The sequence below is a fragment of the Hoplias malabaricus genome, chromosome 5, assembly GCF_029633855.1.
Source record: "Hoplias malabaricus isolate fHopMal1 chromosome 5, fHopMal1.hap1, whole genome shotgun sequence".
NCBI lineage: Eukaryota > Metazoa > Chordata > Actinopteri > Characiformes > Erythrinidae > Hoplias > Hoplias malabaricus.
The window spans coordinates 50,171,230-50,315,408 of NC_089804.1; the positions used below are offsets into that span (position 1 = coordinate 50,171,230).

At 40.5% G+C, this 144,179-nt stretch overlaps 5 protein-coding genes across 11 annotated transcripts in view; 3 read left to right on the forward strand and 2 right to left on the reverse strand.

Annotated features, from left to right (window-relative positions):
• Positions 1-12,059: 12,059 nt before the first annotated feature.
• Positions 12,060-32,559, forward strand: myt1a (myelin transcription factor 1a). The gene is made up of 23 exons (XM_066670390.1): positions 12,060-12,154; positions 18,420-18,511; positions 19,118-19,172; positions 19,592-19,622; positions 19,727-19,789; positions 19,873-20,114; positions 20,820-21,830; positions 22,826-22,960; positions 23,272-23,362; positions 23,470-23,592; positions 24,338-24,552; positions 24,731-24,921; positions 25,080-25,304; positions 25,399-25,553; positions 25,643-25,705; positions 26,180-26,248; positions 26,578-26,640; positions 26,825-26,908; positions 27,035-27,256; positions 27,626-27,717; positions 27,805-27,908; positions 29,330-29,473; positions 31,174-32,559. The coding sequence occupies exons 1-23, from the start codon at positions 12,130-12,132 to the stop codon at positions 31,315-31,317; spliced, it is 3,639 nt and encodes a 1,212-aa protein (XP_066526487.1). The 5' UTR covers positions 12,060-12,129; the 3' UTR covers positions 31,318-32,559.
• A 1,250-nt stretch (positions 32,560-33,809) lies between these two features.
• pcmtd2a (protein-L-isoaspartate (D-aspartate) O-methyltransferase domain containing 2a) lies at positions 33,810-43,813 on the forward strand. 2 transcript variants are annotated; one of them, XR_010802669.1, is made up of 7 exons: positions 33,810-34,112; positions 35,686-36,000; positions 37,201-37,303; positions 37,428-37,599; positions 37,830-37,953; positions 38,957-39,469; positions 39,861-43,813. XR_010802669.1 is itself a non-coding variant. In XM_066671917.1 (6 exons), the coding sequence occupies exons 2-6, from the start codon at positions 35,694-35,696 to the stop codon at positions 39,385-39,387; spliced, it is 1,137 nt and encodes a 378-aa protein (XP_066528014.1). In that variant the 5' UTR covers positions 33,810-34,112; positions 35,686-35,693; the 3' UTR covers positions 39,388-43,813. The 2 variants fall into 2 exon arrangements, 1 of the variants encoding a protein (XP_066528014.1); XM_066671917.1 differs by having other exon boundaries at positions 38,957-43,813.
• Positions 43,814-44,271: 458 nt separating this feature from the next.
• asxl1 (ASXL transcriptional regulator 1) lies at positions 44,272-63,218 on the reverse strand. 3 transcript variants are annotated; one of them, XM_066670635.1, is made up of 12 exons: positions 62,680-63,218; positions 57,473-57,555; positions 56,873-56,990; positions 54,733-54,895; positions 53,572-53,645; positions 52,969-53,053; positions 52,257-52,376; positions 50,889-51,055; positions 50,689-50,785; positions 50,092-50,197; positions 49,086-50,001; positions 44,272-48,684 (listed from the first exon to the last, which is right to left on the reverse strand). In XM_066670635.1, the coding sequence occupies exons 1-12, from the start codon at positions 62,734-62,736 to the stop codon at positions 45,637-45,639; spliced, it is 5,034 nt and encodes a 1,677-aa protein (XP_066526732.1). In that variant the 5' UTR covers positions 62,737-63,218; the 3' UTR covers positions 44,272-45,636. The 3 variants fall into 3 exon arrangements, with proteins under 3 accessions (XP_066526732.1, XP_066526731.1, XP_066526733.1); XM_066670634.1 differs by having other exon boundaries at positions 44,272-48,690; positions 62,680-63,217; XM_066670636.1 differs by lacking the exon at positions 52,257-52,376 and having other exon boundaries at positions 44,272-48,690; positions 62,680-63,217.
• Positions 63,219-66,913: 3,695 nt separating this feature from the next.
• dnajc11a (DnaJ (Hsp40) homolog, subfamily C, member 11a) lies at positions 66,914-78,923 on the reverse strand. The gene is made up of 16 exons (XM_066671251.1): positions 78,787-78,923; positions 76,405-76,534; positions 76,177-76,250; positions 75,450-75,551; positions 75,239-75,367; positions 74,959-75,081; positions 74,805-74,878; positions 73,532-73,721; positions 72,907-72,992; positions 72,652-72,768; positions 72,399-72,554; positions 71,534-71,603; positions 71,249-71,306; positions 70,984-71,126; positions 70,713-70,842; positions 66,914-68,469 (listed from the first exon to the last, which is right to left on the reverse strand). Exons 1-16 carry the CDS (start codon positions 78,856-78,858, stop codon positions 68,444-68,446), a joined length of 1,680 nt encoding a protein of 559 aa, XP_066527348.1. The 5' UTR covers positions 78,859-78,923; the 3' UTR covers positions 66,914-68,443.
• A 6,959-nt stretch (positions 78,924-85,882) lies between these two features.
• The window catches only part of camta1a (calmodulin binding transcription activator 1a), a 509,355-nt gene continuing 451,058 nt past the window's right edge, over positions 85,883-144,179 (forward strand). For all 4 annotated transcript variants that reach the window (XM_066670611.1, XM_066670607.1, XM_066670608.1 and 1 more), the window contains exons 1-3: positions 85,883-85,943; positions 92,676-92,777; positions 109,794-109,897. In XM_066670611.1, the coding sequence (XP_066526708.1) occupies positions 85,919-85,943; positions 92,676-92,777; positions 109,794-109,897 (231 nt within the window). In that variant the 5' untranslated portion in view covers positions 85,883-85,918. The remainder of the gene's footprint in view (positions 85,944-92,675; positions 92,778-109,793; positions 109,898-144,179) is intronic.

Genomic DNA, 144,179 nt, shown 5'->3' on the forward strand with positions numbered 1-144,179 from the left:
AAATTCACATGCTATTTGGGTGTTCCACTCTGTATGTAGAGAGAGAGAGAGAGAGAGAGGGAGAGAGAGAGAGAGAGAAAGAGAGAGGGAGAGGGAGAAAGAGAGAGAGAGAGAGAGAGAAAGGCAGAGAAGAGGTACAGAGCAAAATATACTTGCTTGTGTTTGTCCTCATATTTGCCATGACTCTGTATGCACATGCATTATTCAATAGTAGTGTTCCTTCTGTATCAGCCTTGGAATTTAAAATGAAGTCTAGTAGAAGCCTTACCATTGCACACTGTTAAAAAACCTTTACCCTAAAAAGCTACTTAACAGGCTGCCTTCAAACGTCTGATAATAAAATGGCTTCTTTGCCACTGGTGTTTAGTGGCTCACTCTGGGGCTTGTGTGTTTGTGCAAGTGAAATGAAGAGAGAGAGCAGGTGACACCACAGCGTCCAGGATGCACCACTATCCACTCTCTCACTTATTTAAGAGTTAATGTTTACTTTGACTGATTTGAATTGTTTGGGTGTAATGCACTGTATTTACATTCTACCTTTTGTGTTTATACGGTATGTCCTCTTTTGTGTAATGCTTAACCTAATGTGGTTTTCTTGTGTGGTCAAACTCCTCTAATGTTAGACTAGAAAGGGGGCTTCGTCAACACCTTGTGAGAGTGAGATAAACCATTAAAAGAGTGAATTCAGTGGAAAACTGCTGCCTGCTTCACTGTCTCTTTTGACACACAATAATCTTTGACTGTTTGCGTTTTAATAAAAGTTCACTGAACTCAAAAACATCTCAAAATGCCCATTAAGGACTTTCTTAGTGTTAAAATATCTGTTTTTATTGCAGTGTAAAATTTCGAATGGCCCCCACACAAACACCTTTATCTAAGTGCAGCTGATCCACTTCCACATTCTTTTCTATTGTATGTACTCCACTGGAGTCACTCTTTAGCCCTGCTGTCTACGTGCCCGGGGCAGATTTTCTGCTCTTCCTCTTCTTTTTTCTCTCTTTCTTCTATATCCCTCTCTCTCTCAGTTCCAGGAGCATATGTGACAGGGGGAGCACCCTGCTAATTAGAGGCCTCCTTTGTTTGTGGGTATCTCCTTTAGCCGCTCTTGTTGTTGTCTGCATTGTCGCTGGAGTATCTCTAAGAGTGCTGCCACCCTAACAGAAGGTTTTTATGGGGTCCTTAATGAGTTTACCTCGGGTGGTCTCCCACACAGTTCCCCACCTCTGACTCTGTGCCCTGCCTGGACTGAGCAGAGCCAGATTTTAGCCTAAAGGCTTCTTATCTCTTGCTTCCAGTGAGTACACAAGTCAGGGACAGGGATTGTGTGTGTGCGTGTGAGTGTGTGTGTGTGTGAATGAATGAAGAATGATAAACAAAGCTTGGTGTAAAGAAAAAAACACTTTATTTCCAGGAACTTTCTGTTAGATATCATTCTTAATAAAATGTATAAAAGCAGTGTCACCATAGTAATGTCTGTATTTATGATCAGATTTGCACTGATTATTGTCTTTGTTTTGAGGCATGTACCTCGCTTTTGATTTATAAATATGAACTTTCATACAGTGCAGAGAGCAGCTGGTATTTCCAAATTATTTTTAAAAAATGGAACCATGGAGCTGCTCTTTGCTGTAGGAGAAATATAATTGCATTTCTGTTTCATCTGGGTACTTCCTGTACAAAATATGTTAGCTTCATTTTTACTGTAAGAATTCCAGTAATAATAGGCTTGTGTTCGTTGTATAATGTTCCAAATAAAATTATCAGAAAACTGGTTGTTTTATCTTATGTTGTTTTACCACATTATTTAGATAATAAAACTTATTACACATTTCCTGAAACCAGATCAATTCTGTTTAATCGATGGTATAAATAGTACACTAAAGGTATATTAGAACCGCATGGTAAACCAAAATGCTGATACGTCTTGTATTGTTCAGCACTGTTTTTTTTTTTCCTTTAAATGAAAATGTGTGTCCACGGAACACAATTTCATGGGGCAACTGAAATGGATACAACACCAGTCTCTGGCCCCCAGTTTTGTCCCCAGCACTTTTTCAAAGCAGATATACCACCATGGAGATAGGAGGTTTATTCAGAGCAGAAATCTAAAATAACAGCTTGTTTTAAATGTAACAAAAATAATGGTTAGAATAAAATATAAGGTCACCGAAGTTAAAAACACAGTGAGCCTCCTATAAAATACTCCCTTAATGAAGAAGGGAGGATAAAGGTCATGAGAAAAGTGACTGTGGTTAATGAGCTCAATCTCACATTGAAAATATATGAAATTACTATATTTATTATTACTATATTATTATTATTATATACTATATAAGAAAATTAACTTAAAAAATGAAGTTACTCTAAGAAATAAATATAAATAATAGTAACAAAATGCTATAATTACAGCCAACTCGATATGTTCTTACAAACAAAATGCAACTTAAACTATTTCCCATTTATTTGCAGTGAAATGTAAAATCAAACGATGTTTACGATCTCTCAAACGGTCCCACATGATCGTCTCAATTGGGTATAAATATGAGGTCACACAAAGGCTAAACTCCCCGAAAAAAATGAGAGTTAAGGTATTTTGACTTTGATAAAGCATTGAATGCCATCAGAGTGTTTTAGAGTAATTTTCAAACCACATAAAAAAGTGAGCAGTGTTTATTACGTGTACTAGAGAAATGACAATGGGAGACAAGGTTTCATTCCAACAGTGACAATAGGTTTACAACTGTATGAGGAGCGTTATAACGAACCTGCATTTCATTCAGTTGTTCTCAGTGTTGAGCAAAACTATTAATAACATGTTTCTAATATCAGTAAACTGAAATTTTATCCTCATGGGAAAATGGCACGTGTGCCATGGGGACACTGGAAGATGGAAGCTGACCCTAAATGACACTTTTCTAATCTCCCTTAGGGGTCATCACTGCTCCAGCACCTGCTCCAATACAAGCTGAAAGCAGGAGGTCAGGGGGGGGCTTGAACTCTGTGTACCACACACCTCCTGAGGTCAAGGATCAAGCAGTGACCAGCATGACTGTCCCAGAGTGACTCTGCCTCTCTATAGCTGGCTGTAATGTGGCCTGGAAGAAGATAACCTGCTGACAGCATGGACTCTTTCCACTATGTGATGTGACACTTCACTCACACTGATGTCATCTGTGGTCATATACATAGTGTTTATTAATCCACTCACAACTGGAGTCCACTGGAGTTGACATTAAATTAATAATATTCTGCTGTTGTCAGGGCACATATCTGTGTCTCAATTTAAGGTGATTTTCACTTCTTGACATTTTTTTTACTTTACATTGTGTGGAAGATTCATAAGGCAGGGCAAGGCAGGTTTATTTATAGAGCACCTTTCATACAGAAGCAATTCAAAGTGCTTTACAGGAAAAAGAAACTGTTAAATAAAAAGCCAGAATAAAATCATAAAAGTCTAATAAATTACATAACAAGAGTCAAATGATTAAATGATTAGAAATGATTAAAACAATTTAAAAAGATACAATAAAAGAAAAGAAATAAATGCTGTTACAGAAAAGTGCAGAGTATTTTAAACTGAGCTGTTAGCTGCTCAAACAGGAATGTTTTAAGCCTTGATTTAAAAGCGTCTAAAGTCGGGGAACGTTGACACAGCATGTCGACATTTAAATACTCAGAAATCTCGATTTTCATTTGGCTTTATTTATTAATAAATATAATGTAGTTGCATAAATATTGTTTATTATTCAGTAACATTCAGTGATTATACTGAGCCAAACACGCCTCCATTTCAATTTCTACTAAAGCTAGAAATGTCATGTAACTAATTATATAATTATTAATTGTGTGATTGTTTAATTACATGATTTATTACGCACGCTGTTAAATAATGTTCTATTTCCATTCTGTCTAATGTTTATCCTTGTGTTCCTATGGGAACAAATGCAAAAGGTAGTTTGATCAGAGGAGGATGGGTCCCCTTTGTGAGTCTTGGTTCCTCCCAAGGTTTCTTCCTCCAGCCTCGAGGGAGTTTTTTTCTTGCCACTGTCGCCTTCGGATTGCTTGCATTGGGCTTTGATTTAAATGTTCTGTTCTGAAACTGTGAAACTGCTTTGTGACAACGTCAGTTGTAAAAGGCGCTATACAAATACATTTTGATTTGATTTGATGCAAATACTATGGCCATACTGGACAGAACTTTAATTAGCTCAGTAACATTCATTAATTTAAGTATGTAATTGTGTATGTAAGTGATTACATTATTATTATATGGCATATTAATTGCATTTAAATTCAGTTTCAAATTGATAGGTCTAAGTAATTCTTTTTAAATTTTTTTTGCTTAAAAAGATGACAAATTCTTGACAGAAATATAAGGGAGGTTTCCTTATTGAAGCACAGCTGTGCTTTTGAAAGTTTTGAAATTAGAGTTGAGTCTAGAGCACTGTCCCCAGGATACAGTAAGTGGCGTCTGGTGTTCTGTATCTTCATGGAATTTCAGCACGTTGCAGATGGTGAGATTAGAGGGTGTGAAAGGGAAGTTTTTCAGCAACAAATAAAGTCAGCCGCTGACGGTATTAGTCTCCATCTCATTTGTAGCAGATGTGAGCTGAGTCCCTGCACATTCTGATGTGGAGACTTTTCTATACCACTTTCCCATTTGCATACAGATGCCTAGTCAATCTTACTTTGGGGTAAAGGAGGTTGTGGGGGTGTGGGGGGGGGGGGGTCTCTGAAGGCCTGGCAACAAGGCAAGACTCAGCAAGATTCGCTGATGCAGACTAGAACATCATTTCCAGCTTTGGCCCTTACAGCATCGTGGTGATGACCTTATTCTGATCAAAGCGGGGGAAGAGCACAGGTGGCACCTCAATCACAATAGATATTTCAAAAAGTGATGGAGAGAGGAGGGAAGGAGATGGACGGGGCCATTTAGAGCCATTGATTATTCTCACTGCTCTCAAAATACCATTAGCACTTTTCATAGGGTCATTTATTTTAACGGGGACTGCTGACGTAGCATACCACAAATGTTCACGTTCATGTGATTTAATAACATACTGCAGCATCTGCTACTGGCATGAAACCTTGTATCACTATATCACTACATTTCCTGCCATTAACCTGACGTCCTTCACCTGGATCTCTTAGATTTGATCTTTTATGAATATACTTTTTTACATTTTGAGTTACCTTTGCTTAATATGATTTTCTTGAAATGTGTAAATGTGTATCTTCTTTTTTTAACATATATTTGTCCAGTAAATTATATGTAAAATACTGCATGGTCAGCAAGACATATTCCTTGTGTGTGTAAGGTATTGGTGAAACATAGTTGTTCCGCGATTGAGATCATGTGACTGCAAAGCCAGGCCTTTTACTGCAGATGGGGCAAAGTGTTGAAAGGCCTGTGAGTGCGTGTGTGTCTGTGTGCTGTAGGGGGGTGAAGTTATTCATCAGGCTGGGGGGTAAATTGTCTAATCAAGCCTTGACTTGTGTCCAGAAAGTGAGTGTGTTTAATTAGTGTAGAGGACTGGGGGGGTTGGGGGGTGGGAGCTTCAGGAGCAGGTGGAGGAGAGGCAGGAGATGAAGGGAGATTGTCTTGTGGAGAGAGAGAGAGAGAGACAGAGAGGGAGAAGGCAGGAGGGGCCAGAGAATAGCCTGAAAGGAGCTTGTCCCCTGCTTTTCAGTCCACTTTTGTCTTATTTTCTCACACAGACAAGAAAACCTATACTTTAGGACATCTGCTAAGCTGATTTTCCCAGAGCTTAGCAGCTCATAGGACTTAGCCCCAAAATTATGGCAATTTTCTTGGCACGGCTGCACGTCTAGAAAGTTTTTCTTTTCTTTGAGCGGGTCCTAAAAGTTCACAGGGAGGTTTCTGTAAACCAAGAATAATCAAACTCCCTGCTGCACTCCCTCATGTTTTATTTTTGTTCAAAATTGTAATTGTTAATGGCAGATGACTGCAAAGTACAATCAATGCTAAACAGTATGTACAAATGTGATAAAATACTCTAAACTATTAAAATGATTTCTTTTGGCAGTAAGTATGTATTTTTCTATGAATTCACGTATTGCCATGAGAAATAAAACCATGGACAGTTAAGCACACAGTCTTTGTCTCCAATGCTAAAGATGTTGGCTTTTGCACACTTCATTGATAAGGGTTTGGACGGTCCCTTTTTTTCTTTGGCACAGAGAAAATGCCATCTATTTTTTTTCCGAAACTAGCTGAAATGTGGACTTATCACAGCCCACATTTCCACTGTTTTATGGGACCACTAAAGAGCTCTGGCCCAGATAACACAGTCCAGGGAATTCAAAGTAGAATTGATTTATGGCTTTTTCTTTGCCCATTCACAGAAATATTTTGTAAAATACAGTAAAAAAAATCCAAGACTTTAGAAGATTTATTTCCCTGACAAAAGCACAGTTAAAAAATATTCAAGTGTTATCACTGAACAAAGTGATTATAGTTTGTAAACTTCAAAAGTTTTCATGTCTGCAGCACACACTAAAAATGTTGGAATGAGCATTATTGTCTTATTTCACTTTTTTACTTACACTGTTTAATCATTTGGGAACTGAGGATACTATTTGTTGAAGCTAACTAATTTGTTAAAGCTGCTCAACAGTCTGTGGTCACCTTGTCTGATTCTCCTTTTCATTATACATCATAGGGGACAGATCAGTACATGCACTCTATCTTTACATATACAAATCACCCATGCCATGGTCACTGATGCACACCCCACAAACCATGAGAGATGTAATTAAACCATGAGGATGGTCCCTTTTGTCATTAACACATTTTATTTTGTTCATTTTTGAGAAAGCAAAGCTGAAACATTAGCTTCTGTGACCACAGCACACATTTCTACTTTCTTTGGTAGCATCTGACATGAACTAGGGCCCAGAAAACTCTTCGCGAATTCAACATAGGATTTATTTGTGGCCTTCTCCATGCGTAATAGACTTTGAAGTTGTTTTTATCTGTTAAATGACAAGTGATTTAAAATACTCCCAAGGTTATGTGGTTCTTATGTAGTGCCATATGATGACGCAGATGTTCAACATTGGTGTCCAGCCTTGCTTCACTTGTATAACAGATTACAACAAACTATATCCTGTGCAAATGTACTTTGAATGAATTGAATTATTATGTTTGAGCATAAAGACATAACGTAATGAGCAAAAACCTATTTTATACCTTTTATACTTTTATATTGACCTACATATAGGGAAATGCTTCAAAACAGTGTGACATTAATTGTTAATAAACTGTTTATTCTTAATATGCAGCCATTGAAAATGCTTGTATATTTACATAACAACAAACTGGATGAACACTATTCAGGCACTTTAAACAAACATTGCACAATCATTTCATGGCACCTTCTGTAAAGTTGTATTTAATTTATTCTTCAGTACTTAATGCATCACCTACACAATGTTACTTTGTTTACATGTTTTATACTTCAATATGTATATATGGTTACTTTAACTTCCATAATCACAATGTCATTTCACAACTGCACTTTAATCACAATCCACAATCACAATGTCATTTCACAACTGCACTTTATGTAAATAATCACAAATTATGTAAATAATGTTATATATTGCACTTCTGGTTAGACGCTAACTGCATTTCATTGGCCCTGTACTTGTACTCTGCACAATGACAATAAAGTTGAATCTAATCTAATCTAATCTAATAACACAATCAAGTTGCACATTGGAAAAGTTAAATAAAGGATCAAGATATTCTTTTAAAATCACTGATTCTTGCATTTTCTTCCAACGTTTATGTAAAATGGGGTTTGTACTTTCAGGTTTATAGTGTACCAGACTGTGTTAAAATGACAACAGTTTTCCGAACTACTCCCTTGCCCATGTGACTATATTTATCACAGTAGCATGGTGGATATGCAGATTAATTTGTGGCTTCTGGTCTTTTCCTACTCAGACTGAGAGTTCTCCCCATTTCCTTAATCTTCTCTCAACATTACATAACACAGATAGTGAAAATCCTAAATACTATGCACTAAGAAATGTTTTTGGATTGTTGAGATTGTTGAAGAGATGGTTATGACCCATTCTTGATATATATATATATATATATATATATAGCTTATATATAAACAACTGAGCCTTTGGTGTACGCTTCTTTTATACTGTTTACAGTCACCTTCTTATAGTGGAGCATTTCAAAAGGCCTTGTTTTGCATGTTTCCTGCTGTTTTAAAGTGTTTTAGAGTGTGTTGCAGGCATCAAATTCTAAACTTGTTCACATTTCCAAAATGCTGTCAAGCTGGTCAGTGAAAACATTGGAAACTTTCTTTTGTACATTTGTCAATTAAACAAAGGTTCAAAAGAAGTTTTATAGTTCTAAAGACTTTTTAGCATCTTTTTGGTTTGTTGTCTATAGGCACACTATATAACACTAGAATAAACATAAACAGATATTATTCGTACTTGTTTAGGACGTTAAGTTCCCTTCAGCAACATTCTTGCATTGATTTAATGAAGGTTTTATGTGATAAACTAAGGAATGGCAATGATAAGAACTGGACTTCTTCAAAGAGAGCTTCAGAAATGATGAAGCTCAAACTTTTTAACTTGTGTTTCATTCATTTATTCATTAGGTCATTCGTTCATTTGTCTGTTTGTTTATTTGTTTATGTTTGCTGAACATTGCTCAAATTACTTACTATTTTCAGAGCTGACTTAAAGACTTTTGTCCAGAAACGTACATATTTCACGCAGTATTTTAAAATGTATTTAAGGTACATTTTAATAGTAATGTCCAACAGCCTGGAATAGTCTTACTGCATTACACTAAATGGCAATATAATTTTTACCTTGCCCTGTAAATGTACCATATTATTTATATTATAATATATTTTATGTCTTATATTTTATCTGAAAGCTGTCACTTTCACACTCTTATAAAATGCATATATGCAAAAAATAAATAGTAAATGAAAGAAAAACCTACTTGCTTTCATTCATTTTCAAATAAGCAAACCTACTCTTTCTATAGTTATAGAGCTTCTAGAACAATGCAGAAATATTATCAGCTCAAAACTTTAACATTGTCTTACCCCCTCCCCCACAATTTTCTCACAGTGCTCCTAAAAAGAGACTGCTGCACTTGCCTGATATCACCCTCCAGGGTGACAGCTGTGCCAAGAAGTGCTTTTTCACACACACACAAACATACACACACACACACACATACACACTCACAAACACACACACACACAAAGCTCATTAAGGGGGCCTCCCGTTCAGTGGCCTGGAAATCGGCCTTTTAGCTCCGCCCAAAAGTGTGGGCAGCCTTTGTTATTGTAATAGTGGTTGTGTTTCGTGTGTGTATGTGTGTAGGTTCAGTGGGTTTGAGCTTCTTCTCCTCCCTCAGTCTGGACTCAGTCTGGTGAAAGCACATCTTTCTGGAGTTCAGCTGCCAAATTGTCTAGCACCTATCAAGCCCATTCAAACTATTTCAACAATTCCAAAACTTAAGTGGAAACTTCAGTAAAGTTGTATAACAATATATACGTATTGTTAATTTCATTACAGTGGCGTCTGTCATTGATACTTCATGCAGAAAATATACTAAACTTATTAAAGCTGATTTGTTGGAAACAGGAAAAATGGGGAAGCATTAGGGATTAATTTTTCATGGTCATATTTTGGTAGGTGTTCTGTGTATTCAGTGGTTAGTAAACTAAAAGTGGTCGAAGGAAAGGCAAAAGGTGAATCAGCGTCAGGGTCATAGGTGATCCCTCAGAAAATGACTATAGCACAAACAGCTGAAAACTTTAAGGCTGGCTCTGAGAGAGATTTAGATACATTTGATAGATTTAAAGGCAGGGTTTAAACAAATGAATATATAAAATATATATTTAGCAGATCCATTAACAAACTGTAGGGGGCAAGAACCACATTAACGCCCACATTTCAATATTATTGAATATATTTGGGATTACTCTGATATGGACCAGCTTCTGTGACTGACCTTGTGTTATTTAATGGAAAAATAATAACTTTTTTTGGTGTTTCACTAGGTTTGACTGAATACAGTTTTTGACTAGAAATCAAATTGATGAAAATGGTGTCTGATGTCTGCATAGTACTGATAAATCTCATCAAATCTTTCTGATTCAAAGTGTGGCTATTATCTGTGCGTCTGAAGAGAGCAGCTGCTGAGTGTGCACCGATAGAAGACTGGCTGGTTGTAAATGAATTAAGTTTATACGCCTAGCTCTAATGAGTTACAATCAAATCACGGCACTTTAATTACAAAAATAAAAAACTGTTTATAGAGCAGTACTATATTAATATTTTTAATGGAATTACTTGTATACAAATGGGTAAAAAGTGTGTGTGCGTGTCTGTCTGTGTCTGTAGGTGTAAGATGGAGATCTTTGATATTGTTCCCGCTGCACAGAGCTAATTGTTTGTCTCTGCAGCTACAAGGGCAGAAACAAAGGAATCAATGAAGGGCAGCTGCACACAGGCCCACACCTTCATCTCTAAAAGTCTTTTTAAAGCAGCTTCTGAAAGCTTTGTACACTTTCTCTAAGGCCTGGTGTCCACTAAGTGTGGGTGCCTTAATAAGCGCCCCCTGGCCCCTTACATACATCCCCTCAGACCCCCTCCTCACCATGGCAACAGCAAGATTGGGGGGGGGGGGGGCTCAGCATCATTATCAGCACAACCATCTGTCATAGGAGGCTCAGATTTTAGCTCATCGAGAGAGACACACAGTACCTTCATACATATGTCTCAGCAACACACCCACACATACACACACACACACACAGAGAGAGAGAGATAGAGAGAGAGAGAGAGAGAGAGAGAGAGAGAGAGAGATTAAGATTAAGACTGAGAGATTAATAACATTAACAAGAGAGAACAAGAGATTAATAAAGAGGGAGAATGAGAAAAAAGTGAGATGTATAAAAAGTGAGAAGTATAAGAGAATGAGAGTATGTATTATTAGAGATTAGCTCATCGAGAGAGACACACAGTACCTTCATACATATGTCTCAGCAACACACACACACACAAACAAGGAGAGAGAGAGAGAGAGAGAGAGAGAGAGAGAGAGATTGAGAGAGAGAGAGAGGGAGATCAGTTGGCATTCTTTCCAAAGAGAATCTCATTGAATGGTTGATTGGCTGATTGATTGGTTGATTAACTGATTGATAGAGAGCTCTTTTGAGGTAGCATTCAGCCTGAATGAATGGGAGGAGTAACATTTCAGCTGGCTATTTGCATTAGTTCAGTAATTTTAATGAACAGAGAAGCATTTTTGAGACGGTTGTGTATCCTTCACTAATGCAAACATTTGCATAAAAATGTTATTTACCTGTTCATAGAAAGGATTTAGGCACGTTACATGAAAAGCAAATAACATTAATACAATAATTATTACTTAACATTTTTCATTATTATGTATAATTTTCATCCAATACTGCAACAAGACACACATGTGTGTGTGTGTGTGTGTGTGTGTTTTGGAGTAGTCTGTTCATAATAATGCCACTAAATGTAACACTGTTTCCTAACACATAAGAAGACTATACGCATTAATGTCCAAATACAACATGGTTTCTCACAAAGGCAAAGGAATGGCTTTCTTGTGTTTAAACCTTATCTCAAGTAATATAGGTCCGTACCCGTGTAAGCCAATGACATTCGTGTGTGTATTCGGTATATTTTGATACGTTGGAATGAACTCGTTTTTCTTTGGAGTAAACTTTATTTTTACTTGGTTAAAAAAGAAAAAAAAATGTGGAAACTTTGCAAAAGTTTTTGTAGGCGGTATTAATGAAAGAATGGATGCAGTGCGCCCTGCCATATGACTTAGGGAACAGCAGCAGGCTTTTGTTTTCACTCTCAATGGGCTTTGTTTGGGGAGCTCTCCAACTGAGTGGCGCTCTGATTGGCTGTCCTTGAGGGAGACGCGTGACGCAGGTGTCTCCTGATTGGTCGGACGCGGAGTTTGAGGAGGGGGCTGCCCACTCGTGGCAAGTTTTTCCCAAGTTACTTTCTCTGTTGTTATGAGAAGTTTCAGAGTTTGAGAGCTGTGGGGAAGACACAGACACAGCCAAGATGAAGCTGTGCAAAGTTTTCCTGGGTGAGTAAAACACTGTAAAGACTATCTGACTTGTTTGTTTTACGTTTTGATGCCTGTGGGATTTTCGGTCAATACTTTGACGTGATTTCTGAGGGAGGTGTAATGATTTTAATTCAGTTCACTCTACAGTTCATTCAGGTGTGTGTGTGTGTGTGTGTGTGTTTTCACACATATTTAGTGATATTTGGACTGGTAGGAACTTAAACCAGACTATCGTTTGACTTTTATTTTGGCAGTTTTGTTGCTATGGCGACGAGGACGCGGCACAATAAGATTTACGCGAACACTATATTTTTTACAAATCTGTAGTTGCACTATTCCATATAAAACTGTTCACATTTGTAAGAAAGTTGGTTTATATGAGAGGCTGTGTTAGAAATTAGCTCTTTGTGTGTGAAAAAAACTTTTTTAGAAGTCAGCTAAAGCCTCCAGACAGAGCTCAGACAAAGGAAACTTTTGTTTCCACAGAGATTTGGGCTGCGAACTCTGTGGGGACTTGAGGCTCCGTTAAAAGTTTGAGAGAGAGGGAGGGACTTAGGCAAGTCCATCTGTCCATGGTGTGTGTGTGTGTGAGAGAGAGAGAGGGTTGGTGGGGGTGGGGAGTGTCCTCACTCGCTCAGCTGGCACGTATGTAATATTTATACACGCTGCTGTTGTCCCGGGGATAATTGTATGCCGCAGCACCAAAGCTCTCCATCTGCACTGAACTGAACAGGAAGACAACACAGGGAACATAGTTCCAGCTGGTCACCGAACAACCTCACTCTTATTAGATACACACACTCCTCCGGAGCTCCCTCAGAGTCACATGACGTACATTTGACCTCCCGTCCCAGAATTCCTCATTCATTTTTTTTGTCAGCAATTTTAATTTGATCATATAACACTTTTGTTGTTGTTGTTGTTTCAAAGTAACTACAAAGAAACAAGATTTTTGTTCCTTAAAGAACCTTTAAATTAAAAGTTCTTTAAAGAGAAAAACTTTACTTGTTTTGTTTATCTTTTGTATTTTTCCCATATGTTAAATAAAAGAGCCAAATGGACATAAATAGAAATAAATAATCATAGATAAAAGTTATGTTTGAACACAGTATTCAAATTAGTGTCTTATCTAAAGTTAAATCAATAATGTCAGAGGAGGCAAATTCAAATCCAGAAAATAAATTCTTTACTTTTGTCGCCTCTCAACTGGATTTAAGAGTTGAAGTTAAATTGCTCCTAAAAATATTTTTCCAGCCTTCTATTTTACTTGCACTGGCCACTACCCTAATTATCAACACAAAAAATATAATACAGAGCATTAGGAATACAGGCCTCATTGTTTTGTAATTGTAGACACAATTATATTTGAGACAACATAGCAAGTTAATTTGCTAGTGTTAAAAAATAAAAAATTATTATTCATAACGCATCGTGATATTTCATGTTTGTCGAAAGTAGGTTAGCACATTTGGGGAATGTATTTCCGGTAGCGGTGTGTTATTTTAGGTCTGGCCGCTGTAAACCTAATCTAAACTCAGTGTATCACTGCGCATGAAAAAGTAGTTCCCTGATTCTTTTCCCGTCGGGAGTTCTGTGTTACATTAAAATATCTATACCCTAGGACTCCTTTATGAGAGCGAAAATACATTGCATAATATTGTCTAGTATTGTCTAATATTGAAGAATATCGTTTGTATTTGAGGAGAAATATCCGAGGTTGAACTGACTTTTGGAGTGTTCAGTGTTTCAGTGTGTAGTGTTGATATCCATCTGAACGGGTGTTGGTGTTTAGTCAAGACAGGGAACAGCTCTGCTTGTGTGTGGGTGCTTGCTCTTGGACAATTAACATCCTCTATGTTGTAGTGGAGAGTATGAGGATTATATTTGCATTATGAGAACAATACAACTACAAACCAACCAAACAAACAAAACGCGTGTCCGCGCGCACGCTCGCGCGCGTGTGTAGTAGTAAAGCTTTGGCTGCGAGTTTCTGTCCATGGTGCTGAACACAGCGCTGTCTCTAGTGCTGAAGTCCCATTCAAATCAGTGGAGAAAGTGCAGGGGGGAGGTGTTGTTGGACTTATCTTCGGATGAGGGAGTTGTGGAGGCTCTTTACTTGCTCGATTGGACAGTAGGTTTTAATATATCGTCTCTTGTTGTGTTTAGCTATGCGATTTTAGCCGAGAAGGACTTACGAATGATGGAAAGTAGCGTGTGTTTACGTGCAATGTGTGTTGGGGGGAGGGGGTGTACTAGAAGCCCACCCCTTCTTGTATTGTACATTTTACTATGATGATGTCACAGCCCGAGGTAGAGGAGGGGTGAACAATGGGCCTGTGAGCCAAAAGGTAAGTCAACATTATCAACATAAAATCCACGCCGAAAGATATCGTGTGGAAAATGGCTTTTTGATGAGGGCTCCGTGCTGGAGGATAGGCGCTGGATCCCGAAGAGGTTCGGTTCGAGCCGGACTTGGATTATTTATAGCTTTCTGGCGTTCGGAGAAAGGAGCTTTACGCAAAAAAATAAAACCCAGAAGAAGAAGGATAGGAGCTGCCGCTGAAGTTCCAGCTACAAAGAGCGAGAGGCCGCTAGCTTCGCGTCCAAAACAAACGTCGCCAGCAGGAGCACCGACAGATCCGCGGTATTTTGCTGCATTTGTTTTTTATAAATAAATGCTCTTGTCGCTAATGTACGTTTTTTTTTAGCGCTCGCTAAAAACAGGGATCTCTTGGCGAGGGGACGCCGGTTTTATTTTTGTCAGAGCACATTTCGACCCGTATTCCTCCTTAATATTATTCCAGTCTCGCTTATGCGCTCGGCTCATACTAATATTAGGCCATTGTCCATAGATAAGGAACAGACTCCGTGGGCTACAGTAGCATAGCATTGTGTTTCGCTCATGAACTTTCTGCACAGGCCTGAATCCCTGATCCGCTCCGCGTAGCCCGTATCCACTCGTGTGCCAAAGTTTTCGCACCCCTAAAATGTGGCATACGCGTTGATTTGTGAATGGAGATGGAGCTTACAACATGGCATCTCACTGCAAACCGTAGCGCACTGTTAGGATTTTATTTCTATGTTTGCGAAAAAAATAAAACACGTAGAATTCGCTCTTTGTTTGCACGGGTCACGTTTGATGTGTTTTTCAGTTGGTGTTTAATGTAGTTGTGTATTAATGCGCAGCGCCCAGAAGTGAGTTCCAACAGAGTGTGCGTTTGTTTCTATGTACACAATCAGCGAAACATAATTGGGATTGGATGAGGGGTGGCAATCATTTTGCAAACGATCGTGTGAAGTTTAATGTGCGAGTTTTACGAGTCGTCTCAACAGTAGTTCGGGCCAGTACGCGTCACACAAGTTTTAACTCGCAACCCAAACATTGCAGGCCTCGGAAGATAGTTCCAGTATATTTTCAAGGACATCTATTGTGCTGCTAGTCTGAGAATAAGGCTTTAGAAATTCTACCAGCGGAGCATCGAGCAGGTGTGCAAGTTTTAAACGCGTTAGGCCTTTAAACGTGTTTCTTTTATACTTAATATCACAGGAATAAAACACATAACTAGTCATTTATTACATGTGGCCAACACTTATGAAAAATACAACTATCACCATCTGTAATTTAATCTGAAATGATTTGTATTTCTTTAACAGTGGGTTTGTTGGTGTTGTTTATTTTAGTCCTCTTGGTTGTGTTTAGACCCCCAGGCAGGGGCCGTTTTCTAATATAGCTGTATATAGCTTTGTGAATAGACTCAGAGAAACATACATTTGCAACCAATATCATGAAGATGACTCCTGCTTTAAAAGTCCCATTAAACTGTAATGGTTGCCATTATGTAGCTTTGCAGTGACGGAGGGGGTTTTGCTGTTCACTGGATGAGAGTCATTTAAAGGCGTGGTGTTGTGGGCAGAGAGTGACAGAGAGAGAGAGAGAGAGAGAGAGAGAGAGAGAGAGAGAGAGAGAGAGAGAGAGGTTACTGCAGCATCATGAAGCTTTTATTCAAAGCCAAGGTCCCCTGAGAGAATGCAGGGCTGCTGTTGGAACAATACAATTGTTTTTGTTTATGGTTTGTTTACCTGTTTATATAGTGTTTATTTTTAGACCCCGTATCAATGCTATGGCAATAAGGAGTACAGACAGTTGCTTAATTACAAAAACATCCGTAGTTCTTTTTTAGGTTTTAGGAAAGTTCAGAGTCAAAGATATTTCTTTGTGTAGGAAGAAAATGACAAATATTACATTCATTTTGGTACAATATTTTAATTCTAAAATCAAAACCACTGAGACTCTCAGTACTGTAGGAGCCACATTTGTCAGAGACTCAGTAACCGAATGTCTTCTCTAGGTTAGTTTTCTTTCTCTGGTAAATTGATACAAGAAGCTGTTATATATCTGTTCCTGTTTGTAAATGTTTGTTAAAAAGTTTCTGTTACACCACTGAAAACACACAATTGGATATTTATACACTTCGAATAGTTTTAACTTAAATTAAAACTAAAGATAAATTTTTACTGATTACATTAGAAGAAAGTGTAAAATGTATTGCGTCGCATAAATAATAGTAACATTTCTGAACATGTGGAATGTGCTGCAATTTCATGTGGTTTTTAGCCCAAACAAACAACAACAAAAAAACATTAGACCAAGTATCATCACAGAAGCGATTATAAATGAACAGTTTACTGTGTATTTACACCAAACACCCCCAATACTGTAACAGCTTATTGATCTTGATTAATAATTCATTGGTGGTGTTTTTGCACTTGTTGACCCTTTATACATTATACATTGAAGTGATGTATTGTATTTCAACTGAATCCCATGTAAACGCCAACAGAGACAATGTAGTATTCATAGCATTTAGTGGAGCCATGTTTCTGTGAATTAACTATAGTGCAATAGCCCTATAAATGTCAAATGTAAGTGGATCAGGAGGCAAACTGAAAGACATCATTCAGGGCTCTATACTAATAGTGAGTCAGTATTGTATTGACCCATATGCTTCTTGTATGTTTGAGATTATCTTATAAATCCCCAAAAACCGTGGTACATCATGTTTTCATGAATGGAACTGTGGTGTTGTGCAGTTTGTGTGTATGTGTGTGCTGTAAAGTGTAGGAGCACCAGGTGCTGTTTGAAATGTAATCAGGGGTTTTAATGAGTGTGTAGTGGAACAGCTGGGTCACATCTCTGTTCACTCAGAGGAACCAGAGCCATGAAGGTGCTTCCCATATACACCACTGCTAGTGTGCGTTAATGTCCTTCAGCAACTTCACTATCTGCTCTTATGGACTAACCACGGTCGCGCCACCAAATGGTGTTCAGAGCTTTGCTGCTATTGAAAAGCTGTCTGAATTACAAGCTGTTATTGACAGTAATTGACATGCTGCAATGCAAAGACATGTGCAAGTGGTATGTGAAAGTTGTAGTGCCCCTGGGCAAATGATACGTGTTGTTGAAAATAAGTACATGTTTTCTATAGAGAGAATATGTTTGTGCACACTTCACTTCGGAATGTGATTTTTAAATATGTCAAACATTGAAAGCCACACTTAAGTGTGTTTAATGTAGATGAGGGATTTGAAACATTTATATATGAGGGGGGGGCGGCACGCTTGTACAGCAGGAAGTGTCGCAGTCACACAGCTCCAGGGACCTGGAGGTTGTGGGTTCGATTCCCGCTCCGGGTGACTGTCTGTGAGGAGTTGGTGTGTTCTCCCTGTGTCCGCGTGGGTTTCCTCCGGGTGCTCCAGTTTCCTTCCACAGTCCAAAAACACACGTTGGTAGGTGGATTGGCGACTCAAAAGTGTCCGTAGGGTGTGAGTGTGTGAGTGAATGTGTGAGTGTGTGTTGCCCTGTGAAGGACTGGTGCCCCCTCCAGGGTGTATTCCCACCTTGCACCCAATGATTCCAGGTAGGCTCTGGACCCACCGCGACCCTGAATTGGATAAGCGCTTACAGATAATGAATGAATTAATGAATATATACGAGGGTATTTGTTTATGAAGGACCAAATTGAGTAGGTTAAGACTACAGTTACACCGTGGTTCTCTGCATGTTATTGTCAAACATTCCTGATATGCCAGTGTGCTTACATTATCATGCATTATAGGTCCAGTTTTGGGAGATGTGAGGATGTCTCATGGTAGTGATGTTATGCACCTATTAGAATGTGTTAAAATGACTCATTTCTATTATGTTTTGCAAATTCTACTGTACTTCTCAGACTGAGAGTCACACTGTGAAAGTCACACTGTGCTATTTGCCTTTCTCCAACAGAGAATGAGTTCCATGGGCAGCTGCTGAGTCAGAGGTGGACGAGAGGGGACAAAGTCAGCAGCTGGGAGAACAAGAGAAGCAGGAGAATCAAAGTGAGACTCAGGAGTTTTATTCTATTACAGTTTAGATATGGAGTGTCTAGAGTGCAATCCTCTGCTTCTTTCACCACAAGCACTTTCATAAAGTCTATAGCCTTGAGTTATTCTTATTAGCCCTTTGCTATAAAGTGCTACAGCGTCTTGCAATTTCATTCTGTAGCCTTTGCCCAGTTCTCTCTATTTACTTCAAAAGTCTTCTCTCTATTTATTCTCCATTTTAGAGAATGATCACCACTCACTCTTTCTCCCTGAGCATTCTTTTTTATCTCTTTCCTTTTCTCCCACACGTCCTGTCAGCAGGTCATGGTGTGAATCTCAAAGGAACTGATTGGAAGTGTGTTATTGATTTTGCCGTTTCATAGAGTTTAAAGGATGTGCAGAAACAACTCTGGTTCCAGTAACATTAGACCCTGCTCAGCCCAGGGGACCATTAGATGGTTCTTGGTCATGGAGGAGGATAGAATTTAGATCATGTCTTGACATTTGAGCTCAAATTAAAGCTCACTCTTGTGAGAGAAAGCTGTTAGGCACCAAGCAAAGTATTAAAGGCACAAAGGCAGAGTGTAAGCTCAGTATAATAATTAATTTTGTGCATTCCAGATGAGCCAAGACACAGAAGAGAAGAGGACACGAACTCGCTCAAAAGGCATCAGAGGTGAGAGCAGTTCACTGCATGTGTTTTAATGTGGATAATAGACTACAACAGACTGATAGAGTTTTGGGGATTTAGTTCTACACTGGCTCATTAATTAATTTTTTAACACTGATTTTTTGATTTGATTTAAAACCACGGTTAATTGGTTCTTCTTGAAAGTGATTATAAAATATACAAAAAATAAAATAAGCCAAAGTCAAGTGACTAAAATAAATACTGATAACAGAGCAGCTTACAAACAGATGCTAACTACTTAGCATCCTCTGCTCTGTGTGGCCTATTTATCCGAGACCTACAAGTTATTTTTATAAGACTAAAGACTCCATTTAATTCAGGATCTCACACACCCAGAGATGTTATGATGTCCTGCATATGGTTATGCTTTTAAACTATAAAGACCTACTTTGTTTCTCTCTCAGTTCCTCTGGAGCTTGTGGGACAAGAATACAGGTGCAGTTTTATAGTTTTCATCTCACATTAAATACGTTAAGTGCATTATTTTATAAATCAACACTGTCAAAGCAAACTGACCTTTTGTGTTTCTTTATGTTCAGTTGTCCCACTCCTGGATGTGATGGCTTAGGTCATGTCAGTGGAAAATATGCTAGACACAGAAGGTAAAATGATGTCTTCATCCAGAGTTCCAGCTTACATGTCTGTTGTGTCCAGCAACTCATTTTTGATACTTTGATTACAACAGTGCATTGGGTTGTCCATTGGCCAAGAAAAGGAAACTTCAAGAGGCAGAAGAGAATCAGGCTGCCTCTAAGAAGAAGCCCAACCCTCTGAAACTGGCAATGGATGATGGGTTCAATGCAGACAGTGACACAAACAGTGAGACTGAACCAAAGGATGATGCAGCAGAATCTGATGAAGAAATAGCAGCAAAAGGGGAGGAGCCTAAGAAGAAGAAGGAGGAGGAAACACCTGAGCCAGAGGAAGGTAAGGAACAAGATCATTGGTTTGCATCTAAATCCCTGTATACAACATTTTTAAAAACATACTTTTATCTCCGCTGGCAATGATCACCATCAGAATGGAACAGCACTGAATGTATTTAATAAATAAAAGAAACAGTGGGGCGGCACGGTGGTGCAGCAGGTAGTGTCGCAGTCACACAGCTCCAGGGACCTGGAGGTTGTGGGTTCGATTCCCACTGCAGGGGACTGTCTGTGAGGAGTTGGTGTGTTGTCCGGGTGCTCCGGTTTCCTCCCACAGTCCAAAAACACTGTTGTAGGTGGATTGGCGACTCAAAGGTGTCTGTAGGTGTGAGTGTGTGTTGCCCTGTGAAGGACTGGCGCCCCCTCCAGGGTGTATTCCCGCCTTGCATCCATAGATTTCAGGTAGGCTCTGGACCCATCGCGACCCTGAACTGGATAAGCGCTTACAGATAATGAATGAATGAATGAATAAGAAACAGTTGGCTTTTGAAAAATGCTCTAATACCACGTTGAGCTGCTAGGAAGCAACAGAAAAGAAGACTGAATTGCTTGGACATACAAGTCTAGATGTTGGTTTAGACTGATATAGAAGCATTGACATGAAATACTCTCAAACAAACTTTAAAAATCATTCTTCACACCTTCAATTTTAGGAGAATTTAACTGTAATATCTTCAATATTCTTAAATATGTTCTGTTTCTAAAGTTGCTGCTCCCACAGAGGAAGTTTCTCCAGTTGAAGCTGAAGTTAAAACTACAGAAGTCAAAGAAGTTCCCGATGCAGAACCTGAAGAAGAACCCACAAAAGAAGAGGTTGAGCCTGATGCCACACCCATCCAGCAAGTCACCATTGAGACAGACAGTGCAGAGGGGCTTCAGGTTGCTGAGGAGATCCAGGCAGGAGAGGAAGAGGATGGGGAGGATGTAGAAGAGATGACAGAAGAAGAGAGGATGACTCAGCAGCTGAAACATTCGGAGGATCCCAGGCAGATCACAGAAGAAGAGAAAGAAGAAGGTGAAGATGAAGAGGAGCAGGAGGAAGAAGGTGAGAGCCAGTGCGCCAGTCAGAAGAACAATTCAGACCACCAGTACTTCAGCGGAGACTTCAACAAAATACAGGCCAAAGAAGCTGATGAAAAGATCAATGGCCAGGAAGATAACGTAGAGGAGGAGGAAGACGAGGACGAGGAGGAAGAGGTCCTAATTAAGCCTGACCACTCACCTGTTGCCCCTGAAACCAGCTTTCCCACTCAGGTATCGGAACCGGACACCATGATAAACAGCGAGAAGCCAGACACTCCTCTGACGGAGGAGGAAGATGAAGAGGATGAAGAAGATGAGGAAGACGAAGAGGACGATAGAGAAGATGTGCCCAACAAAGCCTCACCCACAGTGGTCATAGAGCTGCACTCAGAAGGTGATGAGGAGGAGGATGAAGAGGAAGATGAGGATGACGGAGAGGAAGAAATGGATGAGGCAGAGGACGAAGAGATGGACAGCGTTTCCCACAGGTCAGAGGTCACGGACGAGTCAGAGACATATGACATGACGCGAGGGAACCTGGGGCTGCTGGAGCAGGCCATCGCTTTGAAGGCGGAACAGACTGGACGCAGCTCTGAGGAGAGCCGCTCTCCAGAGCAGCAGAGCTACCACAGCCCGGACGAGAAAAGCAGCAAAATGCCAGATTACGCAGCACGCAGGGGATACTATGGTAAAGGTAACGTTAATACACATCAAGCTCTGGTGATCTCATGTGATTTTATCTTTAGTGCATTGTAAACTATGGTTCTAAACTTTGGAATCATGTCATAGTTTGTAAATATTCTGTACACTAATGTTAAATATAATACAGACAGAGAAAGGCATGGTTACTTTTTTTGCACATCAAGTTTATTCCATATATTGTTGCTGTAAAAAAAGAAGTATTTACATTTTTGTCGATTTTTAGTTTACTATGTCCTTTAAAATTCAGAAAATTTTACAATGAACGGACCAATAGAAATTCTTGGAATAAATTAATTTGACAATGACTTCCGTTGAAATACATATATTTTTTTCATCTCCTATAAAGTTACATTTTTGGAGACACACGTTTTCTTTGAACAGCGATGGTGTATTTATGACTATGCCACAGTTAGAAATTCACCATTATTTACATTACATTTACACCAAAATTGTATCCAGTGCAACTCAGAGTTTAAATCGTGTTACTGAGGTGCGAGAATGTAGTGTTAGGAGTCTTGCCCAAGGACTCTTATTGGTGTAGCATGGTGAGGCTACCTGGGCTTTGAATTGAACCCTGCTCTTCTGCATAGAAGTCTGCATTTTTACTCACTACACTGCACCAATCACTTTTTCATCATCATCATAATAATAATAATAAAAATAGTAATAATAATAAAGTTCTATATATTTTACGTGCAGTTGTGAGAACAAACAAATAATGAATTAAAAATCTATTTATTTCCCTCAAGATTAGATTAACTAATCTTAGGTTTTATTATTGGCAATATTGATCTAAACCTTTGGAAACTGATTCCAAAATGTGTTGTTGATATGGATATTTGGCTATGTATACATGGATAGTTTACACCTTAAAATAGCTAGCTACTACAGTATACAGTGCTCCTGTAAAAGGATCCAGACCCCTGTGCAGAGAGCTTGATGTGTTTTATTCTCACCTCCTGCCTTTGTGCTGCACTTTTATCACAGAAGGCTCCAGATCAGATAAGAAAGAAGTGAAATGCCCCACCCCAGGGTGTGATGGGACAGGTCATGTGACTGGACTGTATCCTCACCACCGGAGTCTTTCTGGGTGCCCACATAAAGACAGGGTCCCACCTGAAAGTAAGTACTTGTAAGGACTTTCTAGACCCCCTCAGCATGTCCAGATTTAGTTAATCTACACACCTCTTCGGTAACACCTTTACAGAACCATGCTACATGAGATTAGTAGCCCATAATCTAGAATCAAATGCTATGTTATAATGCAATATAAAGCAATATATATGATATGAAGTTGATGTGATATAAATTATGGCAATAAAACCAGAAAGGCATGGTATCTGCAAATGACACGTTTATGGCCTGTATATGAAATACCAGTATTATACAGAGTGTTATTTCATATTCATTTCATGTTTTCCCTTTCTGTATAGTCCTAGCCATGCATGAGAATGTGCTGAAATGTCCAACACCTGGGTGCAATGGTCAAGGACATGTTAACAGCAATCGCAACACACATCGCAGGTAAATTCACAAGCTTTATATACTTTCTCACTCAATACGACAATTTCTACTTCGAATGGCTTCAAAATATATGTTATTTACAAAATGCATGTTCTTCCTCCTTCCAGTTTGTCTGGCTGCCCAATCGCTGCTGCAGGAAAACATACAAAGGGTTACGAGAAGCAAGTTCAAGCCCAGGCTTCGGTCAGTGAGCAAGCTGGCAGAGGCTCTAACTCAGACAGAGTGCTCAGGTAATCCACACCAGTCTTTTCAATGGCATGGAAATGAGTATAAAAGCTTACATTTATGCTACTTATTCAGCCATAGATTTTTAATAATAAGTTATTTTGATATGCAATTAAACTGTAATTACACAAATACTTACATATTTACATCTTTACAGGGGTTGGACAATGAAACTGAAACCTGGTTTTAGACCACAGTAATTTATTAGTATGGTGTAGGGCCTCCTTTTGCGGCCAATACAGCGTCAGTTCGTCAATCTTTCACCAGTCTTGATGTGTGTATTGGTGCATTGTCGTCCTGATACACGGCACCGCCTTCAGGACACAATGTTTGAACCATTGGATGCATGTGGTCTTACTGGTGCAATGTGCAGTTAATGAAGTCTGGCCACCAGGCTGCTCCATATTAGCCACTAAACCTCACACTACAATGACAGGTGTTTCAGTTTCACTGTCTAACCCCTGTATATTTGAATAAACATTATATTCATTATAATTGAAATTGTTCAGTCTTTATGTTTTAAATAGTCCACAAATTTCTATCGTAATACAACATATCCCCTTACTTGTATGAACTCCACTTATGAATGTAGCTGTCGTCTGCTTGCTTCTATGCACTGTCAGGGATTCAGATGAATTTAATTCATATTAAATTCCACCTATCTTTTGTTATTGCTGACAATATGGTTATGGTTTTTAAGGATGGTTAATTCATTCTGAAGCTAACCTACATTCTCCCTTTCTCCTTCAGGCCCATGTGTTTCGTGAAGCAGCTGGAGATTCCTCAGTACGGTACCTACCGGCCTAATGTGGTGCCAGCCACTCCTAGAGCCAACCTGGCAAAAGAGCTTGAAAAGTATTCTAAGGTGTCTTTTGACTATGCAAGCTTTGATGTGCAGGTGTTTGGCAAACGCATGCTTGCCCCAAAGATGCCCACCAGCGAAACCTCACCTAAAGCCTTCAAATGTAAGTACGCCTTAGTGGAATAATAAATATTGTTCTGTTCTGTAGGCTATAATATCCAATATAATACATTTTATTCCAATACATACTTTAGAATACATTTTTGATGCTTTACTCATAGTATGATTGTATTGTGAATCCGTTTGTTTGTCCTTATTAACAACAAAACCATTCCCAAAAGCTTCCTCCCCAAGCCAGAGCTTATCTGGAGGCTACGCCAAGAGCAGCTCCTCCTCCACCTCCAGTGGATATGATTATTCCCACGATGCTGAGGCTGCTCATATGGCCGCCACTGCCATCCTCAACCTGTCCACACGCTGCTGGGAGAGACCCGAGAACCTTAGTACTAAGCAACAGGAGCAGGGCAACAAGGTAGACCATGACTTCAACAACTCTAAGGCTTGGGACTTGTTTAATTTATACAGTATTAAACCGTTAAATTGAAAAATGATTTACAGACACTTTAACAAACCCCATTTGATTAGGACTCTATTGTGGCTCATTTCTCCTTTTACTTTAATCCTCTCCAGGACCCAGAGATTGAGGTTGATGAGAATGGCACCCTGGACCTCAGCATGAAGAAACCCAAAATGGAGGGAGTGAGGTCACCTGACCCATCATCATCATCCTCATCGTTCTCACAACAGCAGGGAGTGACCTCACCGCACTCTGCCCACACCTACAAGGTCGAGGAGTGGGAGGGGCCTCTCGATTACACCAAGACCAGTCGACAAAAGGAGGAGGAGCCAGAGGAGGTTAGCATTAACAGATTATGGATTTTACTGAGGGACTAATTTATTGAACCTTCCAGCTGAGGCCATAATGACATTGATATGTTATATTTTGAAGGTGGAATATACCATACAGTCCCACACATCATCTGATGGAGAAGATGATGATGCCACACAAGAGAGTCTGGAAGACAGAAAGTACCCTGGTGAGGTCACAACTTCCAGCTTCAAAGTCAAGCTCCCACCCAAAGACACCAAGAAAGAGCTCCTGCTGTAAGTGGTCTCTGTAAAATGATAAGCACTTAGAAATGTTAATTAATATACTATAGTTTAATATGAAAACTCTTTTCTTCTGTGTACAGATGTCCCACCCCTGGATGTGATGGCAGTGGTCATATAACAGGGAACTATGCATCTCACCGCAGGTAGAACATGGCAATACTGTAACTGTACATTCTTAACTATAGATTGGGTATTTGTCCAACCCTGTTTCTATTGGTCTTTTAATATGCGTGTGTTTTCTCTCACTCCCAACTAAAACTTGTCTCACTTCTGCTCTCTATGAACTCCTAAGTCTTGAGCTCGAGCAACAGCACTAAGCCTGCAGTGCAAATAGATGCATGCCTCAATCAGGATTAACAATCCGCTCCCTGGTGTTGGCTATTTGAAAAACATTACAAACAATGCTATTGCCCTGCCTACATGGACATTTGTGTTTAACTAAAGCTGCTTCCCTCTTCTTGTCCAAATCAGCCCACAGAATCGCCCAAAAAAAACAAAACAGCTCACAAAATCAATCCAAATACACAAGAGCAACACTGAAGTTTCCTCTTCTTCCAACTCTCACTCAAATTTCTTGTCTATTTTCTTTCTTCCTCTGTTCTGCTGCCTTCTTCCAGTCTCTCTGGGTGTCCTCTTGCTGATAAAAGTCTTCGGACCCTCATGGCTGCCCACACTGGTGAACTCAAGTATGTGTGTCTGCTAAACTTGCTTCTAATGAGACTCTGCCACACTGCTTTTACTTCTGGAGTGTACTGTATTCTCCTGTTACACTAAAACTCACTGTCCCTCTTTTCCTGAGTGCTTTAAAACTTCTGAAAAATATATGTCTAGCTTACATTTGCTTCTTATTACTGGCATCTTGTTATTGTGCATCTAAAAAGAGTCCAACATCAATTTGTGGTATTTATTTTATATACAACTAGATTATTAAGCATAGGAAAAACATCATATTAAACTTTGTAACCCAAGAGAAGCTTGGAAATAAACTTATACTGACCTATATTATCATTTCCAGATGTCCTACCCCAGGCTGTGATGGATCAGGACACATCACTGGAAACTACGCCTCACACAGAAGGTATAATAGTCTTATCAATCTTTCAGGTTTCCACTTTTATTTTTGGGTGAAATATTGTGACTGTGTGTGGAACTAATAGTGGACAGCACAACTGTGGATTTCAGGATGCAAGAACTGTGTATAATTGCCATAGTAAATGAAAATGAATGCCCAAAAAATGAATATTTCCCTCTCTTGTTAACAGTTTATCTGGATGTCCTCGTGCCAAGAAGGGGGGAATCAAAATAACCCCCACCAAGGACGACAAAGAAGATTCAGAGCTGATTAAGTAAGTGCTGCATATTACAATCTGCCTGGATGCAGTGAAATGTTCCTAAATCTTAATAACTCTGACAATATTTTACTTAAAGTTTACACACAAACCCCACTGACCCCCACTGTTGTGTGTGTTCAGGTGCCCAGTTCCAGGCTGTGATAGTCTGGGTCATATCAGTGGGAAATACGCCACTCATCGCAGTGCCTATGGCTGCCCACTGGCCGCCCGTCGGCAGAAAGAGGGTTTACTGAATGGCACGCCATTCTCCTGGAAGTCCTTCAAGACGGAGGGCCCCACCTGCCCCACACCAGGCTGTGATGGCTCAGGACATGCCAACGGCAGCTTCCTCACACATCGCAGGTATGAGATCATGGACAGGAGAGTAGGGATTTTCTAAAGCTGAGATCAATTGGCATCATTCATTTTTATGCGGTTTTGTTCACTCACTGGTGGGTCATGATACATTCCAGTCCTAGTTTATCTGTACTTTTGTTTTCACATTTTTAAATACCACAAAAATTACCACACTTTCTGGCACATTTGCCTATAAGGAGTGTAGTTATAGAGGAACAAAGTAATGGCAGTCTAGGACAGAAGTAAGACTGCAAAGATTGTAAGTGCCGCAGTGAGAACTGTTGTTGTGTTTAGAATATTAAAGTTGAAATCTCTACTTGAAAGAATATAAACATAGTGCATGGTTTAACTTTGCTTTGTCCTCTGTGTCCACAGTCTTTCAGGATGTCCTAGAGCTTCTGCTAACAAAAAGAGAGCAAGGTTCCCCGGGGACGAATACATCAGCAAGAAATTCAGGGCGAGTGATGGTGAGAGGAACTACTGTATTTTTGAGACACCTGGAATTTTTTTAATTGCTCTTCCTGCAGAATTTGAATCTGATTTTCTTTCCTCAGTTCTTGATAATGATGAAGACATAAAGCAACTGAACAAAGAGATATGTGAGCTCAATGAGTCAAACTCAGAGATGGAGGCAGACATGGCCAACCTGCACACACAGGTATATACACAGCTATATTAGACATACATAACTATAATATAATATACCTTACCATACTGTACTTCCGCAACTAATGATCCGCATTTGAACACCACTTAGTTTCTCTTGCAAGATCAAGCAAAACTGGCAGGGACATGCCCAGTGGTAACTCCTCCATTGTGGTTGAAGACATTTGTTTGGAATCACATCTCATCGATATATTGTTTGCAACATAAGAGCTACATAGAGAACCCGCAGCGTAAAATATGTAGATATTCCGAAAACCAGAAACCAGTATTCTGAGAACCAGAATGGTTCTTACAAAATATTAAGTGGTGCTCATGACATCATATTTTAGTGCTCATGATGTAATAGATGGCACGTACCCTCAGGGGCACCATAGTTTTCTTTATTCCAATGTGTAAATAATACAAACCAACACACAAGAAAACCCCTTGTGTCCCAAAAATGGTAACAAAGACCATCCATTCTCCTAATGTAAGCTAATGTAAAAACCTTTTATTTCATGCAATTTCAGAGGATGTCATATATTAAATCCAAGAGTGTATAACTGTTTGACAGAATGAAATAATAATAAACAAAAAAAATATTTTATGTTTAGGTTTAATGGCATTTTTATATGTAGCTGTAAATCTATTGGGCGGCACAGTGGTGCAGCAGGTAGTGTTGCAGTCACACAGCTCCAGGGACCTGGAGGTTGTGGGTTCAATTCCTGCTCCAGGTGACTGTCTGTGAGGAGTGTGGTGTGTTCTCCCTGTGTCTGCGTGGGTTTCCTCCGGGTGCTCCGGTTTCCTCCCACAGTCCAAAAACACACGTTGGTAGGTGGATTGGTGACTCAAAAGTGTCCGTAGGTGTGAGTGTGTGTGTGTGTTGCCCTGTGAAGGACTGGCGCCCCCTCCAGGGTGTATTCCCGTCTTGCGCCCAATGATTCCAGGTAGGCTCTGGACCCACCACGACCCTGAAGTGGATAAGCGCTTACAGATAATGAATGAATGAATGAAAGAATGTATATCTATTCCTTTGAAACCCTAAAGAGCTTAATCAGTGGACAATGGGCACCAATGAAGCTGAACCAATGAACATTATGACCATCACAATTTGGGCTAGTCAGAGTCACTCACGCTTGTCCATCTTCAACTCCGAGAACTGAGTGTTCACGCTGATACATATCCCACTGCTTGACCAAGTACCACTGCAATTAAATCATCTCTTATTCACTGCACATATCCGTGGTTTTAATCTTGTTTATGATCTGTGTATATATCATGTATGAACACAAGAAAATGTATTTATTTTTAAATATGCTTTTACTGTACTCTCCCAAAGCGAAATGAAGAACACTGCTTCTTTCACTGTCTGACTCAAGTTCTAAGCCTGTTGTCATCTGCATCTTGTCAAGTGTTCTTAATGCCCCTCTGCAGATCTCATCCATGGAGAAGAACCTGAAGAACATGCAAGACGAAAACAAGCTCATCGAAGAGAGGAATGAGGCTCTGTTCATAGAGCTGTCTGGCCTGAGCCAGGCTCTTATCCGCAGCCTGGCCAATATCCGTCTCCCACAGATGGTGAGTAAACTAGCACCCAACAATATTACACAGTGTTTCATACCAAATACTCCTCCTACCAAGCAAAAATGACCATCACTGTCCTGTGTCCAACCTGAATTCTAGTTAGCATAGTCACCATCTCATATGGGCTGCCCAGGGAACAGTTGGGGGTAAGGTGCCTTGCTTAAGGGCACTTCAGCTGTGGATTTGCAGGAAGAGACAGTGCTATCTCTTCACTTCCTGGCCCCATTTTTCCCGCCAGTATCAGGATTTAAACCAGTGAACGTCACTTTTATTAGACGATGACTCTTAGACAAAAGCAACAACAAAAAAGAGTTTTGATGGCCACCTTAACAGCCTCTAAGAAGTTTATTCCGAAATGTTGGTTTGATGCAGATGTTACATTGCTTTGTATTTGGCACATTTTATTTCCTGGATATTCTTATTCTGGAGCGTGGCCACTGCTAGGCTACACAACGCAAAATCAACAATGATCATTAAATGGTCAAATGTTATTGATTTTAATAAGAACCTCAATGGATGAATGGTAATCAGTATCAAGTAATGGTTGTCCCTCCTTATTTTGTCCATTGCGCAATGCTTATGTTAAAGTATATGTTTGTAATTAATCAAAACTGGTAGTAAAAAAGTTTACTCAAAAAAAGGCCACAGATCCCAGTGGTTCCAAGCCCCACCCCCAGCGGACTGTGGTTATTGTTACTCAGTTCCAACTCAACATTCTCAGAGACATACAGATAGTGTTAAGGAACTCAACCTTCTTGAGCTAAACGAATGTCTTACAATATTGAAGAATGATTGGCTTGAACTGTTTTTTGTTTTCTTATAGATTTGAACTGTTCTTTCAAAACAAACTGAAAATACCAGTTAAAAACATGCACTAAAGATAATATATATATATTTATATATAAAGTGTTTGAAATCAAGTTTAAATATTATGTACAAGGGCGGCACGGTGGTGCAGCAGGTAGTGTCGCAGTCACACAGCTCCAGGGACCTGGAGGTTGTGGGTTCGATTCCCGCTCCGGGTGACTGTGAGGAGTTTGGTGTGTTCTCCCTGTGTCTGCGTGGGTTTCCTCTGGGTGACTGTCTGTGAGGAGTGTGGTGTGTTCTCCCTGTGTCTGTGTGGGTTTCCTCTGGGTGACTGTCTGTGAGGAGTGTGGTGTGTTCTCCCTGTGTCTGCGTGGGTTTCCTCCGGGTGCTCCGGTTTCCTCCCACAGTCCAAAAACACACGTTGATAGGTGGATTGGCAATTAAAAAGGGGTCGTAGGTGTGTGTGTGTTGCTCTGTGAAGGACTGGCGCCCCCTCCAGGGTGTATTCCCACCTTGTGCCCAATGATTCCAGGTAGACTCTGGACCCACCGTGACCCTGAACTGTATAAGCGTTACAGATAATGAATGTTATGTACAACCCACTGAATACATTATTTAGTCAGTATGAGTTCCACCATCTTTCAGGCCTCCATTCACAAAGATTTGTAGCAAAATGGAGATAGCCATGGGCTAAAGTAAGTTTGGGCAATAATGGACTATTAACCTCTAGGCACTCTGATATTGTTACTGTCACATATTTACATGGCAGTGCCGAAACACATGCCATATGCATATGCCAGTTTAAAATGAATCAGTTGATTGAACTGTAAAGTTTCATGGACATTGTGCCTCTTTGTAATATTCTTTTTTATTTTGGTTCTCCACAGCAGGAGCCCATCAGCGAGCAAAACTTTGACACCTATGTGGACACTCTGACCCACATGTTCTCCAACAAGGAATGCTACCAGAACCCAGAGAACCGAGCCCTACTGGAGTCCATCAACCAGGCGGTCAAAGGCATCGAGGTGTAAATATGACAGTGGACAGTGAAGTGGGAGTCAAATCGCTGGCGAGAGTGTGACAACCGTGAGACACTGTGGGTTGTAAAACAGACCAACAATTCTTTACGTACTGTTAAAGGACATTCAGGTTTTGTGTGTGACAGCCCTGAGGACAAGGAGCATTGCGGAGTTCAGAAAAAAAAAAGGACCAAATTCCAAAATCCAGTCTTGCTGCTTTAACATTTCAACAACACAAAGAAAAAACAAACAAACTCCCCCAAAAAACCACTGTGCCATTTTGACACAGTCCGTCTTCTTCTGGGTTATTTTTTGGATGTTGCCTCTTATTAGCGAACCGCTCACATCTGTCCCAATCTGCCTTTCTTACTCTTCTCAGCGAAATGGAGGTTGTCATGAACACGCTGTGAGATTGGTGTGTGTGTGTGTGTGTGGGGGTGTGGGTGTGTGTGTTTGTATGTACATGTGTGTGTTTGACATTTAATGTCCCAAGATACTTTCAGAATTCCTGGCGTCCCCTTTATGGATCATGATTAGAAAGCGGCACTTGTTTGTTGCTGTTGTTTGTACCCTGTATGATGATGTTGTCTCATATTTGGTGAAGAATACAAAAGAAAAAGATTAGTTCCGGTCCCATTTAGAAAGTCATAGTATTTAAAAAAACATAGATATTGCACTTCCATTACTAGGTTGTAGTTCCATTATCATAATATTATTAACGTTGTTATCATAATTATTAATATTTAAATTTGATGCTTGATATGTAAGTTTATTTATTCATGTTTATTTCTGTTATTTATTCATCCGTGTCTATTTATGAGCTTATTTATTTCACACTACAAGAAATTCTATAAGCAGCTTTTTAACAGTCAGTAGGAACCGAATACTTGCCCTCTGCATTGAGAAGGAGGCAATATTTAAAAAAAGGAAAATATCCACAGCAAGTGTTTTATAAACCTTCCTATTTATTTTAAAGACAGGGATTTTTAAATCTCTTTTTTAAGTGCAAATATTTTCTATCAATTTTTTATATTATTTTCTAATATTCTCTTTATTTAATGAGTTTTTGTTTTCCATAAAAGTATTTTGACACCCTCCACAGTGAAGTGGGTTGAACAGATACAGTATGATGTATTTATTCTTATTTATTTAATATTTAAGTACAAATTGAATGGAGATCTTGTTGCAATATTTATTTTGTAAATGTATCTGTGTTTGTGACTGCTGCATATGGATAGACTTTGCCCATCTGTTGGTGATAAAATAAAAGGGAACTCTATCACCTAAGACATGTCCTTGTGTGCTGAATAAGGCTTGAATCATTTGCTGTTCATTTGGTTTAATGCCGGGTGGTGATACATAGTGTTTTCAAAGTGATTTTGCGACGCCTTCTGGTGGAGCTTGGGAATTACACCTGCTGCTTTTTCTTCAAGGAATCGTTCACCTAAATATTATTATTATTATTAATAAGCATGGTCTTCTTGAATCGCTACAGTCGAACAGGGAGTCAAAACACAAGAAGTAAGAACACAACAATGTTAATGTACACAATGGAAGTACAGGAGAAATATATTAAGACAAAATAGGGTACAACAAAACAACCTTGAGAGAGAATGCACAGTTTTAAAGATAACATGAATACACCAAGGCATAATGCACATATTAAAGGTTCTTATTGCTTTGTTTCTAAATACTGTTGGATTTAGACTCTCTTGGGTGATTGTACTTTACCCCGAATATTGTAGGGTGACCAGACGTCCTCTTTTTAGACTTGAAAAATGTCCGGGCGGAATCCCACAAACGTCCGGGATTTTGTTTTTCTAGAACTTACATAGAACTTCGAGAAGCGTTTCGTTCACAAACTAGTCCCGCCCTCCCCTACTCCGATTGGTTCGCTTGAGTGAGAAGGGGGCGTGGAGAAGTAGCCTGAAATCTTCTGATTGGACGGTCTGACTGTAGAGCTACCGTTATTGGTCGATAACCTTTTCTGTAAACATTTAATTGGTCAGTCTGCACGTCAGTAGTCGTTTTACCTGTTGATAAATATAGGGGTAGACAAATGGCCTACAATTGTTCTATTTATTATTATATATATTTCTGGAAATTACATGCAAACATTAGAGTGTTAATGAGGTCAGGTGCTAAAAACTGACTACGACACGGTTCCACTGGGCCACAACCCAGGATTTACACCCCTCCAGCACACTAACGGTCACCTTTGGCTCGTGTGCAACTGCTCCAGAGCTTTCCATTTCACCAGCATCGGTGTCCACAAAATTAGCTGAATTTACTCATTATACGTGGATGTTGGGCAGTACATTTGTACTTAGACTACTTTTATACTCAAGAAGTAGGCTACTGTACCAAACCTAAAATGTTTCTTTGCCAATTACAGTACTGTACTTTGTCCACGAGCGGTTGAAAGCCTACTTCTCTTATCATTCAAACAATATAAATACCGAATACGGATTATTTTAGGGGCTGAAATGTGGGGGAGACCTTCTCTGTGTCGTGTAGTTGACCAGAGGGAACCCGGAGTTTGGCGCTGGTATGACGCAGGCGATCAGCTGATCAGTGTTTACATCGCGCTCTGAGAGACTGGATGTGGAAGGAGGCAGAAAGAGAGCCGAGACGGAAGAGGAAAGAGAAGAGATGGAGGAGATAAACAGCGTTAAATCCACTCAGAAAACCGTCTCCGTGCGCTGAGTCACGGCGAGGTGCTTCTTTGTTTTGTGGCGGAGGTTGAGTTTAGCTGAGAGCGCCTCTGCGCCCTTTATTTACCGCCACAGAAACTGGGTGCATCTGAGGTGAGGAAACAAAATAACAACAGCACAGACCACATCGCCATATGTCGCTCTTTATCAGACACAAAGCGTTTTGTCTGGGTTGGATATAAAAAGCCTGAGAGGTAATGCGCCTGTGTGGAAAGGGTCGTTTTCATGTTGTTCTGGGTGCTATTGTTCTTTAGACTTTTTTTCTGAGTCTGTGGCGCAGCTACAGCTGCAGTGTGTGTGTGTATGTGTGTGTGTGATTGGCGGCGCAGGTTCTGAGTCTCCGGGGAAGTTTAGACTGTTTCATTTCTGCGCTGCGGCGCCACCTGCCGTCGCCTCTCCGCCACTGCGCTCTTCACTGTTGAGAACCTGAGGACGATGAAAGGCTGATTTCTGTTTTTCCTCATTGTGGCAGTGCTGCCGAACTGCATACTGACGTCACTGAGCCTGTTTATGAAAAGCTGCACTGTTTTATAAAGATGAATGTACACTGCCTGGAAAATAAAATTCACACTCAATTATTCTACACTCATTGTCTGTTCTCTCAGCTCCACTGACCATACAGGTGCACTTTGCAGTTCTACAATTACAAACTGCAGTCTGTCCTTTGCTCTCTTAAAATAGGCCCCTTCCATCCAGTTCCTCAGTGGTCAGGACCCCCACAGGGCCACCGCAGGTCAGGTATTATTTGGTTGGGGGATCGTTCTCAGGACTGTAGTGACACTGATGTTGTGGTGGTGGTGTGTGTGGATTGGATTTAAACACTATGCCCACACTGTCCACTCTGTTAGACACAGTTACTGATCCACTCATACCAGCAAAAGAGAGTAAATGAGCGTATAGAACTGCAAAGTGCCACATATGGTGAGTATATGACAAGCCTTTAATCAAAATATTAACTGAGAGCAAATTTGCTTATTCTTACTATTATTTCCACTTGAAGTCAGTTTTCTCTTTAAAATATAATAATATATATTTTATTATAGATTCATATTATATGTAACATGTTTTACATTTTGCTTAGGCTACTTTTTTGCTACAGAGGACATAATTGATTACATTTAATGTAAAATGGATGACCCTGTGGCATAGCAACATGCCACTTCTGTTCAGTCATGTTACCCATTACTGAAATGCAGTTTGTAATAAATAGTTAAAAATATATTTTAAATATACAGAATATAAATCAAATGAATGCATTATAATAAAATATATGGAATTATTATTCCCTGTAGAAAGCTCATGTACATTTTCAGACAGTGGCACAAACATCAGTAATTAAAAAAAAAGGAATTGCCAAGTGGTAGTAGTGTTTACAGCTAGAGGTGTGTTATGATTTAAAGCAAATATACATATGTTATTAATACGCCAGGTGATAGAGCTGACTACATAATGCGTGCTTCAGTTTTGAATTCTGTGATGGTGTAATGTTTTAGCAAAAAAGACCAGTCAGTGCCTGTGATGTACAGTAGTTTTACTTTTGTTTATACACTGAATGCCACATGTCCCATAATCATATTATCTTCTATGGATCAGTTCTGAGTTCTGTTAGTCATTGCTTGTAACATTATGATTTCATTATGACATGTTGTACATATGTCTTCCACAGTAAATACAATGGGTGGCGCGGTGAGTGCTGGGGAAGACAATGATGAGTTGATTGACAACTTGAAGGAGGCCCAGTACATTCGTACGGAGCTGGTGGAGTGTGCTTTCCGAGCTATTGACAGAGCTGACTACTACTTAGAGGAGTTCAGAGACAGCGCCTACAAGGACTTGGCCTGGAGACATGGCAACATTCACCTTTCTGCTCCCTGTATCTACTCTGAGGTGATGGAGGCCTTGGACCTGCAGCCTGGATTGTCCTTTCTCAATCTGGGAAGTGGGACAGGCTACCTCAGTACCATGGTGGGCCTCATACTAGGTAAGAGTCATTGATACATGCATGGAATAAAAATGTTATCAACACAGCAGTGATCTCCAAGATGAAAATATTAGTGCTCAACTAAACTATTGATACAGACTCTTGATAAAGCATTAAAGGCTAAGCACCACTTAATGGACCTCCGTGAATATTTCACATTATTGTAGTTACTGACAGATATAAGTATGAATTAAAATGAAAATAGCAGCTTAATTTGCTTTAAAACTGACAATTTTATTAAATTGACGGAAAAACCCGAGCTCGCTACGGAAATTCTTGAACGCAACCGTGACGTCACTGGTGGACAACAGCTGAACAACGCCGCGGTAAAACACCGCTATGACTGACTGTTATGACAGTATCTAGCTAAATAACCAACATTATTCATGACAATAGCCTAGCAATAAGCTAAACTCAAATGTAGAGGTACCGTTATTCTTGTAAATGTGATCGAAGTCGAACTCGAATTCATCCGACACTATAAACCTCCGTAATGCAGCTACGTAGCCGAGTATAATCTGAGCCACCGAGTTTAGCGAGTCAAGCTAACGTTAACTAACACCAACTAAAACAGGCGAAGTGAGTGTCCTTACCCTGTTTACCTCCATGTTACAGAGGCTCTTCAACACCTTTCGTTGGGGTCCTTACATGCCCATATTGTTGGAAAAGCGCCAGTGAAATGAGCTACAGATAACGGAGTGAGCGGATGGTCCTTTCCAAAGTGCCCGTTTAAAGTGGACAGATTTAGTCCATTTTCTGGATATTTTGGGATCTTTGGGCCATTTGTTCACAGATGTCCCACTGTACATTGAATTATTGCAGCCAAAAACAACACACCTTTTCATCATTTTGCATTAAATTAAGTGCAACTTCTAGAGTTGTTGTCCACCGTCCAACAGTCTTTTAAACCTTATTCCTTGAATTAGTAAGAAATAACATGTTTTCTGACTATCAATAAACACAAGTTAGGAACTCAAATTCCACTGTATTTATTTGTTTGACACTTTCATATCGCTGGTGCTTAGCCTTTAATACCAATATTCAGTCAGGTTTGCTGTAGTCGGATTAACCGACATAATATGACAAAGCTACTGAAAGCAACATACTTTAAAGGTAGATACCCGATGATTAGAAGTAAATGACATTTTCTTCAAGTAATATATTTTGTATTTTCATTGATTCCACCGATCTGTGTTTTAGGGCCATTTGGTGTGAATCATGGTGTTGAACTCCATGGTGATGTCATTGATTATGCTTATCAGAAGCTGGACTGTTTCATCAAGACGAGTGAAAGCTTTGACAGGTCTCAGAGTCTTGTACTTTGTTATGGTTTAGGTTTAAAAAAATATATAACAAGGATAATGCAAGTGATATCATTTTTCAGTCATAATTAAAGCCTCAGGGTCCCATCATGTTTTATGCATCAGGTTTGAGTTCTGTGAGCCATCGTTTGTGATGGGGAACTGTCTGGAGATCGCCCCTGAGAGCAGGCAGTATGACAGGGTGTACTGTGGAGCAGGGGTTCAGAGGGAGCATGAAGATTACATGAAAAACCTGCTGAAAGTTGGTGGCATCCTGGTGCTACCTTTAGAGGAAAAGGTGAGAATCTACAGATCTCAGAATCTCAGATGCAGAATATTTAAGAAAATTATTCACAGATTGTTTAAAATCCCAGACTAATTTTACTGCTAATTCTATCCGTTTACCACTAGTTGTTCATAATCTGTGCACTCTGTTTAACATATTCCAAACAGTTTTACATAGATTTGCTATGCTCTTACAGAAATAAAAATAAATTACACAAAATAGTATTTTGTTTTTCTCCTCAGCTGACTAAAATTACCCGGACAGGATACAACTCATGGGAGACAAAGAAGATAATTGCAGTGTCCTTTGCCCCACTTGTACTTCCTAAACACAGAGAAAATGGAAAACCCAGAGCAGTATCTCTACGTATGTAGGCTTCACTGCTAGTTTTCATTCATGTATTCATCACATCTATACACTGCATAATGGAGTTTGCTGGTCACATGCTGGTGCCACATGACAACAGTTATTTTTTATGACGTCATATAAAATTCAAATTGCTTTTATATATATATCATTGCTGTGCAAAGAAAAGGAAAAAAACATTCTTCAAAGTTTCAGTGGAACATTAAATTGAAGTCAATGGAAGATTTTCTGTTGGTCCATGGAAGGCTCAGACAATGAATGATTTACAGTAAATGAATGAATAAATGAATGAAGGTTAGTTTATTCATCATGGAAGTCTGAGCTGCTGTGTTCAGTTGATTTTATAAACTAAAAAAATCAAGAAAAATGGAGGTACGTCTTTATTTGGGCAGCAATGATATGTAAACCTTGTAAAATCTCCTAGAAAGTATTTGAAGTTAAGTTAATATGGGAGTAGGGCGGCACGGTGGTGCAGCAGGTAGTGTCGCAGTCACACAGCTCCAGGGACCTGGAGGTTGTGGGTTCGATTCCCGCTCCGGGTGACCGTCTGTGAGAAGTGTGGTGTGTTCTCCCCATGTCGGCATGGGTTTCCTCCGGGTGCTCCGGTTTCCTCCCACAGTCCAAAAACACACGTTGGTAGGTGGATTGGCGACTCAAAAGTGACCGTAGGTGTGAGTGAGAGTGAATGTGTGTGTTGCCCTGTGAAGCACTGGCGCCCCCTCCAGGGTGTATTCCCGCCTTGAGCCCAATGATTCCAGGTAGGCTCTGGACCCACCGCGACCCTGAACTGGATAAGCGCTTACAGACAATGAATGAATTAATAGTATTGGAGTACATTCGCACTGAAGTGCACTCGCCATGTTATTTCTGTGACAAATTTCTGTAATCTCTAACCTCTATTATAAAAAAACTCAATTTCAAGCAGTAAATTAGTGTATTTGAACTCACCTCCTGCTGATCCTATGTAGACCCTTTGACTGATGCTGTGTTTTGTGTTGTACAGCTACCATGTTTGAAGTGCGAAGTCTCCAGGACTTGGCTCGCATCTCCATCAGGCAGACCCTGAAGAAATCTGTGACTGGGTTGTGGCCACTGCCCCGGAGAGTGGGCTCCAAAGGAAGGTCTCGTCCGAAACCGAGACGAGAACATCGCGATTCCACGCTGCTGACCAACCGCTACGTGTTCATGAGTCGCCTGATCCCTGGACCTATGGATGACAACAACAACCAGTCGGGAACAGATGACGAAGAGGAGGACTGCAGAGGGGTGTGTGAACGTGAGGAAGATGAAGCAGAAGAAGATGAAGATGGTAAGAGGAAGGAGGGAAGGGTTCTGCTAATTGAAGCTCCAGTCAACGTCCTGAGGGAGAAGATCCTCAGCCTGCCTCTTCCAGAGCCCCTCAAGATGTACCTTCTATATTACAGAGAGAAGTAGAACTTTACAGACTCCCTGCAGGTACCCAATGCCCCATCTGTTCAACTTCGGCCTTGTCATCGGGGAGGCACTGAAATCCGTGGTTAGTATTAAGAAATAAGAAATAATAATTTGCCTACGCACACAAACAGACTCTATAATTATGATATGTAGGGCCTATTTGGATTTGTTGTTGATATGACAGCAAAATCCCTTACTATATATTTTTTAACTTGTGTGAACAGTTCTAGGCATGTGAATAACAGAATTGGTCCAAAATCATATGCAATAAAATCTAGGTATAAGGCCTGTGATAACCATGACAAATAACTGCCAGAAATATAATCAAGGCTATCAGTTTGGGTTTGTTTTTTTGTTATTTTTAAGAAAATTAAGTGGCCAAATTAGCTGTTTTGCTCATTTAAATTAGCTGAATTGCCTTATAATTGTTCATATTTAATAGCTCACAACTGATGATAGACAGCCCTCTCCAGGGTGTATTTCTGCCTTGTACCCAGTGATTCCGGGTAAGCTGTGGACGGACCGCAACCCAGATTTGGATGAAGCAGTTACAGAAGGTGAATGAATGAATGAATGTAAGAAAGAAACAGCTTGAGCTCAGATAAACAATCATTACTCACCACAACCCACTAAAGTTATTAAAGCACCGGGTCAGAAGCTCTGTCTTATGACTCTTGCTTGCAGCCTTGCAACCTTGTTTGAACATGGCCACAAGGTGCGTGAGGCTGTAGGCTGGATCTGGTTTCTTTTCACGAGTGGCACCCATGAGCACTTTATGTACCCTTATCCCATGTATATTCGTATTCCACTTCAACCTCATGACATTTAACACGAGTCAGTTAAAGAAGAAGTTATCTAACAAAGCTGTTATTTCAGATATGTTTTAAGACAAATCTCAACAGCCAAAAACTCTTTACCATACCTTAAATACTGTAATAGTTTCATGTACATCAGTATCAGAAATCTAACTGTAGGAGATCAAAAACAAACCAGTCCACACAAAATAACTGTACAGTATCCCTTTACAGTAGTTTTGATAATAAATCTACTACCCAGAGTACTGTTAAGACAGTTCCTGGACTACCAACCCTTATGTATTTTGACATGGAATTGCCATGGAATTAAAAAAACATCACAGGTGACTCAGTCCTACATGTCAAGAACCGCCTCATCAATATCTCATGCTCAGTCTATATATTCACGTCTCTCTCTGCCTGCTGATGTTAAATGTAGTCTCCTAGGTTGCTAGTCAGGTAAGAGTACACCACATACACTTTGTGGCTTGGTTTTGATTTTGTCAGCTCCTAGCTGAGACACAGCCTTCAGTGGATTGCTGTACTCTTTTATTTCAGTAGAGGTAATACTCAGAAAACGATGGCTACTAACCTGCAGGATCACAAATATCGTTATGTGGAACCTTTTGGCTTTGTGTGTTTCTCTTGTGTAATTCGTCTTTATCTCAACTTTTAGAGACTGAAACATTTTGAAGAAAAGAAAAAAAAAAAAGTAGGGAAAAGCAGAAAAAAATGTACATTATAGGTGGAATGTGTGAAAAGTAAAATTATTAGGTTATTTTGTGTGATAAACAAACGTTTTGTGCTTTGGAAAAAAATATATATAAATGAAAAAAAAAAGATATTTGCCTAATTGTGTTGAAGTGAAGAAATGCTAAGAGAAATGGGAGTGTTAGCCTCCATTTTGAAATCACTGTTTGGCCTTTTCACTTTGAATCTTGGTTTTGAAAGCGACTTTGAGACACATTGTCGAGTTGTTGAGTTTTGTACTAAGTGTCTGTTGCCGTGTGCTGTGTTGAATGCTACAGGACACACAAATGTAATGAATTGCTACGGGATCGGTTGTATTAAAAAAAAACACAAGGACTGCCAGGAATCACTTTCTCTGGGGCATTATCCAAGTGTGAACATTTTATAACACTGCCTGGATTTTCAGTGTTTGCTGCATACAAAAGTGATGATTAAATGTAGGTAGTTTTTTGCTTTATTAGTTACTTGTGATTTGATGTGGTGCACCATTAGACATTTCCCCGAATGATGTGAAAACACAAAAACCCATATATGGAAACGTCAGAACATTTTCTAAAATGCAAGAAAAATAAAGACTGTGTGATTTATGAATTCTCTTGAACTTTTCTATAACTGACAAAAACACAAAGAATTTTTGTAAATTACAACAAACTTAGAATTTGATGCCTGCAACACATTTCAGAAGTTTGGGACAGACTGAGAAATGTATGCATAGAATATTCCTGTTACAGGTACATTAGTAACAGGCGAAGATATAATGATTGTGTATAAAAGGAGCATCTAACAAAGGCTCAGTCGTTGTAAGCAAAGAGAGGATTGTCAAACTAAGAAAGAACATTTTTTCAGTTCAAAATTGTGAAAAAAGTGTTTAGCCATAATTCACATTCTATAATGGAAAAGATTCAGGAAATCCAGCAAAAACACTGTTGAATGTAGGAGACCTTCGATCCCTCAGACAACACCATCATGGGAATGTGACAGACAACCACACGGGCTCCGGAATACTCTGGAAAACTGTTGTAACTTAACACAGCCCACTGCTGAATCTAGAAATACAACTTGAAACCCTGTACACAAGGAGAAAGCGATGGGCCCAAGCTCTTCTTGGATTGCCCAAAAAAACCCCACTGGAAATGTGCTCTTGTCAAAGGAATGTGTTTCAGCTTGTTTCCAGGAATAGACTCTTACAGTGGAAGGTGTGAAAGCTAACATCTCTCATGGTTTGCGGGTGCATCAGTTCCCACAGTATGGGTCAGTTGCTTATGTGTGAAGTTTACAGTTGATATGGTGGTGTACACTGGGGTTTTAAAGAGACACGTGCTGCCATCTTTTTCTGGGATGCCCATAGTTATTTCACCAAGACATCATTCATGCACCTGTTACAACAGCCTGGCGTTGATGAAAGATTAAGGCTTTCCTGCATTAAAGGACCTCCCTTCAATTGAAAATGTATGGTGCATCATAAAGAAGAATCAGACAACAATCGGACACTTTATAACTATTGAGCAACTCAAGTCTTGTATCAAGCAACAATGAGCAAAACAATTTGTATCCTCAGTTCCCAAATAATCGAAAAGCATAATTAAAAGGTAAGGTAATGTAACATTGAGGGAAACGCCTCCGTCCCAACATTTTTGGAGTGTGATTCAGGCATCAATTTCTAGTTGTTTCAGTGATAACACTGGAAAAAGTTCTTTGTAATTTTGTCAGTTAAATAAATGTTTAAGTGAATTAACAAACAGCAGATTCTTGTTTTTATTGTATTTTACATGACATCCCAACATTTCCAGAATGGAGTCTGTATTCTGTAAAACTTTAAATCAGAACGCTACAGAACACCTCCCTTAGCCTTCCATGACAAGTAAAAAACATCTAGAAAGACTTCCTATACAAAATGTAAGTTTTCATAACAGCTGCTTTAGTAAATGTTACCCCAAAAAGTGCTTTGACAAGAACAGATTCTTGTTGAAATGTCTTTTTACATTAGAGATCAAAAATCACTATTCATCCTAGTTTAAAATTGTCCTAACATTAATATAAGGGATGTAGGTAAAGCATATTTTATTTTTTTTATAGACTATACTGTATCACATAAAAAACTTTGAATTTTGAAGATGAGCCAGGATTGAAATTACAGATGAGCCTAACCAGTTGGGTTAGACTGAACCCTAGTCTCACATCGCCAGACACAGGTGCCTTCCACCACTTAATGTGGCCAAGAACCATCTACTACACGGTAAGGACCAATCACAAGTCTGCTATTTTGGCATAAAAAGTGTTGCCATAAAAGAGGCGATTCACTTCGGACTAATACCTGTACAAAACAATAAACGGAAGTGTGTGACTCTGTAAACTTGTGGGCTGAGTGTCTATGGCTGACAAGTTCGGGGTGTGTTTTCATCAACAGGAGTTGGGGCACTTGTACAAATTCATTCAATGTTACATGCTAATGTTTATTGTAAACTTCCTTGATAATATGGCCAACTAGAGTCCAGATTTAATTCCCACCTAGAGTCTCTGAAAGAGCACTGGGGACAAAGTAACATCTAAAAAAAACCCCACTACAGTTACTGAACTTTGACATAGACAGCAGTAATAGCAATATCAAAGAGAAATTTCCGAAATGAGCGATGGCCTATTGAAAATAAAGCATGCTACAATTCCTACTATTTTTTTGAAAACTTGAACCACCATGAATTTTTTAATTGGATCAACACTCTTTCAATTTTCACATTTAAGTTTTTATATGGCGATACAGAATATTTCTAAATAGTGAAATATATCATCTACATCCCTTCTGTTCGTTAGGCTAACTGTAAGTTGTAAAGAAGTGACTTAGTAGACGTTTATGTAAATTCATGGCAGTTGTCATGCAGCATTGTGCCTGATGTCCTACAGTAAAATGTTAACAAAACATTTAAATACTGGGTTTCACAGGTAGCAAAGTCTGGAGTGCCAAATATAGCCTTGATTTAGCAGTTTCTAAAATGTGTCCTCATTGTCAGAATGTTAGAAGAATGTAAAAAGTGCTTTTACAGGTCAGTGTTGAAGATTATTTACATCCACACCTATTGTTTACGGAACTCAAAGTTTTAACTGGTCACAGCAAACTGGCTAGTTATAGTCTTTTTAAGCTTGAACTGCATTATAATTAAGTGTAAATATAAATTTCAGTAGTGTCACAGTACCATGGAAACATGGCAGTAAGCATGTGTGTGTATTATATATATATATATATATATAAATAAAAAGGGCCCACATCACAAAAAACACAGGTATTATGTAACCAATACACATGAAATCTTAGTTGTAAACAACAACAAAACATTTTTGGATTTTTTTTTATTGGTGTTTTGGGGGAGGGGCAATTATTTTATATATCCAGCTACTCAGCCTAGCAGTTTAGCCCCAATATTCCCATTGTTATAAGGATCATTTTAGCATATGGTTGGTTCCTGTGTGAATAAAACACAATAAAGGGTAGATGAATAGTACTGTACAAGTATAAAATCTAAAAATGCAGTCACAGCCTGTTACTACTAAGGAATGAGGAGAGGTTGGAGAACTGTAAACTGCAAAGTTTTTGGTTCATAAAACAAAACCAAAGCTCTTATCAGCAGAGGGGAGGAAATTAAATACAAAAAGGAGGTGTTAAAAACTGTTCCCTTTAATCGTACTGTAATTCCTTAGCATTTATCACAGTTTGAAATTAAGGATAAACAAATCCTGTTATTTAACACCATACCACTGTAAACATGTACTATTTTGAATATAATAATTTTATCAATAGCAATAAGAGCAAGGCTGAGCTATTTTAGAACCAAACCACTGATATTTTGTCATGTTCCCTTTGATTTTATTGCTGACTAATGAGGGTAAAAGTAATAGTCACAAAAACTCAATTTCCATCCCTAAAATCAACACCTGCTCAAATTGTTAGAGGAACAAAAACATAAAATAAATATAAGAAGAAATCTGCTCATTGTCAGCTTTATTAGATTAGAATACTGTGCTTAACCGCCAAGTACAGACTGGACTTCACTTTGGATAGGAAAAAATAATAATAAGGAAAATAATAATAATAATAATATAAAAAAGAAGGAGGGGGAAAAGGAAGCACTTACAAAATAACAAAAAGTAATTTACTTGTTTAATGATTTTAAAAAAATATTTCTTTGCAAGACAAGACGCACATGCCTCTCTGCTCTCTTTTCAGAAAACAAGTGAGGGAATAACGCAAATATGAACACAATTTTTACACTGAACGGATGACTGGTGTCAAGTAGATGAGGTAAATGTTTTCTGGGGGGAGGAGAGTATAAAGAAAAGGCACAATTTACAATCAACCGTGCCATGTAAATTCACTTAATACCAATAATAATAATAATAATAATATAACAACAATAATAATAATAATAATAATAATAATAATGCACATCATAACACCATCATAACAGCAATAGAAAAAATATGAAGCAAAAATACAGACTGAATTTCATCTTGCAGGGCGTCTTCCAGCCCTATTGTTTTGCCTTGACCAACGCCAAAAATCTTGCCTGTGTCTATAGTCCCACCTAATGTTTTTTACTCTCACAATTCCAATATGTTCTCTGGTTTCTGACCACAGGCAACAAGGCAGAAAGTCTGTGTAGGTCAAGGCATTTGCTTTGACCTTTTAGGCTCAGTATGGAGGTGCTGTAACACACTATCTGACCACCAGACAGGAAACACAGAGTTTGGAGGGGCCAATGCAGTCATCGTGGCAGAAGGCACCACACCCCTGGCACATGATCATGGCCTTGAGACGACACGAACACTTTAGGGCCACTTCTTCTGCAGCAGTATCAGCAAACGCCTGGATGCTAAGAGTAGTGCCCTGGCCTCCAGTGTTCCCAACACGTGGCCGTAGCTGTAGCACGCTGTCTGCTATGCTGCGGGAAAAACCACTACTGTCCACTACAGACACATTAGCAGTGTAGCTGAAGCCAGACCCTCCAGTGTTGCCGCTCAATACACCACCACCACTCTGCTGCAGTTTAGGCAGCTTTCCATACAGATGGTAGGGGAGCGACAAGGCAGAGGTAGAGGAAGGAGAGGAGGCAGCGGAGACCGGGGAGGCTGAGGAGTCTATCTGTCGAGAATAAGGATTTTTGCCTTGCTCTTTTTTTGCCATCCTTGCCAGAGACATTTCCATGTTAAGCAGTCCTTCCATTGCTCCCCCACTGACATAACTGTCAATGGAGCTCACAGGCTCTTTTTTGGTTACTACAACAACTGAACCATTGCCACTGATTGGAGCCTGTGAATTTTTGGTCAGAGCTTGCTGGCAGGAGGGCCGTGAGGGGACCTCGTTCTTTACAGTAGCCGAATGAGACAGCTTCTGCTGATAGGACTGATGTTGTGGTGGCTGGGGTTTAGAAGGACGCCAGCTTATCTTTACAGTTGGTACAACTTCGGATGGACAAGGGTCACCATGTGGAGGAGACGGAGCATCTGGTGTGGTTCTGCAAATGGATTGGGAAAGATTATTGGAGTGTTGCTGAAACCCAGCTGTTTGTGTCTCTGGAGTTTCACCTTGTGAAGGCTGAGGTGTGGGGTACTCTTTGATTACAGCTGATTCCAAAACACCAGGAGCATTCATGTCCATTGAATGCCTGGAAGAAGAGGGGGTGGAGGGCAGGGAGGTAATGACAGGTACTGCACCAGGAGGTGCAGAGCTTCCTGGCTGCTGAGAAACAAACTGTTGTACGACTGTGCCACGAGAGCTGGCTTCCTCAAACAAGCACGACATTCGAGACTGTGCAGTGCCAGGTGGTGAAGGACCGTAATTCCGTCCAGGACCGGGAGATACACGAGCAGAAGGGGCTTTTTGCTGCAAGTCTGAAGCGACTGGTTCGGTAGAGCCTCCTGTCTCAGCTGGGCCCCTGAAGCGGGGCACCAGGTTCCTGGGAGGTCCTCCAGGTTGGCGGTTGGATGGTTGGCTTGGTGCCACTCCTGGGAGTCTATTTATCTCCAGCTTACTTACTGAATGCGGCTGGGGTAGAACTTTCTCCAAAGGCAGGCTGCCTTGAAGAAGCTGGGTAACCAAAGGATTGTTAGCCTCCACAGATGACATAGGCCTAGAACTCTGAATTCTTTTGACAGCAGAGTTTTTCAATAAAATGTCATCCATAGGCCCCCCGCTGAATGGTTTAGAATCATCTTCTGTTGATAAAAACTGCTTGCCACCATTGCTGTTTTCCTTCAAACTTTGAGCTCTGCTTTGGTCCTTCTCTCCCTGCATGAGGTATGATTGCACATGGGCCTGGCTCAGGTTATTTTGCTCCTGGACATGGTGTATGGTGTGTTGTTTTTGGGCCTGAATTACTGGCTGGTTTGTCACACCATTGGGAAAACGAGCCTGAATGACCGTTTGACTATGGGCAGGGTTTGAGACATGGGCCTGAATGACAGGCTGCTGGTGCTGGGGTGGGCTCAAGGTACATGAGGTAATTCGACTTGGCGTCTGAATGACAGGCCGAGTCTGACACTTTGTATTCTGTACTCCATTATGGTCCACTGTTCTATGCCAGTCCACTGTTTCATCCTCTTGGGTTTCATTCTCAAAGTCAGAGGCTGTCTCTGTGGAGTCACTGTGCATCCCAGTATCCTCCTCCTCTCTGGTTGTATGTGGGAGACATGAGAGAGACATTTCATAGCTTGTTCCATATTTACCATCAGTTTCAACCTCTCCAGCTTTACGCTCCTGCAATATTCTTTCTCTTGCTGTGCGCTCCTCCAAACCCTCCCCAAAACCGTTCCGTGCTGTAACAAGCGTCTCTTTGGCACCTTTGATGTCCGAGCCATGTTGGATAACACCGGTTGTGCCAGAACGGTGTTCACCCTGATTCTGCTCACCTTCCCAAGATTGAGATGACACTGCTAAGGTTCTGATCACATCCACACCCTGAGCACCAAACCTAGGCAATGAGTCAGGAATGGAGGTTGGAACTAGATTAATTGCTTCACTGGGGACTGCCGTATAACTAGGTGTCACTGTTCTGCTGTCGCTGGAATCTGCTTCTTCACCTCTGGCTTCTTGGTGACTGCTTACAGACTCTGATTCACTTGGAGTAGGCACTGGAGTGTCTAAAGTTTGTTCAGAGGCTTTATCACTTGAGCAGGTAGTTACCTCCTCCACTCCACAGATTTCCTCCACCTGGTCCTGGGAGGCTGGACTGTCTGTCTCAGGTGGTGATGGCGTGGGAGTTTTAGGTGACTCTGATGGCAGCAGTGAAGGGTTGGAGGATACAGAGGATGGAGAAGGAACTGCCTGTAGAGTTGAAGTTTGAGGCTTCTCTGTGGTTTCTATGTTGGATAGCTGTAGTTGTGCTCCAGACGAATGAGAGCTCGCAGGCGATTCCTGTTCCTCCACATCAGCTCTTCCTCCTCCTCCTCGTCTTCCTCCTCCTCCTCCTCCTCCTCCAGGTTCAATGGGACCCGGGTGCTCTCTCGTACGCCTCCCGCTGGAGCGATCCGGTATCCCAGTACCACCCCCCGGGCCGCCCCCCCCAGGCCCTGCCCCGTCCCCAGTGGCTGCAACAGCAGCAGCGGCTTCCCGCTGTGCGCGGGCTTGTTGGGCACGGGCCTTGATGTCCGCCAATGTGCGCGCCCCCGTCCCACTGCGCCGCGACCCCTCGTTGGGGGGCACGATGCGTGGGCAGATTTGGTACGTTGGTGGCCCTTTGACCCAGGGCGGTTTGATCCGGGAGAGCTGAATCTAGGAAAAAAGGGAAAGAGGAAGGGGAAAAGAAGAAGGGAAAAGAAGAAGAGGGAAGAAGGAAGGAGAATAAAGGGTAGGGGGAGAAAAAAATTGTCACTTTAGAAAAGCAATTGAGATTATATTTATATTCCAAGTAGAATTCTTAGGCGATATCGGGCTACTGTGTCAAAATATCAGCGTTGAAGTCATGTTACAAATGCCTATTGTCATTCTCTGTAATACTAAAAAACAGATTTCAAATTCTACATATAAATGTATCACAACAGAAACTAGCCATATTTGTGCATCCTCAACTCAGTGTAAAGCTGCTTCACCATATAACAATCAACAGCCTGTCTTTGTATCAAGGTTTCTCTCTTTGAATTAAGGGATTTTAAATAAATCTATCATACCCGGATTGGCGGGACCTTGGGCTCCTCTGTTGTCGGCTGTGGCTTTTCTGAGTGCACACAGTCAACTGTGTTACGAAAGGACTGACGCTCATCCAGCCGCGCCCTTTTCTCGGGGAAACTGGTGTAGGCCTGGGACTCGTCGGGTCTCCTCTTCTGATCCTTGAGCTGAATGGCGGGGCTGGCAGTTGCGGGGCTTGCTGCGGGGCTGCTCTCCCTGCTGCTGGCACCAGTGCCTGCTGTGCCAGTGGTAATGACAGAAGCGCCATCATCAAGTGGATCTGTGGCAACTGCAGCGGTTGAAGATGAGGAGGATGACGATGATGACGATGAGTCGGAGCTGGTGGCGAAGGCTCCCTGTCGATCAGAGGTGGAGGAGGGAGATGATGAAGGAGAAGACGATGAAGACGTAGAAGAAGAAGATGAAGGAGAGGAGGTGGAGGCAACAACTGGCTCAACAACTTCAGGCAGCAGACGGGTGGAAGCTTCTGGTTCGTCGGAGGTTGAGCTTGTCGAAGTGGGAGGTGGTGTTGATGCAGGGACAGGGGAAGGGGCTGCCTCTGGACAAGGGGTTTCTACGGGGGCTTCTGGTTCTGATTCTGCTGGAAGGATGATCTCTCCTTGGACTGTAGCACTTTCTGGGGCAGGTGATTCAGCACTGGCCTCCAAGGTATCTTTGTCTTCTGCCTGTTCGGCTTCAACCACTGCTGCAGGAGTGTTCTTACCAAGTGGCCGGCGGGCTCTGCGTCTGAGGTCAGCACGTGATCTCCTTCTAATACGACCCTCCCTCCGTCGCCTCCCAACACCTCTCCTCTTGGGTGTGGCCACAGCGGCAGTGTCAGCAGCTAGGACGGCTCCAGCAACATCTCCTGGGTCACTCATTGTGAGTTTCAATGCCTCCTCACGGGTCAAGCCAGACCTACAGGAAATAGATAGCAAAACGTTTTTAGACAGTTAAAAATAACATATGTATATATATACACACTACAAATGTGTAATGGAAACTTACTTTTGGCCATGATACTCTTCAAAGAACTTCTCCTTCCATGGCTCTACTTTCTTTTCTTTCTCCATCTCTTGTCTAAAACGAACCTGCATCTCATGTGTGAACTCACCTTAATAAATAAATAAAAAATACATAAATAAAGCCATACAAATTAGATCAAAATAAATAATTTGTGGCCACAATGTTAGAAATATTGTATTATGTACTGTATACACAAATAAATATTTACAATTAAAACGGCCCCCAAACACCTACTAAAATAGGGTAGCATTAAATTTTATTTTATTATGTTATTAAGACCATTGCCATCCTAGAGTTTAAAAGGGAAAAAAGGGGGTTGACTTCATCTACTCTAACATTAGCCTACATCTATATTATGTCATTAGCCACTTTTTAACGCCAGCCGTGTCAGTCTCTCAGCATAAAAACTTATTACTTCTGTCCTCTGAGTTTAATGGCTTTCTTACCAATGCTATCTCACATACACAATTTTGTCATTTATATCCCACAGCTATTTCTTGAAGGGTAGCAATGTGTAACAGTTCATGCATGAAGTATCTGCAAAATGTGGCAAAGCTCCTGTTTCAAGGTGACACTCACCTTCAGCAAGCCTCTCTTTCCAGCTCTGAGAGGCATGAGTGAAGAACTCATTATTCAGCGCTGAACTACTGAGCCGGGCCATACCATCAGGACCAACCTGAATAACGAACAGAGAGCACAACAAGAAGGGCACGTCGTTCACTGTGGCAAAACACGTTTAATGATGTCAGAAACTAGTAAAGAGACGGGGAACCACGCACCTGCCTGTCCACCTCTGGGAGAAGCTGGAGGAGCTGTTGCTGGGAATGAGGAGGGAATGCTGCGAAAGTACGTGTGTTAATCAGCGCACGGATATTGGTGTTGACCAAGATTGAACCTGGGGTTTCAAAGTCTACTTCCACACCGCCTCGATTCCTCTTCATTGGTCCTGCAAATTCAAACCTGTGATCAGTACACTTGCATAAAAAGAGGATCTTAAATCAGTTTTTTATTAATAACCTTTATCTTTTATTAATTTGCTGATGTCAGACTCAAGGGGACACCGCAAAAAGAAACATCATGCACTAACAATACAGTTACTGTAACATCAGCATATCTTAAGGCTTCTTTAGTATGTGGAAAAATAATTAAAGTAATTCTCAAGGAGAGACAGCTATACACAAACACAATTGCAAAAAGCTGTAACCAGGAGCAAAATGCACTAAAAGGCCATGCTAGATATATATTTTTAACCTATTTACCTCTGTAAATACTCACTTGTTTAAAACAAAAAACTCCAAAAGTCTAGAATTAGAATACTCTATTTATAACGGGCAAAATCAAAAACCACAGCTGAAGAACTGTGACATTCAATCCCTCAAACAAAACTAAATTAAAAACACTTCTCTGAAGGATATCAGCACATGGGCTTGGAACAAACTGCTGTCAGTAAACACCATTCATCACTGTATCCACAGATGCAAGTTAAGACTAATAAGCAAAGCAAAAGCTATATGCCAAAAATGTCCATAAAAGACATCAGGCTGAAGCATCTGAAATGAACTGATGCACAGTGGGGAAAAAAAGTATTTGATGGTGTGAAGAGCCAATTTTTATACTGTTTATTAGATATAATAAACATTGTTCTCATGACCACTGAAAATGACTATCCAGGCTGTTATCAATTTAATTTTCAAATGCCAAAAGACATCAGGGTATGGACATGTACTGGTGCTCAATGCGTTAGAAAGCAACACATTTGTGAAAGCTTATGTTGGACCAACATATTGACCTTCTAGAGAGAATCTTTCAGGATGTCCATGTTTTTTTTTTTCAACATGCCCAAGTCAAGCAACATTTTGCATATGTTTCAAAAGCAGAAAAATCTGGCTGAACAGTAAGCTCCAGACTGACCTTCCATACTTTCATCAGGTAAAATATTGTGTTTGTGTACAGTTTTCAATTAAATACAGGTCCAAATTTTCTTATCGCTGCTTTCTGTTTTTATTTACACATACGGTCTATGCTTTTTGAATTGAGTTTTGTAGATTACATGAATAGGATAGTTAATTGTTAGATTAAGTGGACTCCTGGATATGCGGAAAGCAGCAATGACCAATAAATGGATCCCTGGCTTTCATCCTCTGTACCTGAACGAAGGCCACGCATGCTCTTGAAGTGCTGGGGGCGTTTCCAGCCCAGCTCGGAGCGGGCTCGAAGCGTCGGGCCTGGACCCCCCCTAGACCCTTCCCTGCGCCTCCCCGCAGCTCCTGAGGGGACAGGTGGGGGAGGAGGGAGGCTGGTGAGACTCTGAGAATGAGTGAGTGTGGGAGGGGCAACACAGGCAGAAAGGCCAGTGACCAGAGAAGCTGGAGCAGCAGGCAAAAAAGTGCTGGCTAGTGCGCACACATAAAGCCACAAGGACAGATGTCCCAGGCATGGAGATAGAGAGCAAGAAGGGTGAATGGATATCTGGAGTGAGGGTGCAAACGCAAAGCAGAGGGTTCAGATATCCACAGGGTATAGAGAAGGGCTGACAACTAATAACACTGGATTTTACGCAGAGAGCAAAGCTACAAAAAAAATGTCAGTGGACTCTGAAAAGATGCTGTTTTTAGTGTTAACCAAAGGACATACAAGAGGTTGCCAACAGGATGTAACTGTGGGAAACTGCCCTTGAGAAGACTGCAGTATAAATGATTAAAGAGTGTTGGTGCGTAAAATTACAAACACTGTCAGACCACTCAGATATAGAGCATCCACAGTCAGGGGGATTGGGTGAACAAATCACTGCAGAGTGGAAAAAGATGGGAGGAAAAGAGGAAGAAAAGAACGGGGTAAAGGAAAAGAAAAAGCAGTAACCTGATGGGACGTGTTCACCGTTGACTTTGAGTGGAGTAAGAACCACCCGAGGCATCATCACAGCTTTCTTCCTTTGTCTCCCTGACTTTAAGAGAGGGGGACAGAAATAATAAAAAAAAAGCGACAAAGAAAAACACATTAACATAAAACTATTTAGTCTTTAAAAATGTACTTTATACACTATTTACAGTATGAACAGATATTTACAGCCATGTATCTGATGCTTGAAAACAGCTAATAATAATTACTCCATATATTTACTAACACCATTAACCCATACGCCTATAATAAAAACAGGATGGTGCAGAATTCAGTTTTCTACAGCAAAAACAAACGTGATACACTGGGAAAATATGAAAATTGCATTAACTGAAATTTGACTTTGTTTAAACGGTTTATTCTGTTCCTAATGCTGCCTGTTAAAATTTCACAGATGGGGATGGTACCTAGAGAATTGAATTACCCAGTTCAGCACAGTATAATAAGTAAGTCATCAACATGTTTAAACCAATGGAAATTTTAGACCATTACAGGTCATTTTAAATACAACCAAAGGGGAGAGGATGGTAACAAACATAACACTGAATGAGGCACTAGGAGTACCTGTGAGGACCGACTTAATCGGGTCTGTGGTTCTGTGGAGCATGAGGCACTGGATGAAGTCTCGTCAACTGAGGCTAAGACAGTGAGCAGAGTCAGGAGGGGAGAAAGAGGAGGAGAAGTCAAATATCACATTATTTCATTAATGAACTGCTTTCCATGCGTAGCTCTCTAATATTTATGTCACACCTACAGTTCATTCAACAATAAAACAGAGGCTGAGAGGTAGACATGAAGGTAAACTAAACCATGCAGATAGGTGTGTCACAATTATTGCATAATCACTGAATTGCAATTTTTGGACCTGACTGATTTTTAAAAGCTGATTATTTTATATTTAGTTGTCCATAAATGTGAAAGGAAACAACTATTTTCATCCAAAACATTAAAGCAAATACATTTATTAATACTTTGATACTGATGTTAGGACTTCTGTTAGTCAAAATGTATGTTCATGTAAATGTTATTAGAACATTTATTTGTGGTATTTAGATGGAAATGGAGAATACTGGTTGTGTTTCTTGTGTTTGATGTCAGCTGGTAGCTTGTAAGAATCAACAGCTAAATAGATTAAATGAGATAGGGCAGTACAATAAAGCTGCAAATAAACTACAATGATTAAACACTGCTGTTTCTAAGAGGTAACACCAAAGCCTGACATCATCATGTTTTTAAAACCCTTTTTGTCCCGTCGCAGCGTTATGCAATGTGCCTTCTAAAATGATATGTAAATGATTTCTGTAATTCAGCTCTAATTGCCCCTTTTAGAAAGCAGTCTCTTCATCCCTTTCTCACATACAACCAAATACGCATGTTCTAAACCACTCTCATCTAGGTCACTGCTGGGTGTCACGTGCTGCTGCAGTATCCATGGCAACACACATATCCTGAGAAATTAAAAAAAAAATTATATATATTTTTTTTAAATAATTCTTTTGTCTGTTCTAATTCAATGCATGTCTTGGCTTTTTTGTGTGTTTTAAAAAAATAATAAAATAAAGTGGGGGTGGTTTGTGATGCTCATTTAGATTTCATAAGCACCCATTACCTATTCGGTCACAGCTCAAGTAGTTAAATGAAGCAATGGAGGGGAAAAATTAAGGGAATAATAAAAAAGGCTCTTACTGAATCAGGACAAATGAACCAATCAGCAGTTTTACACACCATCATTTTCACCGCTGGCAGCAGCGGTCTCTGTGGAGTCGCAGCTTTCCTGCTCTGCCCCCTCTGCTGCCCCAACGGAGCCTGTGCTTGATGCTGCAGATGCGCCAGTTGGGTCACCAGTCTCGGATGCTGTTGGGTTCTTTGTCCACTGAGGGGCATTTTTCTGGGTGGGGAAAGAAGGAGACATAAGGATGGAAAGTATACCAAAAGCTTGTATGTATAGGACTAATACAGCATAAGACATTCTTAACTGGTAACATGGAAACTGCCATGATATATAAAAAAAAAACAAAAATCTACAGTTTTACAATGTTATTTAATCATTCTAGCCTTTTAGACTTCCTGATAAAGAACATGCTGCCCTATGCCCAATCAGGTATCTTCTATGTGATGTGAGCATGTTTACCAGTGCTGGAGATAGCACAAGACAATATTTTTCCCCCATGAAAGTCGTGTATTATATTTAAAGCTTTGTAATCACATCACAAAAACATAGAGTAACTTTTATGAAGCACATGCCTCTGAGGGGGAAACAAATAGTGTCATATGACGCATTTACACTTTATCCATGCCTGTCCTTATATATAATTTAGGCATGCATGTGCTAAAGGCAAGAATTGACTGTAGTTTTGGTTGTGAATATGACCAGCACATTTCTATGCAGGAAGAGTAAATCTCCACAAGAATTCTACGCAAAAACACCTAATCCAGATAATATAAAACTAAAAACAATATAAGATCACTGTGCTGATGAAGAATGACATGTCTTTTAAATAGTGCTGTCAATTGATTATAAATAACTGCACAATTTTCTGTAATTAATCATAATTAATAAAGCTGTCCCTTCTTAAGATTGAAGCTTAAATAATGTATATCTAAATGTAAAATATAAGAATCAATAAAAGATCAACATATTAGAACTATATTTATATTAGTGGTGGCTATTGACTCAAAAATATAGTCACAACAAAGTTAAAATGCAAGTACGTCCTTGTATTTTTGGGAAGGAGGTAAACGTGTAGTGTGATATTAATGACAAACTGGCAAGAGGACACTTATTTTACTTAATTCTAATATCTCAGGGCAGTTTTGATGATTTATGACCTAGAGGCTTTTAATTAGCTAAGTTTTTAGCTAAATAAGCTTTAGCATCAGGCACAGAAGCTTCAATGGAGAAGGAGAGATTGTATATTAAATATTATAACATAGTCACATAGTTCAACTTCTGAACTCAACAGTAGTGACGCAGTGTTTACATCTTTAAGTACAACCGCCAATACCTCACTAGAGCATGAATTTTCAGAGGAAGCTATGGCCAAATCTCTTAAAATGATTAACTAGCTTTAAAAAAAATAAATAAACAAAAAATGAACACATTATATTCTCAAGTGCATTAAAGCATTAAATTCGACAAAACACTACTTTTAAATAATGATAGAGCCTGGAAAAGGCACTACTTTATAGGTTCAGCTGGCACAGATTTACATGGGTTTTAAAAGGTAACACAGAAGTACTGTAACCAGAGATTTTTGCCTGGAGGAATTTGCAATTCCATTACAACTGAAGAGAAGTAATTAGGCAGCTGAAACTAAATTAACTACCTCAACACTAATCCAGAGAATGTACAGTTTCAGAACAGTGTTTCATGGATGCTTGGTATTCAAGTAAACAAAAGTATTATTTTGACTCAAATAACTTAAAAGGCCAATATTTACCATCCATCCATCATTTTATCGTTTCACATTACTAACTCTCCACTTCATTCGTAATACACTGAAAGGCATACAGGAGGTCCTCGGGTTAAGTCAGTCCCGAGTTACGATGTTTCGTGGTTACGACACATCTCCCATTTACTGTATAAAGCCTTGTTTTGACTCGTAAACATTGTTACGCGAACTTCGTGTTTGGTGTGCATGGCAGAAGAATACACGGTTACGCAGCTTGGAACCGAGGAGGATAGGTGTTAAGATAGGATAAGTGCGTACAGTATGTTATTTACGTACAGAATGTACGTATGTTCTGACTTACACCGAAAATCGGTTTACGACGCAACATAGAAATGGATCAACGTTGTAAGTCGAGGACCCCCTGTATTGCCCTTCAGAAAACAAAATGAGTGAAGGTGTGTGTGAATTTCTACCTTAAGCGTGAAGAGGCTCATCCTTCCTGGCAGCTTGAAGAAGATGCTGTTCTTTACCCTGTCTCCACGCACCTGCGAGTGGAGCATGGTGACCAGGCAGGCCAGTGGGGCTGTGCCACTGTGTGAAAAAAAGATAGCTTGAGAGTTGTGTATCTACATGAAGTGTGTGCAAATGAAAGTGTTGAGAATGAGAAAACTAGTTAATACTCAAGTATTTCAACCTAATCTTCATCTGATACATCAGCAAAGCATGGTGTATTACACCATGTGCAATCATTTGACACTCCCCTCTATACTTAGAAAAAGACTGAGAACATTCTGTACACCCCCCAAAAACAAAGAAAAACAAACACCACTTGTATCACAGGTATAAATGAGCAGCTGCTTCAGCACCTACTTATGGGAGAGGAGGTTGAGTATCCCGTGAAGCACAATTGAAAAATTTCATATCACCTTACCTTCTGATTTCACAGATGATGAAAATGATGAAAATAAAAATAAGAGAATTTAGGAAGAAGGAAAAAAAAATCTGTGTTAGTAAAATGCACAATATATTACAGATTTATAAATATCAGAGATGTATCAGTTTCAGAAACAAACCTCATTTCTTTGAGCCCCTTTGTCTGGATGACATGAAGGATCTGTTTAGGCGTCATGGGGGCATCAGAAAAGTTCTCAAGGACCTTAAAAAGAAAGGAGACCGGAAATGGAGAAGCACGCTTCACTTTTGGAAAATACATAGGCTTACAGTCTTGAATTCCCTTTCTGTAACCACAAACGTCAGCTCTAAATCTAGACTCTGTTCCTGCTGGCAGTAGCAACTGGCCACATGGTATTCCTCTAATAGCTGTCTCACATTCAGCTGTGTATTCTTTTGCACTTCAGGCCAGAAGGTCATTTGTTCTTTTCTGTGTTACTGGATGCATACATATGTCCAAAATGATCAATATCAGCGCTTGCCTTCACATGCTGAAATATCAGCAACTTGATGCCACTTTTTTTTTTGCACTGATTGTTTTTTTCCCCAGCTCTAAAATAATCTCTATTATTTTGTCTTTGACTGAACAAGGCTAACTGCATAGACATTGTTTATATAAAATTACAAGATACAGCCGGTGTCCTTCACATTGTGTGAACAATATGTGAATGGACCAATAGAAATGCTCCAAATTTACTTGGAATATATATATTTTTTACATTGACTTCCATAGAAAGTGAAGGGTTTTTTTTCCACTGTAAATTTATTATTTTGGGAGATACATGTTTTTAACTGGAAAGCAAATATTTACATTCTTGACTGGTAGACTTAGAGAGGACTTTCCAAGTTAAAGGACAAATGAGAAACCTATAGGTCATAATAAAACAGCATTCAGTGCTGTGATCGTTCTCCACATATTGCTTTTGTGTGCTTCTTTGACAAACTGGGGAACCCACAAATGTAGTGTGTAAATGTAGATTAAATCACCAAAATAACTGTTGCTTACTTCTTTAATAATATAAATGATAACTATGGATAGCTTAAATGTTTTTTTTTCAGTTGTGAACATCTGTACCTGTCCTAATATCAGCTGGAAATAACAACTCTCCTAGAAAGATGCAATGAAAAAATGCTATGAAAAATCTTAATTGTAAACTGAAATTGAAACCAAGGACAATGGAACAGGAAATGGAACAGAAAGAAATGTTGTGCAGAGCCTCTTTCGAACATATTATACCAGCAAAAAGCTCAAACTCAACATCAGCAATAATGAAAACAACAGAATTCCAAATGCAACAAATGAAAATGTTGAAATTGTTGAATTCTTTCCCGAAACCAGCAAATATTAAAAATCTACCAGTACATTTCATATAAACTATTGCTAAAACATATTTTTAAGAGGCATTATTATAAGGTTTGTGTGGTGATAAATGAGGACTGAACACATATGCAAATAAATAATATTATTCACAGGCTCATGTTTAAAAAAAGATTTCACAGGGAGTCATTTTTGTTTTGGGCTGTTTTTGAAGTGTTCTGCAAATCTGTGCTGGTGTTAACAGGCAAATCAAGTTATGCAAAAATGATGTGAAACTGAAAAATCTTAAGATCCCTGTTAGAAATAAAATATCTAGGTCAAATAAATATTTGGGGCTGTTTATGATAATGAACAATGCTCAGTCATGAGACATCACACCAAAAAAGGAAAGTGTAACAATCACAGCAAATCCACCCAATTTACAGACACAGAACAAATGCCTAAATCTTCTGTAGGACTCTGAAAGCATGTCTCTCTTTTTTTTCTTTTTTCTAAGGTTGCAGTGTAGCTATGCCTCCGTCATCACAAACATGCAGCCCTTCTCCATGAGATGAATTTTAGCAGTGGTTAAAATACAGGGGGGTAGTGGGGTGGGAGCCCCACCCAGATCCTGCCATGTGGTGACAAATACGCAGCCGCATCTGCACTAATAAGGAAAAAATATTCTTTGATAAAGCTATAAAATTAAAGTGCTGTAGGTTCTCTAAATGATACAGACAATGATATTATATTAAGGTTGCTGAAGTTTAATGTGTGCCGTTATTAACCTGTACACATACGTACAACTTTGCCTTACAATAGTGCCACAACGGGTATACAATGTACTTCTCCACTGTCAACAGTGTTTAATTAAAAACGTCTGCATGGTTTTACCAGGCGGTAGCTGTTTTCCTAAACTGTCACTGCGCAGCCCTGCGTCTTGTATAGTTGACTGAATTCAAACAGTCATTCTCTTGCTTGATGTACATCAACGTTTCTCAGCTCAGCAGAGTAGCGGACGCCCCAAGTAGGGGTGTGTATTGTCTCAACTTGTGGCTTTGCTTGCTTTTGTCTCCTTTTACATGTAAAAGAAAGGCAGTTTACTTGACAGGCATCCACTTTAAATTTTTCTTGTACCTTAATAAACAAGCAAGCTGATATCTACCACCAAAACCGTTACATTACATAACAGATCTTTAACAAACGATTCATGCTGTTCTCCTAAGAATTAAATAATTTCACCTCCTAGCTGACAGTCAACTAAAAACATCTGATCTAAATATAGAAAAGATGCATAACACTGTCTGTCAACACTGGTTAGATTTCAATTACGTTAATAATATATAATCAAATATCATTTTTTCTTTAAAGAAACAATGTGAAAAATTATTCTTCTATGGCATTGTGCCAAATAACGGCATCTTCATAATTAAGTTTGTGCAGCTCATAGTATCAGCACATAAGATTTCCTTCTTTTGGCCTATTCTCCTAATGAAATGTAAGATTCTCTTCAGGGACTTAAAGTGGGGAAGCATTTCAGTGCCACTACTCCACCCCACCCTAAACGGTAACCCTAGAGCAGAAGCAGCAAATGCCACAAGATAACACTGGCTGTGCAGTGACTTTATATTACAGACTTCAGTCAGCCTACATTACAAATTCAACTGCAATGGAGCTCAAACTCACTTCTAACATGCTAAGGGAGTTTTATTCTAATCTTATATAGCCAGATGTTGTCAAGTGTAGATGCCGCTACTAGTAAACAGTATTAAAGCTGTACTCTACGCAAAAAACAAACAGGCTACAGCCTAGATCTATTTGTAACGATCCAGAGAAAGACAAAGGTAAGATGGTACAAAAAGATGACATATTATCTTTAGTGACCCAACTACAGGACTTCCGTTGGCCACCATTCAGAATTAAGAGAACATCTCAAACAGGAAGACCTTATCCTCAGGATTCTGATGCCATTGTATTCTTTTAACCTATGAAAGCAATGCATGTTATTATTTGTAGTTCACAACGCTACTGGCATGTCTGCAGCTGTGTTATGGTTTGAACGGAAACATAGGCCATTACTCCAACATAGGCTAGCCTCTCTAAGGAAATTAATATCCCTAGTATTATTTTACTACCCATGAGCATGAATATTTAAAAATATATTTTAGGATGTGGCTAACTAACTCTGAGTGTGGCACTATTTTTTTTTATTTATTATTAAACTATGACATAACCACATAAAAATGTTTTCTTATACAAATAATATTTTATGCCCATAGGTCACAGTTGTTGCACACTTTGATGATGGTTGTTCTAGAAACAAATCATATAAACATACCGCTCAGACAAACAAGAGACAAAATTCTCCTGGGAAATGCCAGTCTTCTGTTGGAGCTGGAGAAGCTAAATGATGCTCAAGTTAAATCAGACTTCCATGTCTTTGTTTCTTACTCATTGTAGAGAAGAAACACTGTTTGATGCTGCAACAATAACACACTACTAACCTATAGTAGAAAGAATGTCTATTTCAGTAATAATTATACCAAATATTTCTCTTGTGTTTAACATTTTAATTGTACTTGGAATGTGCAGTATATTGAGGCTAAATGGCTTTAGGAACTAGGGTTATCTTTAAATAAATAAAAGGTGCCTGGGGGATGAAATTAGAAGTCCTAGTGAGAACTACATAGTATTCATAATTTCAATGAAATAAATTCCCCTGATACAAAACAAACAAACAAACAAGAAAAAGCTACCTACTTTAGAGCTAATAATATCTATTGCACACCTTTGTATTTTAAATTGCCCCTTGTACACTGTGTTCAGACAGGGTTGGTATAATATGAAGTAGAATATTAATATATAGAAACAAACGGCTAGCAACTTTAAAATACTAACATACATTAAACGTCAAACTGTGAGCAGAGCATTAAACATTGAATTTTGTACGATAAATGGATTCATGTGGGCATTATTCCTAGCTTTGTGTTGATTTAGCATACCTAGCAAGCTAACGCTAGCTATTTACGAGGCAGAATATCAAATGCCTGCACACTCACTACTTAGTGCACAGTATATGTCAAGAACATGATTTCTACAGCTCAAATGTTGCAGTACATTTTTATACAGAGAGTCGTGCAGATAATGAATAAACATAAACAGCTTTCTACTCGCCACAATCTAATATTTTGGCTCTGTATGTGACATTTCATGACCCATGACGTGCAGTGTGAAGGGTGTAGGGAATGATTTGAGACTCAGCCCATGTCTAGCAAACAAAGGGTCGAGTGCTAACACTGTGCTAAATTCTATCTTTCAATTGGTGTTACAAGACAAACCGCAGTTTATGTTAACCACACTTTGGCAGAATGTTTTTGTTGGTATCTGAAAAAATGTTTATTTTAAATAAGCAGTTGGCATGTGTGTTATATAATGTTGCGGTGCTAAAGCGCACAACGCGACACAAGGCTGAATTAGCTTTTTATATGCTAGCTATCCTTACTCGTTTTAATTTCCCGTTCCACCTTAAAAATAGTGTATAAGTTACATTCTCGCGCCTAATGTAACCGCTGCACCATTTAAGGTGGGACGGGAAATTTGCGGAAATATTGCTGACAAATAGAAAACCATGTTCAGAATAGATTTCTGAATATAATTCAGAACGTTACGTGATTTACTGCAACATTTAAGGTAGAAGGTACATTTCAAATACGTGGCTGGTGAAATATGAAATGAATTCATACATTCATCCAGAATACAACCGCGGCACCATTTAAGGTGGAACGGAGAACATGAATAAATGACGTTAGCTCACGAATACAAAGCCAAATTCAGAATGTGACTTAACGGAACGACAACTACACTGCACCACTTAAGGTGGAACGGGAAATTTCGAATAGGTAGCGGGCGGATAGGAAGCCCAATTTAGCCTCATCCGCTGCAGCAGCGCTGTCTGGTAATGATATTCCGTGCCAAAATAACACAGATAAATAAATGTTGTAATCTGCAGCAATATAAAAATGTATAGTTTACCATGCGGGCGGCCTCTGCCCATGTACGCTCCTTCTTTCTCTTCTGTTTGTCCTTCATTTCCTCGCAGTGGTCTTGTGTCTGCTCGCTGCAGCCTGGTCGGCGGATATGAAACGTGTGATCAAGGCAAGGAAAGGCTAAGTGACCCAGACCGAGCTTGTAGCACTAATATCAAGACACTCGCTGACAGGCAGATGGAAATTGGAAGATGTAAGACGCCCTCCGGGGTTCTTTCAGACGCTAATAACCCTTCTCTTTGCCCGTGAAATGCTCCTTCGCCGCGATAAACCTCGCCAGTCTTTTGTACGCAGCTAACGTTAACCAGTAAACACACGCAACGCGCAAACCAAGCGAGTCCCAGCACACAGCAGCGAGCTGAACATTACTGCGGGAAAATAATATAGCAATAATTCAAAAGTAATCCACCCTGGCTCAGAATGTCAAGAAAAACAGGACACAACAACGAGGTCAAGGGTCAAGCCCACACTGCAGGAATGCAACACAAAACAACTCTCTCCCCATCCCCCTCTTTACTCTAGTGATGTTCCGTTCACTAACGTGTCGGCTCTTTTGGTCGGTTCTTTGAATTGGCTCTTCGTGATGAATGTTAGGAGCCGACACCCATCGAAGAGTCTATTTTATTTGTTTATTCATGTTTTGTAAATGAAGCCCGTGGAAAATCCTGCTTGCTGGAACAATTCCTTAGGACGTTATTCCAGATAAAATATTTTTCTGAGGTCAGCCAGTTAATGATCTTAAATTTAAGCTCAAAGCTGATGACTGTTCAAAAGAAATGTACTTTTATCGTTGAATAAGCTTGATGTTTGGTTTAAGTTATCTGGCTAAAGTGTGGAATACCCCACAAAACTTCAGCACTCTGACTGAAACAAAATTCATAATAATATTCTCAAATATAGTGTCACTACTGCAATACTGCCTTTACCTGTAGGCATTTGATAGACATTCTCATTCAGTGTGACTTCCAGTTTGTTAACTGTGTTAGAGAGGAAGGTTAATGCATGGATTCCTGCCCACAGAGTCTTAATTGTACTGTGTGATGTTGGCACCTGACCTGGGAATTTAATCATGGTCTGCAATTTGGAGGATATCTGTGTTGCCCACTATTCTGTACATAAAAATACAGGTGTTCAAACTTGGTACCCCAATTATGTCTGTGTTATTTAGAGAAAAAAATAATGGTTTATAAACTCTAGTTATGTTTGTGCAATTTAAAGCATGAATTGATTATTTTATGCCGACTCCTAAAGAACTGGAGGACAGGAAAATAAAAGTAGACTCTGGAAAGGTTTTACATTTTGTAAAACAAACCTGATTTCTTTTAGTTCATTTTTCAGTTTTTATTATTCTTTTTCCTTTTCCTCTAGTAGATAGTTAATGCCTCTCTAACTGGCTGCATCTCAAATCACTCTATGCTTCTTATCTGAACCCCTACATCACTATAATCAGTCTACATTCAAAATGTGTACTAATGAATATAAATGCTGATTATAATTCTGTGTTTGAGGTAACTTCCATTATTTCATGAGCTATGTAGGGAGCTAAAGAGAGTACAGGTCATTTTAGTTTCGGCCTCTGTCCTGTGATTCCTGCCTGACACCGTGGATTCCGTCCCTGCCTCAAGTCACTGTCTGTGAGGAGTTAGGTGTGTTCTCCCCATGTCTGTGCGCATTTGCTCCAGATGCTCTAGTTTCCTCACACAGTTCAGAAACACTGGTAAGTGGGATGACTATTTACAAATAGAGTGTGTGGTGCCATGTGATGGACTGGCACCCTTTCCAGAGTGTGTTCCTACTTTGAGCCCTGTGATTCCAGGTGGGTTCTGGACCCAGTGTGACCTTAAACTTGAGGAAAGTTTACAGAAAATAATTAAAGGAATCTATATATTTAGTAATTTTGTAATTTGAACAGTATAATTAGATAATATTTATCATTAAATATCAGAAAATATCACCATCTAGGGTAAATGTGGGAAAGCTGCCAATGGCCAGTCGACTCTTACTCGGAAACCGAGTCAATTGAACCGACTCACTGAAAAGATTCGGAATGTCCATCACTACTTTACTCCCTTTTTTCCCCTCTCTAGCGCTACAGAGGGGCGATGCTGACGTCACACACAGCAACGGGGACCCGCCCATTATTATGTATACCATTCACCATCAGTCATTTAGATATTAGGAATATATTCACGTTTCATAAAAAACAACAAGATTCAGGTTCATATTTGCGTCCAAGATAAAGGTTTCGTCTATTATAAGAAATCATACATTAAATATACTAAATTATTTTACCATATTCCACCAACAGTGCACAATATCCAAAATAAGAGTTCTTGACTCTTTATTTTATCTATTGTTTATATATATATATATATATATATATATATATATATATATATATATATATATATTTTTTTTTTTTTTTTTTTTTTTCCTCAAAAATTCAAAATGCCTAATAAAATAAATAAATAAATAAAATAAATAAATAATTAAATTATTTTGAGATTGCTGCTGTTCTACATTTTTAAGTTTGGTCACAGAAAGCCTATATACACTGTTAAATTAAGCTGTGTAACTTAAGCTTCTTAAGTTATTAGAAATCATATTATTAATTCATTTAAACATTGTCTGTTACCACCTATCCAGTACAGGGTTGCAGTTGGTCCGGAGCCTACCCGGAATCACTGTATGCAAGGCGGGAACATGTCCTGGAGAGGGTGCCATAAAATAATAATAATAACAATAATAATAATAAACTTATGATTCTCATAAAAATATTAAAAAATCAAATAATGTTGCAGGATCTCAGTGTTCTGGGTTTGATCCTCACCTCAGGTGCAGAATTTAATGTTTTCTCTCTGTGCAAGTGTTTCCACAAAGCACTCCAGTGTCCTCCCACAATCTAAACACATTTGTTGGTAGGTGGACGAGCTGTACAAAATCCTGAAAGTGTGAGCATGTGAGTGACTGTGAGTGATGTTCTGTAATGGGCTGGTGCCTTGTCTAGGGTTGTGATACCTTGTTCCCAATGATTTAAAGTTCCAGACCTATCTGACCAGAATTAAGCTGTTAGAGATGAATGAATGTTAAAATGCATTCATAATTTACATTAACCTGTTGTTGTTTTGCCCTGTGAATGCCTTTGCCTGGTGGATTATACAGAGAAATAAACAGCAATTTTTTTTTAAATTTGATAAGACAACAACAATATTTTAAGCTTCTATTTTATATACACACACACATACGTTCTTAAGGTCCACAACGTTTCTGAACAAAGAATAAAGGACCAAATACGTTTAAAGGCAAATATATATTTTAAACCTAAAGTGTCTATGAAAATAATTCCATGTTCAACTTTCAGATGAATTAACAAAGCATACTTTTAACATTCCCAGCTAGGCATGACACAACATATCGATACGGCAATAAACCGTACTGTTCTTGTTTGCGATACATTATTGTTATGTGAAACGTAAGTGCTCTAAACTCCCAAAAACTCACCCTCTTGTTTGCTTCATTACACCACCTGCTGCACTAATCAAATGAATAGGTTAAACCTGCAGCAAAGAAAGAGAAACTTGCAGTGGAGAAATGGCGGACAACAAATCAGACACCGTCATTTTTCAAGTCAAAAGTTTGGGCCCACATTGACATTTACAATACAGGAGGGACAAACAAAAATAGACAAAGACTATGATTTGCAATAACTGTCTTGTTAAGATAAAGTGCACGGGCAACACAATGAATATGACCTTGTTTGTCATCATCCAGAATTCATTGTTGGGAAAACATTTAACGATACCACAGTGTGTGTTAAAGAGGTATGAGCAAACTGTATAAATGCACTTAGTTGTACATTGTTATATTTTTTGTCAAATTCTGTGAAACTGACACCAATAAATACATAATTCCTGGTATATTATTATTTCTAAGTATTTCTTTCTCTTCATTTACAGAGATTTGATTTACATTTCTGCCCCTTGGCATTCACTCATCTCCTTTAATGTCATCAAAATTAAATCAATGCAAAAAAATGACTACAAAATGTCAAAATGACGTAGGCCATATCGTATTATTTGAAACACTATAAAAGTACCCAGCTTCAACTGCTCTACACTAAAGTAGTTTTATGCCGATCAGAATAAAAAATATCATAGAATGCATTCTTAAACAGAAGTACAGAACACAAAATGATCTGTATTTATTTTGAGAATTTATTAATATATCTCCACCCCCCACATGGCAAATGTACAGAGAATATGTACTTTACAAATGATAGTCGCTCTGAAAGAGAACACATTCCTGATACAGAGAGATGCTGTACAGCCAGTCCTTTCAATGAAAGGCATTTGGATTAAACAGTTCATATCTTAATCAACCACACAGAACTGCTTTATAATTCCCTTAATTGCAAAAAGGCATCATGATCAAGATGGCCATGCTGGCAGGGAATAGGTTAAATTATTAATCAGGGCACTAAAAATAATTTTAACTGGACATATAGTGAGTTCAAGAAGGTCGAGAGCCTCTGTACCAAGACAAATGAACCTGAGTGGTCATTATTACTTATCAATGTCAGCTTTCTTCAAGTCTTTGAGAACAAGGTTGGAGAAGACATGGTATTTTTCTGCAATTAGGGGTGGGCAATATGGCTATTTTATCATTATGGTTTAATGAAGCTTATTTAAAATTATGTCTCAGTATGCTTTTAATGAGCATATCTTGAATATAGTCAATGTCTAATTGGAAATATACATCACAGCATATTAATACTGAATAATAATCGCAGTACTTATTTATACATGTGCTATAAATATAGCAGATTATTTATTTCTATATCTATTTCAACATATTCAATTTTGAAAATGTAGGTAATAGGATGGATTTTGGACTTTGACAAAGGGTTTTATAGTTTGGACATATTGCTCACCCCCATGTACATTTCACTACAATGTTTGATCAACATTAAAACAAATAAATTACTAATTAATTTGACCAGTCGAAAAGGGATTACAGCAGACCCATGCTATTCTTATGTAATAGGTTTCTAAGGCAACTTTATGAAACTAGTGATGTACACCCAATAGATTTATAGAGAATGGATTAGAATTAAATGGAATGGTAAATGTTTATTAGAAACAACTGAAGTCTTACCTCAGTACAAGGTAAGTCAGTAGCCACCTAGTCCCGTGAGCTGATTTGCAGTGTATGTTGGTGTTTAAATATGAAACAAGAACAATGAACCCTGTGATTAACAAGGATTGATACATGGAGCTGGAGCTTATTTTTTAGTGTGATTATGTGAATTGGTTCACCAGCATGCTCACCCTCTGATGCCTTTTTTAGTGAAAATAGCTCTCACATGAGGGCTGAACACTGAGGCACTGTTGTGTCCTGGAAGCCCTCCAGTACAGTTCATTCATATGCTAGTACAGTGACCATTTTCAAAAGGTAGAAGATCATTTAGAAAGTAAAAAAGACTAAGATTACATGAAAGATACCAATGATTCCCAAATTCATTTTCTTTTTTTTTGACAGGTCATATTTTTTCAGGGGCGCTTTAGGCAAATTCATGCATTCTTCCAGTGGAATTATTCCCTTTTGCATAACAATTCGAACTGCACATAAAAAAGTACATATGCATATGAATGACTTTTAGGCCACAGGGAATATCCAAGTTACTATAAAACAACATCCATTTATCCTTTGTCATTCCAAGCTGTCCCTTCCAGCTCTGTAGATAATGGTTCCTAAGAGTCATTATCAATCCTATGAGCTGCAATACAGGGAAAAAAAAAAAGAGAAAGAAATTAGAGACTTTAGACACTAACGACCACTGACAGGTAACAAAATAAAACAAGATGACAATATACAACAGAACACAACTTGAGGTCACAAAGCAGTATTTTTCAACTAGCAAGATAACTGAAGTACAGTGATCTCTCGTTTTTTCACGGGGAATGTGTTCCAAAACAACCCGCGAAAAACGAATTTCCGCGACGTAGAGGAAAGATGTTTTTTTTTTTAATGTATTTAAAGAGTATTTAGACTTTTAAAACCCTCCCTGTTACTGTTAACAACCCACCCTTTGCATTAAACATTCATTCATTCATTATCTGTAAGCGCTTATCCAGTTCAGGGTCACGGTGAGTCCAGAGCCTACCTGGAATCATTGGGCGCAAGGCGGGAATAAACCCTGGAGGGGGCGCCAGTCCTTCACAGGACAACACACACACACACCTACAGACACTTTTGAGTCGCCAATCCATCTACCAACGTGTGTTTTTGGACTGTGGGAGGAAACCAGAGCACCCGGAGGAAACCCACGCGGACACAGGGAAAACACACTAACTCCTCACAGACAGTCACCCGGAGCGGGAATCGAACCCACAACCTCCAGGTCCCTGGAGCTGTGTGACTGCGACACTACCTGCTGCACCACCATGCCGTCATTCTATGTTTTTCAGCTGGAACTACATGTGATATCCTACCAGTTTCTTTAATAGAATAATTCCTAAGCTGTGATTTAGCGTAAGTAAATTTCACCCGGATGTGGACATGAACAATACATGTACTGTACGTAAGAAATACGTTTTTCCTAGATTTTCCCTCAATATCCGCGATATAGCGGCCATAAGCCCCCTTGAAAAAACCTGCAAAGTAGCGAATCCGCGAAAGATGAACCGCGAAGTAGCGAGGGATTACTGAATTCTCGTATTATATGTATTTGAGTATGTGCTGAAGTTATCTGGATAAATGGTGAAATCCTGCTTTGACAAATAAGAAACCTTTTACAAAGTTTGATCAAGCTATGCTATTTTGCCAAAAGTATTCACTTGTCTGCTTTCGAATGCATATGAACTTGAGTGACATCCTATTCTTAATCCACAGGGTTATATATGATATCTGCCCACCTTTTGCCACTTTAACAGCTTCAACTGTTCTGGGAAGGCTTTCCACAAGGTTTAGGAACGTGTTTATGGGAATTTTTGACAACAGTGCAAGAAGCCCGTTTGTGAGCTCATATAATGATGTTGGATGAGAAGGGCAGGCTTGCAGCCTCCGCTCTGATTCATCCCAAAGGTGTTCTGTCGGGTTATAAACAAGACTTTGTGCAGGGCAGTCAAGTTCTTCCACACCAAACTCACTCATCCATGTCTTTATGGACCTTGTTTTGTGCACTGGTGCACAGTTATGTTGGAACAGGGGCCATCCCCAAACTGTTCCCACAAAGTTCGAAGCATGAAATTGTCCAAATTGTCCTCGTATGCTGAAGGATTAAGAGTTCCTTTCACTGGAGCCAAGGGGTCGAGCCCAACAGCCCCGCACCATAATCCCCCCTCCACCAAACTTTACACTTGGCACAATGCAATCAGGCAAGTACCATTTTCCGCGGGATTCCTCACTCCAGAAAACAATTCCCTGCACTAGAGTCCAGTGGCGACATGCTTTACACCACTGCATCCGGCGCTTTGCATTGCTCTTGGTCATGTAAGGCTTGGATGCAGCTGCATGGCCATGGAAATCCCTTCCATGAAGCTCTCTACGCACAGTTCTTGAGCTAATCTGAAGTCATATGAAGTTTGGAGGTCTGTAGAGATTGACTCTGCAGAAAGTTGGTGACCCCTGTGCACTACGCGCCTCAGCATCCGCTGAACATTCTCCGTTATTTTACGCGGCCTATCACTTTGTGGCTGAGTTGCTGTGGTTCCCAATTACTTACTCTTTGTTAGAATACCACTAACATTTCACGACTTGCGCAACTGTTTGTAGATGCAGTTTGCATGCCTAGGTGCTTGGTTTTATATGCCTGTGACCATGGAAGTGATTGAAACACATGAATTGTCAATGATTTGCATGGGTGTGTGAATACTTTTGGTAATATAGTGTATTTCTGAAAATAAATAAAAGGCAAAATTGACTGATGTCCCTCAGCTCTTTCAATCAGCCAGACTTGACTCTTTGCTAAAGTTACCTGGCTAAATGGAAAAAATATCCTGCTTTCTGTAGTATACGTACATTGTTTTGGTATCCTGAGTGCTTCTGTGTCACCACAAAGAACCTGATGCATGACGCCTCTGAACTGATAGAGCACTTTCAGGCTCTTATCCTCACCTACACAGGGGTCGTAGAAGCCTGGTAAGCCAGCCTGAGGTTAGGAAAACAGAATTAATCATTATTTCTTAAAAATAATAAAATAAGAATAATTTTTGCCTGAGTTTATCATAAGTTTCATTTTAGACCGTACATTTATACCCAATCATACAAATTAAGATTTAGTGACGATTACCTTTGATGCCTCTGTGAGAATGAGTTTGGAGTCCTTCACAAGGCACTGAAGAGGCACAGTCACGTCAATGACTCGTGCTCTCTCATGCTTTCTACTGTTGTCAGTCACAAACTTCCCATACCAGGCGTTGAGTATGATCAAGCCTATGAAAGTATTCAATCAAAATCCCTTGTAAGCGCTCCATCAAAATCTTTGTATCAAGAATACTGTCAACTGATGCTGTGTAAAATAGTGGCTATGCGGGAAATTGGTTATGCCCTCTTACCCATTTTAGACTCCTCAGCTTCAATGATCCGGCGCACAGATTCCTGCATCAACAGAACCTGCAGGAGGAATCAAGAAAGTATAATTTTATAATACTATCGAAGTCAAATGATTCTTAAAGAGTGCAACAATTTCATTCCTTGGAGAAATTATAGTTATAAAAAAATCATTAAAAATTATGGTTGTAATTTTTCCATAAGAAGAACAGAGAATGGCACAACAATTTACTGTCTTTATTCATTCTATAAAGAAATTATCAGCAGTGTGTTGGGCTCTGTGGACTCACTGCAGCTTCTGCCTCTTGCTTCTTTTTGGCAATGTCAGACGCAGTGCTTTCCCGCTGTTTCTCCAGTTCTCTGCACAGAAGCAGCAGTCAAATGCAAATGTAATTTACAACAAGCTACATTCCCCAGCACATACAGTCAACTCCATTTTATTGACCTGAAAGCTAAAACTGACTAAATGTTGGATCCTCCAACAGGACAGCGATCCAAAATACAAAAACAAATCCACACAAAAGTAGTTACATTACTGAATCCTTCTTTGGCTATTGCAGTTGAATTGCATTGAGATGGTTATTAGTGCCCTGACCTAAACACCTAAGCCAAAAATAAATAAATAAATAAATAAATATAACTATATATATATATATATATATATATATATATATATATATATATATATATATATATATATATATATATATATATATATATTTAAACCACTACCTTACATTATCATGATCTTTTCTTTCAATTTTTAACCAAGGTTAATAGTAATTATGGGTCTATTATATCTGAATGAGTAACAAGTGTAAATTACATTATTATTGTGCCTCTGTACTATTATCAATGCATAAAGAGATCTTTGAGCCAAACATTAATTGCACAGCTAGGCTGAAAGAATTTCTTGTCAAAAAGGGCACAAGGTTAAAATCCAAGAACTTAATGAATACTTTGTGGTCCATAGATCTTTCAAGAACATATTTTGCACAAATTTTAATATAATTAACTAACTGCCCACTACATTCAAAGCAAGTTATATTATTAGGAAAATTAATCTCTTATCCATTTCACGTTTCTTTCAAAATCTTTTTACAGCCTCAACATGTTATGGACATCCAAAGTGCATGGGGACCCTTGGAGACTTACTGTTCCTTCTGGGCACGAACATACGGTTTGATAACAAGCCTCTGGATGACCAGGTAAAATACAAGAGGTCCAACAGTGGCATAGAACACTGCACTGGGGAGAAGCTGGTCCGTTAAATGTATTGGAAAGAAGTATGTCTGGCTGGCCCTGTTCAATCTGAAACACGAAAAGTGTAATAGAATTTAATTTCCTTTACGTTTTGTAAAGAAACAACATTTTAAAAATGTGTTTACAATCAGCACCCCCTTCATACTTGATCTTGAGGGAGACCCCTTGTGGTACTCCAACACTGACGGTAGCTCCAAGAATGCTGTGTCGACTGATCTTAGTCTCAGCACCGTACTCCAACACGGTTCCAAAAAACCCTGATCTAAAAACAAACAGAATACTAAGTAAATATGCTGTTAAATGCAGACAATGACTGGCAATATAAGGCAATTTCTTTAAGTGATTTTTGAAACAGCTACAATCAAGAACATCCAAATTTAACAAAAAAAATGTTATTTACTTGACAGAGCCCTTGATCTTGGTCTGATCATCATCTTGGAATTTGTACTGGTAGCTCATCATTATGAAAGTGTGTGGGATCCCCAGCTATTATAAGGAGAGAACAATAGGATTTAACACAAGCATATTAAGAGTGTGACCACATATTAGTTTAACAACCACATTAAATGCCATGTTGGCAGGTCTGAAAATACTTGGCAAAGTACTTCACTCTGTATTTTCTGATTTAACACAACTGGGCATACTTCACACAGTGTCCTTTACAGGACGGCGATATACATGTCAATCAAAAATGTGTTCAAGGGCTGCTGAATGACAGAGAGTGTGCTGCATGTAAATGTAGAATAATAGACCTGTCTGCTTCAGTTGGCTTGGTGAATATGTCACAGCAAAAGCACTGAAATTTGGCTATTGGGTTTACCAAACAGCAAATGTAATCATTCAACATGAGAATAACCAGGAAGCAATAAGAACATGGTGAACAACAAATAGACTTGGCAGATTAACTTTCTCAGTTGGGAATAACTCATTTCAATCTTAGTTTCTTGAGCAAAAAACCTCCCCTGAAAACCCCCTTAGTCATTCAACTGTACCCTGTTTGACAGTAGTGTTAAAATGGCACTGACCTGCACAGCAAACGTGAAATGGCTGCTCTTTGTGTCTCTGACGACGCTGGTGTTCATAGAGGACTGAGCACCCCAACGCCACTGTAGGTAGCCCATGGTGTTCTTATCTAGGTGGCGTGCAAGCATGGTAGTGACACCTGGCCTCACTCCACGCGATGAAAACTGCATCCCACATTGTGCAGTCATAAAGCTGGAAGATAAACATTAACAATGTTTAATATTCAATAAACCTGTTCCATACGATTCCTGCGTACATGTGTGAGCTGTCTTATATTTCTCTGACAGAACACTGAAAATTTGCAGCAAATTCACAATACTGTACAACCATTAAGAAGAAACACAGGAATAACCAGAGCTCCTTTCTCTCATGCATGGCAACCCAGAAATGTTCTGGGGTGTACCCGGAGGTCATTTTTTTGAGCAGATGAGTAGCACTAGCAATTCCTGACAGCCCCATAGTAAAGACTCTGGGTGTATTCAGAGTCAGCATGTGTGTGAACACTGCTGCTAATGCGCCAGAGTTTCTCCTGCACAAACACCACTTCATGCCTAAAGCTCACAAGCATTTCCTGCTGCAAAAGCGCACCCAACACAGAAAATCTCACACTGTGCGCAGCATGTGTGAAAGGACCACTCTGGACCTGATACGCTGAAGTTCCTCAGAGTTTATATGTGTAAGGGGTGTAAGAGTTGTTGCTAGCTGCGCCCAGTTAATCAGCACAGCAACATACAACATTCTTAAAATTTGTACAATCTAAATATAATAATATCTACAATATCTTGGTCACTAAACTGGAGTTTTTATAGATGCTCTATCTCTTGTTCTAAAAGAGAAGTTAGTATATTAGCCAATGAAAGACTGTCATATTTAAAGTAGCCCAAAAAAATATTATGAAATAAATATTCTTTATTTTTTATTATTTATTTATTTATTTTCTTAAACCCACGTATTGTAGAGGCTTCTATAGACTATGATTTTTGAAATCTGTTATCTCTTGTTCTATAGAATTCTAGGCAGCTCTAGAAGATCAAGAGCTGTCAGACTATCAATTCCCCTTTTAACAGGGCACTATGCATGGGTATAAGTGGCCTTCATCATTCCAGTGACCAACAAACCAAACTAAACTGGGACTAAATCAAAAGCAAAGGACCCAAATTTAAATAAATAGAATGCCATGCTTTTCATGCTTGATCACTTTCTGTTTGAATGCCTCTTGTTTTCTGACAAGGGTTTAAACGACTTCAAAACACTGCTATCCCCTGCATTACTCACCAGCGAGGTGTCAAGTTGCGGAAAATCTTCATCCCAAAGAGAGGACCATGTGTGTCTCCAGCTCCTAATTCAACCTGCAGACAGAAAAGTGATGGGTTTCCTCTCCGTTGTCAATCAGAGTAAATGTGTATGAAAGAGCAAACAAAGCCCGCACCTCTCCCCAGCCTTTCGCTGAGGTCACCCGCCGTAGAGCCAGGTTAATGTTTCCACCACCATTACCATTGTGCGTGGAGAGAGAGCCAGAGAGAATGGCTGTGTCTTTTGTTGTCAGAGGTGCCTGAAAATAAATAAACACATACGTGCTTAAAAAACTCCTACTCGGGGGAGTCTATATTTACACTGAGAAATTGCCTGCTCCCAGGTTCCATTTAATGTCGTAAGAAAAGCTGAATTTAAATCTAATTCTGATCAGTTAAAAAAATACAATCACATACCTCTATGGACTGAGATATATGCATCTTGTTAATCTCAACGTGGGGCAAGCCACCACCAGACATCTCCTCATAATCTTCCTCATAGTGATCGAAAAGGTCTGTGGCATCCACACCCACACTGATTGTCCCCTGTCCAAAGAGAAGATCAGTAAGTTTACAGGCAAACTGACAGTAACCTCAGGTAAAAGATCATACATAATACAAATAAAACCTTAGGGTTGGTCCTTTGCTGCAGTCTTCTCTCCTCCCGCTCCCTCTGAAGACGCTCAAACTCTTCCCGGATCTCAGCCGGTGTTCTCTTCCTTTCCACTACCTGAAAAATCAATGTGTTTCTGTTTGAGCATAGCATACTTTCCAGAAGTGTAGGCACCTGCTTATGCAATATTTCTTTTAAAATGAAGGGCATAACCATAGTTTTTGCAGGTTGCAGGTGGAAGTTTTGAAAGTACATCTTGGAATGTTTCTGTGAGGATTTTGGATGTTGCTACATCACTCCAGAGAACTCCACTGTTCATTAGGCAGTATGTGCCAAACCGAAAGTAACATTCAATAACATTTCAACTGTAAAGCTAGTTTAATCTACCTTTCTTTTTTCCTCTTCTCTTTTTTCTCCCTGTCTCTTTCTCTCTCATTTGTCAGGTGTGTAGAGATAGAAGCTTCCTGTATTCCACTTCCTGTATTCCTCACTCCAAAATTAAAGCCCCTTGATTTTGTAATTTAGTTTTCATGTAATTATTTAAACTCAGATTGAGCAGCTGTGGGCTGCCGCTGCAAAATACACATAGCGGAAACACTGCATTCTATTGGCAACAGGCACACCTTTAATATTTAGAATTTACCAATTAAAGGGGTGTGTTAATCTTGTTGGACAATAACACCAAACAATAACACCAAAGCATCAAGTTTTATTTATAAATATATTTTAAAGCTAGGCTTACCTCCCATCCTTCTACATCCAGCCCTCTCTTTCCATATATGTCATAGATTGCTCTAGACTGTGGATCACTTAGAACTGTAGAGGGGAAACATATTTCCTGATCATATTATTTCTTGCACTGTCAGACACAAGTTCAATACAGTTCATTGGAAAAGTCAAAATGCAGCTGAAGAAACTCATTCTTCAAAGCACATTCAATAAAGATATTTGGCACACTGACAACTCTTACCTTCGTATGCCTGGTGCACCAAGTTAAAAAGCTGTTCTGCCTGTCTCTTCAGCTCAGGATCTCTGTGTTTATCGGGGTGGTAGAGCATGCAAAGGCGGCGATATGATGCCTTGAGTTCTTCTTGTGTGGCCTGAAAATACAAGGCTTAAGACTTTTCATAAATCCTAACACAGGATAAACTACAGTTGCATCAGATTATTATAAAGGAGGAGTTCATTTCAGGGCATTCATAATCAGGAGGGGAAAATCAAACGTATATATATTCACACTAAATTCAGCCAAGAACTGATTATGAAAAAAAGGTAAAAGAAACTGTGGTCCAGTTAACCTCAGTGGTGAATCTGCTGTCTGTATATCCAAGTGCCATTCCAAGCCATTCCATTTTTGAGCAACTCACTAAAGCTGAAAGCAACAGATTTCCAACATATGGATTGCATGAGGGTACTTGCTCCACAGGATTTACTTGTTGCGCTATAATGTTGCTAGTGTTTCAAATTGGCAAAATAATAAAGCAGAAATCTTCATTCTAGTATCAACCAACTACAATTCACCACGTCACATGTATTTTCCCAAATTATCAATTGATCTATGAAGTAAATATTTTAAAATACGCAAAGTGGAACCTCTACTAATGAACGCCTATACTAACAAACTTTCCAAGCTACGAACCGGGCATTTGAATATTTTTTTGCCTCCACCAACGAACCATGACTCTAGAAACGAACCCGAGCCTCCTCCGAGCCGGCGGCTGGAAATAGCCACTGACCCCAATAGCCGAGTCTCCCAGCGCGTCCAGACTTGAGTGAGCTTTTAAGATTAGCAAATTGTAGCTTTAGCAATTTAGCATTAGTGTAAATAGCAGACATCGAAATTCGTGCTAAGTTAAGCCGTATCTACGCTTCGTCTCCCCACATTCACCCGCCTACTCTCCGTTATTCCACCCACCCCCCACCTCCCGTCATACAGCCAGTGCCTGTGTTACTCCTCCAGCCAGTCGTCACGTCTTCGATATGTAACCACTTAAAACTTCAATTATTTTTTATTACTGTTACCAGAGGTAACAGTATTACCAGCTTTTCTACTTAAGAACCGGGTCACGGAACGGATCAAGTTCGTAAGTAGGGGTTCCACTGTATAAAGAGGAATTCTGCAGAGTTTCAACATTATTTAATTGGCAAGATATAAAATATCATTCAGTGCAGTTCAACTGCGAAATGTGGTGTAAATAAATGTACACAAACTCTTCACAATTCTTCACAATGGCTTCGATGGGAATCAGGGGTAATGACATCAACAACAAAAAAGTTTGTTTTGAAATCCAAAATGACCAATACATTTACAGACCACCCTCTGTAAAAATCACATGTCTGGGTAGTGTTTATATGTGCTGAAAAACTCATCATATACGTACATAGCTTTCAACGCTATAGTAATATTACAACTTTGAAACTGCAGTGGTCTAAAATCTGCCTTAAACTGGAAACTAGCAGATTCAGACAGCGAGTGATCCTTGCATCATAAAACTTAGAAACCAACCCTGTCAACTTGCAGAGCGTAGTTTTTGGAGCTACAGGTCAGAAGCAGATTGTAAGCAGAGATACAGACAGGTATTATTGCATACTCATAGATCCAGGTGTACTGTAGAGTTACATCCAAGTCAACGTAAGTCAAAGATATTTTTTTTCTTGGAAAATTATCTATCAAATGGCATACATACATACATACATATAAACCCATTAAAAAACCACACTGGGTGGCTTTGTTGATATCACAACAACTGACTTTTGGGATAACGTTAACTTTCAATCTGCTAACAGTTTAAAAAGAGGGTCACCACGCTTAGGACCACGCTTTGGTTTGAGAAGTGGATATTCGGGTTTACAGAGAACATTCTCGAAAGAGCTGGGTTCACTTCCAGTTTGTAATAAGTTGGTAAAAAAGACGTTTTAGATGTATCCAGTCAGGTATTTAAAGTGTGTCCGGGGGGGGGGGGTCCACCGTTTAAGGTGGTACGGAGGGTTATTAAAACAAGTTAACTTCAGCAAGTTAAATCAGGTTTGGTAAATTAACATTAGTTTCAAGATTAATATTTAACCTACTCAACCTCCATGATTCTAAAGAGAAGCCACCTGTGTGGTTTATACTGAAAAGAGGTTGTTATTTTAGAAGTCATATTCACGGCTGATGAGGGGTACAGCAGTTGTAGTGCCTTGGGGAAATGAATGATAATGAAAGGGTCACACTGCGGCGGCTCACTTCACTCAGACACCACTCTTAATCACACGCAACTGTGGTCTTCATTAAACCACGAGAGTTTCCCTCCACAAAACGACCTCGCATATTACTTTCTAAACTCATACATAAATAAGGTAAAGGCCATACCTCCCTCCGCACGTTTAATAAAGAGTAGTAATCATCGTTATCAATCTCATCCTCCTCCAAGGCCGCCGCCATGTTTACAACCTTTCATCCCCGCTCAGCGGCTGCTGTTCCTGGAGAGAGCTTTCACTCCCACCGCGGTTCAGCCGGGAGACTCGGCGCCTCCACCAGGTCTGGAGGACCAACATGACCCACAGGGTAACAGCCCTTCAGCGCAGTATCGACTCTCCGATACGGCACTCGACTGTGAACTTACGGTACGAAACATATGTATATAAACTTAAAATGTATTACACTGTTGGCCTGACATGTTAAACTGAGAGAACAAATTATACAATTGAGGTTACTGATTTATTACATTTAAAAAAACTAATGGAAAATGAGGGTCCAATAAATAAATAAATAAATAAATATTTTATTAAACATAACAGTTGCGTTCTATGTGTCACTACAAATATGGCGGGAAGATTAAAACAGAGCCAAAGTTACTAGGGTAAGTTTTTAAAATTTTGTTTAAATAAAGTTTTATTAAATTGATGGCCTGACGTTAAATTAAAAAACCAAATTATTAAGTGGAGGGTCCTGATGTATTACACTGAAAAACAAACAAAATTTGAGGGTTAAATTTATCAAATTGCAAGATTTTTTCAAATTCTTTTTTAATTAAAATAATTACTTACATTTTGGAAAGAAAAACAATGAGGTAATGATTTATTAAAGTAAGAAAATGTTTTAAGGCTCTAAATATATTTATTAAACATTAAAAGTTGCAATCTATACATGAGTACAAACATGAGGGAAGATTAAGAGAACCAACGTTCCTTTCTCAACCACTTGATAATGTCTTTAAAGGACGGAATGATCAATGCTGAGCTTGTTGCAAAACCACATAGTCAATTTTTCCCAGACATTTAGTTTACTGTTATTTAGAGGGTTTATGTGAGAAATGGCCTGTATCAGTCTCCCAGTGTTAGAGTATGTGTTAAAGGCCTAACCTGTCTTGGTCAGTCATGACAGTGCTAGACTAGCATGCAATTTCTTAAGTTATATTCGGCTTTAGAGAAACTTAGCTAACTTAGCCTATATCATCTAAAACAATTAATATCAGTGCTAATCAAACTATAATCCATTAGACTCTCAGCTTCTAACACTGTTTCACACAAAAAAGTTTAAACTTAAACTCAGGAGAGATGATTTTACCACTGTAGCATATTTCTGTTTGGTGAAAGGGCTGTTATAACTAACTTATAACATGTAACAACTCATTTTAGCACTCGCTTATCTGCTTAATGATGTAAAAACTAAGTTAATGAATACACAGCAACATAAGATACTTGAAGATACTTTAGACTGATAAAATTAAAGCCTACTATGAAACATGCGAAACTATCAACTCTATAATTTAGAGAGGATGAAATTCCATCTGTGGTAGACTTCACATATCTCAGTGGAAGCATGTGCTAGCTTTCACCCCGCCTGGTAGTAACATTTGATGAGGGGAAACTTATCTAATGAAACTTATCTGACAACTATCAAAATAGGGGGTGACAACTATGTAAAAAGTCTTAAACAAATCATCATTTTCCAAATGTAAATCTGTTGTTCTCAGTAGGTCAATCAAGGACATATTTCTATTGGTTTAATGGGATGAACCCAAGCAGGGTTAAGAATATATTCTATACTGAAAGACGCCTATTAAAGTTCCTCTGCATGCGCTTTATACATCCATACCTTAATTCCTAAACAGAATGCACTCAGAAAGCCTGAACGCTTAGCTTGGTATTTTTCCCATGCAGCAATTCTCAACTCCTTGGAGAGCTCCAGTGGCTCAAAGCTTATGAACGCCCACACTTATGAATGTTAAGATATGCATTAGGCCTAATGCTGGTGCGCCCAGTCTCTCCCTGATCTGAAATTATACTTTTGCTAAATATAACATGCACATGGACAAGATTTATTAGCTCCTCAAATAGACCCTTGTTGTCAGAGTAAAAACGAAGAGCAAGTGAATTAATACAAAGACGTTGGCTAATCACGGGGGTCAAATTTTCCTCTTACAGAAAGTAAACTGCGTCTAATTTAACTGTAGAGTAAATCTGAACTAATGAAGAGGAATGGTTCCAGATTCTATCAAATTTCTTCATATATGAATTTTTAAAATGGAAATCAGAAGTAATTTTATTGTGAAATGTGGCATTCTGGAAAATGTATAGCAGCTCCACTCCATTGTTCACAGTGGTGATGATAGGAGTAACACAGAAAACCATTACATAGTCGAAAGCATGAGACTTTTTATGAAATTATGAGCTATATTTTATATCTGATGACATTTTGGCTTGTTTTTTTTATCTGTGGTAAGAAAAATGCAGGGAATTGTAAAGCAAACTAATCAGGAAGCATTTTTTCTTTTTTTTATATCTAACATTTGCATTGTTGAAATAATAAGCAATTGCTTATTAATAAAAGCCAGCTACTCTTAAAAATCAACATATTAATCATTCATTATCTCTAAGCGCTTATCCAGTTCAGGGTCGCGGTGGGTCCAGAGCCTACCTGGAATCACTGGGCGCAAGGTGGGAATACACCCTGGAGGGGGCGCCAGTCCTTCACAGAGCAACACACACACACACACACACATTCACTCACACCTACGGACATTTTGGAGTCGCCAATCCACCTACCAACATGTGTTTTTGGACTGTGGGAGGAAACCGGAGCACCCAGAGGAAACCCACGCGGACACAGGGAGAACACACCAACTCCTCACAGACAGTCACCCGGAGGAAACCCACGCGGACACAGGGAGAACACACCAACTCCTCACAGACAGTCACCCGGAGGAAACCCACGCGGACACAGGGAGAACACACCAACTCCTCACAGACAGTCACCCGGAGGAAACCCACGCGGACACAGGGAGAACACACCAACTCCTCACAGACAGTCACCCGGAGGAAACCCACGCGGACACAGGGAGAACACACCAACTCCTCACAGACAGTCACCCGGAGAAAACCCACGCGGACACAGGGAGAACACACCAACTCCTCATAGACAGTCACCCGGAGGAAACCCACGTGGACACAGGGAGAACACACCAACTCCTCACAGACAGTCACCCGGAGGAAACCCACGCGGACACAGGGAGAACACACCAACTTCTCACAGACAGTCACCTGGAGCGGGAATCGAACCCACAACCTCCAGGTCCCCGGAGCTGTGTGACTGCGACACTCCCTGCTGCACCCTACATATTAATCAGTGTTTTCTATATATCTTTTGTTTATATCTGAAGGACTGAATGAATTTAGTGGAATTTCCTTTTGCTTTTACAGCAGTTTCACTGGGAATGTTATCTAACTTTATCTTAATGCAAAATTTCACACTGTGAGAATGTCTCCTAAACTGTACTAGGCCTCATTTATGTCAGACAAACACCTGTGTAATTATGTGAGTACGAGTATGTGTTCCACACAGTGATGTGGTCAGTACAGCCTGATAAAACATCTTTGCATTTGGTCAGTTCTCTGAACGTTTCAAGGCTATTCTCTCAGCAGTGAAAAAGGTCAGCATCTGGAGAGCACTACATACTATCAATCGACCGCTAGCAATACGGATCATATTTTAATGATGGCATTTCACGGTCTGTTTTTGCTGCAGGCAAAGAAACATTTAATCTATTATCTATGAGCTCGGTGCAATTAAAGAATGTTCATTAATCTCTCAGTGTATTATGCCATGTACATATTCATAATTTCAGCATTAGCAAGGGTTCCCAGATGAGTCAAGGAGAATATAGCGCCTCACACCATATGGATCAGCTGACCTGAGCAACTTCAAATGCAAACTCATACCTGACTGTGAGCTCAAATCTCAACCCTAAAGAGATTTCAGGAGCTTCCTTTAAATCAGGCGTTTATCATTGTGCAGCAGTTACAAGTTTAAAACTTTAATTCACTGAAATATCTCTTTTTCTCTTGTTCTGTGAATACAAAACAGAGCTGGTCTCATAGCACCTCCCTCTCTCTTTCTCTTTCTCCATCTCTCTCTCTCTGTTTCCATTCAGAGAGCTTTATTAACATGACTGTGTGAACTACAGTGCTGCTAAAGCATTCTAACAGTGAAGATGAACAAAGAATTTAAACAGGAATTAAAACTAAAGCAAATAACTAGTTATTGATCATGTTTACAATAATAACATTGTCATTAACATTGATATGATTGTTTACAGTATATAAAAGAAGTAAAATACAGAGGATCATTTGGGAGGGAGTGGGGTTCAGTAGAGTAGGGGTTTGGGGGTCTCTCTCTCTCTCTCTCTCTCTCTCTCTCACTTTCTTTCTCTTTCTCTTTCTCTTTCTCTCCCTCCCTCTGTCTCCTTATCTCTCTCTCTCTCTCTCTCTCTCTCTCACTACTCTCTCTCTCTCTCTCTCTCTCTCTCTCTCTCTCTCTCTCTCTCTCTTTACTTCATCAATCAACTTTTGCCTTTCCCTCAGTGATATTACAGTAACTCAGACTTGCCTGAGCTGTCCTTTCAGCACTGATACTGTATGTATTTCTCTCTCTCTTTCTCTTTCTCCTTTTCTCTCTCTCTCTTTACTCCCTCTTTGTCTTTCTCTCTCAATGTATCACACACTGCTCTCACACATCCTCTCTCTCCCTCCCTTCCTCTCTCACACATCCCCCTAGCTCTCTTTTTCTCTCTCACTCCCTCTCTCTCACACATTCACACATATTCTCTCTCTCTCTCTCTCTCTCTCTCTCTCTCTCTCTCTCTCGTCTCTCTCTTCTCTCTCTCTCTCTCTCTCTCTCTCTCTCTCTCTCTCTCTCTCTCTCTCTCTTCTTCATTATTTTATTTGTCTCTCTTTCTCCTGATTCCTGCTTCGTTTTATCACCCTTTTGTATTTTTTTTACCACTTTCTATATTCATTCTCTTTCACTCAGCATCTCCTCTCTCACGCTTTTTTTTTTCATCAATCAACTTTAGCCTCTTTCAGACTTACCTGAGCTGTCCTTTCAGCACTGATACTATGTATTTCTCTTTTTTGTGGCACTAATATCTAACTTGTGTACAAGCTCTCTCTCTCTCTCTCTCTCTCTCTCTCTCTCTCTCTCTTCTCTCTCTCTCCTCTCTCTCTCTCTCTCTCTCCTTTTATAAACTCACTGATTTGATGTGTGGGGTTATGGGGGCTATGTCTGTGAGCCTGATGGACAGGACAGTTTTGTACTAAACATATAAGACACAGGCTGTTCTTTGGCATGGCTTTGTTTATGATTAATTTTTGATTAATTTCTTTTTCAGTTAAATTTTGTAATAACGGGGTTTGAAAGTCAAAGTCAAAGTTCGGCTGCTCTCTCTGTTTCTTCACTCACTCATTTTTCTACTTCTCTTTTTCAGCACCACTCGTTATATTTTTCTTTCCCTTGTTCTATGACAAGCCCACTGGAGCTGTCCTTTCAGCACCACCACATATGAGTGTGTTCTTTTCTTTTTTCTCTCTTTGAACCATCACACACACATACACACAGACACACACACACACACACACACAGACAGATCAGCCACAAGATTGAAACCACTGGCCAATGATGTGAATACAGTTGATTGCCTTGTGGCACCTGTCAAGGCTTGTGATATATTACGCAGCCAGTGAACAGTCAGATTTAAAGGTGATGTGTTGGAAGTGTAAGGATCTGAGCCCATGCTGACTCCTGTCCAGTGCTGAAAGGATCTTTGGGTTCTGGTGCTCACATGGGTATTACTTTGACACATATCACATACATAAACATTGTTGCAGACCAAATGGGCCTCTTCATTGCAGCAACATTCCCTACCTTTTTCAGCAAGGTGTTGACTCATCCTCCAAATTATCCTCATCTCATTCTGATCAAGCATCTATATGTTCTGAAAAACTGGTCCAATCCATAGAGGCCCTGCCTCTTACAGGCAGCTGTTTTACAGGCAGCTAATATCTGGGTGCCATAGCACAGGAAAACTTTTGAAGTCTAGAGACGTCTCTTGGTCAGAGATGATTTTGTGGCACGTGGGGAGCCTAAATATTATTACGCCAATGATTCAATGTCAAGGCTCACTTCATCAACTAATATCTAACTTGTGTACAAGCTCTCTCTCTCTCTCTCTCTCTCTCTCTCTCTCTCTCTTCTCTCTCTCTGTGATGATCTGTTTTGTATTCCTAATCTTTTTCTCCGTCAATCTTTCTATCTGCTGTTCTCTTCCTGTTATTATTCTCTCTCTTTCTGTTTTGTATTCACCACGCTCTCATTCTGTTGTGTTCTCCATTTTGTATTTCCTTCCTCTATCTCTTTTTTCTTCTCTATTTCTGCCCCTCTTCCCTCATTCAGCATCAGTAATGTGTCCTGACTTGCTCCCGCTCTCTAACTCCATTTTACATTTCTTCTGTTGCTTTTCTCTATTGTACTTTCTCTAGTTCTTTTCCTCTACTGCTGTTGCTCACTGTCTCTTTATTTTGAAAAAGTGCTCTTTACTTCCACCACTCTGTTTAGTATCCTACGCCCCTTCTCTCTTTCTCTGTCTCATTTTATTTTTCTCTATTCTCTCTCTTATTTATATACCCCCACCCCCCACTTTTTTTTGGCCTAATCCTTTATATTCTTCTTCTCTTGCTCTCTGACACTTTTCTCTCTTTCTCTCTTTCTCATTCTCTTTACTTTGTGTTCTTCCCCCCTCACTCTCTCCTCCTCCCTCACCCTTTACAGTTTTCACTTCTCTCTCTCTCTCTCTCTCTCTCTGACATGCATCCCCACCCGCCCTCCGCCGGTTGTTTAAACGGAGCCTCCTTCATCCCTCCTTTCTACGTATCCCTCTTTCAGCGCCCGTTTTTTACCCCCGCCCTCGTCTAGCTCCAATCTGAGTGGTTCGCACCCCTCCGGAGGCGTGGCTTCGTCCGAACGTCTCTGCTTTGCCCACTTCTGAAGTGAGACGCTCTGAAAGTGGGCGTGGCCTGACGCTGCCGGGTCCAATAGAGTGTACGGAAGTCCGCCTCGGTAATGCCCTGGGCCCCGCCCTCCGCGCGCTGTCCTCGACGTGCACGCGCGTGGTACCCACGGTCGCGAAGAGGAGGAGGAGGAGGAGGATGTGGCGCGCGGAGGGGAAATGGCTGCCGAAAACAAGCCTGAAGGTAAGAGAGCAAAACACGGGCATGGTTTCAGTGAGTGTGAGAAACGGCGGAAGGGAGGAATCAGGGAGAAAAGGGAAAGGAAAAAAAGAGGAGGGAGCCGGCGGAGGAGAGCCACAGCTCGCGAGGCGTAGAGGAGCTTTAGAGGAGGACAGACAGAGCTCGAGGAAGATTCCTCCTCCCGAGCATCCTCACGTTACCATAGCCAGCTCTGCTGAGCTCGAGCCAGCAGTGCATCACACACACACACACACACATACACACACACACACACACAAACAAAAACACACACAGCCGCATGCAAAAGTTTAAACACCCCTGATCAGATTGCACGCGCCATTGTTTTTCTCCGTGGAAATAACTCAACACTTTCTCCACGGGGAACAAACTTATAACACGGCATTTCTCTGTCTCTAGTCGTATGCAAATGTTTGGGTACCCCTGCTCATAGTGCAGGCTCTGTTGATAATCTGAGTGAAATATGAGGTAACGTCCTCTACAGGGAACTATCTCACAATGTGGCATTCTTCTCCTCACTATAGTGCACGGGTTGAGTTTACAGCAGCATCAGCAGCATGCAAAAGTTGGAGCCCCCCGTTCAGATTGCGTGTTTTGTTCATTTTCTGAATGACAATGAGGGAAAGCATCCTCTGCAGAGCGCAAGCTTAAAACACACACTTTCCCTGTTCATTACACTGTACGGCATCTGTTTATTTTCTGAGGTTGTCCAGTGTTTGAACGCCCTAGTCCTGAGTGGATATCAGTCAACACATGCCTCTACTTGGAGCACACTTCTGTGACCCATTTCTCTGCGAATGTTTAGGTATTTATGTGTTTGAAACAACAACAACAACAACAACAACAAAAATAAACACAGCTAGATACAACTAATGTACAGACCACATTTATCAAACCCAAACAGCAGAAGCGAGTACGTGTGTTTTACTACTGAAAAGCATGAAAACAGGTCAATTGACCGGGTGTACCCAAACTTTTGCATAAATGATGGCAGCCCAACTGTACACCATCTCTAACAGTCAAGGAAAACCTGGGGACAAATATGGCAGCTGGACCCAAGCTTCTTCTCTTTTATTTATCAACCCTCTTGGCTTGTATTAGGCTTGTTTGTGATTTGGCAGGTGGAAGGTATTTCAGCTCCTAGTTTGGTCCACACTGGAAAGGATTTACAGCATGCAAAGTCTTCAGGCAGGTAGTTTCAAAGCTCTGAAGGGCTTCTGGACAGGTGGTGCCACTTTGGCGATTTCAGCGTTCATGTAAATCCAGGCTGGGGAGGCTTCTACCCTTTGACATGAATTGATAAATTGATATTAGAATGCTTGTATTTTTCAAACGTTGTGAACATAATCCACAGTGCAGGCGGATGTCTTCAGAGAACTTCACCTGTATTTGTGTATTTGTGGTTGGGGTCATGTCAAGGAGAGGACCATCTCTAAGCCCAGTGTGTGTCATACAGCAACTCAGACCCAGGTGACTGTATTTTAACCTACACTATTTCCGTCCAACCATAGCTACAGTGTCTACAGGGCTGGATTATATGATTCTAACAAAGATAACCAGGGCAATAACAAACGATAACGGCATTATCAGCCAAATAAGTCCAACAGTGTCAGGTGTACAATGTGCCCACCGCTTTGTAAAGGTTCCTCGAGACTTCTTCTGGGATCAGGGTTTGGCTCAATTTGACCTCGGCCAGTGTTATGTTTCATAACACTGAAAAAGAAACCAGAAGTGGAAGACCGAGGCAGGCCTGCTTCCATTCAGCCACAGGGTGGAGACATTGAGTTAAAAGAAAGTTTCCAGATTAAAAAAAAAAAAAAAAAAAAAAAAAGAGAGGGAAATCAAGTAGTGTTATTGCATATGGTTACTGAACATATGAATTATTGCTGTGATATTTGATCATTAACATGAACCAGACAGCAGGAAGACTGCGTTGGCTGGACTTTAAAACCCAGGCTGAGGAATCCATGAGGATGGAAAGGCTAGAGCTAGGATGAAGCCCATGTATGTGGCGTTTGCTCAGGTATGACTTTAATTTCACCTGCCTAATGACAAACCCTTGCCTATAAATCAATTCTGTGAGTACATTCAGGAAGCACTTATGTGACTGGTGGGTTTGAACGTGAGGGGGTCCACAGGGGGGTGGTGTTGAGCTTTGCTAGCGGTCTGAGCACATGTATGTTTTACTATATGAGCGGCGTGTCAAACTGAGAGCAAGAGCATTAGAATAAAGAGACATTGAATACAAACATCACAAGGCTGAGGGCTAGCTGAGCTTGTCCTGGGCTGGTGACAGACGCCAACAAACACAACCCTAGCTTGTAACGCGTGTCACGCTGGAGCGTCTCCTTTTTTTTCCCCCTCTCTCTCTCTTTGCGTTATGGTTGCCAAGTGCTTTTTAGAATGCCTGAGCTGAGACTCCCCTCGCTGAGCGGGTTGAGTTATTTTTGCCGTTCTTCTGAGGTCAGCGTGTGGAGGAGGAGCATATGACACACATGAACGTACAGCTGTAAGATTCCCAGAGACGAATATAGTGTCTGCACCACCGTGCCATTTCAATACTTTAGGCCTCAGCACAAATTCTAAGTGGAACGTTGTGTTGCATAAAGTTTTATGCAATACTTTTCCCTCACTCTTTAGATTATCGTCTGTCCCGTAACCTTTTGTCCTTGAAGCGGTGCAGCGCTTGTGTAGAGCATTCTCCAGGGCTTCTGTATTTTGCCGATTTTTTTTTTCCTTCCTTCCCTCGCACATAAGGACAGGCTGTTCTTTGCTACAGGCTGCTAGAAAAACACGGGTAATATCTCTTGTGCCCCACTGAGTGCTCCTGTCCCTCAGTTTGACCCTTCTCACCTCCTAAGAGCCCTGCTAGCAGTGTTTAATACCGGCTTTAGCAGCTTGCCGACTATAAGAGCAGCAGACACAACCAGAGATTTAGACGTTTTAATAATTGAGTGTTCCCCCCCCTCAAACTGCTCTCTTGACACTATGGTGGTATTAATAATAGCTGAATTTGGTGCTTCGGGAAACTGGGTATGGCATGAATGCAATAAAGGATGCGGTGATTACAACCAATTTCATGTTGCTGAAAACAGAGATGAAAACAGATTCAGAACGCTTGAGGAAAAACTCGCTTCTTACAATCAAAACACCCTTCAAGGATCTCCCATAGGTTCTGAGTTTGTTGTTAACTCTGTTCTAGGTTTTAGAGAAACACTGCTACAGAAGAACCACTCCTGCTCTGATGAGGGACATTGTTGTAAGGTTAAGTCCTGCGAAAAACATTTGTAAAGGTTACGTAGGTTGACGTTCTACACCACAGGTGTCCAGTCTTATCTGCAAAGAGTTTGTGTGGCTGTTGATTTTCATTCCAAACCAGTGGTAATGATCGCACTTGATTAATCAGTTGGTCTCAGTCTTTGAACAATTGATCTGTTATATGAGGTCTGCTTCTCCTTTGCTGGAAAGAAAACTGGAAGCTGAAGCAGCTCTTTGGAAAAATAAATGGATATCACAGTTTAGACCTTTCAGCCAAGCACCATGAGTGGAGTGGATGTGGACTAGCTTTCTAATCTATTTATTTAGTTAGTTTTTGGACAGTAATTTAAACATTTGTTCCTCCAAACTCACACGTCACAGAAGAATGCTAGACGTAGAGGTTAGGATTCTTTATTGTTTTCCCAAGTCAGAGGGAAAGACATTAGTGTGAAAGATCTAATATCATGCTTATAAAACTGTAAAGAGAAAATAAATAAATAAATAAAAAAGAAAGAGAGACAGAGAGAGAAACTTTGAACGCTGGTCGATTACAGAGCGCAAATCCTCTGACCTCTGATACACCAAGACAATATACGCATCAGTCAAATAAATGATGTGCATTAATACAGGAGCGCTGATGTCTGTGAACTCCTTCATGAATTGCATCGATCTTACAGCACCGCTCACATCACTGAGTGCTGCTGAAGCTGCACTGTAACAACTATTGAAAAAGACATAACTTTAGCATTTAAGGCGGCACGGGGTAAAACCAGTTAACCATCCCCCAACGTTGATTATCCGTCCGATTTTGTCTGATTTCCTTTCATTTTCTCATACTTTCTTTAGCTGTGGCCTTCCTAGAAACAATATATCGCTGTCTTATATCTCATTAAGAAACTGGATGAGAACAGTTCTGAGATTCAGTGATCTTATAATGCATTGTGTATATGGGTCTGTGTGAACAGTCTGTGGAAGAGTAATGTATTTGTTCTTAGGAGAAGAGAAGTTACACTTGTTTTAACTTTACGAATCCTTTCGAGTGGTTACATTTTAAGTCATATTTACGTGGATTTTACAGAACAGAATGTGCATGCAACACTTTGCTTGTGTTTGGTAGAACATAGATCACATAGGGGGTGTTTTATTGTGTCCATTTGTTGGATGTGAACTTACAGCAATGAGCTCAGGTTTGGATTTTACTCACAATGTTTATCTGAAAATATCTGAATCTATGAAATATTACATATTATATATACATGGATAAAAAGTAAATATATGAATAAGTTAACATTAAAATGTGAGACGATCAGATTACAGTGATGTAATCGCACCAAAAACCGCACTCTGATAGAATGTGTGATTTAATACAATGTATCTTCATGGGCTTCAATGGCATATTAGAATACTACTCATATATATGGGCAGATATATCAATATTGGGTGATTTTCTCCAGTCTGACACTGGTATTGGCTCTGGAAATTGCATATTGGTCAGGCTGTAGTAGAGACCCTCGTTGAGATTTATAACTCTATTAATTGAAGTGGTTCTAATGTGGCGGGGATAGATGAGGTTTGTCAGCTCCGTCTGGAGTGTGGAGACGAATTGGTTCTTCGGCATGTCCTAATCCGGTCTCACCTGTTTCAGAAAAGTCATCATGTTTCACTTCAAAGATTAATTTAGTTGACTCCAATGGTAGACAAAACGATGCCCTACCCAACGCTCCAAAAACAGGCTTTGTTGCCGGCCCTTCCAGTGCTCATTAGGGGGAATTCCGTGAATATTTATCCATGCACCCGAAGATGCATCAGCAAAACTGAGTAGGAGGTGAGAAACGAAAACTAACACATAAGCAAACTGTCTGGCAATATGGGGAAAAAGTAGGGCCTGATTTGAAAACAGAACTCATCCTAGGATGGGAGAGTGAGCATCGCTTTAAACACTGGCTCTCTCTGCCATCTCTAAGCACTTTGATCATTTTTGGAAAACTACACACCAAGTTGACCAGACCTCAGTTCTGATTTATTAATAATTTCTCATATCACACATCCCCAAAGGAACAGATAAGCAGCAGTGGCCAGGTTCATCATTTGGAGATGAGAGTAGTGTACTTGTGAGTGTGGATGCCATCATAACCCACATAGCGGGTTTAATAATACTAAATAATAAACATCATCTGTTCAGCTCTGCCGTGATGTCGTCAGCTAATGAAAACATACATGCTTTCTTTTGTTACGAGATCAAAGAGATTGCTTTTGTAGCGCCTCAAAGCTCCATCCAGAACCCTGCTCGCAAAATAAAATTCCCTATTTCCTCACCACAAGGGAGCAACTTAAGCCAAAGTAATTCCTCCTGCCCCTCTGAAAGTGCATGATAAAAGAGGGCGCAGACTTGGTGGGGAGAAGGGAATTTGACACAGCTGAACTTGAAGGCAGAATAGAGCAGACTGGCTGTGAGAAGTGTTCCTCTGCATGGAGATGGAGGTTTATGGGATGGAAGCATGGCCTAGTTCATCGGAAGTATTCACCAGACTAAGGTCTGACTGCTATATTGGTCGGTAGATAAAACGGGCCCCACAAATAGGCCAAAGTCCCACTATTAATAAGAAGCTTGTTTTGTATTTTAAATATATCAAAATACTTATATATTTTATACTCTCAGGTTGCCTTGAGACCTGACTGTGACACAGTCATCTGTGGAGAGTCATATCACTTAAGGACAGTTCTATTGGAGCTAAATTATTATGCATATTGATATCAGATAATATTGTTATTGTTTTAAAGTACTGTGGTCAGTATTAGAGGATGTCAGAAATATTCTTCATATCGTCATATTGGGTGGGCTATGCTAACACAGCTAATGCTAACCATACCATCTGTTCACAATATGCTATTAATTCACTAATAATTTCACTAACCACAGTGGTTTGATCAAATGCTGCTAATGCTAACTTAGCAAATACATCTGTCTGTTCACTCTGTACTGTTACTGCTGCCCTGTATCTATTCTGCGGGTTCTGTATCTATGCTAACATCAGAAAATTCTATCCACCCGACATGCTAAATGCTAACCTCATTAACCACAATCTTTTAACGGGATATTGTTTATGCTAATCTCCATAATCACTGTGGCTGTACACATGACCCTGTTAAGGCTAAGCTTAAAACATTATCTGTTTATCACACGCTGTTTTTTTAAACACTTGACATTGCTGATGCTAACCTCACTAACTCATTTACAACACGTTTTTACTAAATCTACCCTGACCAACCCACCTGTCACACTGCTAAATCTGCCTTAGTAACCAGTCTTTTTATCTGATACTGATGCTAAACTCACAAACTACTCTGACTATGTGCATGGGGGAAAATGTCCAAAGTTTTGCTGTTATTATGTGCTGGAAATGTGCAGTTTTTTTAGCATCTTTTTTTTCTTCTCCACTCTTTCTTTGCTTCCTGAAGGACTGAAGAAAATTCGTAATCCGGATCGAATGTACAGATCAGCTGTGTGTTATTCCGGCCATGCTCCTCCTAAGGGTGTCAGTGATGACACAGAGATGAACAGTAAGAGCTGGTTATTAATATTGCATCCGTGGCATTGCTCGAAGGGGCCACTTGCTGGCTGATCTATTATTAATTCATCGATTCATTTATTTACTTCTTGATTTCATTTATCTTCCTCCTTCCCCTCTGGGATTTCCTTCTCCTTCTCTCTCTCTCTCTCTCTCTCTCTCTCTCTCTCTCTCTCTCTCTCTCTCTCTCTCTCTCTCTCTCACTTCAATCTCGGAATGTCTTTTTTGACAGGAGACAGGAGCATGCTGTCGATATCACAAGAGTTTCCATTTGCTGAAAGAATGACCGTAAACTAGGCCAGGCCATAAAGACCACATTACACCAGACTCTTGTACTAAATGCTGCTGTCCACTACAATGTTGACCTTTTAAAAGTTGTTGCTATCATCCATCTAAAAGTGAGGACTTTATCGTGCTGTGTATATTGCAGGGTAAGCAAAGCCTTAGAGGACTGCAGCGATTTGTTAAAAATGTCCGATCATCGTATTTAGATTCTAAAATAAGTGTGTTTTTCTTTCTTTTTTTTTGAGCTTCGTAAAGAAAAAATAAGAAGCGGTTTACCTTTAGATCAATTACATTTATTAATGTATGCTGATGCCGCGTTGGGTGTTGATTACTCAAGGAGTAACACAGTCTCCATGCTTAATAAGCACTGTAGCTGCGCTCCTACCACTCCAGGAGACTTTCTTGATCTGCGTAATTAAGTGTGTTTATGTTTAGTGTAATTTTGAAAAGGCTGCCAGATCAGCTACATCTTCTTATGCTATTATACTCTTCACTCATTATGCGTTTTTCATTGAGCAAGTCCTTGCTGCTTCAAAGCACAGTTTTTTTAATGAACGCTTTTGCCAAGATATAAAGTAAATGGCAAAAGCTGCTGTTCGCAGTCATCAGGCGTACAGCTATACATATTTGTGTGCGTCTGTGTGTGTGTGTGTGTGTGTGTGTGTGTGTGTGTGTGTGTGCTTGCTTTGTTGTTTTCAAAATGTCTGCTTAATTCAATTGTTGAGATTTACACAAAGTCACTAAGATTGGTTTGATGTGGAATTAATTGTAGAGAAATTGCTCAAACCGTTTTATTCCATAACCCCTGATCAGTGAAGCTACACATATTGTTTATAAATGTTGATAAGAGTAAAGCAGTGGTTAATCTGAACGTATGTTCTTTAGACACGTTTTTTTTCTCCATGTAAACATTCATTAAAAAGAAAAGATATGTTTTAAGTCACGAATTTATCTCACAGCTCCCATAAAGCACCTGGAAGTACACGTCTAACCGTTCCTAGCAATAGCATTGTTTGAGGCAGCTTTAACAGGCTTAAGCTCATAACAGACGTCTGGTTCCTATCACCGCCATTGGCTCCGACTCGGCAAGTTTCTCATGGAGCATTTTACAGTCAAACCACTTTGCCATGTTGTTTACATCTTAAGCATTTAATAATGGAAACACTTTGGAAATAAGGGGAATTATCCTTTTAAAGCCGTGACTGAGACTGTTTTTTTCCTTCTCAGCATCCCATGCTCTCTCTCTCTCTCTCTCTCTCTCACACACACACACACACACACACACACACACACACCGTCTAGCATGCAGCATGATGTAAGCACTGTGTCTGGCAGCCCAGTTAATGTGTGGAGGTTTTTGTATCACTAGGACAGTAAAATGCAGCACGGCCTGGCGGAAGCAGGTAAACCACTCATGTGAGTAATTGTGGAAGTAGTTATGATAAGGATAAAGGGCTTTAGTGAGGATCTGGCAGCATGTCCGTTTTACTGTCTGTCATGCGTGTGTGTATGAAAGTGTGTGTGTGTGTGTGTGTCTGTGTGCGCACTCTCAGGTCCTCACCTCCTCTCTCACTGAGATGGGATTTTCATGGTTGGTTGAGTTTGGCTGAGGCTGAAAACACATAAGGAGTCCCTTTTTTCTCTCTCTCTTCTTCACTTTGATGCAGCCACTTCAGCTGAATTAAGTCCCTGATTTCAATTTTCCAACATTCCTGATTGAAGCCACTCTGTGCTTAGTGATTCTCCTGCTTTATCTACTGTAACCCATAGCAGATTCCTAATACCCCGAGATCAAAATAAAGAGTTACACAAATTAACATAGCAAAGGTCTGAAGAAAGCCGTTCACGCTGCCCGTTCTACAGGTTAAGAGCAGCCAGTTACACTAAGAACATTCAGCCTTTGAAAAAGAAAGGCCCAATGAAATCTTTAATTTAAGCCTGTTCTTTTGCACCATCAGCTATTTTTTTAGATCTTTAAATATTGGTCCTTCTAGCTCTACACACTGGTTCAAAGGGATTTTGATCACATCAGCTGTGGTGTGTGTAAGCATTTGCTTTTGGCTTTAAAAAATGACTCCAGAACTGAAAGTAACCCACCCTTTCACAGAACAGTATCAACTAGGGGTGTCACCATATAATATTTCCAGGCCAATAATGATAATCAGTGGAGTGTCACAACAACAAACTGATACCAGCTGCATGGGGAAACAAAGAATAACAAGCCCTGTCTGCACATAGTTTGACTATGTGTTTAACAGGTAGTGTTGCTGCCATACATCACCAGGGTCTACCTTACCAGAACTCACTCTCTGTGAGGTGTTTTGTGTGTTCTCTCTGTGTCTGTGTGGGTTTCCTCTGGGTGCTCTGCTTTCCTCCCATAGTCCAAAAACACATAAGTAGGTGGATTGTCTGTGTGAAATTGCCCACAGTTGTGAGTGTCTGAATGACTGGGTGAGTGCTTGATGCCCTGTAATGGACTAGCGTCCTGTCCAGGATGTGTTGTTGTGTCCCAGTTCCCAATGTTTCCAGGTAGGCTCTGGATTCTGGGCTTACTTGTAATATATTTTCAAAGAAATCGGTAGGTTGTTTCCCCATGCCTCCATGGTTCAGTCTTACAGGCTGGTACCACTTTCTGAATCTCATGATCCAAGTAATCCCCAAAACATTCGTCCATGTTGAGGACCGGTCTAGGGAGTTACTGTTTGAGAATGTGTTTTTTGGAGGATCTTGGCAGCCAGTGTTAGTTAGAAGTAAGCCTGAGATGTAATGACATGGCACTAATCAGGAGTTCAGGTGCAATCAAAGCCAAGCAGATGTATCTATCAAGAGGTCTGAGTTGATTTCAATTGCAGGGACCTGCCACCGTAGCCTACACATGTTGGAATTTCATTCTATGATGTGATGTGGGTATTTATTAGGGCACACGCAACTCTGGACTGCCTAATGCTGGACAACCCACAGTTCTCCACCTTAACTGATTGCCTCTGATTGTCAGTGTGTGATTTAGGCAGCCATTGCAACTTGTTAGAGGGGGCTGTTCTGTTATTGCAGTTCAGCCAAGGTTTTTTTTTTCCCTCTTCTCCTCTTCATTAGCAGGGTTTATCACAATCTGGGCTCTCTCTGGCTGTGCTAATAGTGGTGTAGGGATTCATCTTTATCCAGACCACTGTTAGACCCTACTGTAGCGCCTCTTAAAGTATAAGGCCTGGCTGATTATTAGTCAATGATTTAATGATGTGGTGGAATTACTCCTTTGATTTTTGTCTGATTTTGTGTGAATAATTAAATCTGGTGAGGAAAAAAAAAATAAAGAAGAAATTGCTCTGTGGTCGATGCATGCTAATATTGACTGGTTCTTCCTGGTCAGCATCTCTTTAATCTCCATCATTTGCTTGCGGCTTTAATGTACTAAATGACTGCACGATTGCTTGCATGTCTCATTTGCTTGTTCTCCCTCCCTGCTTTAAGTGCATTGCCAATATGGGCAGGCCATGCTGATAACCTGGACGCTGATCTCATTTTCATGGCCAAATGTGCTATATCGGTATGTTTGAGTGTCTTATGATGCCCTGCATTTGAATTCATTGTGACACTCATCGTATGTTATTTGTTCCCTGGCTCGAGCACAAGCAGTAGGAGAGATGCATTTTTGTCTTTCCAATATAGTTTGTGGACCCCTGCTAATCCAACATTTCTTTTAAAGGAATTAAGCGGTAGCTGGCTACCCTTCGCCGCAGCTTCTTCTCTTCTGGGAAGATTTGACATTATATACTGGAGCATTGCAGTGAGGGTTTAATGGCATTCTGCCCCAAGAACTATAGTGTGGTAAGGTACTGATGCTCCCAGAGATATTAGATGGAGGTCCATCACTCCACAGACCACCTTAAACACAGGAGCAGATACTAGGTTCATTGGATATTATCTACCACAATATAATCCGCTAATGCTAATAAACTGTATGACCTTCAACACCTCCTATGTGACTTCCAGCATTTTGGCTACTGTGAAAAGGGTTAAGGGCAGCATGGTGGCGCAGCAGGTAGTGTCGCAGTCACACAGCTCCAGGGCCCTGGAGGTTGTGGGTTCGATTCTTGCTCCGGGTGACTGTCTGTGAGGAGTTGGTGTGTTCTCCCTGTGTCTACGTGGATTTCCTCCGGGTGCTCCGGTTTCCTCCCACAGTCCAAAAACACACGTTGGTAGGTGGATTGGCGACTCAAAAGTGTCCATAGATGTCAACTCAACTGGTTAAGCGGTTACAGATAATGAATGAATGAATGAAAAGGGTTAATAACTAAACAATCACTGGATTAGGAACAAGGTACTTACTGTTCATTTGATCAGCTCCACGTACCATACAGGAACAGACTGTAGTCCACCTGTTTCTCTGCATACATTCTTTTCCCCATTTCACCCTGCTCTTCGATGGTTAGGACCACCACAGAGCAGGTATGATTTGGGTGGTGAATCATTCTGGGCTCTGCAGTGAAACTGATGTGGTGTGTTTGTGTGCTGCACTGGCAATAGTGGATCAGACACAAACAAAACAGGAGATTTAAAACCCTGTGTCCTCGCACTGTCCACTGTTAGGCACACCTCCCTAGTTGATGCACCTTGTAAAGTCAGAGACAGCTCATCTGTTGCTGCACATTTTGTGTTGGACATCCACTAGTCCGTTATCAGTGGGCACAGGATGCTTTTGGCTGGATATGTTTGGTCAGTGGACTGTTTTCAATCCAGCAGTGACGCTAAAAACTCGAGAATCACTGCTGTGTCTGATTCACCCATACATGTGGCAGCACTGAGAATAAGCTGTCACCCAGATTTGCGGTGGTCATGGAAGAGCAGGGTGTTATGGGAATATGAATGTAGAGAAACAGGTGGACTACAGTCTGTATTTGTAGAACTACAAAGTTCTCCAGCGTGGTCAGTGGAGCTGATACAATGGACAGTGAGTGTAGAAACAAGGTAGGTGTTGCTAATCCAGTGATTGATCAGTGTAAAGGCATCCTCATTTAGTGCAGTAATCTTCAAAATGCAACACATGATTTGACTTGTTATTGCTCTTCAGCTTTTATTTTGAAGAAAGACCCTATGTTTCAAAAAAATCATTTTATTGATTAAGTCAGAATAATAATAATTCTTACCTCCATGTTCAAGAAGCAGAATCGTGCATGAGTCTACGGGCTGGTACTCCACTGAGATATGTTCTATATTTGCATTGTACAAACAATTCTCAGACATGAGAGCAAAGCAGAGGAGCGATGCTAGAAAAGTTAAATTTAGATCCCAGCTCAATCTCTGGAAAGCCCAATCCTGTGTGAGGAGCACCTGGGCCTGACAGGTCTTAGTTTAAATTGAGTTCATCAGTTGAGCTGTGATAGTGGGGATCAGTAGCTGTGTGGAATGGCTGACTGCTAACAAATAGCCTGATGGCTAAAGCTCTCTTGCAGAGCGAGTAGTGTGTGTGTGTGTGTTTGTGTGTGTGTGAGACAGTGCATGCCAGTGTGTTGAAGGCTGGGGGGGGTGGGGGATGGAGGTTGCTATAGAAATTCAATGAAGAAAAGGATTCAAGTTTGATCATAATAGTGGAAGGAGGGGTCCAGTTGTTTTATCTCATTTCATTACATTCGTAGTCTTGCATTTCTGACAGATTGATTCAAAAAGGAGTTTCACCGCAATAGAGCCCTGATTATTATTTCAATTCATTTCTCTGGCCCTTTGGTCACAGGAGGCATGCTTTATAAGATTAGTATTGAATGGATCGATATCACAGTTGAGAGTGATTTTACTACAGCCATCTGTTCTAATGTCAGGTGACTTTGAACGCAGGAGCATAGGGAGTGTGTTTTACGGCCTTGCGTGTTGGTGTTGATGCATCGGAATTAGCATACGGGTTTCATAGCTCAACCAAAAGATTATGCTCTGAATATGGAAAAGATTATATTCGCACCATTTAACGTGCCTGAATTGATAAAACATGCTTTTAATATTTTACAACATCCATAATGGTAATCCTGCCTGCAGGAGGAGAACAGAAGGGCTTTGGAGATTGAATAGGCTCGTGTGATGAATGTGCACTGTTTCTCCCCAGCTTTACGGCTGCACCTCACTGAGGAAGGCAACAATTAAAAGTAGAGAGTGTCACTCAGAGAGTGAGAGCGAGAGACAGAGAGCAAGAGAGAGATAGAGAGAGAGAGGGGAGAGGGAGGGAGAGGGAGTCTTGTGTCGCACAAGATATTGATTTGAGATTTGTTTTTGTCAGCCTTCTCAAGTTTCATGACCCTCTCCTGTCTCCGGGGTGAGACTGGCGCAAGCTAGCATGACTGATATTGTTAAAGCTCCTAAACAATCTCCTTCAGGAGCAGCTTCAGTGATAATCTGAAGATCAGCAGTGGCCTCCCCATAGAAATATATTTTCCTCGCCAGCCCCTGTGGTCAGACACACTTTTGTGCCCTCGCAATAAGAAGCTGCGCTGTCTTGGGGCCTGGCAGGGCGTGTTTGGCTATGAGAAGACGTTAGCATTAGCGATAGCAAAAACCCAAACTGCCCAGGCTTGTTCTGAAGGATCACAGCAGGCTCGTTGACAACAGACAAGGACACAGCATGTCTGCTTGGAAGATTTCTCCATGCAATTTGTTGGGGCATAAAGCGTGGCCCTATTTCCTGCTGGTATCTGGTTGGTGACAAGGAGGTCTGAGTTCAGACGGAGCGTTTGAAGCTGGCCTTGTTTGCAGTGAGCAGCCCCAGCCAAGTCAAGAGCAGGTCTCATGGTAGTGTCCCACTTGCTCTTCCTAATGAAAGAATCCCCTTTCGAGTGGGTGGCAAGCATAAGCAGAAAATGCCCTTCTCTGACTCCCTTCTTTGCACAGCCTCTCGTCTACTTTCTTTCTTTCTTTCCCCTCTTCTCCCCAGACTGTCTGCCAGTCTGTCTATTTTTTCCATGAGCAAGCTCTGTCTTTTCCTATATATTCTCCCCTATTCCCTTACTTGGCTTTTACTCTACGTATTATTCCTGTTTCTCTTACAAGTGTAAGGTGATATAGGGAAAAGACTATGATTTTTTTATTCCACATTTCACATAATGTGTTTCTTTAAATTCAGTTACATCAATTACACCAGCTCTGAATGCAATGCAATTGGCTGAGTGGCCAGGTATCTCCTAAGAGAGATTTAGCAGTTAATTTGCCCAACATTCTACACAACCAAGGCAAGGTTAATTAGAAATAGCAAACTCTGTGAAGAAAAATACTTGCCATGTGTTCTTTAAGCATGCATTTTTATTGGTAGTATTTTTCCATTGGTCAAGACCAAGCAAGAGAATGATGCATAGTTACATTTTAGTCCTGGTTCACATAGCATTCACACTGACACATTTACCATCGAACCAAAACAAAAATAAGGGACGGATGACAGACGTATGACATATAGTTTGGGAGCCAACTGTCAAAACAATGCACTACGCTGTGCTATAATGCGCTTGTCTGGGTTGTGTATACATGGTGGTATTTTTTCCAGCTGGAATCTCAGCTAGAGCAAGTAAAATGGATAAAGGATTTAAAACATTGCCAGAAAATCCTCCACAGCATGTACCAGAGAAGGTACACTGCAAATAGGAGGAGATGTATCTAATGCTTAGCTAACGTTGCTAAAGCTAATGTTGTGTTTTCACTACACTAAGAGAATACTCGCACCAAGCTTTGTTTTAATTGGACCAAACCTACTAAGACTGATTATACCCCAAGTATGGACAAAGTCCACGTTCTGTTCAGGGGTGTGTCCACCTTAATCTTTTTCTTAACTTATACTTTCACTCCTCAAAGCCAGGGAGGCTTTTTCTCCTGATGAGGCCCTGGCCTCGTATTTGGCCTGGCCCAGCTCAGCTCTGCTCAGTTCAACTCAGCGCTGCACTTCTTCTAATATAGCCGTGTCCCTCCTTTTTCAGCCTGCCTTGCACTTTAGGCCCTGACAACTAGATTGTTTTTCACTGGTGGGGGGGGAGACAGAGTTATGCTAATGCAGGCAGCGTTGTCGCTGTTTAGCGGGAAAATAAAAGCCATGAGGCAGCGGAGGAGGCTGGCCCGGGAGCAGCGGTGCGAGGAAGCCCACATTGGTGCGAGCAAAGCGGAGAGAGAGAGCATTAATGTCTGCCTCTCAGCAGCCGCCTCTGTAGCTACAGCTGGGATCGTTAGCAAAGACTCCATCCCCTCGCTGCATTCTTATTTGCGTGCACTTCTCACTAAAGCCGGCCACCAGCCCTTATTTTTCTTCAGTTCTGAACTGCCTCTTGTTTCTCTTCCCCCACCCCTCATGCTTTTGCTTTAGCTTAGCAATTGATTTTTTTTTTTGTGCGACTGAAGCTCATTTTAGTCCCCAGAGTCCCAATAATGTCAGATAAGAGGGTGAGTGTGTGTGTTTTTTCTACCACATAGACACTGATAGAGGCTCTTTATTAAAGCAGCTAGTATCAGTGCTGTGGCGAATTAACATTCAGCGCCGTCTCTTATGCTCTTAACCGCAGAGCAATGAGCCTTCAGTTCAGTCACATTCGTTTTATTTGGCGTAGAAAAGAAAGAGGGAGCAAATCCCACACTTCCTAAGATGTCTCTCAAGCTGCGTTCTGGGAGAAGTTACCGAGCGTTTTAGCACTATGAGGAGTTTTTAATTAACAGCCATCCAATCTGAAAAGAGGAGGATGATTTTTTTTCCCTGCCTTTTCCTCGGGACTTGTGCTAAAAATTCACGAAATTCAAACTGAGACCGTTTCTTTGCCTGCAGTTCTATACGTGTCTACAGGGGTATTAAACTAAGGCCAATAAGTTTTTTTGTTCAAAGCATAAGGACTTAACGTCTTATTCCTTTTACTCTTTCTGTACTGCCTGTGCTGAGAATAAAAACCATTGAACTTTTACCTTACCGTTGTGTAATGAAGTGTACTTCATGGTTTTACCCCCCACCCTCTCCACAGTAAAGGGGGTATGAGCTGACATCCTGCTCTGCAGAAACAGCCCTGGCAGAGGATGACGTCACTGGTGGGTGTGTCTGAGGGAATGTTTTAGTTAGAATTGATCAGTGGCCGGCAGTAGGGCTTAATTACGGGCGAGTGCATGCCTTGGCCAGCATTGATCACTGTAAGCAGGCAGTGGAGTGTGTCCCAGCCACTGTAGAGCCTGGGAGGACTCTTCCTTCTCTGTCTGATTTGCCTGTGTGTGTGTGTGTGTGTGTGTGTGTGTGTGTGTGTGTGTGAGTGTGAATGAGTTAGAGAGAAAAGGAGGTATAAAGACTGTCCAGAGATGGCCCGTGGTAGCAGCCCCATAGTTAAAACTCATTTTTCACTGATATAAATATAATTTTCATGGTTTTAATTTACAAAATATATGTGTTTATGTACTTTTTTCAAATGCTATAGTTAGACCTTTAGTTTCCCAGTGTCCCACAGATGTCCTACATAGATGAGAATACAGCTGTTGAATATGGGTTAACAAGGCATCATGTAAATCATCATTTTTCATCCCTTTCCAATTGCTGTTTTAGGGTCAGTCTTAAAAGTGGCAGAAAAAAAACCTTATTGTTGCTTTAAAGTCAGATTAAACGTGTTGTAAAAAAAGGAGGGCGAAAATCTGTGACAAATCATACTTCAACACGATTGGCTGAGCTTAACTGCAATGGACTGTATTGTGACATCACAAATAGATCAGGCTGTTTTGCAATCGTAATACCCATATATCCACTGTTTAAAAATGAATGGTTTAACAATGTTTCCATATTAGATTTACTCTTATTTCAGTAAAACAAGGAAACCTCTAGTGTTTTAGACAAGGGCCTTTCAAAATGGAACTCCAGTAATGCCTATACAATGAAGTTAAAGGAAGAACACTGTGAAAGCATTAAATAATTGTGAAAAACAGTTCTGCATCAAGCTATGATTGGTATTCCATTGAGAAATGCTTGATATTTGCATTGTACAAACATTTGCTGAGACATAATGTGAACTGTCAGGCCCAGAGCCTAAAGATGGAAGGGTTTTTTGTGCATCTTTGGGAGTCGGGTGCTAGTGTAAGTTGTTTATTTATTGTGCTTTATTCTGCTTGCCTAGGGTGATGCTAAAGCACCTTGTTGTTATCTGTGAGCAGCTGCTCTGTTGAAGCGTTAATTGAGCAAGGCAAATCATCCCAGATACAGTATCTGCTCCCTACTGTAAGAGTAATTTAGCCCAGCACAGCCCATTTCCAGCGCACACACCACAGGAAGCAAATGCCAGGTTTGAGTTTTATCTCATCACCTCAACAGGGAGAAAGCAGTGATAAGGTGCCTTTAATTCTTTGGTTAGTATCTTGCTAATGCCCCCAATATTTGGTGTTTGTGTAATTTCTGTGACATCATAAAACAGTGAATTCCTAACAGGCTTTTTTTGTAACTTCCATAGACCTTATGTGACTGAGGCCAATCATACCACATACAGTATCTGCTGCTTACTGTAAGAGTAATTTTGCACAGTGCCAACACTTTCCAGCACACACATAACACACAGCAACTGCCAGGGTTGAGTTTTGTCTCTTCACCCCGACAGGCAGAGAACAGTTTCACATCCTGATCAGGTGCCTTTCAGCCCTTCATTAGTGTTTTGCTATAAGCCGGGATTTCTCTTCTTACTCAGCTTTTTTTTCTCTTCTTCCCATCATCTCTTTCTTGGAACCGTTCCATTTACTGACCGTCAGTTCAGTCCATTTTCTTCAATATATGCCCTTATGACATTATGTGCCCCCAAATGTAGGGAATTATATATGAAAGACGTCTGATGCTTAGAGAAAAAAGAATAGAAGGGTGGAAAATAATAAGGGCTCTCATGTAATGCAAGAATGGTTTTGAAGAGTAAACAAACCCATTCTGTATGTTCAAACCGAAATATTATTCAAACAAGAAATACAATTATTTCAACTAAAAAATAAAAATGAAACCAACTGGATCAGGCATAGTGTAGCGTCCTGAAATTAGAGCCTTTCCCTGAGGTTCATGACTATATTTGCTATTTTTTTATCAACACCATTTTCTTAGAATAAAACAGATTTTTTTTGTTACTGTGCCTTTAAGACTGATCAGTCAATTCTGTTTTGATTGGCTGCATAGTACTAGACCTCAGTAAGAAAGCAACACTGTAAACCTGAATTTTTAAGTTCATCAACTCAAAGGTCAGAAGTACATACACAACTTTATTTAAAGGCTAAGCACCACTTAATGGACCTTATTTTAGTTACTGACATATATAAGTATGAATTAAAATGAAAATAGCAGCTTAATTTGCTTTAAAACTGACAATTTTATTAAATTGACGGAAAAACCCGAGCTCGCTACGGAAATTCTTGAACGCAACCGTGTGATGTCACTGGTGGACAACGGCTGAACAACGCCGCGGTAAAACACCGTTATGACTGACTGTTATGACAGTATCTAGCTAAATAACCAACATTATTCATGACAATAGCCTAGGAATAAGCTAAACTCAAATGTAGAGGTACCGTTATTCTTGTAAATGTGATCGAAGTCGAACTCGAATTCATCCGACACTATAAACCTCCGTAATGCAGCTACGTAGCCGAGTATAATCTGAGCCACCGAGTTTAGCGAGTCAAGCTAACGCTAACTAACACCAACTAAAACAGGCGAAGTGAGTGTCCTTACCCTGTTTACCTCCATGTTACAGAGGCTCTTGAACACCTTTCTTTGGTGTCCTTACATGCCCATATTGTTGGAAAAGCGCCAGTGAAATGAGCTACAGATAACGGAGTGAGTGGATGGTCCTTTCCAAAGTGCCCGTTTAAAGTTGACAAATTTAGTCCATTTTCTTGATATTTTGGGATCTTTGGGCCATTTGTTCACAGATGTCCCACTGTACATTGAATGATTGCAGCCAAAAACAACACACCTTTTCATCATTTTGCATTAAATTAAGTGCAACTTCTAGATTGTTGTCCACCGTCCAACGGTCTTTTAAACCTTATTCCTTGAATTAGTAAGAAATAACATGTTTTCTGACTATCAATAAACACAAGTTAGGAACTCAAACTCCACTGTATTTATTTGTTTGACACTTTCATATCGCTGGTGCTTAGAATTTAATGCTTTATACACCAAAAAAATGCATTTCTCATACTCAATAAAATTGAGTACTATTAACTAATTTAACCATAGATTCATTCACTCTCTGTAACCAAGCTGACAGTCCATCTCAGGGCACCACACACTCACACCTAAGGACATTCCTGCACGGCCAGTCCACCAACATGTTTTTTGCACTGTGGGGGAACACACCAAATTCCTCAGGGCAGTGACCCGATGCGGGCCTCAAACCCACAGGAATCTGGAGCTATGTGACGGTGATTCTACCTGTTGTGCCACCACCCCTCCCACTGAAATCAACACATGAGCCTGTCCACATTCATTAAAAGCAGTGAACCCCAGACCATCCACCATCGTGGCTGAAAACTACTGCACTGGTCCTATGTCTGTGACTTCAGACGTATGCTGCATAAACTCATAACATTTAAGTTCACCTAAATCTCTCATATCCAGCTATTTTTTTTATTTAAAATTACAATCAGGACTCTGCTAATTCCAAATGTTACAGTTTCACAAACTCAAAAAGAAGAAATTGTAGACATTTTTTTAATTGAGTGCAATCTTTCATTATATTTTAAGTTAGAATCACTCAATCCAGTTCATTACTTTGAACATTAGTGTTTACAGTGAGACTATCCCAAAACCCTCCTTATAACTTCCCCATCAATTGTTGGAGCTAAACAGCTGGAGTTTTGTGTGACATCACTAAAAGATTGATATCCAAACTGACTGTTTTTGCAACTTAATTCCAATCTATAGACTGCGCGGACGCTTCTTCCATCATTTTCTTCTCATGTTATAGTCCCTCTATAGCCACTCACAGAAGTGAGTGATCAGACCTTGAGTAAACAGCACAATACGGTTGATCTCATAGACAGACTTGTCAGAAACAGGGTGAAAATAAAAGCTTCACAGCTGGAAAGCCTTGTTTTGAAAGATCAGAAATGGCATGCTTGTACATAAACATGAATTAATGATATATTTGAAAATGTGCATTAAAAATGGGGTGAGTAAATAAACGCTGAGGCAGGAGGAAGTACTGCAAAAAAAGGAAAAAGAAAGAAAAAAAAAGCCCCCAGATCGGACTTGAATGAGCCTGCTCTTGTTAGAACAAACTGCGTATGATTCCCACACAACTCTGGGTGTGCTTTTGGACAAAAGATGTATTTCGGCCTGTGTGGAAGAGAAAAGGAAAGATGACAGGAAAAGAGTAATATAAATTTTTCATTTAGAACCATATTTTTCTCAGTCTAAACAGATGACAAGCTGCTCTTTGACAAATGTCTGCAATATCAAGAGTCGATTGCCTGACAACTAGGGGGAGAATGAGGGATATGCGACAGGACCGCTGCTGCCACAGTACACACGCTGCTTCTGTCATTCGAGAAGGCAAACATGGTCTCTGAGATCTCTCAGAAGAACTGATATTACTTCATTGGGCTTGTCATCTCCCTTTTATTGTGGTATTTTTCATTGCATGGATTAGATTGATGGAGAAATTGATTTAAAGAACAGCGTTCTCATACTATGGTAATTTCAGTATCGCACAAATTGCCCACTCCATGGCCCAGGCAGCCAGAACTGGAAATTGTGTAATTGGATCCAGTAGATGTGTTGTTATATGTCATCAGTGACGTGAGCAGTGCTGTGAAAACTAAGCCCATTAGCTCAAAGAAAGCTGTAATCACACAGATTTGCAGGCCTGTTCTTAACCACACTTAGAGGCTTTGCCTTAGCCTTCAAAGGGGCTAATCATGAATTTTATTTATTTATTTTTTTGCAATAATGGCCACGTCAGAATTGGCTGCTGGTATTTTCTGACTCAAATATATATCTGTATACACCACAGAGCTGACTCATCAGTGTTATGCGTTGTTCCTTTCTTCAAAACCTTGAAAAACATCAGGATATGCTTACAAAGTAGGCGCGACAGGAACTAACCTGGTAAAATTCCCCTCAAATCATTTTTTCTTTTGTGAATGTAGGTTTTGGCATTTTCAGCTCCAGTAGAACTTAGATGAGAAGTAAAGTTCCTGTATTATAGTTGAGTAAAGTTATTTAAAGTTATCTATGGAAGCTGGCTTACCTTGACATAGACCTTGATAATTTTGAACATACTTTCCAAGTGAAAGGCTGTGTCTGCCATTTATAAAAATTGTCAGACACCTTGGTAAGTTTGCACAGAAACAGCTTTATCTACATTGAAAGCAATGACTATTTTGCTTTCACAATTTTTTTAATTTAAAAGGGACCATTTCAAAAATGTGATCAGCCTCACTTTTTTAAAGTAGCCTTATTCTGCAGGCCCCTTCGTGGCTACTTCACTGGAATAATGGAAGTTCATTTTGCCCAAATAAAATATTCTTCCCTGTAACTCAGCAAAAGTAAGCTACTGTTGGGTTTCATATATGACGTGACCTTATTGAGCTGCTAGCGAGAAAAGAGGGTTGGAAGTTATAATAACAATTCACACAAAGAAAATCATTGTTCTGTCTATAGTCTACACGTGGAAACACTGTTTTGAATTGATATTGTGATCTGAAATATACTACATTTTCATTGACCTGTTTAGCCACTACCATGTTTTAGCCAATCAGAAAATATGTAATTTAAATACATTAGTCTTAAACCAGTATGAAAATCAGAAAATCATTTTCAACAGACCGTAAGGAGGCATGTAAACACCAAACAATGACTGTTTGAACTGAACCATAGGTGTAGCACCTTTGAAATGAATTACTGTGAAGTCAATAGCGATAATGGTGTTAATATCATTACACTAGGAATATTCTGTTTGATATCATACTAAAATGAGTAGCAGCATGTTTGTGTATCCTCTATCCACTCATTTGCTTTCCTCACGAGGTTTTTATTGGAACTGGAAGTGAGTGCTATGTGAGTGGGTGCTGGTGAGAGACGAAATTGGCAGACGATAGTAACAAGGTGATTATAATTGGACTCAATTCACAGTTGTAGACAATATCATTATAATTTAGATATCCTGCTGTACAACAGTGAGAGTAAAAGGCAGTGATTGGCCCGGCCTGCTAAGCCCCTTGGCCGTCAGGGAGGAGAGACACACTCAGGGTTAGAATAGAAAGCCTGATGTATAGCCCTGCCTTAATTGCCCTCTGAACAAATTGTATTCCCCTTTTCTTTTATCCCTCACTGGCATTTGTGCTTTTTACCATTCTACCTTGCAGTCAGGATCAGGATGGCTGTGGACTTTATTGGGTAGTTAAAGTCTTAATAAAGCTTACCGTCACTCCCTTAAGCCTTTGAAAGTGGACTTTCTCCCAAAAATACCAAAAGCCTTCTGCTACCTTCTCAATCTCAGATGATTAAGATTTTTTCCATACTCAACAGTTTTTGTTTTTCTTATTGCTGCATTTGAGTCATCAGTGTCAAATACAATATATGTTCAAGAAAGAATTTAACCATGATTGTGGTAAAAAAAAAAAAAAAAAACATATATAAAAACAAAATATATAAAAATATTTGGTGGCACTTTCCCTTACAGATCAGTAGTAATAAATACTTTGGAAGCGTAATAATAAATTTGTATTTATTTATTTATTTATTTATTTTTAAATCAATTTCCTAGGTATTGAAATTCAGAAATTGAATCTGCAAGCTTGTATTATTACGGTTAAAACCAGTACTGTCTTTCTATGGTTTAAAAAAAAAAAAGACATTTATTATGAAATATTTTAGTTTGCTAACTTTGCCAACATGCTAAAAGTGCTAGGCTAGCTGGTGCTCCACAGAGACCATTGTGGATATATTTGAATTATTTGAATGTGTGTGAAACCTCTGGCTTTTGACCCAGTGGGTCATACATACTGTTAAAATGTGGTTTCATTTTTCTGTAATTAATTGGTTTAACCCAGGATTTAGTAACAGGACTTTATTTATTGATTTATTTGTTTTTGCTTCAAGGTAAGTGTGTGCATCATTGTTTTTGTGGATTACACCATGGTATAAATACCTGGCTCATGGCTAGTTAGTGTAGTCAGTTTCATGTTGATTAGAGTCCAGCCTTTGTTTGATGCTTTGTTGACTGCTCGTTGGTTTTGCTGATTTTTCGATTTCGGCTGTTGTTTTTATTAGTGCTGACAGATTTAAATATAGACCCAAAGCATTAAACTATCACTAAATGGTTGTCTAATGTGGGTTTTGTTGAACACTAGGCCACTATGTCTTTAAGAGACTGTAGCATATTGTAATCAGATTTTGACTGAGCGTAGACTCTGACTCATTTCTGACATTTGAGAGGGACTTTTAAGTCACATGGGTGTTTATGTACTTTGTCTTACTATTTTTATCAGTTTAATAAAACCTAGAGGATTCGCATCATCACTCTGTCCTTGTTTTTATGGCTAAAAAAATCTACCCTAGCTTTATGGGAATTTGTTATTGCTTAAGGCAGATCTGTCACTGTGAAAATGGTCATATTGTTGCCTTTGTGTGTTTTCAGATGAAATAAAGTCCCCGAACACAGTCCTTATTCTAGTAATTAAATTCTCTCTTTTGTAACGTTTTTATTTTGCAGCATTTAACGTTGTGAAATCTCTGACGTGCTTATTGTTCTCCTTCCTGTGTCCTCAGATGAACATGGACATTTGAAAATATACCTGCCCAAAAAGCTGCTTGAATGTCTACCAAAATGCTCCTCGTTGCCAAAAGAGAGACACAGGTGGAACACCAATGAGGTAAGGTCACCTCTCCTTGCCATCTGCTGCTGTCTTTTTTTACATATTTTTTTTATACTCTTGCTGACCTTATAGAAATACCTTTTATTTATTTTAAGCAATGTTTCTGACACAGTGTTTATGAGAGTTTTTTTCAAAAGAACTGCAGTCATATTTAGCAAAAATGTATTATGGCGTAGGACTGAGCATTGTGGGATATATGTACACACACTAGACCCAGTCTACGGCCAATAGTTGTGCGTAAACACTGATAGATTAATTTAATAAAAACATACGATTGTGACATTTCTGCACGGCTTCAGCGTCCTCCTACGTTTCCAAGTTGGAAATACATTGTATAACTTTCTCAGCCATCTGTTTCCTGACCATTTTATTTCAGAGCGATTATTACTGCTATGAATAGACTGCATATTACTGATATTGTGTAAAGGCATATGGTTTTAGTTCGTAGCTAGTCTAACCTGTCAGATGTTCTTTTGGTGCCTCTTTCCTCTCTATTTGGGCTAGAATAACACGAACACTATCTTTTAGATGGCTTGTCTTCCCTCAGAATGGATTTCCCTTGTGGTGTTTTATGTCGAATCTCTTTGTACTTTTTTTTTTTTGCGCTCAGCTCTGACTTTATTTCATTTTTTTTGCCGCAGACATACAGAGGTATCCCTACATTTTCAGCGCATTGTCAAATTTGATTTTGGACCAGCAGAGTCAGGATATTTTGGAAGTCTCGACATTAAAAATGTAAAGATGATTTTGCTCTGAAATGCGCCTTGTCGTGGAATTCTAGATGTAAATCTCCTGTGCTCGCTCTGGTTAATGTTGCAGTCAGCATGCAGTCAGTCTGCTGAATGGAGGAAGGGGAGGGGGAGATCCATCCTAATGTGCGTCCACCTCATAATCTGCATATGAAAATGCAATTTAGCTGCCTTTTATCAAAGTCTGAAGGAATTCCACGTACAACGTATCAAACAAACAAGCGGAGATAAGGAGGCTCTCTCTGATTTCTTTTGCCCTGTGAATAAAAATGCATTGTTTGTTTTTGTGTGACTGGGTGAAGAAAAAGCACACCAGCAGTTTGCCAGTTGTCCTTGACCTGCAGGCCAGCCGTTTTAAATTAGTTGATTTCCCTCAGTCTAGCTACTTTATCGTTTAATGGAAACGAGAGAGTGTTTTTGCTTGATTTTCACATTTTATTTGTTGTTTGTGTTCAGGCTGTTATGCGATGTGTCTCTCTCTGTGCTCCGGCTGACCACGAGACTGAAACTAAACATTATTTAGCTGCTCAAAGCTGGGGGGATTGTCAATGATTTGCTGCTGCGGAAAATGATTCTTCTGAAGAAATTCATAAACTCCTTGCCTACTCGTGCTGCATTTTTAATGCGTTCCCGGCGACGCACGTGTTGCTTCGGCGCATTAACTGACAGGCAGCAGTATCATCAGAGGATGGAACACAAAGGAGCCGCATCCTGTAGCTTTTTTATTTATTTATTTATTTTTCCCATAAATCATAAAGTTTCTAAATGGCGCTTCCTACTTTTTTTAATTAATGCTGCTCTGCTGTGAAGGTTGTTAAAGGGAGGGATGTGGAGTGCTGTGGTGGGTGAGCTCGCCTCCCTGGAAATCATAATGCCTGCCACAGCCCCCCTACATAACTCACATGTCACTCTCCCATCAATTTCAGCCCTGCCAAAAGCCCCCAGTGACAAATCACTGACGTTGCCCTCTTAAAGGGATATTTATGAATTGGATACACTACTTTATCCCTTGGTGTATTCTTTATGGAGTGACAACCTTGCCTTTTTATTGGTTGGGGAGGGGGTGGTTTGCTGTGTAAGGAAATGAATGACAAAAGCGGAATAGAGACTGAAGGCTCGACCCACTATTTGTGTATCCTGTCAGAATCAGAAATGCTTTCCTCCTCTTTGGAAGTAATCGGGTTGTGTCTTCCTTTAATGCATAAGCATTGTAATGCAAATCTGGAATGGAGAAATGCAGTCGCCCGCATCCCTTCCCATGTAATATGATGCAGGGCTTCAGAAGTTCAGGTAATGATTTAATTCCCTTGGCGTACACAGGCTGTCAGTTCGAATCAGGCGTTGCGAGGAAACACTTATATAAATAAATAAATAAATGCCTACCTTCTTGTTTACTGTCAACCAACTGTTGTAGACCTGATTGTGATGATATGGGGAGAGCACAAAAAAAGGCAACAGTATTCCCAACAATCAGTTAGCGCGCTCCTAATTGAGGACGATGTTGTAACTCGTTTGACCCGGAGTGTTGTGCTGGCAGTCAAAATTAATTAAAGTTTTTTTGAAATTGATTGGAAAATGTCCGCACTTGTAGAAGGGAACCCGCTAGCGACTTGCAGCTTTGTACAGTGTGTCAAGTCATTTATTACAGAAATTAAATCACAACAGACGCTTCATAAAGAAGGAGAAACCCAGTAGTATTTTCAGCGTTGCTTTAAAGAGCATTTAATATGTTGTCAAGCGCCCTTTGGATTAATGTCAGCTATCAGTGGCGGATGCTCGGAGCAGGCGGTGGGAAGGCAGCTGTGGAGGCATGCCTAATTCTTATGTGCCGTGCATCAGGAGAGTGTGTTGCATGGGAAGGAGGGGAGTCAACCTTCCCCAAAACCAAGGGCATTTCTCTTTCATGTGCGCCAAGCAGACACCAGGGCTGGAGTGACTCACTGATGGCAGGCTGAGAAGGATTAAGGAGTCTCTCGTTGCTGCTGATTGTGTGACTCTTACTGAAAGTGACACCTCATTTATTCTCTGCATATTCCTCATGCTTGTCCTGCATGCCTAATGCTGCCTTGTTTTTCTCCTGGCTTGAAATTTAACACGTCTCTGGAAAAAGGTGGGGGGGGGGGGGGGACGGGACTTTGTTTTTGTTTTGAACCTTTGAGGCTAAATGGCTTGGGTTAACTACACTCTCTTGATCTTTTTTTAGTACATTTTTCGCTGTGTTTTATTAATATAAAGAGGATGGGTATTGAACAGCAGTAATGGAATCAGTATTTAACGGTTATGTCTACGTTTTAGCTTTAAAAACATTCTTAGCACTCCCGTATCTCATTTAGAAAACCGGTTCTAAGGAGAACCACCACAACTTAAACTGGTTCTTGGAAATGTTTGCCACCGTGATCCTGGAGGCCACATTTTTTTTCCTGCATATTTTAGTGATTTTTCCTGCTCCGGACTTACTCAGTGCAGCTCAGTAAGAGGTTGTTAATGAGCTGTTAAGTTGGGTCAGGTGTGTGTGTGTGTGTGTGGAGCAGGGGAAAAAGTAAAATGCATAAGGTAGAGGATATCCGGCACCAGGGATGGGAAACACTGTTCTATGGCATTGTTCCAGAGAAACCCTTTTGGCACCTTTTATTTTTAAATGTGGACCACTTTTAAAGCCTGGCTTTCTACTCATGTTCAGCAGGCTCAGGATCCTCCACAAGGGGGTGCTAATAGAACTCCAATAACGTGGTTCCTGAGTGTTTCGTGTTAGAGTTGCTTCACACCAGTGATGCTGTTTATCTGACCTCCCTTAAACACTTTTGTGGATGCACAGTGCTAATACGGCAAGTAATGTCACTGAACTAATTTGACCGCATGTTTCTAACACACAGTTTGCCCAGTGTGCTGTGTATCACTGCATAATTCATGTGGAATCTAAATGAGGTCAGATTATCACTCCAGAGTATGCAGGGAGGTCAAGGTGCTGGTCCAGTTCAGGGGTCATGAATGTGCTGGTACCTGCCCCTAGTCAGTCTTGTGCTTCTCCTGGAGATGTGCAGAGGAGAGCCATGGCCATGGCAATCCGTCCATTCCAATCTAATATTCCCCAATCCTCTTGTGTCCGTTTACGGGGAGAAAGTGTGCAGGAATACATTTCAAGCATTTACTGGAAAATTAGATAAACCGATGTGATCAAAATGCAAGAGAAAGCAGAAAGGGAGAACGGGGTGAGTGGGAGCGGGGTGATACGCATGCACGCTGCGCTCAGCTTTTAAACTGTCAAAGCGAGATTAGAAAGAAATCTGGGCCAGAGCCTGACAATTCATTTAGTGGGAACAACCACAGCACCGTACTCATTTATCGCGAGAAGAAAAAACAGCAATATCAGAGCACAGTCTGAGACACAACATGGAGGCTAATTATAGAGGCAACTTAAGAGATCTAATGATGGCACTGATGAGTGGTAAAAGTCAGTCACAGGTTGTTAGAGACGCTCTGGTTTTTCACGTTCGGTGTCAATATGAGGAATGCCGTGAAGTAGCAGAGCTTTCATATCAGTCCAAAAACATTCAGTTCTTTCCTTTTAAGCTTGCATGTTATCAGTTTTATAGATTGCAACGTGCCAAAAGAAGCGTGGGTTTTGGATGTAATGGTTTTTGAAATGAGACGGGGCGAAGGAAATCCTCTTCTTCTGGTCCTTTTTGGCTCGTTTCGCCTCTCGAAGTTGCTCTTGGGGGATGACCTCCATTCTACCGAACATTCCTGTTGAGATGAAAATCTTTTTAAGAAAAGGACACCACACAAGGAGGGCATTAATCCTCCGTCCCTTCAAGATCAAACAGTCCCAGTTACCTCTCCAGCTCCGAAAAACTGGAGCCTTGGAAATGGCTTTCGGAATGACTTCGTCACACCAGTGCCATTTTGAGGAGAGCACTCCATTATGCTGGAACTGGCCATCTTCCTGTTGAAGTGTCAGATGCGTTTGAGCTGTCGTAAGCAAGAACGGGGGCCAACTCAAGAATAATGACTTATGTCGTAAGAGTGGAGCTGAGTGGAGGCGAACCCAAAAAAGGCTGTTCTTGTGGCGGCAGTTAGTGGGCCAAAAAAGCGCTGATGTCCAGGACGGAAGCTCATGGAAAGGAGTGAAAGAGTTAGGAAGAGGAACTAAGCTGGTGTGACATCCAGGCACTAATGAGTAGTGGCTATTAAAGGCCTAAGAAATGCTTGAAAGCTATGGCCTGTCCCTGAATCCGGAGCAAGACCAGGGAAAGGCAAGTGCCCAACAAAGGCCTACTACACTTTTAATGCCCTGTCATCAGGAATAATCCTCTCCAGCTCAAGTTGGCACAGCAAGGTGTCCGCCTGCAATGTGCCTCCACTTTCCATGGGGTGCCGCAGAGGACCGACATGGCACTGGAGCAGTCCGGAGAGAGAGGTGGGCAGAGAGATAAATCGTCCTGTTACAGTCTCGTCCGGGGGCACCATCCAGGGAGGGGGTTCTGGTTACGCGGGAAGCAGAGGAGAGGGGAAAGAGAGGAGTTTGGCACACCAGGACAGGAATGACTACATTCCCCTTACCAAATCGCAGACAACCCGATCCGTCTCAGGAGAGGTGAGGTACCTGCTAGTGAAACCCATTTACTTGGGGGGATGTTGTGAGAGGAACGTTCTTCTGTGTCTGGATTATGAAAATGAGTGCATCCTGAGCATCCCAAGGAGCACTGTCGCATTGATCAATGCATTGGGGGCCTTGGTGAGAGATCAGGAATAGGTTTGATTACCTTTTCTCATTCTTGTCTCATTCTTGGCCAAGGTTGGGCAAAATGAACTGCGATTTATATCATAGCATTTCCCACTGTTATATCCAGTATACAAAACAGACAAAGCAAAATAAATATGTTGTTGATTATATTGAGTTTAATATTGTTATTCACTAATGGTGCTTTTCCATCGCATGGGACCAGCTCTACACGACTCTTGTCGCTTTTTCACTGGCATAACACCCCTGCGAAATGGAGCTGGTGATGCCGCAAACCCCCATCTCTAACAGGAATTGCAGGCTTTGAAAACCACATGACGCTGGTAAAGTTAGGTGCTGGTTAGTCATTGTGTATTTGCATGTTGTTTTTGTTTTTTTGGACTGAATACGGCTCCATGCCCCAGTTCTCACAGATCAGTTTTTGTTCTTGTTGTACATTCAACTTTCACTGGAAATTCTTGTCGGACATTGGCCCAGGGAGCATTTAAACTTCTTCAAAACACCTTGAGGAAAAGTTACGAGCTACTGTTGTGAGTCCAATAAAAATAAATATGAAAGCAGCTGTAACTTAAGAGATTTTTCAAGGCGAGTTTGTGCTGGATTTGAATGAGCTCTGCATTTCATGGTGATAGAAACGTCTCTCTGACCAATCGGCACTCTGCAGGTCACCATTTAGTTCCTACTCGGCATGGTTGGTACCTGGAGCGAGCTGGGACTGACTTACCCGGTTCCAGGGACCAGGTACCAGATTTGGAAAGAGCCGTGCTGAGTCAAGCTGAGTCATGTAGGTTCCACGCAGTGGAAAAGTGCCATAATACAGATATGGGCAGCACAGAGGCACGACAGGTAATGTTGCTGAAACATAGACGCAGTCCTGGGGATTGTGGGTTCAATCCCAGTCTCCATTCACAGTCTGTGAGGATTTTGGTGTGTTTTCCTTGTGTCTGTGTGGATTTCCTCCAGGTGCTCCTATTTCCTCCCACAATCCAATAAAACATGCTGTTGGGTGGATTGTCTATGGTGCCTTGTGTTCTTGCTTTGCACTCAATGATTCTGTGTAGGCTCTGGACCCACTGTGACCCTGAACGGAATCAAAACCTGAATTAATAATACAGCATTACAATATTATAAAACCATTTTAAACAGATTGTTAGTCTTAGATATTGAATTTTACTTCATTTACTTTGACAACTTGACTTCATTTATTTAGCTGTTTATTGTGTGCAACCGCTGCAGCCCCAGCCACCTAAACAAGCTTTGCATACTATTGCGTTAGCTATCGATACAACGTTGCTCCTAACTGCTGACAGACACAACTCAAGCTCAAATAAACACATTACACACTGCTGCCTGAATGTGTTATATTACAACATTCAGAAGGTGGCACTGGTAATATGTGAAGCACCTCATGAAACTGCCTTGTAACTCACTTTCAAATTCCCATACTCACTCATTTTTACATACATACTCACTCACATTTAGGGGCTGTTCCACAAGGGGGTGCTGTTGTGTCTCACACCAATGACACTTGTTCTCCTTGATTCTTAAGACCAATGTCCTGTCTCAGTAAATGCAATGAGAGCTTTCTTTTATGCACCTCCATTTGCCACAACCCAATGAACCGAATTCACCTTCTGTTGTGACATAAACATGTGACTGTTAGAATTAATAGCTTTTACAATAACTGCAGTTTGCTTACAAAATTGGCACGGTGGCGCAGCAGGTATTGCCACAGTCACACAGCTCCAGGGACCTGGAGGTTGTGGGTTTGATTCCTGCTCCGGGTGACTGTCTGTGAGGAGTTTGGTGTGTTCTCCCTGTGTCCGCTTGGGTTTCCTCCGGGTGCTCATGTTTCCTCCCACAGTCCAAAGACACAAGTTGGTAGGTGGATTGGCAACTCAAAAGTGTCCATAGGTGTGAGTGTGTGAGTGAATGTGCGAGTGTGTGTTGCCCAGTGAAGGACTGGTGCCCCCTCCAGGGTGTATTCCTGCCTTGCACCCAATGAATCCAGGTAGGCCCTGGACCCACCGTGAGCCTGTACTGGATAAGCGGTTACAGAAAATGGATGGATGGATGAATGGATAATTGCGATCAGACAATTCTGTCAGAACTTTAACAGAGTTATTAAAGCTACTCAGGTTTGTGGGCAGGGTTGTATATGGGTGGGTCTTTTTCATTTACTGTTATTACAATAGTCCAGATATGACAAAATCCATGAGACAATGTTACACTGGTATTTACTTTTTTATAGTAGTATGCCTACGTTTGGTTGGGAAAAGACTCTGTGTGAAAAGAGCTTCTTCTCCTACAGCTTTTCTTTTTTCCTACTTTTCATTGTTTTTCACCACCCCCTACTGTTACTCCTCAGTGCTCTACATAGCACTCCTCTTCGTACATTCTGTACTGCATTCTCGTAGATGTAATGACTGGTTTATAAGCCCAGATTGGTCCAAAGTCTGATAACTAGACCAATTCACAAAGAAAAGTCTTATTCCCCTGGTAGACTCTATGTTCTGGCCACAGCTTCTTGGGCCCAAAAAGTGTTATATATTTAGGGAGTGGTGTATTTGTTCTGAATGGAGAGCTTCAATCCTGCTGCAAGCAGCATCATGTAACAGTTCTGAAGATGTTTCATCAACTTGCTCAGCATCATGGTCTAGGGGTACACTGCTTTTCTTGCTCCAGGGGTCAAATCCTGAGCTGGTTTATGCACCAATAACACGTTTTCAGGAATAAATTTGAAAAATCTTCAAGAGCACTTCACCACTAAGCAAATCCTGACTCTCCAGATTTAGGTCTCCACATGAGACTCGTTTGCCCAGGGCGGGATTTCAGGGTGTGCCTCATTAATTCCTATATTACACAAATCCGGACCTGACACTTCAGTTCCTTATTTCTTCTTCAGATTTTTCACACATGGGATGGTACGATAAGTGCAGAACCTGTTGCTGCAATGCAGTCTTTTTTTCCCCTCAGTGTCTTTTTATTATATAATGAAGCTAACATTGGTAGCAGGGCTCTTAAATGTGTCATGGTACTCTGTACATTGATAAACACATTTGTTTTATTATTATTTCTTTATCCTCTCTTTACTCTGTACAACCTAAGCTTCTCATCCCAGCTTTTTAAAGTAATGATTAATTGAAATGTACAAAATTCCAGAACCTGTCTGCTCTGGCACAGAGAACCCTGAAGATGGCTATTGACTTCTTGTCACATTTTCTATGAGACCCCTCAAGCTCCTCAGACCCAAACTGACAACATTAGGCTTTGGTAGGCTTCCATTGAGTGGAATCACCAATAAAATACTAGTGGTGACCTTGCAAGTTTTAATCATGCATTCTGGTATTCAAAGCAAACCCAGTGAGCACAGTCCATAAAACACATTGTCGCTGGTTCTCTTGTCATATAAATCAAGACATATTTTCAAAATTCATCAAACATGTAAATTCCGTGACCACAAAATGGGGATTTTCATGTTCAAAATAGAGGTTCTGTTATATAACTGCGAACATTATCATTAAAAGATGTAATAAACTTTCACTCTGGCCCAAGTTTATATCACATCTAATGGACGTCCCCAGAGTCGTATGTTTCATGTTCTTTAAATGTCTTTGTACGCACTTGCCCATAAAGGTATCATTGATTTCCTATTACCTGGAGGTTGTGGGTTCGATTCCCGCTCCGGGTGACTGTCTGTGAGGAGTGTAGTGTGTTCTCCCAGTGTCTGCGTGGGTTTCCTTCGGGTGCTCCGGTTTCCTCCCACTGGCCAAAAACACGCGTTGGTAGGTGGATTGGCGAATCAAAAAGTGTCCGTAGGTGTGAGTGAATGTGTGAGTGTGTGTTGCCCTGTGAAGGACTGGCGCCCCCTCCAGGGTGTATTCCCGCCTTGTGCCCAATGATTCCAGGTAGGCTCTGGACCCACCGCGACCCTGAATTGGATAAGGGTTACAGATAATGAATGAATGAATGAAGGATAATTTCCTATTAATAATGTTTATTTTATTCAAACAAATCTGCAGAGATATTTACCTGCACCTCCATGTCATTCTTAAAATATGCTTTGTTTCACATGATAAGTTTATTTATTTTTAAAATTAGGGAGGGTGAGGTCGGGCCCTGTGGTGGCCAGTCCGTTTTCTGAGAACCCTATGACTGACAGATTATTATTATTATTTTGTCTTTAACGTTTTCTCTATAAATGCTGCTTAAAAATTGCATGTCCTTTCAGACCCATGGTGTTGTCTTAAATGTCTCACAATGGAAGAAAAGCTAATTAAATGAATGAGACACATAATGGAAGTCAGCTGTAATCCTTTCGAGGGACTCCTCGCAGTAGTTTTTGTGTTGTTCAATAAGAAGTTGCAAGTTTGTATGAATTGCATTGTTTAAAATAAATTCCAGTGGAGTCTGTAAGATAAAATGTGTGTGTGTCAAAGTGGGGAGTCTCAAAAATATTATTATTTACAAAATTGGAGGGGAGTGCAGAAAAAGTTTGGGCACCACTGAACTAATGTGTATCTGACTGAGAATGTTTTGAGAGTTAATGACAGTTTTGTGGTGTATTACTTGTTCGGAGTCTCCTTACTCTTTGTTTCTTTGTCCTGTTCTCACTGAGGAATGAAAATGAAACGAACGAAAGGTGGAACAAGTGCGGCACAATCCAGTTGAAGTTGCATTTCTATTGCGTGCATTTTCTTTGAAGGTTAAATGTGACAGACTTTAGAAAAGCTGTTATTTTGCCTTATAGCTCATTTTGAAGGAAAAAAAATGTTTTATAATGAATTATAAAGAAGAGACTCTGGTCAGAATCAGATGCAAAAAGGCCACACTCGGAGTGACCGGAGTGGAATTTATGCACATCATGGTGGAGGGTTTGACCTTCAAACTACTGACTGTCTGTGTGAAATATAAAATGCTGCCACACACTCAACCACTCGACCATTTGCTCCTTCTCAGAAAGTTAATATTTTCTTTATGTCAGCAGAGGCTACTTTATATGGCTGTTGTTTTGGACGCCAGGGTCCGTGATCCCTGACTAAAATTTAGCTTGGCAGAGGTTTGCCTGTCCAGGCCGCTGTTATATTGGTCCCTCCACGCCTTTTGGAGCCAAGGATTCTTGTTCGTTGGGTGGTAACCTCTCCCCACCTCCTGCTTCTCTTTTCCTGAGCTTCCCTGCCTGCGCTGCCCAGGCCTGTGCTCTATCCCCATCAGAATAGCCTGACCTCATTAGCACATCGGACTGGATTAAGCCCTGCTTGTATGGATTAGAACGATTCTTATTAAGATGTTTTAAACTGTTCCCATCACAGAGACAGGTATTTAACTTTTAATGATCCATTTTGATATATTTTACTGATTACACAAACAAATTAGTGGACTCTGGCAGACCTGATTTATTATTCTTTTTACTCTCCCCACCTTTTCCTCTCTTATCAGTTGTCACTGTTTGGGATTTCTCGGCTAATCGAACCCAATACTCTATTGTGATGAAATGTTTGTCTTCTTTTGAACATGTAAATGGGACCTCTCTCGACTGCGCCTAATTAAAATTACCCCGCCTGGATTGCGAGTGTTTGCCGAGACGTTCATTAGCTTCTCTGGGGCAATCAGTGGAAATTAAAGGTCATGTTTGCTTGTTTGTTTTCGGCGAGGAAATGCCTTAACGTTTTTACGAGCAGGTGTCCGGAGCATGACTGGAATGAGTAATGCGCCGAGCTGAGGCCTCGGGTTGAGCTGCTGATTTTCTCTTCAAATGTCGTGTCTGAGATTAAGGCTCAAATACCAGCTTCTTCTTCTGGGGGATCAGGGTTTGTTTATGTAAACAGGCTTCCGTTCATTGGTGCGCCATAACATTTTAAATGCCATTTGTTTACAAGGCCAGGTGTGCCTTTACTTCCTTTCCTGCCTCTCCTCAGAATGTAACATTAACAAATAAAGTCTGTATTTGTCCGTTGCCAGTGTTAATAAAAAAATATCTTGCTTCTTTTTTATTGTGATTTTATTTACCCCCCGCCCACCTCCCAAGCTGTAAATTCTATACAGGACTGTAGTGTTAAGACTATCATACACAGGCCGGATGTATTTTAAAAGCACTACTTTTAACAAACACTTTCTGTCATTTATTAAACTGCAAATACCCATCACTGTTTATCAGCGTGACATATTTAGAAGGCAACCCTCTGAAAAAATCTCCTAACGCAGGGGTTTTCAACATTTTTGGGCATGTGCCCATTTCAGTGTGTCTACTTTTAGCCTGCCCCCTCATACACAGCATACTTTCCATCAACTGGCCTTTCTAGTTTGTATTTAAAGTTAAAATAATGGAATTCTATTTTTCGCTTTCTGTCTGAAATGAAGTAAAACAAAATGAAGAAAAAAAAAAACACCTGCATATTCCGTAATGTCAAGCAAATGTTGCTTTTTTGGCCATGTTTATGTGATAAAACACATGCATTTGAATAAAACAGATGCTGTCACACCTCACTGACATACAACACACCTCTTCATGAACATAATGTGGAATTTTTCTGTGTTTCCACCGATATAAATTGAACCTGAACCAGAATAGTTTGCTCCCAGCTGCAACCAAAGAAAAGGATCATGCTGAAGAAGCTCCAGAAAGATCATTCATTCATTCATTATCTGTAAGCGCTTATCCAGTTCAGGGTCACGGTGGGTCCAGAGCCTACCTGGAATCATTGGGCACAAGGCGGGAACACACCCTGGAGGGGGCGCCAGTCCTTCACAGGGCAACACACACACTCACTCACACACAAACACACACTTTTGAGTCGCCAATCCACCTACCAACGTGTGTTTTTGGACTGTGGGAGGAAACCCACGCAGACACAGGGAGAACACACCAACTCCTCACAGACAGTCAGCCGGAGTAAACCCACGCGGACACAGGGAGAACACACCAACTGCTCACAGACCCGGAGCGGGAATCGAACCCACAACCTCCAGGTCCCTGGAGCTGTGTGACTGCGACACTACCTGCTGCGCCACCGTGCCGCCCCTCCAGAAAGATCACAGAGCCTTAAATAAAGGGATACCTAGCAGTGGAGCTGGATGCATTTATTTGCAGTGTGTTGTATTATCCTCATTGGTGTTCTGTGTAAAACAACTGTAAACCAAGTAAATCTGTGCTCATTAATGCTTTGAAATGGGGAAATTAAAAACAAGAAAATGCTGTGTCTTGGGACCATGTACAGAGCGACACGACATCCTCCTTTATTCCCCTGTTCACGAGCTCAGCAGGACCTTCCCCTGAAATACTCTAACAGACAGAACTCAGCATCATTTCCACATGTGTATCATGTATCACTGAACCCGCTGTATTCACATTCTACAATGCCAACTGGCAACAGTATTTGTTTATCACTTTCCACTGCAGCCACTCCTCTTCACAGTTTTCCAAATGAAGTGGGTGGAACATGAATAGTTAAGGACCGTCAGGACAGAGACACTGCAGTATTATATTTATGTGTTGAATGTTTGAAGTTTAAAACCTTGTTACAGTTTTAAAACCCCTGCCTTAATGCATTAAGAAAGTGGCTTAGACAGTGTAACTCTACACCTTCGCCTTAATTCCGGGCATACACATCTATGAATATGCAGTTAGTACCCCTCCCCCCCACCACCACCACCTCCACTTACCCTGCCCTGTCAGTTGACCTCAGAAACCCTTTCTGTCTGAACGCACCCGTTTGAGACCATCTTTTTTACACTGCAGTTTCAAAGCAGAAACGCTCAGCTGTGGTGCTAACTCCTTATTCCACTCATGATATGTCTTCTGGCGTGTAAACAACACCACACGGACATGCTAACAAGGTGAAAAACGTCATTTTCACCAGAGAGGGTTTTTAATGTAGATGCACCAACTGTTTGATAACTCCCAGCACAGCTTAGCTTCCCTGAGCCCCATGGTGCACTGATCAGCATTTTGCTGTTCCTACACTAAACCCAGAATGTGACCAACATAATCACGTTGTAATTTATCCCACCTTAAAAAAAAAAATAAAGAAGAAAAGCCGAGACCAAATGAAATAACTTTCCCTAAATGATGCTGAAAGTTCGGATTAAATCTGCAGCAGAAGAATGTAAATGTTCTGGAGCTTGATCAACTTGAGAATGAAAATGTATGAGGCATGCATAAACATTTCCATTGCAATTCTAGCATGTGGCAGAAGCCCTTATTCGGAGCGACTTACAATTCCAGTCAGGTTACAGAAGCGGATGTAGTGTTAGACGTCTCGCTTAACGACTCTTATTACTTTAACTTGGTGCACTTATCGAGGCGGGGGATTGAACCGTAGTCTATTGCGTAGAAAGCAGTGGTATTAGCCACTACAATACTCCAACTGAACCAACACATTCTGCAACTTCCTTCAGGATGGATAGTGTTATCTTTCTCTTTCTACACAAATCCATAAAAGAAAACCAAAAAGAAGCAGGGGGTCCTGATTGCTAACATAGCTGCACTTTGTTCTATCTGCTTGCGATGCTACACAGTTGCTAAGAGCCTCATAAATGCAAAAGCTTGTTAATAAGACGGCTTTATCACCTTACTGTGGTTAATTATGTTCCCAGTCAGTATTCCTGACCTGGTGGTCTTAGCTGCGTATTTGTTATTGATAAGCGGAACCAGTCGGGGCATAGTATCATGTTTACATATCTGGGCTTTTTAGCGGTGGCATTTAGGAAAAAAAATAACAACGTACAGAGTCTAAAAACAGCACTGGGGTGAACTGGGGGCTTTCGTGTTCTGCTATTTCTAACCGTGGATGCAGCTCATGTGGAGGGAGTCAGTAGTCATTGTTTGTAGTGAGAACTTACCTGTTGGGCCATTCTGGGGCCCTGAATGCTACAAAGACATTCCAGTTTTGCCCTAGATGTGTGGCAGTGTGGTGGGGGTTCGCTCTATGCTCTGTTGACAGGGAGGGCTGCTCAAAATTGCCTGACCTCTATTGTAGCGCATACAGGTCGCTCCACCTCCTGTGGGAACTTCTAAATTGAACCCAGCTTGTTCTTTCGATCCTTATTCTACAAGCCCCCCCCCAACACCACCCCCACATCCTCCACCCCTTTACCCCTCCACACCCCCCCCCACACAATCCTCTTATCTTCCGTGTCTCTTCTTCCTTCTCCCTTGTGTTCACCGAGGTGAGAAGTTATTCAGAGGATGGAGAAATAGATTTCTACCTTTGGTATTGAACTGCTGGGTCAGGCTTTTGTGTTGCCGTATTGTAATAGACTTTTAGTTTATTTACCAGATAAAAAAAGAAGAAGCAGGGGGTCCTGATTGCCTGCTTTAGTGCTCTTTGCAAGCATACACACACTCACATAGACCCACACATGCTTGTTTCAGTGAATTGTTTTGCACCTAATATTTACATGATTGTACGAGTAAATGCCATTGTGTTCTCGGCTCTCCGGATCAAATGGCAGGGGAGCCGAGCCACACATGCTGAAAGCTTATGTATTATTCCATTTCATAGAGGGCTGCCGGCCGGGCGCGCCCTCTCTGCTGTATGTAATCCACACCCCTGTTCCTCTGCTCCTTCTCCAAATAAATAGGACTGGTATCTGTCTCCCTGCCTCTCCAAGATGAAGTGATTGATGGATTCTGGGCCTGATTAATTATTAAAACTAGTGCTTTCCTCCCTCGCAAGCAAAGCACCAGGGGTCCAGTGATACGCACATATTCAGACGCAATACGATTTTCAACTCTGAGGTCAAGATTTCATTCCTCGTTTGATATTTTGTGGCTCGAGAGCTCCACAGAATTCCAGTTATATACCACTGCGAGCGGTCTGAGTCACATAAAGAGCTGTTGACAAAGTTCTGTTTCAGTGCTCTAACAAAGTAGACCTCAAAACGTACAATTCCTGTAGAGATTCAATACTTTTTCAAGGCTTTCTGGGATGCAGATGCAGATTTATTTTATTTATTTGTTCATTCATTCATTATCTGTAAGCGCTTTTCCAATTCAGGGTCCCGGTGGGTCCGGAGCCTACCCGGAAACATTGGACGCAAGGCAGGAACACACCCTAGAGGGGGTGCCAGTCCTTCACAGGGCACCACACACTCACACATTCACTCACAGACTCACAACTCCTCACAGACAGTCACCCGGAGCGGGACTTGAACCCACCACCTCCAGGGCCCTGGAGCTGTGTGACTGTGACACTACCTGCTGCGCCACCGTGAGGTCATATTTTAATTTTTTTAAATCAAAATATACACTAAAAATAAACGATAAAATTGGAGCAGGACAGCACGGTGGTGCAGCAGGTAGTGTCGCAGTCACACAGCTCCAGGGGCCTGGAGGTGGTGGGTTTGTTTCCCGCTCCGGGTGACTGTCTGTGAGGAGTTGGTGTGTTCTCCCCATGACATAGATATAAAAAGATGTTGGACGGCACGCCATCACTTTATAGAATGCAGTTCTGAATTACAAATGTAGTGTATATTTTTATTTGTTTATTTTAAACAGCAAAATGTTAATATTAATTGTCGCCACTCAAATATTTTCATCATATTGGAAATGTTTAATAAATACCATGTAATAACACAAATTCAAACCCAAAACATTCCGTTTGAAATTCACATTCTGTAGATACTTTTCCCGTCCGCTTTTACTTTGAATTTTTGAATTTTTGAATTTCGTATATAAATCCAGCTGTAAAATTCAGCCTGGGAGATTCAGTCAGTTACATCCACGACCCAGAGGCAAGCCGCGGAGCATTCACGGCACATAACGAAGGATTTTATTTTTCTCCATATTACCACCTTCTCTGTCCAGTGAGGTCATATGCAGAATGAAAGATAGAGACAGACTGAGATGGATGAACTAATAGATGGCTGGATAAAGAATGTGAGAGAAAGAGAGATGGAGAGATAGACACATGTATTTTATTATTTTATTGATCTCCAAAGGGAGGTTTGAGGATTTATCTTAAAAGGAAACTGTCCAAAATTAAAAACATAACAAATCCCAAGTTTTAGCGTTTTTCTAGTGGCGCCACAAAGGTCCCGATAGTGAGAATATAAGGTTTAAAGACCCCCTAAAGACAGTTCTGCTTTGGAATTGATATTTGAGGTCAAGGCCTTTTGAAATATGTTTTATTGTTATTATTTTGTTACTGCTATGAATATCATATTTATCAATTTACCAGCGTTCTCGTTGAGTGAAGATGACAATATGGAAATATAAATCCTCTTGCTGGGCCATGGATCCTTTGCTGGTTTTTGTTTGGGCTCTGGATGTAACAGACTGACATTTACAGGGTGAAATTTTATGGCTGAATTAATAGAGCTGGAATATCTGACTTCTGAAAACAAGAGGACTGAAGGAATATGGTTTGAATGATAAATAAGATTTAGTTTTTCGGTTTTTATTTAAATTTTCTGCCGTGATTTGATTTAGAATTGGGGAGAATTCAAATCAGATTAGCTGTTAAAAAATATAAACTAGATAATCTGACACATGAATGTTTTCATTTGTATTTCCGCCATGATTTTTCATTGTATTTAAATTATAGTTTCTATTTAATTTCCAAAACTTGAGCCTGTAAATTTCTCCCATAGATATCTCTCTTCCCGTGCCTTTCTTCTTGCCTCCTCTCAAGTGGCCGCGTTTGTGGCTTTGTCAGGATGCTGTATGGCCGTTACAGTCTTTGGCTTTCTTGTTTGTGGGGGTCTTTTTAAGTGCATATCCTGGGAAACAGTAATAGATGAAGGTTAAATCCAGTCTCTTAGCATCCTGCTGGTCATATCCTGCTGGTAGGGTCACATGCATATAGTTTTTCTTTTTTCTCGCTGTTTTTATCCTGGTCAAACACAGTCACGCTTCCAAAGATGGTCAACACAAAAAAGCTCCAAACTCTGTTGTTGTATCTATCACCACTGGAAAGACTCCAGTCCATCCCGGTGGGACGGGGGGCTTTTTAAGTCTATCAAAGGCACGCTTCACTTCCATGCTAGGAGCTGTAAGATAAAAAAAGAGTGGTGCTCTGGCTGGGGAAGGATCTCCATCGGGCCGTGGAAAGTGAGAGTCTGTGGAAGGAGCTGATGGAAGCGGCGATTGGCGGATGCTCCTTCTGAAAGCCCCAGCCTGGTGCTTCTTCCTCTGGATCAGTGGGAGGGATGTTCTGGCTTAATCAGTGGAAGGGCACGCTGGCTCTTCTGCTTCACAGCATCCCTCCTCGCCCTGCTTTCTTGTTCTGCGTGCTGCTTTGATCTTTAAAGGTCCTTGAGAATGAGGAGCCAGCAGGCTGGGATTTCGCTGTGGCCCTGTGTTTTGGATTCTGGCCTGTGTGATGGACAGCCCCAGACACAACACACCTCTCTCTCTCTCTCTCTCTCTCTCTCTCTCTCTCTCTCTCCTTCCCTGCTCTCTCGCCCTCTTCTTCCTCACTTTTTCTCTTGCCTGTCTCCCCTACTATTTATGTACATTCTTTGGTTGCTAGTGTCTCACTTTCATTCCTTCTGCCCCTCCCCCAAATTTCTTTCACCTAGCTCTCTTCTTTCTTTGTGTGTGTCTTACACACACACACACACACACACACACACACACACACACACACACACATACTTACTGTCTCTATCTTCCTGTCTCCCTTGCTGTCTCTAACTCACTCTGTCACTTTCTACTCTCTCTCTCTCTCTCTCTCTCTCTCTCTCTCTCTCTCTCTCTCTCTCTCATTCTTTTTCCTCTTCCTTCTCTCTCACTGTCTGAAAGCTCCCTCTTGCTCTTTTGTCAGAGGGAGAAGAATTTAAAGAGGCTTCCTGCGGCTTTGTTTGGTTCGGAGTGTATTGTAATGTGTGTATTGGCATTTATCTATCTGTCGCTTTATATGTCTTTAAGGGTAATCATTTTCACGGCCTGAGAGAGGCAGCTAATGCTGACGTCTGCTCTTCTCTCCATTCTGCGAGATCTCTCTCTCGCTCTCTCTCTTTCTCTCGCTCTTGTGGAGTTATGGCCTATTGGCCGTGAGCATTCATAGCCAAAGCGTTAAGCATTTATGAGCTTTGCAGGCCAAGAACCTGGGCTTAGGCAGCATGACAAGCCTCCCTGGACTCTGAGCTAACTGGCCTGTCATTACAATGGAAGTTAAACCTGGTTCTGCTGTCAGAAAGTGAAGGAGCTAACTTCTGCTAACAAGATTTTTTGCCAGATCCTATCTTGGCCTGTTTTAAATGTGCTCGGCTGGTAATGGCAAAGGTATTTGCCTTTTCTAAGCCAACAGCTGTAGCGGTGTTACTGTCCCCTGCTCGGCTTCCGCGGACGAGATTGCGAAAGGGGGATACTTCCTGTGAAAATCTTTACGTTTACGGCTCAGTAATTGGCACTAGTGGATTCCTCGAAAGATTTGAAGATTATCAGGGGAAGTAACTTGCTCTGACCTTTTTGGAGGGCAATCAATAGCCTCATGTATCATTAGACTTTATTGTACTTATAGTAATGTCAATGGATTGCACAGCTTGACCCTTGCAGGATTTCATCACTCCAGCTTCCGAAATAACAAGGCCCACTTTTTGTCCATTAAATTCATTCTGCTCGTTAAAAGCCTAAACGTTCAAATCCCAGCAGCAAGCTTCCTTCTCGGGGGGCATGTCCTTGCGGGGTTGTTTCGTCGTGACTCGTGCCCCCTATAGACGAGCACACGTCAATGTGACCGGGCTAAAAAGGCTGACACGGCCATAATCGTTTATCCCACTGATCGCTACTCATGCCACAATGCTACGTGCCAGGAAAGCTATTGGAGCCTCAGTATGAGATCGCATAGAGGGGAACTACTTAGCAGCATGTGACTCGTGTCCCTCTTCTAACTGTATAATGATCGGAGATAATCCACTCAAGGGTAAGCATATTTCCTTTCACCGACTAGACCCAGTCACACGCTGCTCCTGAAAAAGTCTTTGATGACTTTAAATCATTTAAAATGTTAGAGTACCACTCTCGCCGTCAATAAGGCAAATGGCTCTAATTTTAGGCTATTGTCAGACATTTGGTGTGTTTTGGCACATGGTTCTATGAAAGTGAGAAGTAAAAGTGAACTTTCAAACCACGGTCTGCTGAATCCTGCTTAAGTAACCAGAATTCATTTCCATCTTAGCTAAGCCTGCCCTGATTACGGTATTAAACTCCATTACGCCATGTTCCTCTTGTTTGAATTGGCAGTGATTGTAATGCATATTTTAAACTCTCTTTCTGATCTCTGTTACAGTACGAGACTCTTTCATATGCACTTTCATTCTGAGTCACTTCTGTTGCTGATTTCATCATGAAATGTTCACATAATGTAATAGACAGCTGGCTTTTTCAAGTGTTGTTAAAAACTATCAATCATAAAAAAAAAGAGCCTGAAAAAGTTGAATTTTTTAGACCAATGTGTCGATGAATATATTGTGAAACACCGTGTTACACTTAGAAACTTTTCTTCTAAAAAGTAACATCCAGAATGTCTTGCATCTCAAATCCGGTGATGGAATCTCAGGCTGAGACAGATTTGTCAACGGCTATGAAAATGTTTATCATTTAATATGTTCCTGCTGTGTCCAGCGAACTCGAATGAAACATATTAAAAGGCCTCCTGGGATGCAGATTATAATATTTCCAGCTGCACTGTTTATGTTATTACTGAGAACATTGTACTAACAGTTTTATTATCAGCTGACCCCAGACTTGAATGCTAGAATGTGCTTTAATTGCAGTGAAATATCATGCACATTCAGTAAAGATATCCAAAGGGTATTTGTACCAAACAATCAGTTGATAGCTCTGTAATCAACAGTGATAGGTGTACTCCTTCCTAAAGGACATTGTAAGTATAAACAGTTAAAAGTCAGGAGTTTCGACTCCTACTGTGTTGCTGTAGCTGTATGTAAACGTTGGACTATTCCTCCTCACATGCCACGTTTGACATTGATTTTCTAAGTGAAGATAACTTAACCACAGCCTGTGCTTGCATCACACTGAAATACGGCTGTCCTGCTAATGCTGTCCTATTAACCAGTGGTGCGCAGACTCTTCTTGGGAAACATTGTTTTCTTCTGGGTGATCGCTCTGAGCAAGGGGCCCTCTTCACATTAAGTGAATTCTGAAGTCACTCAGTCGAGCAGCAAATAGCTCTCATTTGTAAATGCTGAGTTGTGAGTGGGCGGCACGGTGTCGCAGCAGGTAGCGTCGCAGTCACACAGCTCCAGGGACCTGGAGGTTGTGGGTTCGATTCCCACTCCAGGTGACTGCCTGTGAGGAGTTGGTGTGTTCTCCCTGTGTCTGTGTGGGTTTCCTCCTCTGTGTGCTCAGGTTTCCTCCCACAGTCCAAAAACACACATTGCAGGTGGATTGGCGACTCACTCTCTACTGCATCTATGACGCTTACTACGATATTGTTTTTAGAGACAATCATAATTTCTTAAGGGTGCTTTTTTATGCTCTAAGAAGGGCATAGGGAACGAGGGCATAGAACATTTTAGACTTGTTGCTCTGCTCTGTTTATCTATATTCTCTCTATACACCAACTCAACACTACCTCAGCAAACCCCATATATGTGCACGCAAACATAAGTAACCCACTGAAACCATCTGAGTGCTCCTAAGGGGGAACTGCAAGTCATATACTGGGAATTGCCTCTGCAAGCTATAGCTAGTTTAGGTCTCCTATGATGAAAAATTATTCTATGATAAATTACAATTTAGATATTCTTTTTATTTTAATAATAATAATAATAATAATAATAATAATAATAATAATTGGCGGCACGGTGGCGCAGCAGGTAGTGTCGCAGTCACACAGCTCCAGGGGCCTGGAGGTTGTGGGTTCGATTCCCGCTCCGGGTGACTGTCTGTGAGGAGTTGGTGTGTTCTCCCCGTGTCCGCGTGGGTTTCCTCCGGGTGCTCCGGTTTCCTCCCACAGTCCAAAAACACACGTTGCAGGTGGATTGGTGACTCGAAAGTGTCCGTAGGTGTGAGTGTGTGAGTGAATGTGTTGCCCTGTGGGGGACTGGCGTCCCCTCCAGGGTGTATTCCCGCCTTGCGCCCAATGATTCCAGGTAGGCTCTGGCCCCCCCGCGACCCTAAAATTGGATAAGCGGTTACAGATAATGGATGGATGGATGGATAATAATAATTGGAATTTTTAAAGCGCTTTTCAGTAACCCAAAGACGCTATTTTAATGTATTACAATACAAAATGCTGTCTAGTCCAGGACTAGGCTTAATCCCTGTCTGAGAAACCACCCCATTTTGTCTCAGCCTCAGCTCTGAATGAATGTGCCTCTATCTCGGTCTTTGCATGGACTGGACGTGCCTTTGTCTCGCTCTTAACTCTGACTTGTCTTTAAAGGCCTTGACTACAGCAGTAGTTTCTCTAAACAGCTGAAACATTTATCTAAAACTTCTGCCTTGGGGGAAAAACACAGTCATTGGTGTGATGGGCAACACTGGGGCTCTTTTTTATGCAGGTTTTTCCACTGCTCTATCTGCTGATGTTAATTGCTTGTAAGATTCATGAGCATGCGCTCTCTCTCCTGTTAAAACCTGAAAGGTTGAGGTGTCGACAAGGGTGCATTTGGGCAGTTCATTAAAATGTCCCCCCTCCTCCTCTTAGCCAAGGCTCTAACAAAACCTTGAGGCTCCATTGAAATTCTGCTTAGCTCCCTGCTCTTTTGAAATATCTGTTGATGAGGTAATGCTGAGGCGCGGTGGAGCTGGGCTCCCTCTGCTGCTGGACGTTTCACTAAGTCATGTTTACATAATTAGCAAGCTCTCAGAGAGCCTCAGCAGGCCTGAAAAATGAAAGTGTCTGGTTAGTAGTCCACTCTGAACTGGGGCACGTCTGCCACCGCACACTTTGTTCAAAAACGCCCTGTCCGTTTTTTCCTTCCTGCTTTGGGTTATAGGAACTGGAACTCGGCGTATAGGCTGACTTTTCCTTATTTATTTATTTCCTCATGAGCACAGCGTACTACGTCTGAGAATAAATGATTGAGGCGTCCCTGTTAATTATTGTAAATTGATTTACTTATCAAGCCTGTCCAGCATTCCCCCGCACCGCTATCAGCCTCCAAAAATGATTATTGCTAATTTATTGGCACATTACAGTGATTAAATGTTTTAAAATTCAAAAAGAACGAATAATTAAAGGCAACTCGTTCACTGGTGCAACATTATAAGAAATGCATGTATGTTTTCAATGAGTTTGCATCTTTTAGCTAAATCTGTGATCAATAACACTTAGGAAAGGGCTTGTAGCAATTAGTGTTTCTAGTTTCACTATTGCTTAATCTGCATTACTGTATAAAGTCAGAGAGCTTATTGATTTCATTTATAATCAAAAACAGATGTCTAGGATAAATTAAATGTAAACATGTGTTTATGTTATTGTATAATGTGCAAAGAAATGTGTCTTCCACATTGAACTTCTGAACACACACTGTTCCTTCACTCCCACTGCCCCCAGTTTCCTACCAGTTGTGGGATTTGAACCAGCAACATTCTCTAACTACCCTACTTCTCTAACCACGAGGCCACAATTGCCCTTATTCAGTGAGTTTTGTGATTACCTGGATTACGAGGAGCAGAAAATGCTAAGATGGAACTCAGACATTTTATAAAGAATATCCCAGGAGATACCTTTTGAAAAACCGAAAGCAGATGTTATGACAAGAATTAAATGTGTTGTAGGGCATGGCGTGGACACATTATCCGTAACCCTGAAAACGCATATCTGGTAATAGCTGTTTTGATTGGAAAAGAGATAAACCAAGGGTGGAAACGTTGGGAGGGAGGGGGGGGGGGGTGTCGTTTCACTCAAAACATTGACTAGATCTAAGGTTAATTCATTCCATATTTATGTTTTCTATTTGCTACTCACTAAACTGAAGGGTCTTTAAATGGCTCTTGGCTTGAATGTGGAATAGAATACATTGATGTCATTTAGAAAAAAGGCTCAGTACCACTTTACTGTATGTTATTATTCCTGAGGCTACACGACTGTTTAAGCATTTTAAAGCAAGTGACGTAATCCTACATTAACGTCTCTAAAAGCTCATTCCCACAGACCTCTGTTGTTATACTTGTGCTATACTAGTGCTGCGCAAATATTATCTCAAATCATTATCGAGATTAATTGATTTTACCTTGATTATGATTAATGAACATTTATTTAGTTTTTTGACTCAGGTATTAAAGCTGGAGTATTTTTTAAATGTTGCTGGCAGCTTGTTAGTATTTTGAGCCATGCACTGTTCATATTTAATGTAATATTTCATGCAATATTTTGGCATTTCTGAGTATGGTTTTAAGGGGGGAGTGGGGAGGCGGTATTCATTCATTCATTCATTCATTATCTGTAACCGCTTATCTAATTCAGGGTCGTGGTGGGTCTAGAGCCTACCTGGAATCATTGGGCGCAAGGCCGGAATACACCCTAGAGGGGGCGCCAGTCCTTCACAGGGCAACACACACACACACACACACATTCACTCACACCTACGGTCACTTTTTGAGTCGCCAATCCACCTACCAACGTGTGTTTTTGGACTGTGGGAGGAAACCGGAGCACCAGGAGGAAACCCACGCGGACACAGGGAGAACACACCAACTCCTCACAGACAGTCACCCGAAGTGGGAATCGAACCCACAACCTCCAGGTCCCTCCAGGTCCCACTACCTGCTGCGCCACCGATCGATGAGTTTGGAATGTTGACCTAAAACTGACAAACCAATGCTTTTTGTAATAAATCTTTATAAAAGTTGATGTAAGTTCATGTCAGTTGTTTTGAATAGCTTAAGTAGGTGCCATGTAGCCTTACACACGTTGATCTTTCCTCTGTGACTACACTGACACTAAGGGTTCTTCAGGGAACAGGAAGTGGTTCTTCTCTGTAATCATTTTTAGCACCTTATTTTCTGAATGTAGAAGTATAAACAGTTCTGTTATCTTTCGCAGTGTGTGTTCTCTATTTTACCCCCAACAATCTGTGCACTACATCTCTTCACTCGCAGTGCTATTTTTAGCCGTGTGGATTTAATTAAGGAATCATAAATGGTGCATTTGCTAGTTAAAATTTCAGAGTGTGGCTGGAGCCTTTCACACTGCGGAGGGAGGGAAGGAGGGAGAGGGGAAAAAAGACACTTTAATTACAGATGTGATCAGGGTTGTAAATCTCTCGCTCTCTGCTTTTGCTATTGTCTTGAGAGATGAATCAGCGAAGGCTTGCACACATCCAGACACAAATCTTCATTAGATGTGGGTTGATAAACCATTAATCCTTTCTGGGGCTCTTTTATTTGCATGCGTTTTTATTTTGTCCACCCACGCCCGGGGTTGAGGGAGCGAGAGTGAGAGAAAGGGGGAGGAGGGGAGCATTCAGGAGGTTTTGTGGTCTGCAGAATTGGGATCAGAAATCTCAGATATGTGCTGTGCAAAAGAACCCAGTGTTCGGAAAAGTTCAGATGAATGCATTAGTGAGTTCTGTGATGTCCTCGCCATGATCAAAGTTCATCCAGTGAAAGATTTAAATGGGGTCAAATGAGTGCCGTGTTAAATAAACAGAGCGCAGTAGTTGTAATCTAAGTATTTTGGAGGCACCCCTGCTGCCACCAGACGGAGCATTGCTGAATCTTTTCTGTAAAAGTTAAAGACGTATTAGTGTCCATGGTTTATCATTTTTGTTTTATTCTAATGTAGTACAGTGCAAAGTCAGACCGCTCTTCATATTTAATCTCCAGTTAAGCTACTGAGTACATTCTCCTTGTTTTTCAGCACCAGGAAAGATTTAATGGGAAGTTATTTTTCTATATTGGGTTTTGTCTTAATTACAGCTCCTGTCAGTTTCAGGGCTCTCACTTTCAGGCTTTCATTCCCCTCCTAAGTTCAATCTAAAAAGCTGGTTGCTTGCGATGTAAGTAGGGCTGGACGATAATGCCAAAATTTTTATCGCAATATATTTCTTAATACGATATAATTCCGATATAGGTTTGAACAGTATAAAATCAACTGGAAAACTTTCATGAACAAATAAGGACCTTAACATCACTCTCAAACATAAACCTATTGGCTTTGTCAATGTTAATATTTATAAACTAAATTTTAAATTGAGAGCTGAACTGATGATTACAGATGCTATAAAAATGTGTTTAAAATGATATCATTGTTACTGAAACACTTTATATTGAGATCTATATTGATACTGAATGAATGTCCAGCTCTAGCTGTAGACAAATGCAAAACAACTCATTTGTTTCTTCTTAAATCTCTTTTTGTTTTGTAAAACATATTCATAATGTACAGATGTTAGCAGTATAACACAAACATAAACCTGTACATGCAAATTCTGAATATAAGAATAGCCCCTCAGTAATTAATGAAAATGCACAATGTTTGTAGTATGCTTCTTTAAAAGGTATCCATCTAGTGGGCTGCTGTAGCCATAAAAACAAATGCAACTTCACCGGTTTGGGAGCATTTTGGCCAATTTCGAAGAGGTAGTATGCAGATACTGTTGGCACGGTGGCGCAGCAGGTAGTGTCGCAGTCACACAGCTCCAGGGACCTGGAGGTTGTGGATTCAATTCCCGCTCCGGGTGACTGTCTGTGAGGAGTTTGGTGTGTTCTCCCTGTGTCCGCGTGGGTTTCCTCCGGGTGCTCCGGTTTCCTCCCACAGTGTGAGTGTTGCCCTGTGAAGGACTGGCACCCCCTCCAGGGTGTATTCCTGCCTTGCGCCCAATGATTCCAGGTAGGCTCTGGACCCACTGCGACCCTGAACTGGACAAGCGCTTACAGATAATGAATGAATGAATGAATGAATGAGTATGCAGATACTGTGCCAGAATTGTCACAGTGAAATGGGGAAACATATCCAGCTTGAGATCTCCTGAAGCTACCTATCATGCACTTACTGAAGCCCAACTGCCTTCACAAGCAAGTTGTGGGGCAGCCTCAAAAGGTCAGTTCCAGCCAACAGTTAGGAGTATAGCACTAGAAACTGGATAAATAAAATAGTTTGTAGTGGTAATACGGTGTATAGCAGTGTTGAGGCCTGGTAAATCATTACACACACCACACCACGCAGAGTTGCAGTATTCGGGTACATTGTCATGTTTTTTCATGATGCTGAAAAATTAATAACTTGTTTATACAAGGGCTGCTGTGACTGGTAATAAATTAAATGAAGGGTAGTCTGTGATTTTTCCACTTTTCACTTGTTTTAATGAGCTACGAGACATGAATCATTAACTTTTTTTTTTTCCGTTTTACTTCTAAGGGTTAAATTCAAAGATCATTTTCATCTCGTAAATACAGTATTTAAATGACTGTCGGGAGACAGACGGCCATGTCAGCTTATCTAATGTCGAAGACGCAGAATTTGTGCAAATGTCTTTTGTTCATATTTCAACAAGCAGGGCACTGACAAGATGAGAAAACATGATAGAGAGTCAGCTCAAACAATCAAACGCGTAAGGTTTAGCTCATTTTATCCACAGCAGCGGCAGACTGGGAACATTTTAATTACTGGTTGTTCAGCCTGTGGAAACATCCCTTAATTGGAGTTCCAGCTTTTGGTGGAAAAGTTTTATCAATCTCAGTCATTATGCTTGAAAGTTGTCCTCTAGTGGAATAAGAACGTCTTTTTGATACAGTCGTTTTAAGAGCTTGTGTAATGGAAAAAAATGTTTAGTATAGCGTTTAAGCTTTATTATTTTGTCACCTTCAAGGAGAAATACAAGGAAATACATGACAAGTGTTGACCAAAAAAAAGGAAAAAAAACTGTCTGCCGGGTGACTGTCTGTGAGGAGTTGGTGTGTTATCCCAGTGTCTGCGTGGGTTTCCTCCGGCTGCTCTGGTTTCCTCCCACAGTCCAAAAACACACGTTGGGAGGTGGGTTGGCGACTCAAAAGTGTCCGAATGTTTGAGTGAATGTGTGAGTGTCTGTGTTGCCCTGTGAAGGACTGGCGCCCCCTCTAGGGTGTATTCCCGCCTTGTGCCCAATGATTCCAGGTAGGCTCTGGATCCACTGCGACCCTGAACTGGATAAGGGTTACAGATAATGAATGAATGAATAACTAGGGGTACCCAAACTTTTGGATGATACATTATATTTACTAGATTTGAGATTTCACTTTCACTCAGCCACAGAGAGCATTTTTCCAGAGTTGCAGACATTTTTTTGTGTATCTACCAAACTTGGTGTATTTGTAGAGTGACTGGCCTGTGTATATATGTGTGTGTGTGTGTGTTTCAGAGAGTGTGAGAGACCTTGCAGGAGGCAATCAATGGCCTTTATCTTGGCCAATGCATAATAAATCTGACATGCAGACTGGTCATGAGGTCCTGGTAATGTATTGACCTACAAGGCTGCAATTTTTCAGTGTGTCTCCCCTGGTTAAATAATTTAGTTTTTTTTCAGTTTGGGCTTTACTCACTCTTTGTTTCTGTATCATCCCCACAGTCTCTGACTCACGTTGCGAGCTGGGCCCTGGCTGCGGCAGAGCTTGATGGATGTGAGGTATAGAGGCGGCGCGTGAATAGCTAGAGCTCTACTCTAATGGCTGAGGCGGGTCAGAGACGAGGCAGGCCCTGCTAGCTTGTGTTTACCTCTGTATTTAATTCTGCTCGTCCTCCGTGGCCTGTTGTCTGTGGACATGGACCCCGCAGTCATAACCTCTTGAATCAACAGAGCAGCCCGGGCGCGCAAAGTCGGCAAAAAGAAAATTGCTTTCGTTTACAAGAGCAAACTATAGATTTTTTTTTTTTTCTTGCTTCAACTTTCCATAGTGTGCTTCGTGCTTCCTTAAGGCCTTTTTTGGTTTTTAAATCAGCGTAATTGAATATAAAAAAATAAATACAGCTTATTTCAGTGTATGTAATACTTCCCTTTTTTATTGTGTGCAGAATTTGCAGTGTTTGGCTTATTCCGAGGGCATGTGTAATAATTGATAATGAACCCTTTGGACCCACGTACAGTTCATAAGAAGAGCTCATGAGACGAGACGTGCCTGAGGTACCGAAGGAGAAAAAACCTGCTTAAAAATCAGGGCTTGTCCAAAAAGTGGGAGAAAGCTGAAGCTCTGAATTTTGGGGGCTGTTCTTTGCTTTACTGCTTTAGAGCGTCTAGACAAGTGCGTAGCATTTTTTTTTTTTACCCTCTCTTCTTCCATCACCCTATTTTCGGTTGGCGCTCAGTTGATACTTCCCCTTTGCGAGGCGTATGCAGCAGGGAATTAATGGGAGCTTGATGCTGGAGATATCAGTAAGCCAGCATGAGAGGATTGACTGGGCTTGAATAAGAAATACACGGGTGGAGGACGTGCCAAGGCTTTGGCTGAACCTTGATCCAAAATTCCCCCTTAACCAAACCGCGCTTGCCTGAGATGAAAGACAGAATTGTTCTGATATGCTGATCAAAGAGGCCTATCTCCTAACTCCAAAGGAACACCTGGAATTCTAATGGAATATTCCGCATGAGCAAAAAGAGCATTGTGATGCATAATGTATTTTAAATAATGTTTATGTAAACATCTGCTCGGGGTGTTTATCACTTATTTATTTATTGGATTTATTCATCTCTGCCCCCCTCGGTGCTGCTGATTTGTAGATTGTAATTGACTAATCTAAAGCCGTTTGATAGGTTTGCTTTTTTTTACCCTTCTCCTTCACTCTCGTCTCTCCTGCTGTTAGCGTTAAAGCTACAGACCGGGCTGGAAGCCATGAAACAGACAGCAGACGTTTCCAGATCATACAGACAGACTTGCGTGGCTCAAATAGAAAACAAAATAAATAAATAAAAACAAACAAACAAACAAACATGTGAGTGGAGATAGAAAGACAGCCAAGGAGATTTCACCATCTCAATTTTGAAACCTTGAGTGAGATAAAGAAAGTCCATTTGTGATGTAAAAATATGATTAAAGATATATCAGGTGGAGATAAGGTGCTAGACACTAATCCACTTTTGTTTGAAAGACTGACACGTTTGAAAGATGACACTTGTATTTCACTTCTTAAATATAGTGAGGTTGGATGACTTAAAAAAAAAACATTGGCCAAAATCCCATTGTACCTTCTGAATTTAGATTTAAATTGAAATTGATTATATAATATTTAAGGTTTGGCTACTCAGCTGGACTGCATCGCTATAGCTATAATCAGCACAAACGCTATCCATATGCAAATACGGGGTCTGGGTGGTTTAGTGTAAATGATAAAACAGTTAGTTCTGACCCTATGTGATAGGCTGAGAGACATTGTAGGAGTGCTAATGTTGCACAATAACAGCACTCTGATGCTTCAAGTATTACTCCGCAAAATACACACAACCTAGTGATGATTACAGCTCTGAAGAAACAGGGTTGTTCCTGATGGCCCTTTTCCACCAATGTCAAACACAGTGGTTCACAGCTGGAAACAAATAATGGTAGGTTTTTCGGCACAAACTGTGACGACGCTTATAAACACATGGAACTAAAGGAGCTAAAGAAAGAGCACAAAATACTCCAAAATACGCCCTTTGCACTTACAAAGAGAAACACATGTATATTATACAACGGAGGAATAAGACTAGAAGGAATTCATTCATTCATTCATTGTCTGTAACCCTTATCCAGTTCAGGGTCGCGGTGGGTCCAGAGCCTACCTGGAATCATTGGGTGCATGGCTTGAACACACAATGGAGGGGGCGCCAGTCCTTCACAGGGCGACTAGAAGAAAGGTTTGAGAGAAATAGAACATGTGAAGGAATGGAAGTTTTTAAACTTGTAGAATGTTGAACTAAATAAACAAATAAATATAGATAACTGTGGTGTAATTACAATAACATTGGTTCATGCTGTAAGGTGTGTCTCAATATCTCAAGTAATAATACTCCGTCTCGTGTATTATGGCTTAAATATTTGTGGCAAGGCGAAGCAGTCCCCAGAAAAACGTATTTTGTTGTATTTACATTCGCTAATTTGCTATTTTACCATTTTCAATACAGTATAAATACAATGGCTACATTTGCATTGTAGACATCACAATTCCTGGTTCCTGTCATCTCCGCATTAAAGAAATCAGATTCGGTCGGTTAAAATATTCATGATATTGTTTACATTTCACTGATGGAATTTTTTTTGAAAAATCAATGCAATTTGCTCTTTAAAATGCCCTTAGCTTTGGCTACCTTCTACACTAAACACTATATGTCATCATCCCTATAGAGCATCCTTGAATTATTTAGCAATGTGTTGCTCTGACGTGCCGTCTCCCTGACGTCTATAATCTAAAGCGCAGAGATGAGAGGGAAGTGACCCGTGGGGAATGTGCTGTTCCAGTTTACTTGCAACCTGTTAACACGTCCTGTTTCCTGTCGCCTGTTTGCTGACATGTTGGCTTTTCCAGTGAGTGAGCTGGGCTGCCAATAGTGTCTGGATTGGAACAAGCTCACAGAGGAGGCGGCACTCTGTACCTCTATAAATACCACTGTCACACTTATATCAAATGGGCCCGCCGCTCTGAAAGGCCAGGGTAATTGCCATGCTTTTTTTTTCCCCCTTCCCCCAGACATTCATACTGTGGCCAAGACGTCTGCAGGGACCCGAGATTATTCTGTGTAACACACTGACACAAGTGGTGGGCATACTGATATTTTAATTTGTACTTTTAATTTGCAGTGTGGAAAAAAAACAAAGTGATAAATTACAGTCTCAGTTTTTATTCTCATGCGTAGCTCAGAATAAACCTATTTTGGGACTCGTTTTATTGGAAATACGCCTATATGACATAGTTGTGACTCCGTTAATCAGCAACATTCAACATGACAATCAATAACATGTTGAATCGCAATTGAAATGTGAATGATGAAATCTATGGCGGTGCTGTTGTATTCTCAAAGTGAATTCATGTTGTAAATTGGTTTGCAATTCCCTGGAATGGCAATTTAAAATCTGTCAAATTTGGAGTACTTTTTCAGAATTTGAAATGCCTTATTTTGCTGGATAAATGCCATCTACTGAATAAGAAGCCGTTTTAGACCAACTGAAGATCGGCCAATAATAGCACACCTTGAACTATAGGCTGTTATTCATATCTGACATTTTTCCCAAATTTATTACTGTACTGTAGTGCTGTACTTCGTGAAAGTAATGCCCTTAGGGTTTCTTTTATAACACATTCTGGAAATGAGACTGCCCCCTAACAACATCTGTGTTATTACTGTTCTCTTATGATGGTGTTGTCTAAGATGCTGACGTCAGTGGGAGAAAGTATTCGAATATAATTTCAGAAATATTTTGAGCTGAAAATCAAAAATGCAGAATATGACGAGACACATCTAAGCTCAGTACAGTCTAATGCGACCGTCCCCTAACTTGCTGACCACACACGTGTAGCTGGTGTTGGGTGGAAGCCCGATTAAAGCCGTAAATATGCTCTCAGTGCTAACACTTGTGCTAACCTGGTTTGTGGAGGCGAGATAAAGATTCCATCACTGTGTCCTCCCCCAGTCACTCAGGCATGATATCTGCATGTAGATGTTTCTCCAGCAGGGCCCGTACCTCCCTCCGAGCTCCGGGGACGGCCTTGTAAATATTAGATACCCTTGGGTTTGAAACATAGAGAAGATAACCTTCAAGACAGTCTTGGATCAGTGAATTCATATTAGTTGATAGGATAAAGGTAAAAAAAAAAAAATCCACAGAAGTCTCTTAATAGGAAAAGGCAGTGGCAGTCTGAAAGTGCGATACAGATACATACGTGTTTGGGATAAACCTGTAAAGATGTGCTGCAGGTAATCTCTCCTGCTCCGTCGAGCAGATTGTGATCGTGTGACCTTCTGTGTCTATTTCACTCACTACTGCATTATTCTCACTCTTATATCACTCTCACTGCTTCTGATTTCTCTCCTCGCTTTTGAAGTAGATGGTATTTCACTAACTCTTTACATTAAAGGGGCCATATCAAATTGGATTCTCTTCCCTTTTTTTAAAATAAGAGCTTGAATGTAAGCACTGTTAGAGTTTTAAAACCATGCCCCAACACACAGTTTATGATGTTTTTGATGTCACAAATCCTAGCACATTCACATATAAAATCCTTAAATCTTCCCTAGCTCCATTCATTCACACTATGGTTATTAGACGCATTTCAGCCTAGGCCACTTTGGGAATGACACGTGTATACGCAATCAGGCAAAGCAGATTTTTATTTTTTTCATATTTGCATATTGGATTTAAAAGAGCAATAACAAAATTGAACCTGTTTAAAAACACATTAGCTTTTAAAATGTATTGTGATTGATTTTGGCTCATAAATCTACGTATATAACATTCATTATCTGTAAGCGCTTATCCAGTTCAGGGTCATGGTGGGTCCAGAGCCTACCTGGAATCATTGGGCGCAAGGGGGGAATACACCCTGGAGGGGGCACCAGTCCTTCACAGGGCAACACACACACACATTCACTCACACCTACAGACACTTTTGAGTCACCAATCAACCTACCAACGTGTGTTTTTGGACTGTGGGAGGAAACCGGAGCACCCGGAGGAAACCCACGCGGACACGGGGAGAACACACCAACTCCTCACAGACAGTCACCCGGAGCGGGAATCGAACCCACAACCTCCAGGTCCCTGGAGCTGTGTGACTGCGACACTACCTGCTGCGCCACCGTGCCGCCCTTACGTATTTAACAACAAACACATAATAATAACAGTAATAATAATTATGTGCAGTGCTGAAAAGGAACAAAACAAAAATAAAAAAGCCAAGCACTTAAACAAATTAATGACAGTTCTATTTATTTATTTGTTTTTCTAAATACAAACAAATTCAGTAAGTTCTGTAAATCCACTGTATATTTACTGTGAACTCTTAACTAAGCATATCATTTAGAAATGAAAGGAGAATGGATGTTCATTCCCCCAGTTCTGATGAGCAAACAGGGCATGTTTATTCAAAGACTTTCCTTCTAATGACCAAACTCCAGACTCCATTTCTTCTTGTTATTTTTCCTCCTGTTGGTTTGCTAAGCTGTGTGGAAATCCAGCATATGGCGGTAGCCGTGAGTGAGGTAACACGTAGCGAACAAAACTATTTTTCACTTCCTCCCATCTGTCCATCCAGAAAATTGCATCCAAAATGAATGCTATTCCCGTCCTGCTGCTGAGGCCCCTTCAGAAGAGCGGCCCCATGCTGGGCGCCTCAACCAGGGGCCTCTATAGTCGCGTTCTGCTCCTGACTGCTGTATGAATGAGTGAGCATGATCAGCTTCTGACAACAACATCACAGTGTGGAGACATAACATGGTGTGCAAACATAGCGCCTTCTCAAACACTTCAGCTTTCTAGATGCACCAGGAATAGGTCGTTTCATAAACACAGGGTAAATTGAGTTCTTCATTACATCTGTTAATAAGTATTATGAATGAGCATTTCCTTAATTCACTCATTAATTAATTTCTCTAACAATGATGTTGTACCATTCATGTGGTAAGCCTATGCAGGGGGGCATCCGTGGCTTTAAGATTAGAGAAACGGCTTTGGGACTGTTGTTAGCTTTAGCCCTAGATCTGACAGGAAAAATTGGGGAGGTGGGATGTGAAGGAAGTGTGCTTTATCCTCCTTCAGTTTCCAAGGCTGAAGGGCACTTAAACAGGGCACCTAACCTCCAACTGCTCCCTGGGTGCATGCCCACTGTTCTTTGTGTGTGTGTGTGTGTGTGTGTGTGTGGTCACTACTATAAATGGTTCAAATGCAGAGACTAAATTTTATAGAAAATGTCCCCACTGTGTGTTCATG

What these genes read in the sequence shown, in the direction of transcription:
- pcmtd2a (XM_066671917.1), top strand. Translation starts at nt 35,694, where the DNA reads ATGGGTGGCGCGGTGAGTGCTGGGGAAGACAATGATGAGTTGATTGAC. An exon ending in ACGAGTGAAAGCTTTGACAG is followed by an intron (nt 37,304 to 37,427) that starts GTCTCAGAGTCT and finishes TTTATGCATCAG; the next exon opens with GTTTGAGTTCTGTGAGCCAT. An exon ending in ACCCAGAGCAGTATCTCTAC is followed by an intron (nt 37,954 to 38,956) that starts GTATGTAGGCTT and finishes TGTGTTGTACAG; the next exon opens with CTACCATGTTTGAAGTGCGA.
- dnajc11a (XM_066671251.1), bottom strand. Translation starts at nt 78,858, where the DNA reads ATGGCGGCGGCCTTGGAGGAGGATGAGATTGATAACGATGATTACTAC. An exon ending in AGCAAAGGACCAACCCTAAG is followed by an intron (nt 75,368 to 75,449) that starts GTTTTATTTGTA and finishes CTCTTTGGACAG; the next exon opens with GGGACAATCAGTGTGGGTGT. An exon ending in CAGCGAAAGGCTGGGGAGAG is followed by an intron (nt 74,879 to 74,958) that starts GTGCGGGCTTTG and finishes TTCTGTCTGCAG; the next exon opens with GTTGAATTAGGAGCTGGAGA.
- myt1a (XM_066670390.1), top strand. Translation starts at nt 12,130, where the DNA reads ATGAAGCTGTGCAAAGTTTTCCTGG. An exon ending in GAAATTCAGGGCGAGTGATG is followed by an intron (nt 27,718 to 27,804) that starts GTGAGAGGAACT and finishes TTCTTTCCTCAG; the next exon opens with TTCTTGATAATGATGAAGAC. An exon ending in ATATCCGTCTCCCACAGATG is followed by an intron (nt 29,474 to 31,173) that starts GTGAGTAAACTA and finishes GGTTCTCCACAG; the next exon opens with CAGGAGCCCATCAGCGAGCA.
- asxl1 (XM_066670634.1), bottom strand. Translation starts at nt 62,736, where the DNA reads ATGAAGGACAAACAGAAGAGAAAGAAGGAGCGTACATGGGCAGAGGCC. An exon ending in CATGCGTGGCCTTCGTTCAG is followed by an intron (nt 51,056 to 52,256) that starts GTACAGAGGATG and finishes TTGAATTTGCAG; the next exon opens with GACCAATGAAGAGGAATCGA. An exon ending in GAAGAGTATCATGGCCAAAA is followed by an intron (nt 50,002 to 50,091) that starts GTAAGTTTCCAT and finishes TATTTCCTGTAG; the next exon opens with GTCTGGCTTGACCCGTGAGG.